This window comes from Amblyomma maculatum, chromosome 5, assembly GCF_055883805.1.
Source record: "Amblyomma maculatum isolate TAMU_Amacu chromosome 5, ASM5588380v1, whole genome shotgun sequence".
NCBI classification, from domain to species: domain Eukaryota; kingdom Metazoa; phylum Arthropoda; class Arachnida; order Ixodida; family Ixodidae; genus Amblyomma; species Amblyomma maculatum.
Genome location: NC_139348.1, coordinates 62274918 through 62419096, shown reverse-complemented (window position 1 = coordinate 62419096; position 144179 = coordinate 62274918). Strand labels below are relative to the sequence as shown.

Here is a 144179-nt window from a genome sequence, read left to right as displayed (position 1 = left end):
AACGACACGGTACTCTCGTTATTAGCCTCTTCCTCAACCGCAATGCCACGCGCTGTAATTCCGGTGATCCGTGACGTGTGCTAATCTTTTTACTGGCGGCTATATAAATACTATATTGCTTTCTATAAAATTATTTTCAACTGTAAATGTAATTTGTTCAATTTCCTAGGGAAAGAACCCTATTGAAACCTTTATAACATGATTTGGTTTGATTTCATTTGGTTGATGGGGCTAAGAGCCAAACCGACTCAGGCTATGGCGACGTCGCGTAGTGGAGGGCTGTGCAAATTTCGATTGCTTGTTTTGTTATGTGCACTCACTTCACACAGCACAAGGCAAGGTGCTTAACTTTTCGCATCCCTAGAAGAACCGCTGCAACAGCCGCGTTTGCTCCGCATTCTTGGGCGCAATCGAGTGCCCTAACCTCTGCACGAACGCGGTGGAGCTTTCGTAACGTAGCAATTGAGTTCGGCGGTTCGTTGATTCCCTTTTTGCCTCATATAATCATTATGTCACAACGATTAGCATTAAAACGCAGTGATGTCGGCGAGATTTACTTTATTATTTAGTTAGGGTCCTATAAAATACACCTAGTTCAGTAATACACTTTTCATTAATTTAGCTCCCCACACTGAATGAACGCATTGAAAATGTGGCGCACTTCATCTACGTCTTAATGGGGGGAAGAGTAGCGAAGCTTCAAAAGCATGAGCCAGTCGTGGCTTCAAGTACGACTTGGAAGAATTTTTCTTCCAGTATTTTGACGTCGACTGTATTGACACGCGTTTTTTTTTTTCGGGGAACGAAATAGTAGTATTAACGGGGTTTGGGAAATGCTTTGGCTCTTTCATGCCGCGTTATTATGACTCGCCTTTCTGCCTTGACAACACGGTCGGAGCGCCAGATGACTTTCACAGTCCTCATGGCTCCTGTAGCCCGTTATCACAGGCCTCTGGGTGTGAGAATATGGTCGTCGAAAGGACGTTGAATGCTAGCTTCGTTAGAAAATTTCTTGAGTGTCACCCCTATTCCGGCTCACGCACTTTTACTTTGCGAGGTCACGAAAGCGTTCTGTGTAGCATCCAAGTGAGTATGCACTTCGTGCATAAGGAGGTTACGAAAGATCTTCCTGTTCTGCGTACTGCGATCCTGCACCATCAGTAAAGCATTGGATTGTAGCTAAATTCGGCTTTGCTTTTTTGGTTCTTGAAGAAAGTACCGCTGAAAGGTGTGAACAGTTGCGCGGTCGTGCTGAAGGGTGTCGGATACAGTTACGTAGGAATGCGCAATAGGTCAGTCTGCCGCTCACCACTTCTTTGAATGTACACCTCGATGGGATGAGTTGTTTTTTTTTTTTTTGCTGTTACAGTGAAATTACTGCGCAGCGTACTGAACTATGAAATTGCAGACCTCTGCGAAGTACATAAATTGCCTTGATTGCTCCAAGCGCAATTTTTAGAGTCCTAAAACTGTTCGACTGTGTTTTGCTAAAAAATTGGTGGCGTTTTACCTTTTGCAACTTGTTAAGCAGGTCCTCCAATGCATCCGCGGTTGGTGCAACAACCGCCGTTTGTGAGCGCATTTCAGAGCGCCCCCACTGCTCTAACTTCGTCATCTTGGAGGATGTAGCGGACGAGCAATTTCTTGAGTGGTTCTAAGCCCATGCATCTGGAACACGCACTGAGCGTGCACTTCTTTTGTTCAACAGAGCATTCAGAGCCATAACCTCTGCACAAGACTCCTGTATGCGAAGAGCATGCAGCATGAGTTTGAAATTTTAGTGGTAATTCATAAATTGATGCACTGGGTACCAGGACGACCTGCCAACACGCACCAGGCGAGCATAAACCCGCAAAATTAAAAAGGATGCGTATAGCTTTACATTTTATTGCCTAGAGTAAACAAAAGCTTCCTAGAGGTATAATAAATTCAGACGCTTTTGGCCACCTATGACGACCCTTCATACCAGGAATGCAGTAGGATATTAGGTCGTCCTGATAGAAATTCACTATGAATGATTTACCTCCTGCCGGCAGTTGGCGATTTATTCGCTAATAATGACTCTGTAAAATTCCCTTTGAATCTCGAAGAGCCAACAAGTTTTTGCCGTAACGTGAAAAGCCATTTGTTTCTTGAATTGTCCAAAACCGAGGACACAAGGCTAAAATTTCGAGTTTTTACTTTCTTGTTCTTATCTCTCTGTACTTCTCTAAAGCGGAAACTAACACCGACTTGTGGTGAATCAACGGTTCCTTTGCCTCACAGGGAACACTCTCTAGAAAGCTAGTAAGAATTGTGCCGGGAAAAAAACCCGGATGGGTTTTGACGCCGCCTTTTCTTCTCTGTTTGATTTATGAACAGTTAGCACTGTCTCCAGCGGCCCGCTTTTTTTCATCGCAACTTGTAGCAGCGAACTGCACCGCATGTCCACATCGGCATGTGCAGAAGATGACAGCCATGTGCAGATAATCCTTCTTGCTCCATAACTTCTGAAACTTAGTTAACGTTTGTACATTCCATATAGCATTTTGGGCAAAGCTTCTCATCTGAAACTGGTCCTAGTGTAGACAAAATGTGCGCTAAACTTCTTGAAACGCCGCAGTTCTACGGAATGGCTATTTGTGCCTCATGAATGTGACCCTGCAAAGCTTTCAGGCTATGTAAACATTGTGCGCAAATATTGTGCAGATTGCTATTTTTGCTCTTGTGGCTCGACTAGAAATTAGAACTTGTTGCTCAGTGGGCAAACCAGTAAAAGTGGGCATGTCCTTCATATGTAATTTTTCCTTTGGCAAATACCGGGCTTGAAATAACAATCTTGCGGGCATATAGAATCTCTGAAATGGACAAAAACCTTTATTAATACTGAACTGGGACTTCAAGTATAATTTCACATACGAGGGCTGAGCTCCTAAGGATATTTAGAGCATTTCGCATAGAATAGTTTCTAATTCTCACAGCGGTACAAGGCTAAAAAAAGACCTAGATGATCACTTAAAAACAATTGAGAGTTTCAACGCTGCTGAGCCGAATGTGGAACGGAAGCTTTGTCGGCAGGCGACTGAGCATTGCATCTAACTTAGCCGACGCTACATTTAACACATCAAAATTCACCGGCGTTTTAAGCAAAGCACCTTGGAGCGCCGGCAGCTCCATTTCGATGGAGGCAAAACAGAGAGGCGTCCATGTACTGTGCGGTGTATGTGCACGTTAAAGTTCTCCAGGTGTTCGAAATTTATTCGCAGCCCTCCGCTAGGGTTAAGCGGCTAGAAGAAGAGGTGTAATGGACCAGGATGAACGCGGCGCGCTTTCTATGGAGCGGGGTGGCCCTTCGATCGTGACAACCTATAAAGCCAAACAGAGCGCTGCAGTCTGGTGTGCTGTCAGCATACCGGATGAGACTTAAACGCGTCCATGGAACGCCACGCAACAGGAGCAGGGGTGCACGGTCCAAACACAGTCCCGGAGAAATTGTCACAGATACTGCGCATTTTCTGTAATATAAACCACATATAACTATATGTAGGACTTCAGCGAACGCCTATAAGAGGCAAACGATGAGAAGCAAATGGTAGGAGTGGAAAGGTAGGCTTTCGTCATTCTCCTCTGAGACTCGCGGAGGAGTCGGCGGTGGACTTCACGCGCCAGCTGTTCACTGTGTGACGTCACTTCTTCCTGGCGCAACGCACCTGGAGCGACAGCGGTGGCGGCACCTCTGAGTCACTCGCGCAGCAGAGAAATTGGTGGTGGCTCCGACGCGGCACTCCAGCGGTGCCGTGTGACGTCACTGCCTCCTCGCACATGCGCAGGTAAGGCTGTCTCGGGCTCCGCCACTTCGATCAGACCTAGCATAGCGTTTCTTTCGCAACAAAACGTTTTTTTTTTTTCTTCTATTTTCACTGCCTCAGAACGCCTACTCACACTACACAGACGGTAATGCTTGCTTCTCGCATTTTCGAACATGACGTTAGCAAATAAAAATGCTGCTTTTGCAAAAATAAAGCTTCTACAAGTCTTGTGACAGGTAAAACATTACATAATTTTCCCGCTGAAAAGATATTAAAATTTACCGCGTCCCCTTTCTCGAGGAATGCCCTTCGTGCAGCGTTAGTTTGATTCGAGCCCTGCGATTTAACTTATTAGCGTGAGGCGGTGTCTATTTCCAGTGCTTCGGAAGGTTTGCCGTCCCTGAGATAAACGACAAAGTGGTGCAGATCCATTGTTAATATAAACAGCGCGAACAGGAAGACCCAAAACAAGATAAAAGGAAGCTACAGGGCAAGCGCTTGTCCTGTAGCTTTCTTTTATCTTGTCTTATGTCTTCCTGTTTGCGCTGTTTATATTAACAATGGATGTTTACCAACTCGCCCAACAAAGTAACCTGGTCGCAAATCATTTTTCCCCATAAAGGGTACCGATGTCATACCTGTTAGAAAGCGCTTTGACAATGTTGTCGGCAGGCTCGCCTGGTCTTCTTCAAAGCCGAAAGCATGTCTTTCGTAGGCAACAATGCTAGAAGCCTCGAAATGCTTGCCAAACTTCTCTTTGACGACTTGGTACCTCTTGGCGTCGTCTTTCGGCAAAACTGGATGTTTTAAATACCCTTTTAAATTTTCTTCCCATGGTGTTAAGCGAATTGTGGGCAAGATATTCCTTGGTGGCCCGTTCAATCTTGACCCAAAGCTATGGTCATCATATTTTTACCCCCATAGCGGCCACTCGGAAGTTGTTTTGAAGTTGAAGTTTGATTGCGGATGGACCGTGAACATTCCAGAGACGAATCAAGTTACCTCGTCACCTGGCATGCTGGTATTGTGTATCATTGCAGACACATGCACTGCGAAGAATCGCGTTGCGACCCTACATTACGTAGGGAACTTTTTACTTCATTTCGCATTACTGCCTTCAAGTCGAGGCAGACGCACTGAAGATGCACAAGGCTATCATCTATGCCTGAAACCCAGGAATCGCCGTTTATGTTCAAAGAGCTGTATAGGCAGCATACATGAAATTACGTCACATCTGAGCTCGAACGCAATTCCCGTGTTGAACCATGATCTTCGAACAACGAAGATATTTGATGCGTTCTTACGCGCATTCAATAATGCGCAGGTTGCGCTCGTTGCAATATCACACTTAAGGGAAAGTATATAAATAAGAAACGCCGTGCGACGATAAACAATGAAAAGAATCCAAACGGTATTTTAAATATCCCTCAAGAGTGGTTTAGCAAAAATTGAACTCAAAGAGTTCCTTGTTGATTTGCTTTGTAAGGAGGCCATTTCGCGCACGTGTTTTAAGTGTTTATGAGCGATGGTTACACCTGCGTATTCATTTTCAGGTACAATAAGTTTATTTTTGCGTCCAGGCATTTGCCGTTCTGATAAAAATTCACATTTATTATATAAACTTAGCGGTGAAATTGGCTCGAATTTGTGTGCAATGATAAAATGCTTTCCTTTAACATCTTGGTAGGAGAGAATTGCAACTCTTTTATTGCAAACAGAAAAGTACTTACAGCAGCTAAGAAGAACAAGAAACATTGCGGAGCTAGTTGGTTAGAACTTGCAAGCAATCTTGTCGTCGTCTCGAGTGTAAACAGAATTGCAGTCCCTACCCAAAATGTTAGACTTCTGTGCGTCAGCAAGGTTGTGAGTAAGCCGCAAACGGCTATCATGGAGTGTGAATATCAAGGAAGCAACGATGCAGCGCCTTGCAATGAAGAATCACGGCATCAGTTTTCTTTTACAGACAGATGAAGGCCATAGGTATACTGCAGCCGCCAAACTAAGACTTTACGCCAAATTCGCATTTCAGCAACTGCAGGAGCCACTCCAAGCTGCTCAGCTCTAACTTAACACCATCGATAAATCACACGTTACTGCCAATTTATGAATGCTTACAACCTCGCGTCCATTTTTGAGTAATGAAAGGCGTAGTATATTTCGAGCGCTGGAGGGTTTAAAAAAGGTTCATTTCTTGTACTTACAAATCTAATATCGCACTCCAGCAGTAACAGACCACAGTTGCAAATACATGGTACCTCTTTTCTGTGTTGCATTGAAAGTTGGTCTTTTGGGTAAATAATATGTTGATTTGTACCTTTTTGCACAAAATCTTTGAAACGTACCGCATTTTAAAATAATATGGCACTGTATGTTAAATTCGATATATTGAAGAATTGCTGACAGTACTTATTGCAGAATAATAATAATTAAACTAATAAAGAAGACATTTAAAGAGTATTTCATTCTGGCATATATATTTTCTTCAGTAAATATAAATATTGCACTTACATTGTACTGCGGAAATCGCGAAATAGCAAACGAATATTGCTGCGCCACTCATTGCTTTTCTACAGACAGAGCAGTTGAATCTGAAACAAGATTCATAATATTATGTTTGGAAGGTACACTAAAAAATAACAACACACTTTTGTTTCTTGTACGCCGAAAATCAGAGCTTTTCAGTAGAAGCTTTCGGGAAAAATAAAATAAAAGGAACAATTTTCCGGCTATATTCACATTTTTGTTCCCTGTGTTATTGTTAACGTCTAGCGCACTGGCGCCAAAAACATGGGCATTATTAAGTTTACATCTTTTTCGCCACAAAGCTTTGGTTGTGAATTTAAATTATTGTCTTGAAATAAGGCTGGAGTTTACAATTTCATCATATGCCGGGCGTGGCGCCGAAATTTCACCATACATGAATAAAAATCCGGCATCCGGAAACCCTGTGGAGCCCTTGTGAGCGGTATATCAGGGAAAACTTCCGCGTTTTAGTTATGGTGTACCTGTGATGACTTTAGTTGACACCGGAGCCACCATTATTCGTAATGAGTGCTGCATTTAAGCGTCGCTCCGGAAGGAAAGTGTGATTTAAGGGGGATAAAAGTTCAGTTTTGTGGCGTGAGAGGCGAACCATTGCTTGCTGTTGGAGTGTGCAGTATTAAAGTTTACTTGGGTGGTGAAGTGTTCGTGCGAAAATGGCAGTGCTCGCCCAATCAACGCACGACGTCACCTCTTGGGCTGGACTTTTTGAAGATATGTGGCGCCAACGTTGACTGCCAAACTGGTGAGCTTAGCGTTGGAAAATGTGTTACCCTTGATCTGATGGAAGGCCTGTGTAGTGATGTTTTTGTGATTTGTGTTTCTCAAGATACCGTTCTCCCTCCATCATCGGCTGTATTTGTACAGATTTCCTGCCGCGATGCCATCCTCGACATTTCTGAAACGGCTTTAGAACCGGTGTACCTCACCTGGGTCAAGAAAAATGTCATGATTCATCATGCCATGGCGTTTGTTGCCAAAGGCCGCACTGCCCTCTGAGCAGTGATTTGCTCTACTGAAACTATAATTATTCACATAGGTTTGAAGCTGGCATCCTGCAGTAACAACCCGCCAAAATCTGTTGACTTGGTTACCAACGCCATACAAAAATCACTGACAGATATCGAAGATGAATCGCGATTTCTTCGTATGATTGACCTCTCGCTCTCAATGAAGGAGTGCCGTGCCCTACCAGCCATTCAGGGCGACACTCCTCCTTGCTTGATTTTTGCCAACGAGGCGGCCCATCTTTAATTCCTGCTTCACGTATTCTACACTGGGTCGACTCTGGCGCCTCGCATCCGATTTGACAAAAGCTCTACCGAGTGTCACCGTCTGAGCGAAAGGTGATAAATGAACAAGTGAAGAAGATGTTAACGAAGGGTATTATCCAAGAGTCGTCGAATTCTTCGGCTGCCCCCGTGATCCTTGTCAGGAATAAGGATGACACGTGGCGATTTTGTGTTGACTACCGTCGTCTAAATGCAGTCTCTAGAAAAGACGTGCACAACCTTCCCCGTAAAGACGACGCCATTAATTGTCTTTTTTCTGCCTCCTACTTTTCCACGGTTGACCTCAGATCGGGCTATTGGCAAATACCTGTTCATGCGGCAGACAAAGAGATAACTGCATCTATTACACCCAATGGCCTTTAAAAATTGAATGTAATACCATTCGGCTTCTGTAATGCACCCGCCACCTTCGAAATATTCATGGACACTATACTCTGTGGTTTAAAATGGGAGGTGTGTATGTGTTTTTTGGGCGATGTCGTGATTTTCAGGAAGACGTTTAGCGAGCACAATGTCCGTTTAGCTCTTGTGGTGGACTGTATGCGCAAAACTGGCCTCGTGCTAAACTCCAAGAAGTGTTATTTTGGACGAGGTCAAGCGCTATTTCTCGGACATCTCGTCGGTAATGACGGCGTTAGATCGGATCTCGCAAAGACAGCAGCGGTCGCCTCTTTTAAGCCGCCCCAGTCCGCCAAACAACTACGGAGTTTCCAGGTTTTCTGTTCGTACTTTAGCCAATTTATTCATCGCTTTGCTGATATCGCACACCCGCTGACAAGCCTACTTCATAAAGATGTAGCTTACGAGTAGACATCTGAGTGCGACTGTGCCTTTCGCCACTTAAAATTTCTGCTCACGTCGCAACCTAGGCTCCATCACTTCGATCCTTCAGCGCCGACAAAAGCGCACACCGACTGAAATTGGCGCTGTTCTTGTCCAGCGCTGCGACAGCAAGGAGCACGTCGTGGCGTACGCGAGTCACTCTCTTAGTAAGCCGGAGCGCAATTATACTGTCACGGAACAGGAATGCCTCGCAGTCGTTTTTGCCACACAACGCTTTCGTTCGTATCGTTATGGACGCCCGTTTACCGTTGTCGCAGATAACGTTGCCCTCTGCTGGATAATTATTGTCAGGGACAGTCACATACAAAACTGGCCGTAAGCACGCCGACGTAGACTGCCTTTCCCGCCTTCCTCTACCTTCAACGAAATCTCACGTTGATGATTTCGAGAACTGCGTCGCGTCGGTATCACATGCTTTTTCTGACATCCCAACGCTTATAGAAGAACAGCGGAGGGGTCCCACCTTGGAACCTCTCTTTGCAGCTGCTCAAGATCGGTCAGGCGGACACCAATTTTGTGTGCGTTATCGCCTCCTCTGGAAGAAAAACTATTCCTCTACGGGCCCCCGCTTCCTCCTGGTCGTTCCGAGGAGCCTATACCATTCTCTATTGCAGGCCATGAACGAAAACCCTAATTCTGGGCATCTTGGAACGGCGAGGACGCTCCACCGCATCCAGGAGCGCTTCTATTGGTCACAAAAAGCGAACTACTACTGAGTGGTACGTCGCCAGGTGCACCCAATGTCAGCGCTACAAACGTCCCACAAGCGCGACAGCGGGGCAACTTCAACCTATTACACTACCCCGTGCATCATTTGAACAAGTGGGCGTTGATCTACTTGACCCCTTTCTGCTATCCCATAGTCGCAACCGCTGGATCATTGTTTGCGTGGACTACCTCACTCGCTACTGTGTGACGTCAACCATACCCGCGGCCAGCGTGCATCAAATCTCTTCCTTTATGTTGCGGGTGATAGCTCTTCGCCACGGACCACCACGAGTGATTATCATTTACTGCCGCCGTCATGGAAGATATGCTCCGTTTGTGTGCCTGGGATCTTCGTCATTCATCGCCTTATGATCCGCAAACCATCCGTCTAACTCAACGCACCAACCGTAGGTTCACCAACATGCTGTCCATGTAGGTCAATGCAAATCATTAGAACTGGGACAGTGTCCTACCATTCATTACCAACGCTTTCAACATGCCCGTCATGAGACCACTGGCTTTAGTTCCTTCTTCCTGCTCTACGCTCGCCCCCCACGATATACCTTAGACACTATCCTCCCGTTTTCAACCATTAGTTAAGATCCCTCGGTAGCCGAGACCGCCTGCTTTGCCGAAGCAGCCAGCTGGCTTGCTCGCCTTCGCATCTTAGCGTTTCAGGATCGCTCAAAAACACAGTACGATGCCCACCACCGCCATGGAATTTACCAGCCTGGAGATTTGCTCTTGCTGTGGCGGCCTATCAGGAAGCGGGGTCTGTCACAAAAGCTGCTTTGCCACTACCACGGACCATTTGGTGTCCTTGCCCAACTCAGCGAGCTCAACTATCGCATCGCTCGCTTCACCAAAAGCGGCAGTCGCTCTGCGAAAAGTGAAGTTGCGCACGTCGTCCTTTTAAAGCCTTACCGATCACGCGACGCTGTCGAAAGTCTGCAAACTAATCCGAGTGTGCACATAGCCCGCTGAGCAATGCGTTTAGTATGACAGGAGAAGCTGAGGGTGCGGTCAAAAAGTACACCAAGGTGATTAATTTCATCAACCCTGCCCAACAGCACATAATTGACAGAATAATGGTAGAGAAAGCTACGTGTTTTACGAATAAATGAGACAACCCTAGTTTTGGAATAATTGAGGGTAAGTCGATTCTTCGCACACCAATCAGAAAAAGCAGATATGTCCGATTGCAACAACAAGCAATCTTGAAAAGAATGTATTACCTTGAATATTTTTATATCGTCAGCGTAGAGAAGAAACTAGGCGTTCTTTAACGCCCAGGAAACATCATTAATAAATAAGTCGCCCTGCGGGCTTCAGCTGCATCGGGGGAAGGGTGACGCCCAGAATTGGAGATAAGAGAAGATGAAGTCGATAAGAAGTGGCTCGTATTGGGACTCGCAAGTGGACATAGCTGCGTCTTGGACGTTTGTTCTGCGTCAATTAGAACCTCGATGGTATCAATATTAGTGCTACTAATGTTCTAAAGATCACTTAGAAGTAGATATGTGACGTGTTTAACCACACAAATATTACTGTTGATGCGACTAGTCTATTCCAAAACAACAGAAGCGTCCAGAAACATATGTTTGGATATTACGTCTTATTTATCAATTCTTTGTAACATTATGACTCGCCCTTAACGTACTTCCTTGGCACGTGAATTCAGAATATTTCTACAAAATCAGTGGCCGCTTCCTATTCACTTTGAAAGTTGACATATTCCTAAACACTCCTTGGTTTCTCAGGTTTTATCAATTGCAATGAAGAGCTAGGCGCTATGAGAAATGAGGCTATCTCACTTTTACCGCAACAAATGAAATCAATTTCTGAATAAATGTTTACATTAATTCCTTTGGACTGGGCCGCTGAAGGTTTGAGCACACGTACGCATGAGCGCCTGCATTGATAGCTCGAAAAATAATCATCATTTTTTAGAACGTTGCGCTTAGAAAACTTCAGCACTCTCACGTTTCTACATGCGCCTACCATCTGATTTAGTTTTGCGAGTCCCACATGACTTGAATGCGCTTACCTTTTACGCAGTTGCGACTCCCTGCTGGTCGCCAGCGCTTCGCCTGTAATGTGTTCCTTAGACCTTCACCGACAGCAGTCAGTGAGATTTTGCACTGCTCTTTATTTGCGACGCAGCAGAGCTCTTTCATACAGGTGTCGTGTTAGTGACGCATATGCTGCCTCCTTTCCTGTGTGTGCTTTATGTCAGTCTTCTTTGGTTTGTTGTACAGCCGATAAATCACGTCATGTGTACAATGTGGATATATATATGTGCGAGCAGGGAAGAGGATAAGCGAGTGTTTCGGTAGCGAAATGTAACCCTATGTAAACGTTTAAAGTACAAGAATTGAATAAGGGTTGAGGGGGAGCCTCCGGTCCCAAACCAATGCAACATTTCAACAGAGGAACTCATCTACCTCTCGGGACATGTCTTCGTTTCGACAAGTTCCCTTGTGAAAATATTGGATAACTTACGAGTTGCGAGTCAACACATATCCAGTTTTCTGTCACAATTTGCAGCCATTTTCTTAATCTGTTTCTACTTTAAATCTGGAGCAAAGTATTTATTGATTTGAATTTAAATTATTGTTGCTATAGCTGACATCTTTTCGTATGAAGCATGGCCGTAATTTTGCTGATGAAAATAATTTTTTTCCTCGCTGGCAAGGGAATCCAGAGTTTTTAACGACAAAGAAATGAGAGGCCCGTAGAGAGAGCGATACCGCATCCATGGCAGGCGCGATGGGGGGATGGTGGTGCCAAAACCGAAGACCTGCAACAGGGGACACCGGTGCCGCAAAACAGAAATATAGGTGAATAAACGATTTTATGGATATAGTTAATAAATCGGAAATTGTGCAGAAATGGGTATTTGTAACCGTAATAAGTACAGTGTGTTGATTGTATTTAGTGGGTAAACGTTAGATTAACGAAATGAAGCGAAGGGTGCTTATTTGCATTGGAGTATGAGGCAGCAATAACCTCAAATTATTGATCACTAAATATCTATGTCTGACCAAGTTGGAAACACTGTATCAATTTCATACCGGCTTCTTTACACCGATTTGATTTGATTTTCTGCACAAAATGCAACGGCATAAAATCGGGCGGTGCTGCTATTCCAGAATTTCAAGTATGTGTCGTGGCCATCGTTTTTGAAAACATAGTTGCCTTGGATTGAAAACGTATGCAGAAATATGCTGTAATACTTGATTTCAAAAAGTGGAAAATTGAACGAAAAATCCTTGCAGACATCAGGAATCAAAGTACGATCCTTCCGAACCACGCCATGGCGACGTCTGATCACCATGATAGCATTTTTTCTCATCTAATTTAAGATTGCTGTTTCGAAATTTGTATCTTTTCTCAGTTGCAAATATGCTGTCATTATTCCCCATCACCCAACAGTCCAACATTTTTGGTCATCGACTTAGAATGTATCCAATGTTTGCCTACATACAGCCGTACCTGGCTCGATATTGCACCTCATGTTCTGTCCTTGCACCCAATTCATTTATGACTACGCGTTTCTTATATGTAAAAACTCAAGAAAGCGTCGTCTTATTTTCAGCTGTTACTGAATATTTTGCTTGCAAGCCATATGTTTAACTTTTGCACGAGAATGCCACATACAAACGATTCTAAGAACCTATTTTGCGCGATCAAAATGCCGAAAGTTAAAGGGGAATGATAAGATTCGAAACTATGAAGCATCCCACCATTCGCTCTTACCGCGTTACCGGCTCGAAATAAGTGCCAGAAAGAATTTTTTTATTTTTCAGCCGAACTTAGCAGAAATCTTCAGGAAACACGATGGTTCTCTTAGTTTCACAGAGGCAGCCCTCCTAAAACTGCTGAAATCTAAGAAAGCACCGAGTGCCCGTGCAATCCGCCAAGCTCCGAGAATAGCCGAATTCTAACGATTCCATGTCCATGAAACAATAAGCCTATAGAGTCATTGGGGTCGCTTTAAGTCTGATTTTGGCGTTCTGTGCAACGAGAGGCAGGAGATCGCGTTTCGAACGCCGCAGCACGTCGGGACACTGTCCGCTCCGGCTAGACGACTGAATGAGCAAGAGCGCTGTTGGGCTTGTGTATGCTTCCTTCCTCGCTAGATTGAGGATGGTTAGAAATGCATTGAGCGCTTTTTTTGTTAATGGTTTTTACAGATTTGAGGGGTTACGCAGAAGTGGTGGAGGGTGAACAGAATCACCTTCATGGTTCATTGCCTTGTCGTGGCGGAAGGGCTTGCGAAACTCGATGAAGCCATGAGCTCTGCTGCGTAGGGCCACCCAAGATAGACAGGTCACGGCAGACAGTTCTGACAAAACGTGATTCACTGGAGAAGGTAATGGCAACCCACTCCAGTATTTCCTGCCAAGAAAACCCTATGGCCAGTCACAATGCAATAGTGATATAGCGCCGGATGATGAGCCCCCAGGTTGGAAGGCGTCCCACAAAGTTACTGGGGATGAACAAAGGGCGATTCCTAGTAGCTCCAGGACGAATGAAGCCGCTGGGCTGAAGCCAAAAGAACGCTGAGTTGTGGATGTGTCGGGAAGCGACCGGAACGTCCGATGTTGCAAAGAGATATATCACATAGCAGCATGGAATGTAAGATCTATGACGCAAGGTAAACTGGGTGTCGTCAAGCGAGAAATGGACAGATTGAACATTGATATCTTGGGTATTAGCGAGCTCAAGTGGAACGGAATGGGAGAATTTAATTCCGGTGACCGTTATGTCTTTTATTGTGGGCACGAATTCAGGAAAGGAATGGGGTCGCTCTCATAGTATACAGACGAATGGGCAAAGCAGTGCTAGGGTACAACCCCAAAAACGACCGAATGATTTCACATCGAATCCAAGGTCGCCCTTTCAACATAACAGATATCCAAGTCTATGCACGAACCACTACTGCTGAAGAAGCTGACGTTGAGAGATTTTATGCTGACCTGCAATGCCTTTTAGACCGCACTACTCCATCATCAGACGTCCTTTTTCTCATAGGAGACTCGAATGCTATGATTGGGAGTGAAGAAATATCCGGAATTGCAGGCAAGTACGGTCTTTTGTGAGCCAAATGACGCTGGGCAGAGGCAAGTAGAGTTTTGCAAGAAAACAACCTAGCCATAACGAATATTCATCTTCAACAGCACAAGAGGCGCCTGTGCACATAGAATTCACCGGATGGTCTGTACAGGAATCAGATTGAATATATTCTTTGCCGGCAGAGATGGAGAAGCACTATACAAGCAGTAAAAATAAGGCCAGGGGCCGATCGGGGCGCCGATCATCAGCTTCTTGTTGCCAAATTTAGGCTTCGATTGAGGAAAACGTAGAAAACTAGAAGGCCTTTCAGGTATGGTTTGGATCAAATTCCATTAGAATATGCTGTGAAAGTGAGGAATCGATTTCAAGAATTAGATCTTGAAGACAGAGAGCCCGAAGAGATGTGGACTGATGTTCGTTATATAATACAAGAAGTTGCTACTAAGGTAGTTCCAAAGCAAAAAAATGCAAGAATGCAAACTGGTTATCTGAAGAGGCTTTGCAAATAGCTGAGGAAAGGAGGATGGCAAACGTTATGAAAAGAGATACAAGGTTCTCAATGCGGATTTTCAGAAAATAGCAAGGAGAGATAAGAATGCCTTCCTGAACATACAGTGCCAAGCAGTTGAGGACAACAGCCAATTAAGGAACACAAGAGCTCTGTATAAGACAATCAAAGATATCAAAGGAAGCTTCTCTGCTAAGCTGGGCGTGATAAAGGACAAACAAGGCAAGGAGCTCACTGAAGCCGCAGAGATAAAGAAGAGGTGGCAGGAATACACAGAAGAACTGTACAAGAAGGACCCCAATGTGCAAACCCAACATAAGACGGTTGTGATCACTGATCTCGAGCCGGGCATCATGAAAAGTGAAGTTGAATGGGCCTTAGCCAGCCTTGCTAAGAACAAAGCTAGCGGAATTGATGGCATTCGAGCTGAGTTGCTTCAAAACCTCACCCATGACGCTGTTAACACTCTACATACATTATGTCAGAAGATTTGGGCAATGCTGCAGTGGCCACAGAATTGGAGGAAGTCAGTTTACATCCCCATTCCAAAGAAACGCAGTGCCAAAGATTGTTCCAACTACCGCACGATCGTGCTTATTTCGCATGCTAGCAAGGTGACGTTGAAATTCCTCCAAGGTAGGCTGCAGCAGTATGTGAATCGGGAGCTTCCGGACGTCCAAGCTGAGTTCCGCAAGGGCAGAGGAACTAGAGACCAGATTGCCAACCTTCACTGGATCATGGAAAAAGCAAGAGTTCAGGAAACCCATAGTCTTCTGTTTTATTGATTATGCGAAAGCGTTTGACTGCGTAGATCACAGCAGATTGTGGCAAGCTATCAAAGATACGGGAGTAAAATTCACCTAATCTGTCTCCTCAGGAACCTGTGTAAAGGGCAGGAGGCCACAGTCACAACTGGGCATGGTCTTACTGATTGGTTTCCAATTGAGAAAGAAGTGAGATAAGGCTGCATACTGTCGCCCTGCCTATTTAACCTATATGCTGAGTGCATGATAAGGAAGGCCGGTTTGGACGTGTCTTCAGCTGGAGTGAAAAGTGCTGGGAAAAGTATCAACAACTTTAGATATGCGGATGATACGACTTTAATGGCAGAAAGTGAAGTGGAACTCAAGAGACTTCTGATGCGCGTACAAGAAGAGAGTAATAAGTTTGGGCTTAAACTGAACATTAACAAGACAAAGATCATGGCGTCTTGCCCTATCAAGTCCTGGAGCATCAAGGGACATGAAGTGGATGCTGTGACTGATTTTCTCTTCTCTGGCTATAAGATTACCACGGAAGGAGACTGCAGCCATGAAATTAGGAGACGACTGCTCCTGGGAAAGAGAGCCATGGCTAGCCTTGACCGCCTAGTAAAGAGCAGAGACATTACACTTCCAACCAAGATCGTTATAAATCGTGCTATGGTCTTTCCAGTTGTGATTTATCGATGCGAGAGTTGGAATGTGAAGGCTGACCGCCGAATAATTGGCGCGTTGGAATTGTGGTGCTGGTGGAGACTCTTGAGAGTTCCTTGGATGGCCATAAGATCAAATCAGTGGATATTGTCGACCATAGACCCTGGCTGCTCATTCGAGGGTCAAATTTTAAAGTTGAAGCTCAGCTACTTTGGTCATCCGATGAGAAGTGAGGAGTCGCTGGAGAAAGATATGATGTTGGGAAAGGGTTGGGTCACCGGAGAAGGGGTAGGCAGCGAACGTGATGGTTAGACGGCATCCTCGGGTGGCACTGCGGATGAAGTTATGTGATGTTAAGAAGATAGTGAGAGACCGGAAAGCATGGCGTGATATGGTCCATAGGGTGACGGAGAGTCGGACACGACCGAATGAATGAAATGAACTGAATAGAGTGGCGAAAATAAGGTGTAGTTGTCGCTAGCGAAATTGTCCGTTCTTCCATGCAGGTTCTCGCTGAAGGCTCTTCTTTAGTAGGAGAGATAAAGTTACATATCAGGATCGGAGAATCTACAGTGATTGTTGCGTGTAAAGAATGGAGTATCAAGGATGTTTATGAAGGACTGACTCCCCATTCAGTCATGCAGCCCAGTGAGAAAGGGCGGTGGCCGAGTCTTCGAAACCGCCGGCATCGCGAAGTACGTCTTTCTAACTGGTTGTGGTTAAAATCATGCAGGAAGTCGATGTTGTTTTGCAATGCTTCATAGGCTTTTCCTGGCATCAATAAAATGAACTGGTGCCAGGGTCCTAAACAGGAGACATGGGCTCTTGTTGAAGCTTCCTCCCCATGAAATACCTTCGAGGTATCAGCGAAAAAGCGTGCCGGGTTGTAAAACCTCAATGATTTTTTGTCTTCGTGCTTATATAGTGCGCTAACATCTTCCGACATAATCATTCTTTTTGAGCCTCATAGACGAGTCCCGTTTGAGCTAATAAGTATTACTCGGTTTACTGTGGGCTAGATAACAACCACTTTCCTCTTTTTGATTGTAAAACTGCACATAACATCCTCAGTACGCGTTCTTAATGAATCGATCGTTTTTGTTCCCGATCTATACCGGACCAGCAACTCCGGTTTGACAAGTATACTGGACACATACCAGAAGTGATGTGTCCACTATTAGATCCATGCCAGAGTGTCCATCCGGTTTCAGATCCATATCTCAGATTGACTAGTCTGTATATGCTGCATATCTGACTGGTCGGTCCGGTTCGAGCGTAATACCGGTCATATATAAACTTGTCTGCAATTCATACTGGACACGTCAGCTCATAACGGACCATAAGGCCCAGTAATAGCAGTTTAGCGCGATACAGGATAGTGGAATATATACTAGTGCATAGAAAGGTAAACATACACTCAAAGCCATTGATTAACAACACACGGACAAAATACATCAGAGGAGTGAACTGAAACGAACTGAAACAGATTACATAAAAATCAAATTACCTGAAAGCAGGGAATTTGTATACACACCTCCTCCATGTTGACCTACAAACAAGGCGATCGAGGTGGCCTTGTAGTCAGCGATCTCACGGTAGGTAAAAAGCACGGGAGTGACACTGCGGCCAAGCTTGTCAAGAGCATGTTATGGCCATGCGCAGGATCCTTTTTGGCAGACGAAAGAACCATTTGCTCAGGGGGTGTACACGAAGCCAACAAAAGTCGAATCGGGTCTCCTTTTAGAGGTAAAGGGCAAAACGCCGTGGAAGAGAGCGAAACACTCGTCACATGTTCCCAATTCTAAACTGGCTTTAGGCTTCTCCCGAGTAATTGAATCGACCTGCATCCTGTGAAGTTACTATACTCAAGCCAATGCGAGCATTACGTGAGTCTCCCCTTAAACTCCCTGCCTTTCTATTCTACTTCTATCACTTTTTCTCTCTCGTCGTGAGACAACGGTGAGGACAAAAGCGATACTTAAAAAGTTGTACTAACGCGGCGTGCAGAGTCCGGTCCCGCACTCTGTACCCCACGGTGAATGGGTTCAAGGCACACAATGAGAAAAGTTATTTATTTGCTGCTCTCACACAACAAATTAACTTCATGGCGAATCGGGAATTACAAAGCTTTGGAGGCCTAGAACTACTTTTAGCCGTGTAAGAAGGCTATGATTTTTGTCGCACATAAACAGCGCACCGTAAACCACGTACAAAGAATGCCTCTCAAAACATCAACGTACCCTCAGATGCATTTTCACAGAGAGCGATAAATGAGCGCTGTGGATAAGCACGAACCTTTCGCTAGCATCGAGCAGCAGTATGGATAAAACATTTTAAGTGAGCATGGCAAAAGTAGCAAGGGCACTGCAACTTGGTACCACACAAATTTTCATCATCATCATCATCATCATCATCAGCAGCAGCAGCAGCAGCAGCAGCAGCAGCAGCATCCTGGCTATACCCACTGCGGGATAAAGGCCTCTCCCATATTCCTCCATTAACCCGGTCTTGTGCTAGCTGCATCCACTTCACTCCTGCAAACGTCTTAACCTCATCCGCCCCACCTAAGTTTCTGCCGCCCTTTGCTACACTTTCTTTCCTTTAGAATGCAAACATTATCTCAATTCATAAGAAATGGAACACAACAACGGGACTTTCTTATTATATCGTTATTAGCTGCAATCCTCGTGCTGCGCGCCAATTTTATCTGGTTTGTTCGTAGCCGGCTGTCTGCGTTAACATTCGCCATAATATTACATGTATTTAATTTTCTAGCCTGCATTACAATTGCAAAGTGGCAGCGGCACCGGCGCTTCCGCAGTTACGTCGACCCAGTTCAGACCCGGGAACCATGGCCGCGCTTCAGTGTACAAAAACTAAGAATGCGACAGTGCGTCATGTATTGTACGTAGTTAACGTCAAAATCATCAGAGACCCAGGTAGCCCAAATGAAATGCGCAGTATTGGAAAAGAGATGCCAAAGTATTGGCAAATCAGGGCCTACATTATACCCATGTTTCCAATAGCTTCCCAATATAGACAATGCCACTTCCAAGCACATCCAACGATGGCCCTGTTCGGCCTTTGTCTTGCACATATGGGAATGGCCACTGTGTGACACTTCCAATGATGGCCCTGTTTGTAGGTTCTACCAATATGGGCATTACCACTGCGTTACACTTCCAATGAAGGCCCTGTTAGTCCTCTATTCTACCAATATGGTCATTGCCACGACGTTAAACTTCCAATGATGGCCCGTTTGTCCTCTGTTCTACGCGTATGGGCCTTGTCACTGTGTTACACTTTCAACGATGGCCCTGATTGCCCCTTATTCTGCCCATATTGTCAGTGCCACGCCAAAACACTGACCAAATGGGTCTTGTCTACTGCTTCCCCTATATTACCTGTGCGATTTTAAATAGGACAGTGTACGACGTATCCCTGATTTTTCGATGTTCTATTCTGTTATAGGGGATAACAACATATATAAAGTGTAGTTCTTTGGCAGTCACATTTTTTTAATTGATGCATAATAACGCAAACGAAGACAACCAGCCGGAGTGAAAAACTGAGCTATGAAATATTTATTCGGAATGCTATAGCGAATCATGTAGTTAACGACTGCGGCGAGTATGGGTTAGACAATCCCCTATTATTTGTCTTAAATGGGATAGGTGCAGCATTTCCGGTATGGCGCTTGCCCAATTTCTATGAAATAAAGCGCGCTTTTCGTATGGATTGAATGGCATTCTTAAGGCGTTTTCTGCGGTTTGCTGGTACTACATATGAAAATCAGCCCGAACGCGGTATAACATAAAACATTGACTTCGATATTCCGGAGCCTGCGTCCGTGCATTAGAACAGCTGCAACAGTTTTTAGAAGTATATTAGCTGAGTAGCGTTTGCGCGCAGCTTTAGCAAGTATTAGAATTAAATCGATCACATAGTGTTTTAAAATCAGAAATTGCATAGAGGACTCCAGGATTGCTCTACTACGGAAATAATAAATTGTCCGCCATATTTGTTTTTTTTTTTTTGGCTTTAGCATTTTAACTTGTATGCCACATGTATCGTAAATAAAACAGTTTATTAGCATGCATTTTGTGCAATTTCAAATTAGTATATTTTTAAATTTATTTTATTAATTTCATGGCGACATTTTTGTGCCACCTTTAACCAACAAAGACTACAGCATAGGGTTGCACACATTGTGGGAGTGTTTGAAGATGCCTAAGCGATATCTATGTCAAAGCCGCTCTTTTCGCTGCAAACATCGCAAGAATATCTTTCGCTACTTGGTGTCTAGTTGTGGGTGACCCAGAAGGAATTTTCCCTACTTTTGTCCTCTTTCACTAGATTCGCCTCCTCCGAGCCTCACCTTGGCGGCTCTTTTCCTGGCTTGCCCCTTTTTCCCAGAAGAGCGCCCCACTCCTCTCCCCGCGCTAGGCGCTTCTTTATTTGTGATATTCTTTCACTCGCCTGCTCGAACCGGTTTTAGCTCTCGCCTGAATGCGCTGCACATAGCTTAATCTCTTGCTCCTCATCCTTCTACAAGTCTCATCTGCATACCTTCTCTTCCCAGTTAGCGTGCGCTCGAGCAGTTGGGTACAATAGGTAATGAGTCTGGTCTGGTAGCCTGCCTGGCAATAAGCGCGACAAGAGTGATTACTCGTTCGAGATGGGTTGTTCGTATTCCCCATGGCGAGGGCGGCGGCGGCGCACGTGTGTGTTGAGGAGTCGAGGCGTGCGTTCCGCCTAGGTTCTGTGCAAGCGAAAAGGCAAGCCACGTCTGACACCTTAGGACAGCTCCGGCGTAGTCAACAAAGTACTATTTGTGAATACCACCCTCTGTTTACCTTCAGAGAATTTCGGAAATGAAATGTTCTGGGTGGTTGGTTGATTGCTCGATGCGGCGTTTCATTTCATTTTTCTTGCGAAGAGGAAAAGCGATGCGCATACTTATTTAGGACAACTGTCATTGAGGAATATCCAAGTTACGTATCGCAGGAAATAATACTTCTGGAATGGTAAAAGCATTATTAGTATTTTCTTTTGTTAAAATGCATCCAGAGGACGCTGACAAATTTGTTAATTATCGGGAATATGTGCAATGTGGTATCGCATCTTATGCGATATTGGAAATATAGGTCATCTTTCATTTGTGCAAGACAAGAATTTTAGACGCTTGTTTTTGCAGTTCAGCGGGACTCAAAGCTTATTCACAAGCAAGCGATTGAGTGAACGCAGCCAGAAGGCGGTGGCGATGCAACGAAAATTTTAATTTGGTAGAAGTTTATTCTCAGTGAAAAAGCTATACATCATTTTTCCAGCGGGCGTTTTGTTAGAGTTCCGAATATCCTAATCGTAGCTACAGTTGCGTGCACCCGGAGCGACATAGGTATGCAATTTAGGTTTTTTTTTTCTCTAAAAGTGGCCTAAGATTCCGTATTCAGCGTATTTCACTTGGTTCTGCTGGCATTTTGAATAGAAATTTTATCCCAGGTAAAAATAAAGCATCGTTAAAAGTTAATATGCAGCTTTTACATCTGTGAGAGGAGGACAGGAATTGAAGGATTTTGCAGAGAATGAGAGGTGGTAGCGAGTATCTCCACCGTCTCTACGGCAGATTATGAAACGAGGTTTTGAAGTTGTGCAGGCCACACCAGGCAAATTTCAATCTGAGTTTATCTAATATTTGATTTCTGCATATTATACAAATATTAACAGTAACCACGTAACATATTTACACTGTTTTGTGGCACATTTGATCAGTATGCTCTTGGTCTAACTGTTTATGTGTTTAGTTTAGTGTCTTCCGGTCGGCTAAGCTCAAGAAAGCGTACGTCCGCGGAAGAAGCCTCGCATCAGTGGTTTCCGCTGCTCGATGATAGTTACTTGTTGCGGATGACAATCACAAGTAATAGTAGGCGACCTTTCACAAAGTATAGTTTACTGCAACATCTTGACAATATGTCAGGAGAGTTTGAGAACGCTATGTCCGTTAAGAGGCAAATATTGCATGCAATCTATGACAACGTGACATCCTCTGTTTAATAACATGTGCGCCTCCATTTTTCTATTTTCATATAATGAACTTCATTTATTATGCCAGCAGAGTGTGCGGCTGTGAAATTTATTTCTTGGCCTTCAGAGAATTGCCTTATGCAGATACTATAGGCGAAACGTCAGCGTTGGAGCCTGCGGTAACGAGTTACGCAAGCGTGGCTACCAGGAGCCTACTATCCAGGGCCCGTTGAAGACGATACGTTCTTGAGCCTGCCTGTCTTCTCGCTTCTCGCCGCTGTCAGCGAATCCTTTTGATGGGTCAGCCCGCTGCGCAGAGCCTCGAATTCATGGCCTGCACCTAGACCTGCGATACCAGACCAAAAGGTGACCGTGTACGACACGATCAACCGGACTTGGTCTCAGGTTGTCTTCCTCATACCAGATAACGAGCCCTGACCAGCGATCGTCAGAACTGAAGACGGCAAGGAAATTCAACGCACACGAGACCGTCTACGAGTAGACTGATAGGATCGCAACTTGAAGACAATCCCAGCCCTCCAGAAGAACCTTGCACAGAGGCCACCAAGGATGTACGTCGAAGCACTAGAGTGCGACGCGCACCCTGTCGGTACCCTCTTCCTAAGCGACGCTGAAGCTTGCATGTCCAAAGGGAAGATGTAGCAGACCTGAAGCAGCCTGTCGTAACTCGCCCCAGACCCTATGTTCGCATGACACAGTGCGTCCGCAAATTGTATACGTATGCCTCCTTAACGGGAATAAACGCCACTTGATCACCCGACGCGGGGCCTTGCACACAGACATGTTGGGAACAGACTGTTCCAAGAGCATTGCGTTGAATATTCTGAATTCAAACTGTTCTTATGCGAAATTAGGCCAGATTACACAGCCGTGTTAGATTTATGACACAGATATGCAGTTTGCGCTTGCGTCTACTTATCCGCAGTTGTACTCCAAGACTCGTCTTTACTATATGTTATCCCCAGAGAAGTGTGACGAATTTTGATCGTTTTCTTTCCTGTAAACCATTTTGAAACTCCACTGAATTCTGCTTTACTGCGTCTGCTTTTGTATGCAGTGGCGCAACGCCGAGGAAGCGCCAAATGAAAGACGCCGCACAGACGCCTGGGTTTGATGCCCGGCAGGCTCAGCTTCGTATATCTTGAATTACCTGGTGAAGTAATCGGTCATGACCGACCGTGGAATCAGGGCCAGATGAGTTGTAATGAGGACGTCATTTTCGACATTGGAACTGCCTGGATGGGACGTCATATCCAGCCATGGCGACACAAAACTGTTATGCTGATGTCATGTATAACCGGATGGGACCTCATGACCAGATAAGGCATCCCGATCATATCATTTCCTGTAACGATGTCAAGTCCTGTCATAATGACGTCATTACTCGCAACACATTCATATAGCTCCCCATTATTAGCAGAAAAATGTCAGATGAGTGACCACGTTGTTGGCGGCTTTTGTAGCAACGTTCGAGGTGAGGTGTTCTCGTGTACTTCGAATTTACAGAGGCCAAAAAAAAAGCATTTCTACTATTATTGTATTCGCTGTTTTAGCTGTCCTGGAAACATTGAAATCGGACTAAGTAGTCGAATCAGCAAGCTAATTGCGTTTTCTGATCACTGAGAAAGAGCCCATATTCGCGCTGTACTGCAGAACTTGAGTGCTGTTGATCAGTGTTTCTTGTACGTCCTCACTGCTGAAATATTAAGAAAACGAAGCAATAGAAACACAACGGCAGATCAAGGCGCATTATACAAGTCAATGTAGAGAGCTTTGCGACTGCTTCTAGTTGTTATTTTCGTTCCACACTAACATATGTGGCTGTCAACAGAGTCAACATGTTGGCTTGTTTGTGCGATAGAATACCCGGGAATTACTCTTCGTTATTAATACATATTGTCATAGTTTAAGAAAATATTTTTTTACATAGAATTGAAATTGAAGTCTTGGTCGTGTTGACCTTTGAGAGCATCGTTTCAAAGCATGTTTTTAAGACGGCAGCGTTGATTGCTTAAGTTTTGTAGGAGATGGAGAATGCTGGCTTGCAAAACGGGGGCGGCGTTTCATCAAAGGACTAGTGATACGGGCTCTTGAGAGGGTACTTCTGAAGACGAATGGTTCTATTGAGCTTTCAGCCGCAACTACAGACTAGCTCAGGGCTAAAATCCTGTTATAGTTGCCATAACAATGCGGAAAGGCGCTTTCTAAGTGTACGTGGTTACGTTTTTTGCAGCAACTGAAACAGCTGCTGGGCTGTTAGCTGTTTACATTCTATATTGAAGAATTCTCTGTAGATGCTCATCGCGAGTCTGCGACGACCCTTGAGGAGCACATCTTTAATGCTCATCGACGGACAAATTCTATGCGCACTTGAAAGGGCATCTTCCCTGGCGGGTGACAGTAGTAACGTTCCAAACGCAGCGAAAGATAGGTCCAGTGCGGTGCATACTCTCATATGTTCGAAAAAAGCGTAAATGTTTTTGGCTGCTGTGCTACATTAGGATGATTTTGTGCCCGCCTAAAAAATTTTCAGGTCGTAGACCTCTACCTGTTTGCAAATTATGGGACGTCAGGGAGCCAGGTGATGACGGGGGCGCACCGAAGAAAAACCGGCTTGTTGGGCAAAAGGGTACTTTTCAGTAGGGTTTCTCTGCTTCAAGGAGCGACGGGAAGCGGCGCGCTGCTGTGCACTTTTTGCTTCATATCATGCGTTAATCATATTCAGATCAAGCACAACATCCAGCAGTATTTAGTACACGTATCCATTAGCACTTTTTATCTTGTAAAATAATGAGAAAGAAATAAGATTGGGATGGGGCGCATTTGGCAAGCACTCGCAGATTATGACTAGCAGCTTACCAACATCGCTCAAGAGGAAAGTATACAACACTTGCATCTTACCTTTACTCACCTATGGGGCTGAAACGTGGAGGCTAACCAAGAGGGTTCTTCTTAAGTTGAGGACAACTCAGAGGGCTATGGAACGAAAAATGGTAATGGTAACATTAAGAGATAGGAAGCATGCAGAGTGGATCAGAGAAATAACTCAAGTTACTGACATTTTAGTGGAAATTAAGAAAAATAAATGGGCATGAGCAGGACATGTAGTGCGAAGAGAGGATAACCGATGGTCGCTTGGGGTAACAAACTGGATTCCAAGGGAAAGAAAGCGTAGCAGAGGGCGGCAGAAAGTAAGTGTGCGGATGAGTTAAGAAGTTCGCAGGGGTCAAGTGGATGCAGTTAGCACAGAAACGGGTTAGTTGGAGAAATATGGGAGAGGCTTTCGCTTTCTAGTGGGTATAGTCAGGCAGATGATGATGATGATAATGGCCTTGAAAAAGATTACAGTCTTGGCAAACATGCATCATGGCTTGTTCCGAACGGCCTGAAGTCCTATCAAACGCTTGAAACGCATAGGCTTTAAGCATGCTGGAAAACGGGTCATTGCAGGCATATTACAGGCATAATTTTTTCCTGCACATATTCACAAAAGCGACTGCTGAGCCCCACGAAACGTGGGCAGTTGTGAGCGAAAACAGCAGTACGCGCGCGAGCTTCGTGCTTTCTTGAATGATTTCCCTCACAAGTACAGACATTTTTAATTTGTGTTTTGTTCGGCCAGACAAAGAAAAAAGTCATTTCAACCTAATCGTGTAATTTAATCGTTTAACTGTGGTACAAGGAAGCTAGCAGTACCACACTAATGAGTCCAGCGGTATTAAAAGTAATACGCCATTTGTACCCCATGATAATATTCATCCAATGCGTGCAAATATTCATAGTGTACTGAAAAGATTCCAGTAAAACTCTATTTCGCTTTGGATACTATTGCCTTTGAACGAGCAATATGACGATTCCGTTTAGAGAGGCAGTTGTAGTTGTGATATCATGACGTTGGGAGCTGTCTTGTGAGAAAGCTAGCTCATTCAACATGGTTTATTAAACTGGAATAAATTCAGTGCCGGCAAAAATTTCTAAAAGCCCTGCCACTAAACGCATGCCGTCCTGGCATTTTAGAGCTCCATTGGTCAGCTTTCAGCATGACTTGTTCGGAAAGACAATGAAGGAAACTAATAGGTGCTTGTTCGTTTCCCAGATTTGCGCAAACGCAAGAGTATCCTAAAAAAAAGTGTGCTTACTGTCAAGAACTATATCGATGCCTGCAAGTGCATGACGTTTATCGCTTCGCTCTTTGCAGTGCTGAAAAGCACATTTGGGCCACTTCTAGAATGAAGACAAGCTGTTGGTCATCTTCGATCCAAGTTCGCATCACACCACGCTCAAGCCTGACGGTGTTGAGAAAAACACAATGAGTTGTCCCCAGACGAGACCAAATCATCCGCACCGCGCCACCAGCAGCGGAATGTTTCGCCCACCAGACCACACCACGTGGCGACCGCTGCCTTCGCCCTTACTCCGATACATCATTCGTGACGTAGGCCAAGAGATGTCTATTGACGGCAGAAATACTCTGTTGAAAATGCCTGTGTTGGCTCACATGACGGCTATGCGGTGAGAAGCAACGTGTGTCGCTTTGAGAAAAGGGTGGTGATACTGCATCGAGAGACGAACTTCATGACAATGAAAAGGAGCCGTTTTTTGGACAAGTAGCTGTAGAATAGCTTTCAGCGCTGGAACTCATTGGTGTTGTATTGTCTAAATTTAAACTATATCGGCAAAGGTGCCTGGTTAGTATGCGTAAGTGTAATGCTTCCGTTCCCAGTGAAAGCAATATCGGGCTGCTGACAATTGCAACTATCGAAGCAAATAACTCTTTGTCGATATGGAAGAAGTTTATTACTTGTGAAAGCAGCGTGACGGTCATTCAAGGCTGAGTTTTATTGGCAGTGGAATGACCTGTCTTCGCTGACGGGCGGCGACGGTAAGGTTAAAAGAGCAAAAAATTTGACAAGTTGATTGACATTCATGGCTGAAAAAAGTCTATTGAGGTTTGATTGCACATAGGCTACTAAGAACATCATGCGCCAAGCGCGGGGTTTTGTCTGTTATCGTGTGATGGGTCTAAAACGTTCGGTAAAAAATCTATGCCTCATTTAAAACCTTAGCATCCTTTAGGAATGAAACAACACAGGATGCATTTTCAAGTGAGTCATCACCTAGAAGTAGGGGAGGGTGAAAATCAATGTGTTCATTTAAGAATTGTGGGAAGTGTTTTTTTCTCATCTTTTCCAATTCTTTGCATGAGCATAAAATGTGTATTGTAATAGGGCGTTTATTGACGCTCAGATGGAGAGCTGTGAGGACAGGACCTTGCAACGGCGAGCCCAGCGTACTTCTTCTTCGTCGCACAACGCACAGGTGCATGTCGATGGCGATGACTATCACAGTACATTTTCCCCCCGGGTAAAAAAAGGAGCCATCCTGGCGACTTATGGCGCGGAAAGCACAGCGGGGTCATAGAATGGCTTCAATCGGTTCACGTGAACTGTTTCACGACCACGGCGACGCAAGTCCGCAGAGGGCGTGACGGGCTCAACTACGTAGTTGACTGCAGATGTTTGCTGGAGGACCCTATATGGCCCGTGGTAGCGAGCAAGAAACTTCTTTGAAAGGCCAGGGGTTGTGGAGGGCACCCAGAGCCACACCAGTGTGTCCGGGAGATATGGCGAAGCTTCGCCGGTATCACGGAGGTATTTTTGTTGCCACTGATTTTCTGTTGTGAGAGAGCGGGCGAGCTGACGGCATTCTTCTGCGTACGTGACGGCATCGGATAGCGGGGAAGATTCGGAAACGTCAGGGCGGTAGGGAAAAAGTGTGTCCATAGTACAGGGTGGCTCGCGCCCGTAAAGGAGAAAGAATGGAGAGAATCCAGTAGTGGCCTGTGTCGCGGTGTTATATGCGTAAGTAACAAACGGTAGAACTTGGTCCCAATTGGAATGGTCGGTGTTCACGTACATAGCCAGCATGTCACCGAGAGTGCGGTTGAAACGTTCTGTCAGTCCATTCGTCTGAGGGTGGTACGAGGTAGCGGTGCGGTGTATGATGCGGCATTCTTTCAGGAGAGCCTCAAGAGCGTCTGATAAGAAAACGCGTCCGCGGTCACTGAGCAGTTCGCGAGGGGCACCATGGCGAAGAACCAGGTTTTTCAGAATAAAGGCAGCCACGTCGCGTGCGGAAGCAGAGGGCAATGATGATGTCTCAGTGTAGCGGGTTAGATGATCCACTGCCACGATAATCCAGCGGTTGCCAGCTGAAGTTGTAGGAAGGGGACCGTATAGATCTATGCCGACACGATCAAACGGACGGGCAGGACAGGGCAACGGCTGCAACGAAGCAGAGGACTTGAGAGGAGTTTTCGGCGTTGGCAAGACTGGCAGGAGCGGACAAAATGGCGGACAAAGCGGTACATTCCACGCCAGAAGAAGCGTAGACGCAAGCGCGTGTAGGTTTTCAACACTCCGCCGTGGGCGCACTGGGGATCAGTATGGAAAGCAGCACAAATTTCGGCGCGAAGATGACGGGGGATGACTAAAAGCCACTTCCTTCCGTCGTGAAGATAATTGCGGCGATAGAGCAGCCCGTCACGAATTGAAAAATGGTGAGCTTGGCGGGCAAGCGCCCGAGACAGACGACCTGGAGAGTGACTTGAAAGAAAGTCCAGAAGTGTAGATATCCACGGGTCGCGCCGCTGTTCCGTGGCCATGTCAATAGTGGCAAGCGAAGACAAATCGTAGGCGCAGATCTCATCAGGCAACGAAGAGGGAGGCAGCGGTGAGCGCGAAAGAGCGTCCGCGTCAGTATGCTTGAGGCCTGAGCGATATATGACACGAATGTCATACTCTTGGAGGCGAAGAGCCCAGCGAGCAAGGCGGCCGGACGGGTCCTTGAGGGACGCCAGCCAGCACAGAGCGTGATGATCAGTGACCACATAAAATGGTCGGCCATAGACATACGGACGGAATTTGCCGATGGCCCAAATAATGGCCAAGCATTCTCTTTCCGTAAAAGAATAATTGGACTCTGCCTTGGTCAAGGTGCGGCTTGCGTACGCCACCACATAGTCTTGGATACCAGGTTTGCGTTGGGTGAGAACGGCGCCTATCCCAATACCGCTAGCGTCAGTGTGAATCTCAGTTGGCGCATTCGGGTCGAAGTGGCGGAGGATGGGAGGCGAAACCAAAAGACGGCGTAAAGTGTTGAAGGCGTCATCACAAGCAGGTGTCCATGCGGAGAGGTCGGAGCTACCGGAGAGGAGCTGGATGAGAGGAGCAATAATAGAGGCGAAATTTAAGATGAAGCGGCGAAAGTAGGAGCATAGGCCAATGAAACTTCGTAGCTGCTTCAGTGATTTTGGGCGTGGGAATTCGGCAACTGCACGAAGTTTGGTGGGATCGGGAAGAATGCCATCCTTAGAAACGACATGACCTAGAATTGTTAGTCGGCGAGCAGCAAAGCGGCACTTCTTCAGATTCAGTTGGAGGCCGGCGGTAGCGAGACAAGTGAGAACGCCCTTCAGTCGGAGCAGGTGGGATTGAAAATCGGTAGAAAAGACTACGATATCATCGAGATAGCAAAGACAGGTTCGCCACTTGAATCCACGAAGCGCAGTGTCCATGAGGCGTTCAAATGTGGCCGGGGCGTTGCAAAGCCCAAAGGGCATGACGTTGAATTCATATAATCCATCTGGTGTGATGAAGGCAGTTTTAGAGCGGTCAGCGTCAGCCATTGGCACCTGCCAGTAGCCAGATCGTAAATCCAACGAGGAGAAAAACTCGGCGCCCTGCAAGCAGTCTAGTGCGTCATCGATGCGTGGCAGAGGATAGACGTCCTTGCGCGTGATCTTGTTGAGCCGGCGGTAGTCGACACAAAACCGGAAGGAGCCATCTTTCTTAGGTACCAACACAACTGGAGACGCCCAGGGACTGTGGGATGGCCGAATGACACCCCGACGGAGCATGTCGTCCACATGATCAGCAATTACTTGGCGCTCCGAAGCCGACACGCGATAGGGGCGCTGGCGCAAAGGTGCAGTTTTACCGGTGTCGATGGTGTGCTCTACGACAGACGTGCGGCCCAAGTCAGTTTGAGGAAAGTCGAATGAAGAAGCGAAGTTCTGCAAGAGGGCGACAAGTTGATCACGTTGCGCAAGTGGAAGATCAGCATCAATAGCATGTTGGAAAACGTCGGAGGGCGTCGAAGCGGTCGCAACATCGCAAGAGCACAGACTAACGTCGAAGGAGGGGGTTGAGTCAGCTAGAGTGGTGATATGACTGGGATCAAGCTCTTCAAGACGTCCAATGCATTCGCCACGGAGCAGGACTGCTGGGCAAGAAAATGGGTTCGAGGCGTAAAGTGCACTCTTGCCGTCTTGAATTTCGAGAACAGCGAACGGAAAAAGGAGGCAGGGATGACGGGAGGTGGCTTCGGAAGGTGTAAAAATCGCAGTCAAAGGAGTTACCCACTCACAAGACAGTGGTACGAGGGCAGCAGAGAACGGAGGAATGTCGGTGTCATGGGCGACGAGAAGTTTTGCAGTGCGGGGAGGGGTATCACAGAAGGGGGCATCACAGAGGGGCGCGAAGGCAATTTGTGCACGAGCACAGTCAATAACGGCTTGATGAGTCGATAGAAAATCGTATCCGAGGATGATATCATGCGAGCAGTTCGGCAGAACAATAAACTCGATGGGGTACAAGACGTCTTGAATGAGCACACGGGCTGTGCAAGATGCGGAGGGGTGAATGTGCTGTGATGAGGCGGTGCGGAGCGAAAAGTCGGAAATCGGAGTGGTCACTTTGCGAATTCGACGGCAGAGCGCTTCACTGATGACGGAGACGGCTGCACCGGTATCGACGAGAGCGAGAACTGTGGCGCCTTCTACAGAAACTTTGATAACATTAGCGGGACGGCATGGAGGACTTGAGGAATTCGAAACAAGCGCAGTTCTTGCCCCCGGAACTGCGACTGTTAGTTTCCCTCAACGGTGCTGGTAGAACGTCGCAGCATTGGAGAAAGCGATCGGCGCCGAGGAGAATGTGATCGACGAGTGGTATAGGTTTGGCGATCTTGTGAGACAAATTGAGAACCGGGCGGAATCATTTGCGAGCGTGAGTCGGTATCGTACGGGTAAAATCGAATGTCAGGCTGTGAAGGTTGGAGGCGCTGGCGACAAAGGCGCGCAACATGGCCCGGCCGACCGCAGGCATAGCAAATCGGAAGGTTGTCCGTAGTACGCCAAGGTTTCATAGGATGTGGGCGGAACCTTGAGGGTGGGGCTTGAAACGAAGGCTCAACATGCGGCGGTGAACGGTAGGCAGGGACCTGCACATAGGAGCCAGACGTGGGCGAAGGTGGTGGCCTAGCCGTTACTTGGGCATACGTGAGAGGTGCCGTCACAGGCGGCACCACGGGGTTGGACGGCAAGGCATCAGCGACATGTTCTTGCACGACACGGCGTATAGCAGGGGCCAAAGATGGAGCCAGTTCAGGAACGAGGCGGCCCGAGTCTTGAAAATGGGGAAGGAGTGAGATTTGACGTGCGACCTCTTCACGAATAAAATCTTTGATCTTTTGATTCAGCGGGCTCCCTTCAGAAGTTGGCGAACCACCCAGGGCTAATGCGGATACGCCTTCGTCGCACACACTGGAGCGGCGCCTAGAAGCGCGCCGCTTGCGGAGCTCGTCGTAGCTCTGGCAAAGCTTCACGAGTTCACTAACGCTGGTGGGATGTTTCGCTACCAGCATCTGGAAGGCGTCCTCAGAAATGCCCTCGAGGATGCAGCGGATTTTGTTTGCTTCCGGCATGGCCGGGTCGACTCGTTTGCAGAGATCAACGACGTCTTCTATGTAGCTGGTAAAGGTCTCATCAGCGCGCTGAACACGATCGTGTAAACGTTGTTCGGCACGAAGCTTACGCACTGCCGGGCGGCCGAACACTTCCGCGAAATTCTTTTTAAATGTCGACCAAGATGACAGGTCAGCCTCATGGTTGCGAAACCAAAGGTTCGCCACGTCCGTCAGATAGAATATGACGTTACTGAGCTTGTATGAGTCATCCCACTTGTTGTAGGTGCTTACTCTTTCATAGGATGAGAGCCAGTCGTCGACATCTTGATCGGCCGTGCCGCTGAACAGGCAAGGGTCACGCTGGCGCACGACGCCAGCACACATGATCGTGGGTGGAACGGCCGGCTGCGTCGAAGTGTCTTGCATGGCGGTCGTAGAGGGTAGTGTACGGCTTCGCAGTTCCAGTTTGGGTGGGATCGTACCCAGCACCTCCACCAATTGTAATAGGGCGTTTATTGACGCTCAGATGGAGAGCTGTGAGGACAGGACCTTGCAACGGCGAGCCCAGCGTACTTCTTCTTCGTCGCACAACGCACAGGTGCCTGTCGATGGCGATGACTATCACAGTACAGTATTATTATCATCTCTTTTCCACAGAGTCCACATGTTGGTCTTTCCTGTGTTGGGAAACTAAAGCTGTGTGTAAGGTGTGTGTGTCCGATGCGCAGGTGACATATAGTGAAATGTTCTTCATGAGAGCATGACTTCCATTCTCCTATGGCAGGTTTTACTAAGTGCAGCTTATTTTTCGATTTTTTATTCCATTCTGGTGGCCAGTTTTCTTTCAACTTGTACATTAACTTTAAGCAGTCCTTGTAAGGAATGCGTACTTTCTTAACTGTTTCGTGTTGTGCTTGTGCAGCACACTCATCTGCTCTCTCATTGTTTTTAATTCCAACTTGACTTGGAACCCAGCACAGTATTTTGCTCTGGCCCTGTGCTGTGGCATTTGCTATGTTTTGTATATTATTTCCAATAAATGCGTAAATGAATTTCTAAGGTGAAGGGCTATGAGTGCACTTAAGGAATCGTGTAAATGATACTTTTCTTCATATTCTCTTTTATTGTTTTTTCTGCTACCAAGGCGATCGCATAACACTCGGCAGTGAAAATGGAAGCGCACTGAGGTAACCTTACTATTTTTTCTTGTTTGTCTTCCACTACGGCACTGCCTACATAAAATGCTGTTTTAGAAACATCAGTGTAAAATGATTTGTAATTTTTGTATTTATCATTCAGGGTCAAAAACTCTTTTAACAGGTGTTCTTCAGGTGTGCGTGCTTTGTGCAATTTTGTGTTAAGTCTCACACATCGGGGAACCTGTACCAGGGCGGCAGTGGGTGGAGGCGATGCGCTACATCAGGTAGTGTATCAATTAAGTTTAATTCTTTGCACTTCCCTTCAAAACGAAGTAGGAGCGGCTTGACTGCTTGAGGCTTTTTAATCAAGAGTGTCCTAGATGGGCATTGTGTAACTGTTTTGTAACAAAGATGTATTGGTAGTGAACGAGTGTTTAGGATGTACAAAAATATAGAATGTTCTGTATGCAAATGAAGGCTCATTTGTTTCCATGTAAAGACTTTTAATTGGTGATGTTCCGTAGGCACCGGTGGTTAGATGTAAACCTAAGTTGTGGACTGGGTCCATTTGTTCCAGGTACGAGAGTCTTGCAGATCTATACACTATGAAATCACAATCTAAATACGAGCGAATAACACAGCAATAAATCTGCAATAGGCATGTTCTATCGGATTTCCAGCGTTTATGCGAAAGTACTTTAGGCATGTTCAAATATCAGGAGGCTTTCTCTTTTAGTGCATTTTTGTGGGTGAGGAAAGTTAGCTTTCTGTCGAAGGTAATGCCTAAACATTTGTGCTCCTGTCGTACAGGTAAAACAGCATTTTTAAGATAGATTTTTGGATTGGTGTGCAGACTTCATGAAAGTGAAAACAAAATGATTACTGGCTTCTGTGTTGAGAACTTGAAACCATTTCTATCGGCCCATGAGGCTAGCTTATTTCCTGGTAATTGAATTTGTCGCTCGCATGATGTGGAAGATGTGCGTGCTATGTGCAAGTCATCGACATACACTGAGTACATGATGGACTTTGCAATCACTTTTGCTACAGTGTTCATTTTTATTATAAAGAGTGTGGTACTTAACATGCACCCCTGTGGAACATCATTCTCCTGGGTGAAATTTCTTGACAGGGTGGCACCCAGACGTACTTAAAGAAAAACGGTGGGACAAAACGTCATTCAAGGATCTTAGCATTCTGCCGCGGATGACAAGGTCTCCTAGATCGCGCAGGATTCCGAATCTCTTGTTATGTCGTAAGTTTTTTTTTCTAATTCAAAAACATTCTGCGAGGCAGTGTTGTCTGTGCATGAATGCTTCTCAGACTTCGTTTTCGAAGCCTACAAGGTGGCCAGTCATCGAACAAATTTTTTAAAACCACATTGGTGGGCATCAAGAAGTTTACGAGGTTCCAGTGTAAACATGAGCCTAATATTTATGACACTTTCAAAGGATTTTGCGAGGCAATTCGTCAGGGTTATGGGCCTATAACTGCTTGGAGAGATTGGTGATTTTCCAGGTTTCAATAAAGGAATAATAAAAGCTTTCTTCCATGCCACTGGTATTTTTCCTGATGTCCATATTTTATCGAAATATTTTAGAAGTGCCTCAAATGCAGACTGAGAAAGATGGGCCAGAATTTGATAATGTATTTCATCTGGGCATGATGCAGTCTGTTTACCTGAAGAGAGGACAATATTTATTCCCTGTAGTGTAAAAAGACTGTTGTATGGCTGTTCAATATTTCCTGTTGTAGGCAGTTTTTGTCTTTCAACTTTTTTTCTATACTCTACAAATGATTCCGTATACTGTGATGAGCTAGATACCATTAACAAATGCTCGCCTAAAATGTTTTCTTGTTCTCCAATAATTCTCTGGGTATTTGGATCTGTAAGAAGAGGAACTGTGATCGGGGAGTACCTGCCACTTAATGTATTTACCTGCGCCTACATATTTTTGGGTGTTAGGAGATGTAGGATGTAGAGACGATGTAGCGTTCCCATGATGCTTTTTCAGCATATCGACGAACATAGAGTGCTTTAGTTCTAGCTTTATTAAAATTTTAAGATTCTCCTGTGTGGGGTACCTACAAAATATTCCCCATGCGTATTTTCTTGTTTCTTTGCCTCCTCAAACTCTTATGTCCACGAAACTTGCATACCGTTAGGTGACCAAAGTGCCCAAGAACTTTAATTGCCCTGTGAACAAACCTGCAATCGCAGTTGAGTTGATGTCGGCTGCGGCAAAAAAGCGTCAGAATCGGCATCCTTGTCAGCGTCGGCTTGCAGATCGGCAGCAAATATTACATAAACAGAATCGATATGGAAGGGGTATTAGTAGGAGGGGCAGCTGCTCTAAAGCGAGGATCGGGAGACTTGGCTCAAACAACTGTCGATTCCAGCAAAAGAAATTCCGTTGGGAATAATGAGGCTCGACGAGTTGAAGAGGAGCACCACGAGAGTGACGTGATTCTGTGAGACATGTATCTAAAATGAGGAAGGATGACGTGATACTGCAAGATATCCGCAATGTAGAATGCAAGGCGGTAGCCATAGGACACGGCTGGAAAACGGCTCAAAAAATCTAAATGGCAGCATAAGGACGGAGGCGAGAAAATATCGGCGATCGCAGGCAACGTGAGCTAGAGAGATCTGAGCTGTAGGGCAGATGCAAGCGAATGCCAGTCGAGCAGTGAAAGAGGCAAAGGTGACCCGTAATAACTCAGGAAGAATTATAATGTCACGAGAGCATTCGTGAAGGATAAGTAGTAGCACTCGTGTGCCACCACGAGGAAGGGTTTTTCATCAGCGCACTTACCGAGTACACCCGGAAGGCAGCCATGGGCGACACGAGCTGTGGAAGTGAAGGCTAGTGTGCCTGTTTTTTGTTTTTTTGGCGACCAAGAAATGAGGATCAGAGTGCAAATAATTAGACAATGGTGTTAATAGGTCCACAAACAATAATACCATCTGCAGAGGCATCGATTGAGTTAGATTGTGAACAATGAGGTAACATAGGTTCGTTTTTTCGGGTCGCAAACATAGCGTCGCTCTGCTAGCTGTAGTGGGTGCTTTTCAGAAAAATGACCGCTGCAGAAAGAGGAGAACGGAAGCGTCAAGTTTACGGGGAAGGCGAACAGCTGAAATAAATACATTTGAAATAGGATCGGCACGAGGGGGGTCGAGGCGAGAAATTCCGCAGGGCATAGTCTTCGCGATGGTCGACGTAGTAAAATGTATTGGAGGGCCAGTAGCAATGGCTGATCCAGTTACAACAATTATGCCCAGCGCGTGAACAAGTGAATTAAATGGGTCGATTATCAGGGGAATGGCCTTTCGCAGGATTGTGCTGCCAGTATCGCGGTAATAAGGTGTAGTTAATGGGGAAGGCATCAGCGATAACAGGTGATGTTGGGCTGGAGTTCACAGTGTCCGCGACGCTTGCAGAAGCAATGCCTACATAAGCTATCTCTTCGCAATTACCAGCCTGGATGACGCGGAGAATATTAGCTCTTTACCACTTCGGTAAGGTATGCGCTGCGTTCGGGTCTGGACCATCTTGACAGCCGTCCTTTCACAGAGGAGAAAATCCTCGGCCCATGGCCACAGAAGGCGTCTAACGGCAGAGCCTTCAAAGCACTTATATGTTTTATGAGAGACACTAACTTGATTGAGAAACTGTGACTGTGCTCCTCGCCGCCTTACCTTTCCTATCATTTTCATCTATCTTTCTCCTTTAAACTCCTCATTCTCTTTCCCCAGTGCAGGGTAGGAAACCGGAAGCTTTCCTGGTTAACCTCTCTGTATTCTCTCTCTTTCTCTCTCTCTCTCTATTTGGGTGCGAGATGCGAGCTCTGTCTTGATAACCATTTTAAACCCATGGGTTCACCAAATAGGTCGTCGAGCTTTTGTTTCAATATGTTCCAAGAAGTTAGCTCCTCTTCGGTATATTCAAACCACACTATCATGGTGGTGCTCAATTAAATTATTACATTGTGTGCATAAATGTTGCACTCCACATGATGTACTTTCTCACTCGCTAGTCCAGACCAACATCGTTAGTGCCGCAGAAGGTTCGTGGGCCCCATTGTGATTGTACCGTCGTGGTGGTCACTGCAGGACTACAGTTTTGACACGTGACCAAAAGTAACCTCAGGTATCCGAAATGAAAATGGCATATTGCGCTGGGCCATCTTTGCTATCCTCGTTCCTCCACTTTTGACCAACGCATTCACGGCCCAATTATTATTACTGAAAATGCAATTCAGATGTTCACTATTGGGCTGAGCACAAGATAATGGGGAGATAAATTACATTTTTTCGCAAGAACTGTTTGGGAAGATTACGCTGGTAAGCTCGAAGATCAAATGTAATGATGTCAAACTGTCAAATCTCGGCGCTTTAAAAAAAAAGCAAACTGAAGGAGAAACAAGTTTTTAGAATGTTCTATAGATCATAAATAAAATGCTCAAATTCTGGTGCTGGTCGATGCGAAGAACGATCAGGTAAAACGAAAGTTTTTTATTGGGGCCCACTGTCAGACGTTTTTGCATATTAGTCTTCATGTCAGTTGTGTATGTTTCAGAGCTGGTTTCGATGTGTACCGCCCAGCTAGGGAATTAAAACGACTTTGGAAATGCACCACTACAGACTCATCTCTGCCCCTTCATTGTTTGAAACGTAGTTATGTCCCTGAAATTTGCAAAAGGTTGTATTAAGAGTGTAACCATATATCATTTAAGCAGTTCCGAGAGGTGATATTTGCTCAGCCAAGCAGTTATGTTGCTAGACCTGCTTTATTTTGATCAACTACGCAGTTTTGAAGAGGCCACGAGATCTAGGTGATTGAAAATGTACTGCCTATCATACTACAACGGCGAGTCAAAGTGAGCAATAATTCAGTTCCGCCACTTGACGGCATCCCGTAAATGATTAGGATTGACGAAATACTTTAGATCGCTCCCCCCCCGACCTTCTTTACTGATAGAGTAAGAGTCGGCTCTAAGCAATGCTGAACCGGCGAAGAAGCATCTTGGGCAATGACAGGCGCCTAATTGTGGAGAGGAGTCGTCAGCTAGCTGCCATGGTGAAGCTGGAGAGGCTGGTGTGTAATACGGAGGACGTCGGTGTACTAGAAAAGTGCAGAAATCTTGAGCGAATAACTTCGGGCTCATTCCAGTGTATGCGAATTACTTTATAAAGCCGAAAAACTTTCAAAACAGTATTTATTTTTAGCAGCCACCGCCGTGCGGCCTTATCACTCTGATGCTGCCCGCATATCAATTCTGTATATTTTGTTGATGCTTGATGACGTGAGGTGCACCTTTATCAGTTTCTTTGTCACGCAAGATGCGCCGCGATCTGTCTGGAACATTCCGGCCGCTCGCATATGTTTCTACAATGTTTCAGGTTTCGCTAGTAACAGTTTTCGACGTTACCTAGGTAGTACTGAGCCACCTTTACATTGAGCGTTGATCTGCGCGATAGCCACTTTTTGTTCGACAACCGCCAAGCACGATTGTTGCTTTCGCCGCTGCAGAATCGCTTAGTTCTTTTGCGAGCGCCAGTCAGCCCAATACAGTTTCTTCAGTGCACTCACAGACTCTTCATTTATGTCATCGACCCTGTCACCGCCATATGACATCTGCTCGAGGTGCTGCCCTTGATCCTTCATGCGAAGACCTCAGCCTTGTTCCTGTCACCCTGGGGGACCAGCCTACAGTTCAGTGAGCCAGCCATCGACTTCAAGGGCTCCATCCAAAACACGACCTGCCGCCTGACCCCGTTCGAAACAGGAAGGCGTCAACTTTAGAAATTGCCGAGTCAACAGCACCGGTTGTCTTGATGCCGCCCAGAAAACCCCGATCTTCCACGGACTGCCCACTGACGATGCGGAAGACTGGAACGACCGCTTCGACCGTGTGGCTAAATTCCACGGCTGCGACGGCGATGCGAAACTCGGACAAGTATACTTTGCTCTTCAAGGACATGCCCAGCTTGGTTCGAAAATCAAGAGTCTCCCTTGGTTATTGGGAGACATCCAAAGCAGAGATTTAGATTGCATATCCAAGTTCTGTCCAAAAATAAAGAGCCCAGACGCTTCTTAAATCAATACTTCAACTCTCTAACAAGCCTGTCCTGCTTATGTTGAGAAGATGGAGCACCACTTTCGCCGTGCCGTCACTAACATGACCGAAGTGAGAAAGTGAAATTTTGAATGCGAGGCGTTAAAGAGTTTCTTTTTGCAAAGCTTGTCAGAAATCTGCCAAAACAGTGACGGAATTTGAAACTGAAGCGTTGACATTTGGGAGGACAATGAACACAAAAATGCGCCACTACGATCGACCGCTACAACCGGTCTACTCAAGCCCCTACAGCAACGCATCGGCGAGCGGAGAGTCTTCGGGGCCTAATCTGAGAGATTTCGCAAGAGGAGATCCGCCAATTGCTTCCATCATCCCAACAAAGCCAGGTGGCGACGCTCGCGAATGTCATCCGTCAAGAAGTCCGGCAGACATTGGGCGTACCTGAAGCGACGGCTCCGACGTCTCCGACGCAGAACCAGTAGCGATTAAGTATGCTACTGCATTACATTGTCTGAACCCCGACGCGACCTACCAAGCTCTTATCGCTACCATCCTGCTCCCAAAACCCGCCCCTTGGCCCCCGCCATCCAAGTATATCAAAGATCTTCAAGTCCCAAGAAATGCGACGCCTGGAGGATATGTAACAACCGACCACTTTGTTGTCATTGTGACCGGTACAGGCGGATTGGCCTCCGTGGTTACGCCATCGACACCCCTCGACCCCGTCCTGGAGGGCGATCACAGACAATCGACAACGTCCTGTGCAGGAGAGAGCACGCGTCGCCAAGACGTGTCGCGCTCGCCAATGCCATACATGCGCGAATTAAGTTCGGGGGCACGGTAATGAGCAAGGACGGTCCCCTAGCCCCGTAGGGTAAACTAAAGGCTGCAACCTATGAAGGTGAGGCAGCTTAACGGCGAATTAATGAAGATTATCCACCGCTGACGACCAGTGACGATGGTTCAACCAATACTCCGCCGCTACGCACGACGAGCATATCGACAACCCCTCGCTCACACGTTACACTATCACGGACGCCCAGTGGAGGGACAACAGTGGGACGTGGCCGCGATCTGAACAAACTACGAAGTAGAGATCGAACACTGAAGGCAACATGCCATACGAGGGCGCGAACAAGTGACCTCACCGTTGCTGTCGACGCGCGCACGGTTACCGCCCAAGTGGACACCGGAGCCGACTACTCTGAAACCAGTGGAACTTTCGCCGCTGGTGGTAATCTTATTACGCCATCGGGGTGATGCACCGCAATGGTTACAGTAAATCGACGTGCCTATCCTAATAGTTCGTCGTCCTGCATCAGTGTTTCCGCGACGTGATTCTGGGCATGGAGTTACTGAACGAATATCGTGCGATCATGGACCTTCGATCCCAGCTCATCAAGCTTTTGCCGGACAAAGACATGCCTGCTACGTGAACTTCGATGCATACCATCGCTCTCAACGTCCTCAAAGGAGAATTGACCGTACCGCCCCGATCAAGAATACTCGTCCCTGTGGGAAAAAAAAGAAGTCGAAATCACGGAAGGGGTTGTCGAAAGAAACACTCAGTTGTTAATGGATGCAGGACTTGGCATCGCGAGAGGCATCGTCCATTTCTGTCATAGAGAAGCTCAGATACTGGTCACGAAATTCTCTAAAGAATACCGGCACCTTAACAATGGCACGAAGATTTCTTTTCTCGGCGAATTAGTGGACTTCAGAGATGTTTTCGCCCTCGCCAGCCAACATGAAGACAATGCACCCAACCGAGCCAAGCAGCCTGATTCCCAAATTTGGTCAGCCTGCGTTTGGCATCAACCCGAAATTACCCCACAGTAGAAAGGAGCAGATTCGCAGTCTTCTTCTAACCTGCAGTGAGTGCATGTCATCACCATCTAAGGTGCAAAAAACACCCCTTGCCAAGCACAGCATTATCACTGACGAACACGTCCGACCTCTGCGCCAAAGCCCCTATCGCGTATCGCCGAGAGAACGCCGAGCCATTCGCGAGCAAGGCAACGAAAGGTTTTGTGACGACGTTATCCAGCCATCAAAGAGCCCCTGGCCGGCGTCAGTGGTTCTGGTGAAGAAAAAAGACGGGACACTTCATTTCGGCATCGATTACCGCAGCCTAAACAGAATAAAGAAGAAGGATGTTTTTCCTCTTCTCCGCATCAGACATACTTGATTGACTCTGCAAATCGAGGTACTTCTTATCGATGGACCTGAAGAGCGGCTATTTGCAGATTGAGGCCGACGAAAGAGTTCACGAGAAACCCGCATTCATTACACGGGACGGCCATTTCAAGTTCAAGGGGATGCCATTTGGCGTCTGCTCGCACCAGCGAGTTTTGAAGAAGTAATGGACACTGTGCTAACGGCCTTAAAGGGAAAATTTGTTTGGTGTACTTGGACGATGTCGTTGTATTCTCCTTGAGCTTTAATGACCACCTGAAAAGGCTTCGAACAGTTCTAGAAGCTATCAATCCTCAGAGCTAACTTTGAAAGCAGAGAAATGCCACTTCACCTACTAGGAACTACGGTTCCTAGGTTACATTGTTAGCAGAGACGGTGTTCACCCAGACCCAGAGAAAACACCTGCGTTTGCACAGTTTGCACCACCCGCCAACAGGAAAGCCCTCCGCAGGTTCCTTGGGTTGTGCGCTTACTGTCGGTGATCAGTGAGGGACTTTTCGCACATCACCGAACCGCGTACGCAGCTTACAAAGACTGGCGTTGCTTTTCGATGGGAAGGGCAGCAAAAAGAAACCTTCCCCGAACATAAGCGCCGCCTGTGGGCCCTTCCTGTCCTGGGCCACTGATGAAAATTCACACTAACAGAAGCAGTTTGAGCCTAGGCGCTGTTGTCGTTCAAAAGAGTGCCAGACAGGAGAAAGTTATCGCCTACGCTTGCCGCGCCTTCTTGAAAGCTGAAGCTAAGTATTTGATGACGGAGAAAGAACGTCTTGCCTTCATTTGGGTCAAATAAAAATTTCGCCCCTATTCCCCACTCAGGGTTGCGAGTGATCACCATGCTCTGTGCTGGCTAGCAGGTTGCCACTCATCACAGTCGCTGGAATTTTTTAAGCGATATTGAAGACACAACGCTCCATTCGTACAGGGCGACGTGCTCTCTGCTCATAACCAGATGTTCTTTCTATGCAGAGCTCTAGGAAAGCCTACAATGGTCGCAGGGAGACATTTTTGCCGGAAGGCGACGTTGGAGAAACAGACATTCGTGCAAAATCATTTTCTTGTGGGGCAGCAGTGCAGTGATGAGCAGAAATGTAATAAGTAAGCTAAAGTGTTTTTTGAATGTGTAGTCAATGTGACTATAATATAGTCAGGAGAAAGATATTTAGCGAAATATAAGTGGAAGTACTTTTCAATAGTATTTACGCTATGAAAATATTTGGCAGTAGGAACAAGGGAAATTACTTGGAGAATAAAATTGAACTTGAACGCATTTTGAAGGTCATCGTCCTCATTATCTTCATCAGCCTGACTATACCCACTGTAGGGTGAAGACCTCTCCCATATTTCTCCAATTAACCTGGTTCTGTGATAGCTGCATCCGCTTGATCCCTGCGAACTTCTTAAATTCACCCGCACACCTAGCTTTCTGCCGCCCCCTGCTACACTTTCCTTTTCTTCGAAATCAGTTTGTTGCCCTAAGTGACTATCGTACATCCTCTCTTCGCATTACATGCCCTGCCCATGCCCATTTCCTCTTTTTATTTCCACTAGAATGTCAGTAACTTGAGTTATTTCTTTGACCCACTCTGCACGCTTGCTATCTCTTAATGTTACCCCTACTATTTTTCGTTCCATAGCCCTCTGCATTGTCCTCAACTTTAGTAGGACCCACTTGGTTAACCTCCACGTTTCAGCCCCATAGATGAGTACAGGTAAGATGCAGCTGTTGTTTGCTTTCAGCTTGAGTGATACTGGTAAGCTGCTTGTCGTAATCTGCGAGTGCTTGCCATATGCGCTTTATCCTAATCTCATTCTTCTTATTTATTTTTCATGGTTCGGATCTGCGGTTACAACCTGTAATAAGTAGACATATTCGCCTACTACTTCCAATGCTTCGCTACCTAACGTAAACTGCTGTTCCTTCATGAGGCTGCTGAACATTACCTTAGTCTTCTGCATATTCATTTTCAAGCCTACTTTGTACTTTTCCTGCAGGTCATCAATCATTTGCAATTCATCCCCTGAGTTATTTAGCAAGGCAATGTCATCAGCAAATCGCAGATTACTGAGGTAATCGCCATCTGTCCTTATCCCTAACAGCTTCCATTCCAAGTCTCTGAATGCTTACTTTAATCAAGCTGTCAATTTTAATGGGGAAATTCTGTCTCTTTGCCCAACAACTTTCTTCATGGGAATTTTGTCACTTTCTTTATGCAGAACTATAGTTGCAGTGCAGTCACTATATATGCCTTCCAGCACTTTCACATATGGCTTGTCCATACCCTGATTTCGCAATGTCTGCATCACCGCTGAGGTTTCTGCTTAGTCAAATGCTTTTTCGTAATCAATGAATGCTATGTATAAGGGCAGGTTATATTCTAAGCATTTTTATATAACCTGGTACTAGCATAATATAATAACTTATTTACAGTGACAGAATGAAGCAATAGTTTTCGATCTATAAAATTCAACGGGAGAAGTCCAATTCTTCTATACATAAAAACTGCTGATACTCAAGCGAATTTGTCAAATACGATATCATGATGTTGGCGCAGAATGGGGCAGAAAACCTTTCTTTCAAATATGGTCGAGTGTTTCTTAAAGAAGTCTTGCTGCACGCGAATTCTTAATTGTGAATATACAATGTGCTTTTTATGAGAGTGAAGCGTAGAGACCACTTGCGCTCGGGATTCTTGCTCTTCTTGCTTGTTATGTTCTTCTTAAATCGCGCTGTGTCGATACTATTTCTTATCGCATTGAAGACTCTAGCTGCTGTTTGATACAGTGCACCACAGGAATAACTTTGGTATCTAAAGACTTCAGATATTCTGAAATTTAAACCTGGGCGACATTATATAAAATATGGGAAAAAATGGAACTCCATAATTATCATATCAGCGGCAACTTTATTTGGACAATTGTGTAAAGCACAATAAGTTAAACAAATATGACAATTTCTCGGCATAAAGCCCTGTATTGAAGGCGCAATGTGACATTTAGAGGATTGAATATTGCGATCATATGAATTTTTGTCCTTCCTCTCTAGGTGCCTACCACCCAAAGGTACTATAACAAGCACAAATGAGTTCCCTAAACCCACATTTTGGCCATATTGTTGTAAATAAAATGAATTCTTATGCGTGAATCGAGGAACGATGTACAATGTTCTTTACTGTTGAAAACTGCGAAAGTATTCAATTAAACTTGTAAGTTTGCTGTGTAAATCTCGGAATAATAATACAGAAAAGAGCTATATACTATATAACGTTGTGTGCAGAGAACATAGCCTGATGAATGAAATGGGGTAAACTGTTTCACATTTTTCAACAACTGAGGTATTTGCGGCCTAGTTGCTGTTTTCATTGAATGTCTCAATAAAGATTATTTCCACAATTCCTACTTGAAAAGGCTCTCATATGGTTTTGCACTTGAATCAATGTTCGAGTTGGAAAACTACGCTTCCCAAGCAACCTTCACTGGACGTCCAAGCTAGAGCCGAACATCCTTCGCCGAAATCGGCCGTCCGTCGGAAATACGTACGACCTCCGGTTTAAGACATCTGTATTTGTACGTCTGTCGGAGATATGGACTACATCAGTTTTTTTTATATCAGCATGAGAGACGAGGTGTACATCCGATGTATGTATGGATGAGTATATTTCCAAGGCATATTTCCTTGCTGACAAAATTGTGGTTTAACATGTACAGACAATTGATTTCGCTTGTCTTCAATGCCTGAACTGCGTCCTGCAGGTACTGGAAACCTTATTACAATCAGTTTGCTGAGGCAAGGTGGTTTTTTGTGATCCTTGTCTATTCAGCTACTGCACACCGGAAGAATATGTGAAAATCAGCACTTCCTTTACAATTTTGCTTTTAAACAAGAACATCGCTCCAATACCTGAGACAAATGTGATCGTGTACATTTGGCATTGACAAAATGTTTCACTGCAGACTTGCAGAATAATTATGTGCTGTTTCCTCTATAATCATCGGGCTGTATTCTTCCACTGGGGTATGCAAACCCTCCTTGCACTTCACTTCCTGGCTTAGCCACACAAAAAATATCCGCAATACCACTTCGCGCAAAATGTTCTTGGCCACTCTGTGTGCATGTTTTACCAAGGAAAATTTAAAAAATATTATTTTTATTTTTTTTTGGTGGGCAAAGGTATTGACATAAGAAACCGCATTGATCATCAGAAGTTTACTATAAAACTCGAGGGTACGTCTGCTCCCAAGAACATGTGTATCCCTGAACCAAAGATTTTTCTGAACTTGGGTAAATCAGCTTTCTGACCAACAGTGCAAAGGTCTGAAATTCCAAATAAATGGCAGCATACAGTATATTTATTGCACTCAGAATATACAATATTTACACAGGAAACCATCAGCCAGATTTGGCTGATGTATTAGTGTAAATTTTTTAAGCATGTCAAAATTTCTATGTGCGGGTGCCAGTCAGGCACTGGACCTACAATAATTGAAAGTTCACAATATCTTGCAACCCCTTCCTTAAAGTATTCTCTAACTGGCCCTGCGTAAAGATCTACACGACACACTGCCATCCTGCTTCTGCATACACTGTGCAGGCCGCACGCCATTATAAGATCATACGGAATACATTCCTTGTTTTAAATCGGGAGATACCGATTTCATGATGGTCAAGCGGAAAATCCTTTTTTAAAAGTCCTTTGAAAGACATCTCAGAAGAGAACTGCGTCCCAGCAGTCAATGAAAACATGCAGTATGGTTTCATCCATTTTACATAACAGTGACTCGCCCATGGGGCGAAAATTCCTTTCCCTTGCAACCCACTTTAACTGGCAAAGCCCTGCTATGTAGTCGAAAAAGTCTTGGCTGCATGAGTAATGCCCATTCTTTAAACTGTTTTAGGATGTCTGTTTGGCTAGTTTACAGGCGTTCTTAACTAATTACACTTAAAAAGCAATAACATAAGTTTGTTGAAATTTTCACTTTCTTTAAAATATGCTATTGAAAAACCACAACTTCATAAACGTCATGTGGTTTCATCACATGCATATTTGGCATGCAAATATGTATAGGCTGTGAACTGATACATGGTCACGCATGTTCCAGAAAGTTCACCATTCTACTGCCGTATTCATAAATGGAGCAGTAAAAGCAGGAATCAATTTATTTTCGCTTTATGTATAATGGCCTCGCACGCATGAAGTGATTCACTGTGGTACTTTGCTGAAGCGCTCCTTTGCTCTGAGCCATACTCCGCTTTGTATATCCACGTCGTCGTGGGTGGCACTTGCATGTGAGCGTCTCTTCTTCACTGCACCTGAGCATAAGAGTATAAAAATATGAGAACTCTTCACTGTAGTTATACATCTGATTTGTACTGTGAAACCTTAAGAAGTAGCAACTTTTAAACATGTCTACTTGCCAAAAAAGACTTTCCGAAGTCTAAGGTCAAGAAAGACCTCCTTTCCCTATGTGAAAATCAGCACTTCCTTTACAATTTTGCTTTTTAACAAGAACATTGTATGCATAGAGAATTAGGCTGCGGCATAACCATCCGTAACGTGAGGAAGCATAGAGCCTATGGTGGCTTTCATGGTGTGCGCACCATACGAACTTAAATCAACAGCCTGGAAAGAGAAATATAGAAATTAAGGTACTTTTAATCCACAGGTGCATAAAATAAGACAGAAAATAGAAAACAAGAAGTTGAATGCATACCACAAAAAGGTTGGATATTATACTGTTCGCAGCTACACTTTCACTCTTGACTGTTTCCCTGCTAAAGTTACGGTCAATAATCTGAAAATAGAACTGCTAAATGTAGGTTGGCACTTACCAAAGCTTCACAGCTCTCAGTAGTCAGTTATGCGTCAAAAGTCTGGACCGCTGCTGCTGAACTAAGGGGGCTTTGCAGAACTGGCTGCAGGTTCTCCAATATGCTTTCAGCCTTTACGCCCCTTTCTAGCAGTGTTCCCTTACAGTATAAAATTTCGGGCTACTTATGCTAAATAATATTGAACGGGTTCATTATTCGGCGCTGAAAATTCGCAACAAAAAATGTCACTTACTGGAACCAAAGTTGACTTCACCAGCACAGCTGAGGCTTCCATTGCAGCACTGCTGGGCACCTGAAAGTAAATATTTTGCCTCATTGTAGTGCTCTGGGAGCTCAGAGCACATTTCTGATAGCAAACATTTCCTGCAACGGCTCTCTTTCATGAAGGCTGAGTGCCCAGATGGGCTGAGAAAAATGATACGTACTATGTATACTCATGGCATTATGCTGTAAAATGATGTTCTAAGGACCCAGCGGTTCTTGCCTTGAGTATGCTGATTATTTTAAGAGCTAAAGGCTCTATTTTGCTGCATACAGGTGGCATCACATGTGCCTTAATATTGGAGCTGATGGCATTATGCTGTAAAATGAGTATCTAAAGACCCAGCGGTGCTTTCCTTGAGTATGCTGAGTATCTGAAGAGCTCAAGGCTCCACTTGCTGCATACAGGTGGCATCACTTGTGCCTTAATATACAACGTAAATAATTAGGTCAGTGACATACAAAAACAATCTCGAAAGCATATAGGAAGAGCTATCACATAAAGACAACAGGAAAAGAGGACATGCTGTCTCCACGAGCTTTACGCTTAAAGCAGTCCTGGGAAAAACCAGCAGTAATGCAGAACTGCAAAGTGTAGCAAGCTTGCTTCCAATTTGACTGCCATGGCCTGACCACTTCAGACTTGAGACACATAGCAGTAGTTTTGCTTTGCAAGGTTAAACAATTACCCGAAAATAATGCAATAATGAAGCAGCTTTTACACTTACTTGGCCTCAGTGCCAGACCCTGCAGCATTTGACAAGTACCTGCAGTGAAGCATTTTAAAATATTAGTACTTATATTGCCTTACAGAAGCAATAACAACTTTAATGCAGTTGAGGAAGATGACCATATACCTTCTGTGGGTGCCACTTGGTAGCAGGTTGCTGAAGGCCTCCTCTGTTGGGCTTTCTGTGTAATCTGACTAAGAGCTGCGGAGGAAGAAGAACATTTGACAGATGTGAGGAGCAGCGCTTTACGAAGCCAGAGAAAAGGAATAAAACTTACCACCCTAAAATCTACGTTTTTTTAAAGGTAGGATGTCATCAAAGAAGGTAGCAATACACACACCACTAAAACGAAATTGATCGTAACACATCGCAGAAAAGCAATCTTTTTATTTTAATAATTACACCGTTTATTTTTATATATTCATTTATGCCCTGAGGCAATAAACAACGTTACTAAAAAATGTTGAGCAGAGTCCGGGTTCTCAAGCTGTGGTTAGTGCCAGAGGCTTCAGCTATTACGATATTCAGTGAATGTGGAAACCGGTCGTCATATAGCATTTCAGCGCACTTCATCTGCAGACATCAAGCTTAGACTGCAAAGAAATGAAGCGGCGGGCATGAATGCTACGATGTTCGCAAAAACGTACGTTCGTGTCAATGCCATGTGTTTTAACGCACTACAATTAAATATAAAATACGTTACGTCCTTTCCGTTTCTTTGTTAGTGCAGCGGGTGCTTTCGGAAAATCGTCAGATTCGGAGTCCGAAGAGCTCCACCTGGCAGGTCGGATCCTTTTTCTCTTGCAGATGACTTCGTCGTCAGATAAAGCCGACGTAAACCCGGCCTGGTCTAACATTTTTCGACCCTCATCGTACGAGTATAAGAAAACAAATACCAGATACATACATATACGCATGTAAACATTTTGCGCTCTTAAAAGTTACATCCTTACAGAATGTGCGGCGCACAGTCTCTTCGTACTCGGCGTAATTTGGTGCGGTGGCCCGCCTTATATCAAAGGCCTAGATGCCTTGTCAGCTGAGACATTTGGTTATGCACACGTGGTGCCATTCATCGAAGCACATGGGACAAGCTCAATCTTCGCGTGTCCCATCAAATTCGACAAATACGTACATTTGAAACAAAGCATGCGAGTAAACGAAAATTCAACACTAATAAACTCAAAAGCAAAAGCCAGAACTCAAGCAATTACCTCCAGCTGCGTCGAATTGCTTGCAGGAAATTGTGGTGTACTGGCCTCGGTTTGCAACCTGTCATGAATTCGTTGCACGTGTTGCATCCGTCAGAATAAGCAGTAGTCTGGTTGGTCATATCGAGCGGTGAAGCTGGTGAGTTCAGCGGGAGAATGTTTTACGTGGATATGGCAATGGCTACAAATATAGTCACGTGTCATCGATAGCGCAGACGCTAGCCTACGTTTCCAGCTGCAGTAATGCTAGGATCGACACCAAAGCCTTTGGGATAAACGTCTTTTAAATAAATATCCTTGTCGTCATTTTTTGCCTACTGTTTATCTTACTAAAACTGCAGCCGTACATTTGTTGGCGTTGTCGGCGCCAAAAAATGCCATCCCAAGCCAAGCTCGTTCCAAATTGTAGTCGAAACGTATGGGCATGGTTAAGGGCAGTGGCCATTGAGCATCTTGAACAGCTTCCGACCAGCCCGAGACTTCACCCAATTCAACGCCCGGCTTCAGTGTGCAGGTAAACGAACCTGCCTTGTTTTCCTCTTCGTTTTTGGGAAAGTGCGCCACACTGGTTGAAAAGCAGCTATGACTAGACATCCGAAAAATGTTGGCGTCGGTCTAGCCATTTCTTTGTGTGTGCTTTCATTTATTCACAACCGGACTGTCGTCGTTTTTTATATTGAGTTTTCAACTAGCCCCATTGGCGTTTTGGAGCCTTTTGGTAATGTCCATTTATGCAACTCGCAGGTCATCATGCCAAAATACAAGGATAAGTTGTATATACGCACAAAAGCGTGCAAGGTGACAAAGGCGACCTCTGACACCATTGGGCACCCGGTCCGCGACAGGGCAGAGGAGCAGGATATGGTGCATCCAGCTCAGCATGATCTGAATCGTCAGCTAGTAGCACCTGATAATTCTTCCGAAGACGCTGACAGTGCCTCTAGTTTTGACAGCTTTGATCCTGATCATACCGATGTTCAGCTTTCATATGCATCTGATAGCAGCCACACAACACCTTAGTGATAGACAGGCCTGCGGAAACATTATATGATCTTTCAGGAAGTTCCGAATATGGTCCTAGAGGGTTGCCTGTATCTCCACTTCCAAGGTGTGAAGTTTTCGTGGATGTATGCGCGAATCCAGATTTATCTACCGAATCCAATGATGGGGTTCCAGCATCAAGGCGTTGGGTTCTTGGTGATAATATACCACACAGTTGTTTGTCTTCATTTTTAAGAGTTCTAAAATCTACCCACTGTACCCAGCTACTTTACAAACGATGCTCGCACTTTGCTGAAAACATCCCGCAACACGCACCGTACTTCTCAAGTAATTGAGATTTCCGCTGGCAGCTACTGCCATTTTGGTCTCGAGCACCAGTTAAGGCTCATTCTTGCTAACGCAGCTCCCAAAATATCCTCAAACGTCCTTCCTTTTAACATTGCTGGACTGCCTATTTTGAAAAGCTTAAGGATGGAGCTTTGGCCTATTCAATGCATGATTGCAGGCTTTGAGATAACGTCTCTATTTGATATTGCGGGCTTTGATGGGCCATAAAAGCCAGCTTCAGCTAACACTTTCTTGGCAGCATTTGTGACTAGACTAAATCACCTAATCTCGCATGTGCTAGACAACAAAGAAAACAATAATCGAGGTGTCTGTAAAAAGCTTCATTTGTAATGCCCTAGCGCGTTCCTTTGTGTTTAGCATTAAGGCCATATGGGCTATTCTGGATGCCCAAAGTGCATCGCTCAGGGATCATACATAAATAGACGGCTTGTATTTCTCCAAAAAGTTCAGTATTGCGGACAGATGACTCTTTTAGGCAGCCAACTGACCCTGACCACCATAAAGAAACATTGGTATTAACAATTAGGGTGGTACTTTTGGCTTGTTTGTAACACATGCCAACAAAAATAGCGCAGAATCAGGACAAGGAACAAGCAAGAACATACACGTAGCGCTCGTGTCGCTATTGCAAAAACCAGCGTCTCCCAGCGTCTTCCAGTACGAAGCCAGTTTGAATTTCGCGCTAGTTTTGCACTGGATCTGCTGGGAACGATGGAGGTTTGCGATATTCACTGGAGCAGTAACGGGAAGACACTGATTGCACTGGTACAATGGGAGAAAAACTCTGATATTAGCTTTTTGATGCTGGGTGTGTCGCTAGCATCCGCGATGCACTGGGAGAAGCGCTGTATGCGCGCTGGGGCCGCACAGGTTCCAGTGCCCCAGTATAGCCGGTGTGGCCTGCGGTGTCAGCCGGAGTAGCATCCCTCAGGGGCCAACATGGCAACAGCGTACTCGCAATCGACCATCGGGGCGCATATGAAAAATATGGTTCAAGCAAGCGCTTTTTGCTCCGAAGTCGTTGCGCACCTGTAAAAAAACAAAGGCAGTATCTTTTTTCTAGAGTTTCCATGTTTCGGTAGGTCGTTTCGAGCATTCCGAGAGAGACCACGACCGCTGCGCCTCTGATATCTCATGACACACTGACGATTAACGCGCAACTAAAACTGGAATTGAATAATGTGGGCTACCATGCATAACAAACTTCACAGCTGATCAGAAGGGCACTCTAACACAATGATTACTGCCAAAATGTTCAATACGGGCCCAATCGCAGGCGAGCGTAACCTGCACCACGGTCCAGTATAAACAGCAGGAAAAACATAACACGAGGAAGAGAGTAGTTTACCGAGCGATGGGGCCCATGAGAGAAACAACAACAACATACAGCGCTTGTAATGCATAATATTTTCCGTGTTTCTCAAGCCTTTGCGCTCCTCCCTACTCTGCGTATAAAGCAGCCGAACCCTCGGTCATCGCAACGCTTCCCGAAACGTGTACATACAAATAAGGTTTAGTTTCAAACAAATTAGTGCCGTCGCTGCTGCGCTTGCCGGTATTGAAGATTGGTCGCACTTTCATCCTTGAAGATTTGTATTAAATCTCACTGTTCAGCGAAAATTACACCCACGGTAGCAGAGCACCATTGAAGAGCCGGTGTTGGTACATTTTCCAGCGATGTCAAACTCCACATGTTAAAATGGTTCCAGTGCATAAAATAGCACGCACCAAGAACATTAGTTGCAAGTCGTGAGAGCAGACAGCAAGCTCCAATGATCAAGAAGTTGTAATTGCTAGAGCGGCAGCAATGGTGTGTAGATTGCTAAACATGCAGTCCCAACCTTATAATTGCGGGTCATGACATAAAATGCAGAAATGTTTCAAAGCATTCCAGTTCTCGGCGTGGCTGTTAGGTCAATTTACAGGAAATTTCAAGAGAGGACATTGCAGAAGAGTTTGTATAACCTCTAGGAATTAGAATGTGAGGCACCTGGAGTATACTTAGACGAAATTACTAGGGTAAAGTGTGACCTACAAAAACAGGACGCTGAATGATACAGGGGTTCTCGTGCTTTGCACTCTGAAACCCCTACGCGACAAGCTCTACTTCATGAGCACCGTAATGCTACTGCCAAATTAATACTGGAAATGATGTCCAATGGCACCCTAGTAACGAAAACGTGTGACATCATCTCTGTGTTTGTGAGGACTTGTTGGTTGTTAACTGATGTTGATTCGGAGGACGGCGCGAAGGGGACGAAGACAAAGAAGGCCTGAGCCGTCCTCGGAATCAACATCAGCATAGAAAAGTTGCAAAAATGAAAATGACAGGCGAACCTCTAAGAGCTAACCTATTATGCAGTAGGGCCATCACTATCATCTTCTGTGACATGGGGATGCGAACTGTATATTTTGACAATTGAAGCCTCAATAGCTCCAGGATGTTGAGCAGTGGTCAGTGCTTTGTTTCAGAAAGCTCTGACACAATTAAAGACACCAATATTACCCTAATGAAATGGTTTTTCATAAAAGAAATATTTACCCTGCATTCACGATCAATGATGCACGGCCTCAACGTTGATGCCAGGCTTGCAAAATTGTCACTGAGAACGACTGCATCATCGAAAATGCAATAGTCTGGCATCCTGAAAGTGAGCACGAAATTAGAAAACTGGGATACTTTGTACTGGGGACACCTGCAGGCAATCGGAAGAGGGCCATCTGCATGCTCTTTTGTTAAAATTACATCCGGTGCAGATGACTAGGTCAAAGTGTGCCTTCCTTCACATTTCTTTAAGCAGTAATACAGCTCGGTAAGCGGGGTGTAACGGTATCACAGAAGGCGGTTGATGAATTGAATATTGTTTTCGTATCGAAAAGTACTGAAGAAATCTAGAGGCCCCTGATTTAGGACATCAGTCGCAAGATGCAGAAGACAGTGTACATTATATGATACTTGGTCTTCTCCATAAACGGATGCAAACATCCTCATAAAGTGGTAGAAAAAGTGCTCTGCATAGTGGACATGTTTCCTAAGAGATATTTGGAGATGCGACAAGACTAGAACCGCAGTGCAGGCTTATGTAAAAGACTGGTCTCATAAGACTGGCGCCAGACTAGTCTCATAACCACCGCCACAGCATAAAGCAGAAAAAAAGTACTCACTAGCCTTGCACCTCTCAAATTCTGCTACGCTCCTCGTTTTCGCAAAATTCACTTGGAACATATGCATCACATTCAACATTATGTTCAGACAACTCCCTCCGTTTCTTAAATCCCCGGCGCAAATGCAAGAGCCCACAAAGCCACAGGTGTAGCTATTATTTGGTGGGACCGTGACACAGAGAAGATGCATGTAATCAAGAGGAGCAGTGTTGACACAGTCAATAGGAAGTGGTAATACCTGTCAGCAAAAACAGAGCAGAAATCGGACAAGAAACAAGCAAGAACACACCCCTATTGCAAAAAACCTGTGCCACTGGGTCCCAACGCCCCAGCGCCATACCTGATTATGGTCTCAGTACGACGTTGGAAACTGGACGGACTGGGACGCGGCATACAGGCACGCTCCGCGCTGGCGGCACTGCTCGCCCGCAGAAAAAAAGGCGTGCGATAAAAATTAAATCATAACGAAACAAATTAGGCACATATGAAAACTTAAAAAAAGTAAAAAAAAAAATAGTGCACCAAACGCGCTTCGAACTCGGTCCCTAGGAACCTATTCAATACTAGCTCAGAACGCTAACCACTCAGAACGCTAACCACCCATGTCGTAGAAGCAGGCTGTTAATGTCTCACCTCCTATAACTGCTTTTGAAGAAAGAATAAAGCTGCTGGTATTCTGGAATGAATGGACTGGGAAAATTTTCCTCAACGATTGTCCACTACTAATCCAAAAGGTAGGTTCCATTACTCTGCAGTGTTGGCCTTTCTCAAACAATTTCCTCTTTCTCCTCTAGTCACACAATGTGCAGCACTTTTAGCCATGATGAGAGTCACTGAATGGGGGCTTAGGGTGAGTTGTGAGGCTGCTACTTAACCATTTGCCCTGATGTCTATTCTGCGCCTGGTTGTTTGTAGTGCATCCCGTATTGTGAATATGACTGTTACGCTCCCGCCACCTGTAGACTGGTCATGAAGACAGGACAAAGGCGCCAATATTATTACGCACTGGGAAACGTTTTCTAAATGGTTGCCCACTACTAATGCAAAAGGTATGCTGCATTACGAAAGTAAGGTATGTTGTTGGGCAACCTTGTTTTTTTGTCATTATAGAATACACAATGCTTGAAGATGAAAAACGATAGACGAGGACACACACAACTGCACTTAACTATCAGCTTTATTAATGAAGCAGTTGAACCACACCTCTTTTATCGTAGCAAAAATGCAATGATGCACACCAAGGAGTAGTTCTGTGAAACCAACTCTTGAAATGAATAATTCTCAATTCTTAATTCCAAATGAAACAAAATAGGAAAAATCAGTAGCAAGAAGATATCAAAACGGCCAAAACAAAGTAAATACACTGCTACAAAAATTGCAGTGCTAAAAGCAAGTCATGAATTACTAAAGATAGCTTAAATTAATGAGAAGACATATGTTAGGCCGCAATTTATGCGCCTAATGCTGATAAGATGAAAACAATGAAAACAACCTAAGTAAGATGTCAGAAATGATGGATACAGAGAGGAATGAAATGTCTTTTTCCAAAAAGGTTACTTATGGCATGCTAACGTAGCCTGTTTTGTGGTTGCGAATGATGGCAGCTTCGAATATTTTATGAGTGCGGTGGTTCTTATTTTGTTGTCATTGCGTCCGCGAAGTTCAAAGAATGGCGGCTAGTCGCAACACGCAAGTGGCTAGATTCTTATATATTGCATTGGAATTGTATAGCATTGCAGTTAACACAAGCATTTCTGCCCGACATACTCTGCTGCAAGCTAAAGGGATTGAATATACGACTTCCTTTGTGCAATAAAGAAAGAAATCTCAGTTTACTGTTGTGCATTTGATCAGATTGTTGATACATGTTGAAAGCTTGGAAAGATGAGTGAAAAACCAGCTAAACGAAAGCAAGAATGCCCAATAGGCCCAGAGATCCTCTTATTTTATTCATTACGGGAGTCGTATATGCTGTTCCTCTATCTTGCGGCTAAGAAACCTTTCATAAATCATCAACTTTAGTACTTATTAATTGTCGTCGCGCTTATGCCTTCATCACTTTAGCTGTTATTAATGCTTCATGGCTTTTGCTTTTGAGCATTGTAATCGCCATAGGCATGCTAATCAGTGCAAAGTGCTCACATGCCTATCGACACTATTTCTTGTTGCTCTTTGTTCAGTTTCTTGGAAATTTAGTTTTCCATCTTCTTTTTCTTGAGTGTCAATTGTCATGCTGATCTATGGCCGTAAGTGGGCTTTGCTCTGCCACTGCTTTTTGACTCAGTAAAAGAGTAATGTTAATAGACCAATGCAGTTGTGTGTGCTCTGGCCCTTCGTCTGCAAACACTGCATGTCTTTATGACTGTATTACTCTTTGCAGTGTTGGCACTCCTCATGCCTTCTCCTGCTTCTCTAGGCACATAAGGTACACCATGGATAGCTTTGTCAGGAAGGATTGAATGTGTGCAACAGGTGAGGTGCACAGGTGCCACTTAGTCCAGTAGTGCTGATGACTGTTCAATATCTGCTTCATGCTGCATGATTCATAGCATAAAAGATAATTATTACCCCACTTCATGCGTGCTGCTTCTGAAGACAAATAAAGAAAGAAATCGTTTAGAAGTATCATTGTTGTGCTACGGCCGTATATTGAAAGCTACGGGTAGGTTGAAATTTATGCTGTCGCTAGCACTTTTTTGCCATTGTGGGCTTCATTAACATATCAGCCTGATTATACCCATTGCAGGGCGAATGCTTCTGCCATATCATTCCAACTAACCTGGTCCTGTGGATAGCTGTATCCACTTGACCACTGCATACTTCCTAACCTCCTCCACCCCTCTAACTTTCTGCTGCCCTATGCTGCGCTTTCCTTCCCTAAAAATTCTGTGTGTTGCCCTAAGCGATCATCAGTTATCCTCTATTCGCAATACATATTCTTCCCATCCACATTTTTTCTTGATTTTCATTGGAATATCATTAACTCGAGTTATTTCTCTGGCCCACTCTGCGTGTTTCCTATCCCTTAACGTTACACCTACCATTTTTGTTCCATAGCCCTCTGTTTTGTCCTCAACTTGAAATAAAACCCTTTTCATTAGCCTACAAATAACAACCACATAGGTGAGTACAGGTGAGGTGCAACTGTTGTAGTTTTTCCTCTTGAGCATACCGGTAAGTTGCTAGTCATAATCTGTGAGTACGTGCTAAATATGCTTCATCTTAATCTTAGTGTTATTTCTCTTTTGCGGTCTGGACTTATTTGCTTAGCACATCCAGCGTTTTGCAACCTATTGTTAACTGTTCTTGCTTTCCTAGGGTGTTGTGCATTACCTATCAATCATTCTTTGCAGTTCATCCAGAGTTAGCAAAGCAATTTCATCATCTACCATTGACAAAGTTGCCAAACATTTGTGACCTTTACATGGTGTACTGCTGTTAGACTTAGGCATAATCTTTTGGTCTGCAATCCTGACCCTTGCTTTTGCTTCAGTGTAGGGAAAAATTGAGAAGACACAGTAAAAGGGGTAGGTAGCAAGCATGAGGGTTAGATGACATCCTTGGTGCATTGCAGATGAATTTATGAGATATTCAAACGATAGCAGGAGACCAGATTGCTTGGTGTGGCGTGGTTTAGAGGTAGACAAGACTGAGTCATTTAACTGATGTGAACTGAGGAAAGAGAGGGCAAAACCTCTGTCTGCATGTAATAAGGGTTGTTGGGCAGGTACAATAAGAAATACTCAGTCTCCTTCCTAGTGGCCTCTTTTAAAGAGAAAACCTCGAGTCAGGGATTATTATGTTGTGCATGAGCTACACGCTGTTTCTCTCACCTCATTGTGTAATTTTTGTCTTAACATGAATATTAAAACAAAGGTGCTCAGAATTTCACAAGTAGTGGTCTACTGAAATTTAGTGTAGGCCTTTTTGTTTGGCAGAAAGCTGTTTGCTTCCACTACATTACGGAAGATGCATGTGCGCTGCAACGTTTACATCATATTGAAAGACATTTTACAATAACTAAGTCCTGTGCAGGAATTAGTTATTGCTTATACAACAAATTTATATGCCTTTGTAATTAGTTGTTACTTATACATGTATTGCACGCTTGACCTAATTAGATGTGCTGGTATCGCTTGTTTCTGTTTTCTTTGCGTTTCCACTCCTGTAATGGCCCTCCCATGGGCTGGCAGTATCAGTAAAGAAGCTAAAACAAAATATGTCTGCTCTACATTAAATTGTTTTTGCATTTTTTTGCGTCGTGGGAGTGAAAAAAAAAACATGCATGCAGCATATATGCAAATATCCGAGAAAGATCAGCGAACGGACGTCCAAAATTGACATCGGTTGTCCAGACAAACATATCTCTTTGCACGCCCATCGGACGGCCGACGAACGTCCATCCGCAGTTCGCGGACGTCCATCGGCCATTCGGAACGTTCGAAACGGATGGCGATAGGTGTCGGTGGTTGCTTGGGTTGCGCCCAGCGTGCTGAGTGGGCCCGAACGATCGCCATTCAGTCTCAAAGCGAACGCAGCGCCATTCCCCCTCCATTTCAGTGGATGGGTGAGGCGGAAATTTTAAATGCTACTATTCCTCTTTCAGCAACGGAACGGAAAATCAAACAGCATTTAGGTTTTCAAACACACCTTTGTACACATATGAAAAAAAATCGCGTCTACCGATGCATCTGAAGCAAGAACACTGCAGACGCGGCTCAAGCGTGTTATCTGCTGCCTGCCTGCTTCAGATACATCAGCAAAGTCCGTGGCTTTGGAATTCGTACAAAATGTGTAAAACCCTAACGCATTCATATTTTTTGTTAGGTTGCTTAAAGAAGAGGTTAAGTAGCACTTAAAATTTCAGCCTTACCCATCCTCTGCAGGAGAGAGGAGGGGTGCTGCGGTCGCTTTTAGATTGGGTGGCGATTGTTTGGGCCTACACCACACCGGGCAGTTTTTCAAGCATCTCATATCTAAGATCGTTGAATTGAACAAAGAACAGCCTCTTGACCAGCTCCTGGCAGATATGAATGCAGTTGCGTTTTATGCAACCAAAATAATTTTATTATTTTAAAAATGTTTTGAATACAAAGTGCCAGTCAAAAAGATTGCTATAGTTGATATCTTAGCAAAGTAGCTGCCCCATCTAAATGACAACGGCTAGCATACAAAAATAATATCAGAATGATCTGAACAGAACAAAATAGTCATCCTAAAATATTCCCCTCATATTATTGAACATAGCGCCGTCCTGTGAATTTGCAACGATACATTATACTCTCACGTCTTGACGCACAGGGACATGACAGCAGCAGAGAACAGGGCAACGGCACAGGGCAGCGGAACGGGCACGCGTATGAGTCACAGCAGCAGCGTCGTCTTCATCGAAGCGGTTGCGCTTCTTCTTATTCTTCAAGCACTACACTGCTCCCACTCCGAAAGAAACATTGTCCTTATGCTAAGCTCAAGAAAAAGAAAAGCACCCGCGCAAACAAACATAGAGTCTGCACGTGTAGTTTTGTGATGAATATGCAGCAGGTAAAACCTGGAAGGAATCCTCTAGGGTCAAACGTAATACGGCTTAAGCCGGAAAACATGAACAGCTTCAGGACGTGAGGAAAAGCGCGACAATGGCCGGCTTCCGCTGGGAAGCTTCTCGCAATTGATGTCAACAATGCTACGAATAACCGTGTACGGGCCAGAGTAGCCCTTCAGAAGTTTTTGGGGCAGGCCTCGATGAGGAGCCAGTGTCCAAACCCAGACCTTATCAGCAGGCCGAAAATCAACCTGACGTCTGTGGATCGTACGTTGTTGCTGTATGTTTACTCGTGCCGCTTGTTCGAGCCTCCAATGTGAAGAACCTCCACCTGAGGATCTAGTACAAATTTCTTCTCTTCAGCGATGGGAGGCCGTTCTGATCAGCTCAAACCCGGGCATTCAAGCCTTGGCCACCAATTGCAAAGCTACGGTTGCCGCCAGACATGGGCTGGAGGCGATCTAGAGCGGACTGTCTGCACTTGCAATTTGACAAAATTATGTTTTCCGATCCAATCGGCGCGCTTGCATACTGGTCGAATATCAACGGCGACGCCGTCAAGTGACTCGTGCCGCAGCATAGCATCGAGCATTTAGTGACCTTTCTGCTATGCACCAGATGGAAACGTGACATACATGCTGTCTCCTGGACTGCAGTATTATAAGCAAGGTACTATAAGACAACACCTCGTCCTAATTTCAATGGTCGGCGTCCACGCACATGGCGAAAATATCGGCCATTGTCTTGTTCAGCCTCTCCGTAAGCCCACTTTTTTGCTGATGGTACGCGGTACTTCTAGGGTGGCTGGTACGGCTTAGACGTAGGATCTCTTGTTGAAGTTGTGCCTGAAACGCGGTTCCACGGTCAGTGATCAAAACTGCAGGTGCGCTAGGCCGCAAAACAATAGACTCAATGAAAAAATTGGCAGTGGTTTAGCTCCTGTTAAACCAAGTTGAGCTGCGAAAGCAACAGGCGCATGGCTATGCTTAGGGTAGCTTAGGTAACGGGCTGAGAAGCGGCCGGGCGCTCCTTCATTGTCGGACGATTCTGGCCGACACACCAGCTGCTGCATCTGGCGTCACTCGGCTCCTCGCGCATGCGCAGCTTCGCCCACGAGGTGGCAAGCGAAATGGCTCGACAACTTGCGTAGTGCTGCTTTCGCAACAAAATTTGGTTGCCTATGCAGCCGTCGCAGAGAGAACAGCGCGGGACTCGGCATAGCACGTCGGTAGTCTCTCGCTGTGACGTTTTATATTGCCCGGACTGGGACGTAGGAAATGGCGTAGAAAATCCATTTTCATTGTGTGGAACGGTGCAGTGGCGTTTCGACTGGAAGAAGAAGGCCTGCCGGACGTGTCGATGGCGTCTTCCGCTGTTGGCAATCGCGACAACTTCTTGTGTACTGACGCACATACTTAGCGAGTTTAGGCCAGTAATACTTTTCCCGAATCCATAGCCTTCTTGAGCCGGTGCCAAGCAGTCAGCGCCACGTTCATTGCGGCTCGATTTATATACAATAGTGATGTTATCTTAAAGTCAAAGGCTCCATCGATCAAGTCGCCCCGCGGGACCATTTCAGGTTGGTCAGCCAACATAATGAGTGCTGCTCAGTGACCATATGAAAATGGCTGCATACGGATACGGTCGCAACTTGATCGTTGCCCAGATAACCGCGAGGCACTCCTTTTCCGTAGTGAAGTACTTACACTCTGTCTTAGAAAGAGCTCGGCTAGCATACGCAATAACTTGCTCAACGCCGTCCTGCGATTGCACAAGCAGTGCCCCCAGTCCTTTGATGCTCGCGTCGGTGTAGAGTTCAGTGTTGGTAGCTTGATCGATGTGGCCTAGTATAAGTAGTGTTTGAAGCGCTTGTTTTAGCTGGCTGAATGCTCACTCTTTCTTGCTCCTCTTCCAATTCAAAGGCGACCCTATTTGTTGTAAGGTGTATCAGGGGCGCGGCGACCTAGGCGAAGGTGTGGACAAAATGTCCGAATAGGCGCACAGACCAAGAAACCTGCTGAGACTCTTTTTGTCTAATGACCGTAGGAACAAAGCTACGTCTATTGTTTTAAGGCAAAAGCCTTTAATAACTCTTTGTTGTCGTTACCAATTGTGTGACAATTTTGCGGCGGCTTTGATACTTAAAAATAAATTTAAAAACCTTTCCCCACACTGGGGAATGAAAACTCCATTCATTGGATCCCCAGCCGAGCGCTTTAACACTGCGCCACGCCCCGGATGTTTTTTCGTTATTGCCGGTCAACAAAGTACATACAGGCATAGAAATCACGAGCCTGCATTTTACCTAAGCGTTGTATTAAAACCTTTTTCATTTTGATCAGTGCATCAAACACATCCCTCCACTGAATTTGCTCAAACTGACTGCGGCTATCATTTCTGAGAAATGTGACGCTTTCAACGTTGTCTCTAACCGATAGTACATTTTCTTCGGCGTGCCCAAATGCCATCCGCGTTTTCCAAATGCTGTGGAAGCCCAGCACAATACTCATGCCGTATGGGGCCTCGTCATTCACCTCATCTGTCTCCTCAGGAACCTGTATGAAGGGCAAGAGACCACAGTCAGAACTGGGCAAGGTCTTACTGATTGGTATCCGATTGAGAAAGGAGTGAGGCAAGGCTGCATACTGTCGCCCTGCCTATTTAACCTATATGCAGAGTGCATCATGAGGAAGGCCGGTCCGGACGAGTCTTCAGCTGGAGTGAAGATTGCTGGAAAACGTATCAACAACTTTAGATATGCGGATGATACCACTTTAATGGCAGAAAGTGAAGCCGAACTCAAGGGACTTCTGATGCGCGTACAAGAAGAGAGTGAGAAGTTTGGGCTTAAACTGAACATTAAAAAGACATAGATCATGGCGTCTTGCCCTGTCAAGTCCTGGAGCCTCAATGGACAAGAAGTCGAAGCTGTGACAGATTTCTGTTCTTGGGCTCCAAGATTACCTCGGAAGGAGACAGCAGCCATTAAATTAGGAGACGCCTGCTTCTGTGAAAGAGAGCAATGGTTAGCCTTGACCGCCTAGTAAAGAGCAGAGACATTAGTCTACCAACCAAGATCCGCATAACTCGTGCTATGGTCTTTCCAGTTGTGATGTGTGGATGCGAGAGCTGGACTGTGAAAAAGGCTGAGCGCCGAAGTATTGACGTGTTTGAATTGTGGTGCTGGCGAAGACTCTTGAGAGTTCCTTGGACTGCCAGATCAGATCAGTCGATATTGTCGACCATAAACCCTGACTGCTCATTGGAGGGTCAAATTCTAAAGTTAAAGCTCAGCTACTTTGGTAATCTGATAACAAGAGAGGAGTCGCTGGAGAAAGATTTGATGTTGGGAAAAGTTGAGGGTCTCCGGAGAAGGGGTAGGCAGCGAACGCGATGGTTAAATGGCATCCTCGAGGCACTGCAGATGAAGTTAAGTTATATTAGGAAGATAGTGAGAGACCGGAAAGCGCGGCGTGACATGGTCCATAGGGTCACAAAGAGTCGGACACGACTGAACGACTGAACTAAGGCTGAATGACGAAGCGGCAGCAGCAGCGCAACGCTCAAAATGCCTGTCTCTGTCGCCGAGTCTTGTCGTTTGGGCGGCGTGCACGAGCAGCAACCACTGGCGTTAGCGTCGTCATCACGAGACGCATCGCCAATAGTTGTCTTTTTGTGTGGTTACCGCTTTACTGTTAACTACTTTAAATAGCTTAATGTTACCTCATTGACATACCCCATTCAGCACGACTTCAATGCAACTAACCAAGATTACTTGCTCCGTCCTTGCAGTGAGGTTGCCGGTAAAGAAGAATGTAGACAAGACTAGGCAGTGAATGCTTACAGGACACACATATGCATACACGCAGACAGATTTGTAAAACCGCCCTTTTTCGCAGCTACCGCTTTTTGAAATTGGTTAGTTATTTGTGAAGCTTCGTTTGCAAATGCATGCTGGCCGTGTTCCTGCTCTAAATATAACGCAGGCTCTACAAATATCATGCCAAACATATTAACATATTTAGTCGCATATAACCCTCACCAATATTTAAAAATTCGTCTATAAAGTGGGGGTGCGGGTTATCAGAATTTTTTTCCGGAGGGGTAGGAAGGGCATTGGGCGGTTACAGAGGAATCTGCAGTCTCCCTACGTAATCCGCCATCCCCATCGTCATCGACGCTTGTCAAGCCGATAAGCAGCCAACAAAAGACTTAGCCCAATTCAGATCCATAGCATAGCCTGTTTATTCTTCACGCGACAGGTCACGCTTTGTTCGGCCAGAAGTTGTCAGGCAGTTTGTCAGGTGCTGTTTCAGCACCCAAACAACCAATTTTGCGCTGTTGGCCTGCTGTGTTGTGGCACCAAGAGTACGACTCAGTGGTATTCTCTCACAACGTAAGAGAAGCTAAAGATTAGAGCCACTGCTGCCGAAATTGGCAACACGGCTGCAGCAAAACAATAAGGTGACGACGAGTTGTGTTTTCGCAACTGCAGGGAAAAAATGAAGGAGTCTTGAAACAACGAACCGGAACAAAGCGAGCGATCGTGTTCCGGAGACTATCTTGTACCCCCACCTCAAAACGCAGCTTGCCAATTCATTTAGGAGCAGAGAAGTCGCGGCCACGTTGTTTCGATAGAGATGGCTCAAACGGAATCACTGCCCCAAAATGAAACTTCCACTCCAGGTTTGTGCAAGCCGTTAATTGCTTCAGCGCTTTATGGCATGACATGCATTTACGATGCAAAGCATTTGAGGCTTTTAATGCTTACGGGGAAAAATTGTTGAGCTTTCAACGATATGTCACAGGACTTCTCAAGGAGCGTAGTAAATGCCAGTCAGACCCCTGTGTACGTCGAGATGCTGATGGACATGAGTATGGGAAAAGGGTCCCAAATCAGTCAGTGTGCTGACTGGCGGTAGTGCCAAGCCGCGCTGTACAGAGATCTTATGTGGTTTGTGACTGGTTCTGTGTAATCTGGGAACTGAGAACATGTGCCTTCATGGCACGCCGATCATTGCTCGTGTTGGTTTCCTTCCGATGCACTGCACTGATTCTGTCAAGGCACAATTCGCTGAGACCGGTAACAACCTAGTTGTGATACTTGGTGGCATAACGTCTATGCTAGAGCCAATAGGCATGTGCCTGAACAAGCCTTTCACGGAACACGCGAAGTGGCTATGTCCCCAATATATGACCGACGGCCTTTACGCCCTCGCACCGACGGGACGCCTGCGAATGGCGGAAAATTTGATTGCTCTGCCAGTGGATTATGGACGCGTGGAGACTTTTACCGGCAGACTTGGTTCGTAAGAGCCTCAAAAAATGTTATATCAGTAACAACTTGGTTGGCTTCAATGAAGACTACATCGTTGAAAGTATTGTTAAGGTTTATTTACAGAATGGTTCTGCACCTTAGCCTGATGTGCTGACCAACAGATCTTTACGCCCTCGCACCGACGGGACGCCTGCGAATGGCGGAAAATTTGATTGCTCTGCCAGTGGATTATGGACGCGTGGAGACTTTTACCGGCAGACTTGGTTCGTAAGAGCTTCAAAAAATGTTATATCAGTAACAACTTGGTTGGCTTCAATGAAGACTACATCGTTGAAAGTATTGTTAAGGTTTATTTACAGAATGGTTCTGCACCTTAGCCTGATGTGCTGACCAACAGATGGTGAGCTTCCTCTTCTTCCACTTCTATCCCGGAGAGCCTCTTTTTGCACTTTTTTCTCTTCTGTTCGCATGCCTGACATTTCCCCCTTCGCAGACGAAGCACCCTGGGCTGTCACTCAGAGTCCCGAGCGAGAGTGGCAGCGCTTCATTCTTGCGACATGAACTACCTGTGTTTTCCGAGAGGGGCGACCTTGGGAACATTGGCGAGACACGACGTAGTTCAACTCATTGATGCGTTTGAGCACAATAAATGGGCCTGTGTAGTGCGACAACAGCTTCTGGGACAAACCACGCTTGCGGAGAGGTGTCCAGAGCCACACTAAATCGCCGGGAAGATAGGAGACATCCTGATGCCGACGATCGTAGCGCTACTTAGAGAGGTCCTGCGAGGCCAGAGTGCGTAATCGGGCGACCCGACGAGCCTCTTCAGCGCGGCAGAGGGTGCTCGAAACAGGCGGCTCGGTGTCGAGCGAGAACGGCAAAATGGTGTCAAGAGAACGTCGAGGCGGACGGGTTTAGAGGAGGAAAATTGGACTATAGGAAGTTGCCTCATGCTTCGAGGTGTTATAGGCGTAAGTAATGAAAGGAAGCACGTCATCTCAGTTCTTGTGCCGCGAGTCAACATACATCGCAAGCATGTTCGTCAGTGTCCGGTTTGTACGTTCGACGAAGCCATTTGTCTGGGGATGGTACGGCGTAGAGTGACGCAACTGGCAAGTACAATAGCGCACAAGCTGTTCCACAACATCTGCCGTAAACTGGCGGCCTCGGTCACTGATAATTACACGAGGAGGCCCATGGCGGAGGACGACAGCGTGAAGAAGAAGGAGACGTCAGCGGCGGTGGCGGAAGGGATGGCAGCAGTTTCACAGCAACGCGTGAGATGATCAACGCACACGATGACCAAGCGATTGAATTGGACGAGCGGGGAAACGGGCCTATGAGGTCAACACCCACTTGCTCATATGATGTGGTCGGTGGTGTCACCGGATGTAAGTTTAAGTGGCCCGGCGGAGAAGTGGTGGGGAGCTTGAACCGCTGGCACTGCACGCAGGAGTTCACGTAACGCTGAGTCGTTCGACGCATATTTGGCCAGTAGAAACGTTCCTTAATGCGCGTAAGAGTCCTGGCAAACCCCAAGTGCCCAGCTGCAACGTCATCGTGCATAGAGCGTAGAATAGAGGGGTAGAGGCTAGCCTGAACGACTAGCAGAAAGCGTGCACCGCCAGACGAGTAATTTTTTCGATACAGCAAACGATCGCGAATGCAGAAAGGGTTCGCAGATGCCGGATCATGAGCTGTTTCAAAAAAAGATACCAAGTCTTGATTTTTTCGTTGTTCTCGCTGGAAAGTGGCAAGATCCAGAAATTGTACGGAAACGGCGGCAAGATAGTCGTCAAAGTTGTCATCGCAGAGGGTAGTTGCGAGAGGCAGCCGCGAGAGGCAGTCATCTTGTTGGCGACCACTTTTGTAAGACACAGTAAAGTTGAACTCCTGAAGACGTAATGCCCAGCGGGCCAGCCGACCGCAGGGGTCGCGTAGATTCACCAGCCAGCAAAGCGAATGATGGTCGGTGATGACTGTAAAAGAACGTCCATAAAGGTATGAGCGAAACCGCTGTACGCCAAAAACGACGGCAAGGCACTCTTGCTCCGTCACGGTATAGTTGCGTTCAGACTTGCTAAGGGTGCGACTTGCGTAAGCGACAACGTGTTGGCTTCCGTCATGCCGTTGTATGAGCACAGCACCCACGCCGATGCCACTTGCGTCAGTGTGGAGTTCAGTTTAAGCTGTCGGGCTGAAATGACGCAGTATGGGCCGCGAGGTAAGAAGAAACTTGAGCTGGCGAAACGCAGAATCACATTCAGGAGTCCATTTGAAAGGCATATCCTTCTGCAAGAGGCATGTGAGGGGGTAGGCTACTTCAGCAAACTTAGGGATGAAGCGTCGAAAGTAAGAGCAAAGTCCCAGGAAGCTCCTGAGTTCTTTCACAGACTTGGGCTCTTTGACGCAACTGACAGCTTCAATCGTCTGTGGGTCAGGCCTAACACCGTCTTTGTCAACCAAATGCCCAAGCACAACGATCTGTCGTTCATCGAAGCGGCACTTCTTAGAGTTCAGCACAAGGCGCGCTTCCTCCATGCAGTTAAGGACCACAGCTAAACGGCTATTATGCTCGGCGAAGGTCCTTCCGAAGATCACTACGTCATCTAGGTAACACATGCAGATTTGCCACTTCAGTCCACGCAAAAGAGTGTCCATAAATATTTCAAAGGTAGCCGGAGCGTTGCATAGGCCGAAAGGCATCACGTTAAATTCATACAACCCATCGGGAGTGACGAATGCCGTCTTCTCCTTGTCTTTCGGATGCATCGGTATCTGCCAATATTCGGACCGTAAATCAACAGATGAAAAGTAGGAAGCTGAATGGAGGCAGTCAATGGCATCATCAACACGCGGGAGCGGATAAACATCCTTCTTGGTGACAGTATTGAGGCGGCGATAGTCGACACAAAATCGCCAGGTACCATCTTTCTTTTTCACGAGAATCACAGGGGCGGCCCATGGGCTAGATGATTCCGAATGATTCCTCTTTGCATCATATCACGGACCTGTTTGTCAATTATCTTACGTTCAGAAGGTGAAACACGGTATGGTGTCTGTCTAATCGGGTGTGCAGATCCATTGTCGATCATGTGATGGGTGCGGGAAGACGGAATCGGTGGTGGCTGAACTCGAGCAAATTCGAACGCGTCCGCATGTTTCATAAGAACCTCCATCATTATTCGGCGATCGTTGGTGGGTAGCGATTGATTTATCATGGACTGAAACTGGGAATCAGCATGATCTGGACGTCTAGTTGAACGAGCAACGCCGTCACTGAATACGGCGATATGCACAGAAAGGCGTTCTTCAAAGTCGGCGAGTTTCAAACCACGCGGCAATACGGCAGGTTCATTGGTATGGTTGATAGTCCAAAGCGTGGCACGGCCCTCGTTCACTCGAACAACGCTGCGGGGCACCAACACACTCTTTTTAGCACCGGAAAGGGAAGCGGGTTCCACCAGAGCGTCGAAGGCATTGGGAACCGCGCCCGAAGACACAACTGGGACGAAGATGGCGGACATCACCGGAACGACGGTATCCTCCAAGACAGAAAACACTTGGACAGCCCGCGGCGAGTCGTCTATGAGGGCCGATCGAAGGCTGGGGTTTATTGATATCTCGCCACTGTTGAAGTCGAGAGTTGCGCCACACTGCTGTAAAAAGTCAACTCCTAGAATAACGTCGTGCGTAGAGCGAGGGAGCACCGTAAATTCAGTTCTAAACTCGTGTCCAGCCATCGCTACATTTACATAACAAATACCGAGTGGAACCAACGATTCTCCCCCTACACCTCGAATAATGACAGTTCTATCCCAACCAAACATAATTTTGCGTCCGAGACGGTTCTTAAAATCTAAGCTCATCACGGAAACTGCAGCACCCGTATCCACTAAGGCCATAACGCAAACACCATCCACTAACACTTCCAAGCGGTTCTTCAGCATAACGACCGGTAGAGGAATTGGCAATATCGATGACCTGGCGACCGCACCTCCATCGGCCGCACACGCTAGTTTTCCGGTGGCGGAGAAGAACGGCGGGGAGAAGGCGATTGTCGGGAGCGGCGGGCAGGAGTCAGGCTGCGATCAGAAACTGGTGAGTCGTTGCGTGGTGGTACGTAACGGTTGGGGCCCGAAGGAGGGGGATAGGTCGGGTCACGGGCTTTGGACTCACGGTAGAACGGCGATTCCACCATTGGCGCTGGTAGCGTGGTGGCGGGTTCCGGCGGCGGCAGATTCTGGATATGTGGCCAACCATACCACAGCGGTAACAGACGGGTGGTTCACGAGCACGGTCCAAATAATAGTCCTCGGTAACAGGATAGAAGCGATCAACAAAGTCCAGCCGCTGGGGTTGTTGCGGAGGAGGTGGCGCCCTGTAGTGGGTATGAGCTGGGGGGGCAGGGCCATATGAGTCTTTTGGGTGGTTACGGACGGGAAGGGGAGCGGTAGAACGCCAAGAAGAGCGCTGGATGGGAGCTGCCTGCAGGGAGCAGCTATCACAGGGGATTGCACTGTGGTTCACAACTTGATGGCGGGAGAGCTCATCACGGACAATTTGGCGAATCATGTCGGTCAAATGCGGGGGCGCATGTGAATGCTCGTGAGAATCCACGCTTGCAACAGTGGTCACTTTAGGCAGACGGCCGAATTTCGGGGTTATGTGACGCAGTTTTAAATTTTCGAACGTACGACAATGCTTGATCACGGCCGTGGGAGAATCCAAGTTTTCTTTTGTAATTAAAACGTTTACCGCCATGCCCTTTAAGAGGTGGCCAACTCTGTCTTCGTCGGACATGCTCGGATCCACCGCTTTGCAGAGTTTTAGGACCTCTTCTATGTACATTGTGCATGTTTCACCAGGCCCTTGGGCTCGCTGGAATAAAGTCTGCTCAGCGCATTTCCGTTTTGCAGTGGTATCCCCGAAACAATTTCGAATCTCCTCTTCAAAACGCTCCCAGCTCGTTAAGGGCGCTTCATGGTTCTCAAACCATGTGAGGGCTGTGGAGTCCAAGAAAAAAACAACATTTGCCAGCATTACAGTGGCATCCCAGCGATTGTACTTGCTCACCCGCTGGTAATTGGTGAGCCAGTCGTCCACGTCTTCGCCAGCCTTGCCAGAAAAGGTCCGCGGCTCACGGTAATGCTGCCATGCGGGTGCCGCTGGACCTGGCTGCCGTGCATCGCCGTCTTGGATCATTGTGGGTGTCAAAGGGGGGAGCCCAGCGAGTCGTCGGCTCGAACGAGGTAGAAAGGTATCCGTGGTGATCTACCCAGCACCTCCACCACACTGTTAAGGTTTATTTACAGAATGGTTCTGCACCTTAGCCTGATGTGCTGACCAACAGATGGTGAGCTTCCTCTTCTTCCACTTCTCTCCCGGAGAGCCTCTTTTTGCACTTTGTTCTCTTCTGTTCGCATGCCTGACAGTATAAATGAAGCCTAGGATGGCACTAGTGAGAGCGGCGACGATTGAGATTTGGATAACCAGTGATGTTTTGTAGGTCGTTTGAAAAATGTTTTGAAAACTAAATGTTCACGGAGTGTGCCGCTGATATATTAGTGCTGCGGGCGGAGTCTGACTTTGGACTCCATCTTACCTTATGTATCTCTCTAGGGTTCAACACATTTTTACATAAACATGCAGGTTTTACGTGATCACTTTTTTATCATGAATTTCGAAGTTATAGGTGCGCGTTATATGCAGTGGCAGGTTATATGTGAGTAAATGCGGTGTTTGCCACTGTAGAGTTCATATTGGATTTTCTACTTCATTCACTATATTCTAAAGCGCCCTTTTTTGTGGAAAGATTGGCTCAAAATGACGTGGGTGCTAGAATAGAGTACGCAATTCAGGGATGCAATGGCTGAAATAAGATTTGTAGCAATTTTAACAGCAGCAAAATCACAGTCTGGGACTAATAGTATCCATATTTAAAGCCGCTCACCGACCACAGAGTCCGGCCTTTGCAGCACAAATCCAAGTTTCGGAGCACTTAGAGGAAAAAAAACCTTCTTGTTGGCACAAAAACTGAAAAGATATGAATAACAGACCGTAATAGTGATCCAACGGAAATATACAATGGGCTATATTTCAGCGGTACTTAGTATATATTCTTTAGGAATCCAGCAAATGAGTGTGTTGTACTGCAAGGCATGTTATGACATAAAGAAAAAAAGCCTGTGAGCCATAAAAAAAAGAAGGCAAATTTTTCAATTTTCAGGGACAGATTAAAAATAGAAAAAGCTAGAGGATAATTATTGTTTTTTTTTCTGCATCTAGTGCGGTTTGAAAATCTTAATCACGAGATCTTATCTTGCTTCCAAGCCTCATAAAACAATGTTTCACTGTCTATGAAATCCACAGCTCGTGTTATCGAAGGGCAGCTCCAGAAGAGCCCACTATAGTAATACGTCGTAATGGGCTGTCATCATCCCAACGTTAGACCAAAACGGCACCAATAATAGCTAGGGTCAATAATAGCAATTCATTTCGGTTCTACCCTCGCAAAGATTTGAGCCAATATACTGGAACCGGCTTTCCCACAATGACCACTATTTGCCTACTAGCTCATATAGTGGTATATAGCCTCTCAAAGGCAACTAAATATCTTACACCCAAACATACCCCCTCGCTCACCCCGACGGGGTGGCGTAGTGGTTACGGCGCTCGACTACTGTTCCCAAGGATCCGGGATCGAATCCCGGCCGCGGCGACCTCATTTCGATGCAGGTGAAAACCAGGGCTTCCGTGGGCTGTGCGATGTCAGCGTACGTTAAAGAACCCCAAGAAGTTGAAAATTTCGGAATCCTCCATTACGGCGTCTCTCATAGCCTGTATGGCTTTGGGAGGTTAAACCCCACAAAAAACAAAACACAAAACGTGCCCACTGGCTCGTATACAACGTTCATCCAGCCACAATCTGATTACTTGCTGTCCAGTATTGCAACCAAGCTTACTCACTGGCTTTTAAGAACTGCTATCCAGCTAGGCTCATCGCTTGCCAAACATAGCCCACCCAAGCTAGTCCATTGGCATTGCATCATTAACATTCAGGCAATCTCATTATTGTGAATGTTTGTTTTTATTCTTGGTTATTTAGTGCTGTGATTGGTTTTAAGGCACATAGGGAACTAAGGCCATCATGCGCCTAAACAGGGGCTTGAGTTCGCTTTTCTGCAAGATTATACATTCAACTTATAATATATGTACAACAGGCTGAAAGTATACATGCACACAAAAAGCCAGAATATAGTTGGTTGTATGAACACTTATTAGGTGCGCATGAGGTATATAGTGATTAAAAATCTAGGCAGGATGCTTTCAGACTTCCGGGAGTTCACCTGCGGTTGGATCCTTTGACAAGGTGTCGGAAGATCCCAAGTTTTATGACGACGCCGCAATAATAGCAGCAACATGTATCTGCCAAGCCAGCATCTCTAGAATGCGCCTTTTACCCTCGGGTAAATTCACAGCAGCTATCTGCAGCCCTTGCAGGTGTATGCTTGAGCAGCTTGCATATCACCATCTTCCCTTGAGCAGGAAACGTGTGCAAGTAAAACAACAATAGACGCCATATTATGCAGTTATCTTTTTTCCCTAATACATGGGCAAACTCTTTGTTAACGTAAACTTTGTCACTGCTACAAACGTTTGTGTGTCCATGCCAGTAAGCTGAAAATAGCATTCATAGAGAGTGTATATTATTGCTTGGTACAACAGAGTTGAAGAATAAATATCTGCCTAAACAACAGATAAACACATTCTATCAATTGTATCAGATAAAAATCATGTGGAGATGAAAAATTTGCAGTAATACGCCACATTATAAAATATTATCTTACCGTTCGGCTAGTAGAGCCTTGCATGCAGCGTCAGCCGTAGCAGCCCAAAAGAAAACTGGCAAGCAAAGGTCTATCTGTGTGAACTTGTGTCTTTACTCCTGCAGGGAAGGGTAGCAACATGGCAGGAAAATGCAGCAACTAATGCTCCCCATTACCTGCTGCTCCGTTACGAACATATATCTTAAAGTAAAGGACCAGTTATATTTACGCTCATGTGCTGTCTGTTCTCTGATGCGCGAGGCAGGAGGAGGCACCTCGTGGTTCGACCGTTTATTCTCCGAGTGAAAGCGGAGCTGTGGCAGACAATGAGCGGCCCCCTAAGGCCTACTTCGTCTCATGTAAAGTTGTGGGATTAGCCCACCTCCCCAATTTTGGCATTAAACGTTTTCCCCACCACCACCCGCGAGGCATGCACCGCCGCTGCTAGAGAAGAGAGGGAAGGGAAGGGGGCAGAGAGCGCACCAGTCGTGCGAGCGCGACAGTGCTGTCTGCATATTTTATGTGGCATCGCAAGTTTCATTTCCACGGGCGTTCACTGCACATGAACGCGAACGTTGCCACGGCGAGGGCTCGGGCCTCTCCTTCACAAATAGCCGCCTTTGTAACACTGATAGAGAGCACGTACGAATTTTCTAAATTGTTAGAGAAAACGAACACATTTTCTTGATTGAAATACCGTTGGTCTGCTCCAATATGTTTTGATAATACTCCGAAAAACGCACGGAGAAAATTCTCCGAACACCGCAAAGAAAGACGTCTATAAACATGTTATGTTAAGCCAACTTTGCAAACATATTCGAAGGCAGCTCATTGAGAGGTATACACCCGCTTATACAACTTTCGTAGAAAAAATACGAGAAGAAATTATGTTCTTTCAAGAGCAGCAAGACAAGTCAATAATAATTTTATGACAATGTTTGTATAGTGAGAAGGTATTCATTAGATCATGACTGTTTTTGACTCTCCGACACGAAATGATTACAGTGCCACGTATTTCAAGTCCCCAATATTGGGGTTGCTATGCTTTAGGCTTCTGGAATGTTTTCTCTTTGAAACCTTCTTTACCTCCAAAACTTAAATCCGAACTAGTTAAACAGCTGCCACAACATCTACGGAACGTAAAGTAAAACGTTAGGCCGTTTACAATGCTATTAAAATAAATTTAAATCATTCCAGATCATCTTAGAAATACAGCTTATTTTTGCGAAGGTAGGGAATGTATCAAAAATGTCGCTATTTTTATGTGGGCGGATATAGCTTATTACTATGCGCTATGCTGCATCACCAGCCTAAAGGGTTTCTTCATCATTCTCCCCTGCGGAAGCCCTCAATGCAGAGCGCGTCTGCATATAGGAATCAAATCCAAATTTATGGTTGGTGAAAATCACAATACAACATATGCCTCAACGCTATCTCGGCAATGGCTGCCGCCGCTGCGTCAAAAATACCCATCTGTCTAACACGGTCCGAGAGAACGTACGTATTTTTCAAGAGTGAAATGCCTTGAATTGTCGCAAAACGTTTTGATAATAATTCCATAAGAGTATGAAGAAACTTCCCCAAGCACTGCAGAGGAAGACGGTCCTAAATACGTCATAATAAACCAACTTGGTTAGGATACTCCAAGGCACCTCCCTGAGAGTTATGCACCCGCTAATACATACTTCGGACAAAGAATAAATTTATTGAATAGCAACAAGATCAGGCAATAATCATTTTATGGCAAACGTTTCGTAGTCATGTGATCACGAATTTATTACGTCGTGTTTTCTTGTGTTTTTGTAAAAAAAGCAAGTAATTGCCACGTATATCCAGTCCCCAGTGGTGAGGTTGCCATGATTTAGTTTCTTCAGTTTTTTCTCGGGAATTCTGTTTTACCGATAAATTCGTTATTTCCGAAATATTTTCATAGCTGCCACACATCTACTCAACTTAGATTAAAACATTTGGCCGCGTACAATCTCACTTCATACTAGAACATCGGAAAGTCAAAGCTAGGTCGCCTTCCCTTCCAGGCAGAAGTATCTAATACCTTACAGAAACTCCTGCTAATATTTCTGTTCGGCGTACGAATAAACCTTATGAGCTTTGCTGCAGCCTAAAGTGTCTGTTCACCATTGCTCTTCACAAAATGAAGGGCATGACGGCATATTACAATCAAATGCAAGTTTATTGTTGGATACTACAATATAAAATATTCTGTGCCTAGCCTGACTCACAAGATCAGCTATTATTCTCACGCAATAGATCCGGTGCTGACGCCCAGTGGCAGCTATCGCGTCCATGGAGAAATTCCTTCGCTCGCGCAATGCCTTAGACATCTGTTTTGCAGTACTGGATCGTATCACTTTCCTTCCATCACGCAAGTGAAATATTGCATAAATAAAGTATTTGCGTATATGTTTGCTATCATGCAAACAGTTTTATGGGATGCAGATTTAAAACGTTCCTGCTATAAATTAAACCACGCTTGCAGGCTTAGTATATATGGTATAGTAGCTGCTACGTTCCCCTTCATGGATCACTGCCTTGAGGCGGAGGGGCTTGCAAACTCGATGAAGTCGTGAGCTCTGCTGTGTAGGGCCACCCAAGATAGACAGGTCACGGCAGAGAGTTCTGACGAAACATGATTCACTGGAGAAGGTAATGGCAATCCACTACAGTATTTCCTGCCAAGAAAAACCTATGACCAGTCAAAATAGCATTAATGATATGCCGCCGAAAGATGAGCAACTTCAGGTTGGAAGGCGTCCCACATGTTCTTGGGGATGAACAAAGGCCGAATCCTAGTAGCTCCAGGACGAATGAAGCGGCTGGGCTTTAGCCAAAAGGACGCTCAGTTGTGGATGTGTCGGGAAGCGACCGGGAAGGCCGATGTTGCAAGGAGATATATCACATAGAAACATGGAATGCAAGATCTATGACGCAAGGTAAACTGGATGTCGTTGAACGAGAAATGGACAGATTGAACATTGATATCTTGGGTATCAGTGAGCTCACGTGGACCGGAATGGGAGAATGTATTTCCGAGGACCGTTATGTCTTTTATTGTGGGCACAAATCCAGGAGAAGGAATGGGGTCGCACTCATAGTAAACAGAAGAATGAGTAAAGCAGTGCTAGGGTACAAACCCAAAAACGGCCTAATGATCAACTGACCACCGTCGCCGCAACCGTGAAATAGTACACAGTAACCGCCTGAAACCATGCGGCGATACTGTTATCGTCACATCGTCACATGGCTATAAGCCGCCAAGTTGACGCCTTTTCACCCGGTGTAAGTTGTAAGACAATTATTCAGCTCTGAACTATTCAGCGCCTGATGCTGAAGAAAGAGGACGACAATCATGTTCAACACCTGACGGTCAGAAAAGACAACGACGACAAAACTCGCTCCGACGCTCGCGTGTGTGGTGACATAAGTTGTACGACTGATCGCCGAACTTTCCCTTGACTGTTCACGGCGTAGCTCCCTGTGCAATGTTTTCTATCACACTATATATATATATATATATATATATATATATATATATATATATATATATATATATATATATATATATATATACATGGACCCTCCTTCCCGACTAGCTACATATCCTTTATTATGAATGCGGAGTTAGTCGCCGTCTACATGCCCAGACTACAGACTGCTATGGTATTGATCGACATCCTTTACACTTTGTATAAGTGATTTGGATACAGTTGTGGCCCAGTGGGCAGGGTAGAGTCTGGAGTGCTGTCTGATGATTAGTTGGCTTCGTGCACGAAAACTTACTGGTCTAAATAGATTCCTGGTTTGATCTGATAGTGCATCTTCTACATTTGAGGACGAAAAATTGTCACTTTTTATTAGTAGCGTAAAAAATTTCGGAGCCACTTCTCGTAGACACGTGTGCGTGTTAACAAACAATTCGCGACGGTGAGGTCCATGACAAGTGATATTACGATGGACGATTACTTCGGTAGATAAAGAGCTGCAAAATCACGGTTATTTCGATGGCTCAATGATGGCACTGTACTCGATGCCAGTTGTTGAAAGTGATGATTGCAGCGTCTGAAGAAAATAGTGAATGGTGTGACTTCAACTTGCTGTCAAAAATGGATAAATTGGCGCCAAACGTACAGAGTTACGGTTGAAACCATGCTGTAATATCAAATGCTGTAATCACAAAATAACCCATCGTAACGCTCTTGTACTTTGACATCGGTCAGATGGTTTGGGCAATTTATTGCTATTGAAATTATTACTGTAGGCACATTGAATAGTCTAGGCTTATTTGATATCGCTAAGAGGCCAACATCGCTAAGCAAAAATGTGCTCAGAGAAAAATAAGGTCAGTTGTGGAAAGTCAGCTCCATGGGTCATTGTATGATTACTGGACACTTCCTCTATTCCTTGTGCTATTATGTCGAGAGGCTCACACTTCTTATAGGAGAGTGCTGACTGAAGTAGGGCTTGTCCCACCTGTCGGGTTCCAATGCGTTCGCATCCCTATTGAAAAATACAGTGCCAGTGGGACACAGTATTTCAGTTTCATAGCTAATAGACCAGTGTCGCAATGGACACTGCGACACTTGGTGACTCTCTGTACTGGCGCACTGGGTGAGATTGGATAAAGGCACACTAGGTGACATCGTGGGCTGGCACACTGGATGACACTGGGAACTGGCACACTGGGGGATTATATGTATAGGCGCATTGGCATGCTGGTACACTGGCAGCGGCAAGACAGCACACTGGTCCACATGAGATACCTGTGTGTAGGAGAAAGTACACTCGGCACGAAACAAGCGGGTGATTCTCTGTTTCCATGGCTTGCAACATAGAGCTTCGCGAACTTTGTGCAATATTGTTTTAACACTATCCCTTCTGACCGCCCAAGTGACAGACTTCCGCAAAAATATTTACAAAGTGCCTTTCAGCTTGCGGCTATATTTTGGCAGTTGACACCTCACTTGATTTTTCTGTGATAACCTTGGGTGTTAAATCAAAATAAAGATATTTATGTATGAGTAATGAAAGAAAAATGGTACTTAGGGTCATAGGTCAAAATTGCACTCTATTGACTGGCGACAACTAATTTTAACGTTCATTTTGAGCACCAAAGCATAACGAAGCTTACTCATTATAGTTATCATTTTCTCAGGAATTGCCAGCATGATTGGAATACTATGAGCAATCATGCAAGGTTGGTCCTTGAGCGTCCTCTCTCTTAACCCCACAGGGGCCCAGAAATACCGTTACCAACTCAACTGCCAAATTTTGCCTGATTTTTCATGCTTTTGTTAAATTCAAGGTTTCTCTCGTCGCTGTACCGGTTCCATCCAAAGTCAAACTACAAACAAAACTTCATATATATATTATGCAACTACAGAGTGTAAAGAAGGTGCAGCCATTCACAATGAAACTTTGCAGCACTATATTGCAGCACCTGCCCATAGCGAATACTCATTTTCAACGGCACAAGAGGCGCCTGTACACATGGACTTCGCCGGACGGTCCGTGCAGGAATCAGATCGATTGTATTATTTGCCGGCAGAGATGGAGAAGCGCTATACAAGCAGTAAAAACAAGGCCTGGGGCCGATTGTGGCACAGATCATCAGCTTCTTGTTGCCAAGATTAAGCTTCGATTGATGAAAACGCAGAAAACTAGACGGTCTTTCAGGTATAATCTGGATCAAGTTCCATTAGAATATGCTGTGGAAGTGAGGAATCGATTTCAAGAATTAGATCTAGAAGATAAAGAGCCCGAAGAGATGTGGACTGATGTTCGTGATATAATACAAGAAGTTGCTACTAAGGTAGTTCCAAGGCAAAAGAAATGCAAGAAAGCAAACTGGTTATCTGAAGGGGCTCTGCAAATAGCTGAGGAAAGGAGGATGGCAAACGTTATGGGGGAAAGAGAGAGATACAAGATTCTCAATGCGGATTTTCAGAAAATAGCAAGGAGAGATAAGAATGCCTTCCTGAACGTACAGTGCCAAGCAGTTGAGGAAAACAGCCAATTAAGGAACACAAGAGTTCTGTATAGGACAATCAAAGATATCAAAGGAAGCTTCTGTGCTAAGCTGGGCGTGATAAAGGACAAACGAGGCAAGGACCTCACTGAAGCCGCAGAGATAAAGAAGAGGTGGCAGGAATACACAGAAGAACTATACAAGAAGGACCCGAATGTGCAAACGCAACACAAGACGGTTGTGATCACTGATCTCGAGCCGGGCATCCTGAAGAGTGAAGGGTAATGGGCCTTAGCCAGCCTTGCTAAGAACAAAGCCAGCGGGATTGATGGCATTCCAGCTGAGTTGCTTCAAAACCTCAACCATGACGCTGTTAACATTCTGCATACATTATGTCAGAAGATTTGGACAACCCTACAGTGGCCACAGGATTGGAGGAGGTCAGTTTACATCGCCATTCCAAAGAAAGGCAGTGCCAAAGATTGTTCCAACTACCGCATGATCGCGCTTATTTCGCATGCTAGCAAAGGGATTTTGAAAATCCTCCAAGGTAGGCTGCAGCAGTATGTGGATCGGGAGCTTCCGGACGTCCAAGCTGGGTTTCGCAAGGGCAGAGGAACTAGAGACCAAGTTGCCAACCTTCGCTGGATCATGGAAAAAGCAAGATAGTTCCAGAAACCCATCTACTTCTGCTTTATTGATTATGCGAAAGCGTTTGACTGCGTAGATCACAGCAGATTGTGGCAAGCTCTACAAGAGATGGGAGTTCCAATTCACCTCATCTGTCTCCTCAGGAACCTGTATGAAGGGCAAGAGGCCACAGTCAGAACTGGGTATGGTCTTACTGATTGGTTTCCGATTGAGAAAGGAGTGAGGCAAGGCTGCATACTGTCGCCCTGCCTATTTAACCTATATGCAGAGTGCATCATGAGGAAGGCCGGTCCAGACGAGTCTTCAGCTGGAGTGAAGATTGCTGGAAAACGTATCAACAACTTTAGATATGCGGATGATACCACTTTAATGGCAGAAAGTGAAGCGGAACTCAAGAGACTTCTGATGCGCGTACAAGAAGAGAGTGAGAAGTTTGGGCTTAAACTGAACATTAAAAAGACAAAGATCATGGCGTCTTGCCCTATCAAGTCCTGGAGCATCAAGGGACAAGAAGTGGAAGCTGTGACAGATTTTCTCTTTTTGGGTTCCAAGATTACTTCGGAAGGAGACTGCAGCCATGAAATTAGGAGACGCCTGCTTCTGGGAAAGAGAGCAATGGTTAGCCTTGACCGCCTAGTAAAGAGCAGAGACATTAGTCTGCCAACCAAGATCCGTATGACTCGTGTTATTGTCTTTCCAGTTGTGATGTATGGATGCGAGAGTTGGACTGTGAAAAAGGTTGACCGCCGAAGAATTGACGCGTTTGAATTGTGGTGCTGGCGAAGACTCTTAAAAGTTCCTTGGACTGCTAGAAGATCAAATAAGTCAATATTGTCGACCATAAACCCTGACTGCTCATTGGAGGGTCAAATTCTAAAGTTAAAGCTCAGCTACTTAGGTCATCTGATGAGAAGAGAGGAGTCGCTGGAGAAAAATTTGATGTTGGGAAAGGTTGAGGGTCGCCGGAGAAGGGGTAGGCAGCGAACGCGATGGTTAGATGGCATCCTCGAGGCACTGCAGATGAAGTTATGTGATGTTAGGAAGATAGTGAGAGACCGGAAAGCGTGGCGTGACATGGTCAATAGGGTCACGAAGAGTCGGACACGACTGAACGACTGAACTGAACTGATGGTTCTTTCACATGCAAGGCATTACACTGTACATTGGCGCCTTGCTTTTTGGCAACTTCGAAAACTAACAACTGCAGGCGGAATGCGATCCTCAATTTTTGGATTCAACAGCCGAGCACCGTAACTACTAAGTCACTACAACGGAGCTACTATTGCATTCAATCACATTATTCCTCAGAAATGCTTGCTTAATCGCTTACTGCGTGTGGCGACAAAACAATGCCGCTCTTTGCCGTTGCTCAGGTTCTGGGTTTTTAGAAAAGTTCTTGTCTCCCGGGAATCAGCTCGCGAGGCAGCAAATCCCAGAAGGTTTCGCATTTTGGTAACCAACTTCTGTTCTTTCGTTTACTACAAGTGAAGTTTGTTTTTCTATAATTCCGGTTTGGGCGAAGGGAGAACCTGCAGAATATGACTTCATCACGTCAATGCATATACGAGTGCATCTAGTCAGTGTAATAAAAGCTTGATAGGGTAATAAAGAAAGAGGAAGGCAAGAGTGTGAATAAATACTGTTATTTCGAAATTAGCGGAAGGATGTCATTGGGTTAAATTCAAGTCTGCATCGCTGTGTAGCAGCACACCAAACACCATTGTAGTGTGCCCATCAAAAACACGATGCCTTACCAAAATTTTATTAGTGTTAAATTGTACTTCATGCTGCTTAGTTTTAGAAACGGAGTGCGAGCGTAACTGTAATATCCTAGGCTGAATGACGAAGCGGCAGTAGCAGCGCAACGCTCAAAATGCCTGTGTCTGTCGCCGAGTCCTATCGTTTGGGCGGCGTGCACTAGCAGCAACTACTGGCGTTAGCGCCGTCATCACGAGACTCATCGCCAATAATTGTCTTTTTGTGTGGTTACCGCTTTATTGTTAGCTACTTTAAATGGCTTAATGATACATCATTAACATACCCCATTCAGCACGACTTCAATGCAGCTAACCTAGCTTACTTGCTCCTTCCTTGCAGTGAGGTTGCCGGTAAAGAAGAATGTAGACTAGACTAGAGAGTGAATGCTTACAGGACACACACTGCATACACGCAGACGGATTTGTAAAACAGCCCTTTTTCGCAACTACCGCTTTTTGGAATTGGCTAGTTATTTGTGAACATTCATTTGCAAATGCATGCTGGCCGTGTTCCTGCTATAAATACAAAGCAGGCTCTACAAACATCATGCGAAACATATTAACATATTTAGTCGCATATAACCCTCACCAATATTTAAAACTGCGTCTATAAAGTGGGGTGCGGGTTATTAGATAATTGTTTTCCGGAGGGGTGGGAAGGGCATTGGGCAGTTACAGAGCAATCTGCAGTCTCCCTATGTAATCCGGCATCGCCATCGTCATCGACGCTTGCCAAGCCGATAAGCAGCCAACAAAAGACTTAGCCAAATTCAGATCCATAGCATAGCCTGTTTATTCTCAACGCGACAGGTCACGCTTTGTTCGGCCAGAGGTAATCAGGCATTTTGTCAGGTGCTGTTTCAACACCCAAACAACAGAGTTCGCACTGTTGCCCTGCTATGTTGTCGCACCATGAGTACGACACAGTGGTATTGTCTCACAACGTAAGAGAAGCTAAACATTAGAGCCACTGCGGACGAAATTGGCAACACGGCTGCAGCAAAACAATAAGGTGACGACGAGTTGTGTTTTCGCAACTGCAGGGAAAAAATGAAGGAGTCTTGAAACAACGAACCGGAACAAGCGAGAGTTTCGTGTTCCGAAGACTAGCTTATACCCCCACCTCGAAACGCAGCTTGCCAATTCAATTAGGAGCAGAGAAGTTGCGGTCACATTGTTTCGATAGAGATGGCTCAAACGGAATCACTGCTCCGAAATGAAACCTCCACGCCAGGTTTCTGCAAGCCGTTAATTGCTTTAGCGCTTTATGGCATGACATGCATTTACGATGCAAAGAATCCGAGGCATTCTGATCCTTACGAGGAAAAATTGTTGACCTTTCAACGATATGTCACAGGACTTCTCAAGGAGCGTAGTAAATGCCGGTCAGACCCCAGTGTACATCGAGATGCTGATGGACATGAGTACTGGAAAAGGGTTCCAATTCAGTCAATGGGCTGACTGGCGGTAATGCCAGGCCGCGCTGTACAGAGATGTTATGTGCTTTGTGACTGGTTCTGAGTAATCTGGGAACTAAGAGCATTTGCCTTTATGTCACGCCGATCAATGCTCGTGCTGGTTTCCCTCCAACGCACTGCGCTGATTCTGTCAAGGCACAACTCGCTGTGACCGGTAACAACCTATATGCTACTTGGTAACAACCTAGTTGTGCATGACGTCTATGCTACAGCCAATAGGCGCGTGCCTGAACAAGCCTTTCAAGGAACACGCGAAGTGGCTATGTCCCCAATGTATGACCGACGGCCTTTACGCCCTAGCACCGACGGGACACCTGCGAATGGCATAAATTTGATTGCTCTGCCAGTGGATTGTGGACGCGTGGACAATGTTACTGGCAGGCTTTGTTCTTAAGAGCTTCAACAATGTTATATCAGTAACAACTTGGTTGGTTTAAATGAAGACTACATCGTTGAAAGTATCAATGAAGCCTAGAATGGTACTTGTGAGAGCGGTGACGATTGAGATTTGGATAACCAGTGATGTTTTGGTGGTCGTTTCAAAAAATTGTTTTGAAAACTGAATGTTCACGGAGGGTGCCGCGGATAAATTAGTGGTGCGGGCGGAGTCTGACTTTGGACTCCATCTTACCTTATGTATCTTTCTAGGGTTGAATAAATTTTTTCATAAACATGCAGGTTTTACGTGAGGACGTTTTTTTAAGAATTTCGAAGTTAAAGATGCGCGTTATATGCAGGGGCAGGTTATATGTGAATAAATGCGGAGTTTGCCACTATAGAGTTCGTGTTGGATTTTCTACTTCATTCCCTATATTCTAAAGCGCCCTTTTTTTGTGGAAAGATTGACTCAAATGACGTGGGGGCTAGAATAGAGTACGCAATTCAAGGCAATGGCTGAAATAAGACTAGTAGCAATTTTCAGAGCGGCAAAATTTCAGTTTGGGACTAATAATATCCATATTTAAAGCCACTCAACGACCACAGAGACTGGGCTCTGCAGCAGAAATCCAAGTTTCGGAACCGTTAAAGAGGAAAAAACATTCTTTTTGGCACAAAAAATGAAAATATATGAATAATAGACCATAATGTGATCCAAAGGAAATCTACAATCGGCTGTATTTCAGCGGTACTGAGTATATATTCTTTAGGCATCCAGCAAATGAGTGTTTTGTATTACAAGGCATGTTATGACATAAAGAAAAAAAGCCTGTGAGTCATAAAACCAAGAAGGAAAATTTTTCACATTTCAGGGACAGAATAAAAATAGAAAAATCTAGAGAATAATTATCGTTTTTTTTTCTGCATCAAGTGCGGTTTGAAAATCTTCATCACGAGATCTTATCTTGCTTCCAAGCCACATAAAACGATGTTTCACTGTCTATGAAATCCACAGCTCGTGTTATCGAAGGGCAGCTCCAGAAAAGCCCACTATAGTAGTACGTCGTAATGGGCTGTCATCATCCAAGCATTACACCAAAACTGAACCAATAATAGGGTCAATAATAGCAATTCATTGGGGTTCTACCCTCGCCAAGATTTGAGCCAATATGCTGGAACCTTCTTTCCCACAATGACCACTATTTGCATACTAGCTCATATTTTGGTATACAGAATCTCAAGGGCTACTAAATATCTTACACCCAAACATACCCACTGGCTCACCCCGCCGGGGTGGCGCAGTGGTTACGGCGCTCGACTACTGTTCCTAAGTATGCGGGATCGAATCCCTGCCTCGGCGGCCTCTTTTCAATGCAGGCGAAAACCAGGGTTCCGTGGGCTGTGCGATGTCAGCGCACGTTAAAGAACCCCAGGAAGTCGAAAATTTCGGAATCCTCCACTACGGCGTCTCTCATAGCCTGTGTGGCTTTGGGAGGTTAAACCACACAAAAAACAAAACACAAAACGTGCCCACTGGCTCGTATACAACGTTCATCCAGCCACAATCACTTGCTGTCCAATACTTGCAACCAACCTTACTCACTGGCTTTTATGAACTGCTACCCAGCTAGGCTCATCGCTTGCCAAACATAGCCCACCGAAGCTTGTCCACCGGCATTGAATAATTACCATCGAGAAAATCTCATTATTGTTGAATGTTTGTTTTTATTCTTGGCTATTTTGTGCTGTGATTGGTTTTACGGCACAGAGGCAACTAAAGCCCTCATGCGCCAAACACCGGGTTGAGTTCGCTTTTCTGCAAGCATTTACATGCAGCTAATAATACATGTACAACATGCTGAAAGTATACATGCACACAAAAAGCCAGAATATAGTTGGTTGTATGAATATTTATTACCTGCGCATGAGGTATAAGTGATTTTAACTCTAGGCAGGATGCTTTCAGACATCCGGGAGTTCACCGGCGGTTGGGTTCATTGAAAAAGTGTCGGAAGATCCCAAGTTTTATGACGACGCCGCATTAATAGCAGCAATAGACATCTGCCAAGCCAGCCTCTCTAGAACGCGTCTTTTACCCTCGAGTAAGCCCCTATCTGCAGCCCTTGCAGGTGTATGCTTGAGCAGCTTGCATATCACCATCTCCTCTTGTGCAGGAAATGTTTGCAAGTAAAACAACAATAAGACGCCATATTATGCTGTTACCTTTTTTCCTACAACATGGGCAAACTCTTTGTTAACGTAAACTTTGTCACTGCTACAAAAGTTTGTGTGTCGAAGCCAGTAGGCTGAAAATAGCATTCATAAAGAATGTATATTTCTGCTTGGTACAATAGAGTTGAAGCATAAACATCTGCATAAACAGCAGATAAATACTTTCTATCAATTGTATCAGATAAAAATGATGAGGAGATGAATAATTTGCAGTAATACGCCACATTATAAAATATTATCTTCCCGTTCGGCGAGCAGAGCCTTGCATGCAGCGTCAGCTGTAGCAGCCCAAAAGAAAACTGGCAAGCAAAGGTCCACTTGTGCGAACCTGTGTCTTTACTCCGGCAGGGAAGGGTAGCAACATGGCTAGCAAATGCAGCAACTAATGCTCCCCATCACCTGCTGCTCCTTTACGAATATATCTTAAAGTAAAGGACCAGTGGTATTTACGCTTATGTGCAGTCTGTTCTATGATCCGCGACGCAGGCGGGGGCAAGTCGTGGTTCGACCGTTTATTCTCCGAGTGAAAGCGGAGCTGCGGCAGACAATGAGCGGCCCCCTAAGGTCTACTTCGTGCCATGTAAAGTAGTGGGATTAGCCCACCTCCCCAATTTTGGCATTAAACGTTTTCCCCACCACCACCCGCGAGGCACGCACCGCCGCTGCTAGAGAACAGAGGGAAGGGAAGGGGGCAGAGAGCGCACCAGTCGTGCAAGCGCAGCAGTGCTGTCTGCATATTTTATGTGGCATCGCAAGTTTCATTTCCACGGGCGTTCACTGCACATGAACGCGAACGTTGCCACGGCGAGGGCTCGGGCCTCTCCTTCACAAATAGCCGCCTTTGTAACACTGATAGAGAGCACGTACGAATCTTCTCAACTGTTAGAGAGAACGAACACATTTTCTTGATTGAAATACCGTTGCTCTGCTCCAACATGTTTTGATAATATTACCAAACACGCACGGAGAATATTCTCCGAACACCGCATAGAAAGACGTCTATAAACATGTTATGTTAAGCCAACTTGGCAAACATATTGGAAGGCAGCTCATTGAGAGTTATACACCCTCTTATAAAACATTCGGTGAAAAAATACGAAAAGAAAATATGTTCCTTCAAGAGCAGCAAAACAAGACAATAATAATTTTATGACATCGTTTCTGTAGTGAGAAGGTATTCATTAGTTCATGACTGTTTTTGACACTCCGACACAAAATGATTACAGTGCCACGTATTTCAAGTCCCCAATAGCGGGGTTGCTATGCTTCTTCAATGTTGTCTCTTTGAAACCTTCCTTACTTCCAAAACATAAATCCGAGCTAGTTAAACAGCTGCCACAACATCTAAAGAACTTATAGTAAAACGTTAGGCCGCATACAATGCTATTAAATTAAATATACTTCATTCCAGATCATCTGAGAAATAGAGCTTAATTTTTGCCTGGACCAGGCGAAGGTAGGGAATGTATCAAAAGTGTCGCTATTTTTATGTGGGCGGATATAGCTTATTACTATGCGCTATGCTGCATCAACAGCCTAAAGGGTTTCTTCATTATTCGTCGCTTGCGGTAACCCTAAATGCAGAGCGCGTCTGCATATAGGAATCAAATTCAAATTTATGGTTGGTGGAAATCACAATACAAAATATGCCTCAAAGCTATCTCGGCAATGGCTGCCGCCGCTGCGTCAAAAATACCCATCTGTCTAACACGGTTCGAGAGAACGTACGTATTTTTCAAGAGTGACATGCCTTGACTTGTAGCAATACGTTTTGATAATAATTCTATAAAAGTATGAAGAAACTTCCCCAAGCACTGCATAGGAAGACGCTCCTAAATGCATCATAATAAACCAACTTCCCTAAGATACTCCAAGGCACCTCCGCGAGATTTATGCACCCGCTAATACATATTTTGGTAAAAGAATAAATTTTTTGAATAGCAACAAGATCAGGCAATAATAATTTTATGGCAAACGTTTGGTGGTCAAGTGATCACGAATTTATTACGTCGTGTTTTCTTGTGCTTTTGTAAAAAAACAAGTCAGCGCCACATATATCCAGTCCCCAGTGGTGAGGTTGCTATGATTTCGTTTCATCAGTTTTTTCTTGGGAATTCTGTTTCACCGGTAAATTCGTTATTTCTGAAATATTTTATTTGCTGCCACACATCTACTCAAATTAGATTAAAACATTTGGCCGCGTACAATCTCACTTCATACTACAACATCGGAAAGCCAAAGCTAGGTCGCCTTCCGTTCCAGGCGGAAGTAGCTTACAGAAACCCCTGCTCATATTTCTGTTCAGCGCACGAATATACCTTATGCTGCAGCCTAAAGGGTTTGTTCACCATTGCTCTGCACAAAATGACGAGCATGACGGCATATTAGAATCAAATGCAAGTTTGTTGTTGGATATTACAATATAAACTATGCTGATCTTTGGCTCACAAGACCAGCTATTATTCTCACGCAATAGATCCGTTGCTGACGCCAGCGGCAGCTATCGCGTCCATGGAAAAATTCCTTCGCTCGTGCAATGCCTTATACCTCTGTTTTGCAGTACTGGATCACTTTCCTTCCATCACGCAAGTGAAATATTGCATAAATAAGGTATTTACGTATATGTCTGTAGTCGTGCAAACAATTTTACGGGATGCTGAGTTATAACGTTACCGCGATGAATTAAACCACGCTCGTAGGCTTAGTACATATGGTCTAGCAGCTGCTACGTTATTAAACTGGCCTATGGCGGATTGAAATATGCATATGGTTGCGCCCTGCGCCCTGTTTAGTTTCTATTCATAGATAATGAGCATTGTTAGAATGTAAGCAAAAAACATATGCACCTGTTCGTTTCTAGTTTAAAGAGGAATTGATGAAGTATTCTCAAAATTAGAATGGATGTGAGGGGCCTCACGCATCACGCTGAAGGCATATGGAAGTAATGTGACTGTAATGGCTTCGCGTTCCAATTTAGTAGTTATCTCTTCCATTGTGGACAGCAGAGCAACATTCAGGCGTTTCTAAGCGCTTCATAGATGGCGTAAGCCACGCATCCGACTCGATTTCAACGACATTGGCACGTCGCACGAGGCATGCCCCGTGTGCATGCTTAGTGTCACTAAATCATGAATTGGATGGATGCTTAAGGTTTTTGCTCAATAATGTTGACCTTCACCTCATAGCATGGGTTTGTCAAGAAACTCAAGCCATACGCCGGCAGGTACTCAGCCAACGGAGCCATGGGAGAGGACCCTACCAACCCCGCTCTTACCGCCTAAGCCATTGTTAAAAATTAATGCTCTCTTCTACTGTGACTATATTTCTGACGATGTAGAAATATGTTCGTTAGCCTCCGCGAAGGGCGCCACAGTATTGATCAAGATAATATATAAATATATAAGGATACCCTATTGCAAAAAGCAGCGTCTCCAGTGCGAAACCAGTAAGAGTTTCGAGCTTGTTTTGCACTGGATCTGCTGGGCACGCTGGAGGTCTGCGATATTCCCTGGAGCAGTAACAGAAAGACACTGGCTGCACTGGCGCGATGGGAGAAAAACGCTGGGATTAGCCTTTTAACGCTGGGTGTGTCGCTGGCATCCGCAATGCACTGGAAGAAGCGCTGTGTGTGCGCTGGGGCCGCACTGGTCCCAGTGCCCCAGTATAGCCAGTGCGGCCCGCAGCATAAGCCGGATTATCATCCCTCAGGGGCCAACAGGGCAACAGCGTACTCGCAATCGACCATCGTGGCACATATGAAAAATATGGTTCAAGCAAGTGCTTTTTGCTGCGAAGTCGTTGCGTATTTGTAAGAAAACAAAGGCAGTATCTTTTTTCTAGAGTTTTTATGTTTCGATAGGTCGTTTCGAGCGTTTCGAGAGAGACCACGACGGCCGCGCCTCTATCTCCTGTCACAGTGACGATTAACGCACAAATAAAGCTGGAATTGAACAATGTGGACTACCATGCATAACCAATTTCACAGCTGATCTTAAGGGCACTCTAACACAATGATTGCTGCCAAAATGTCCAATGCGAGCTCAATCGCAGGTGAGCGTAGCCCGCGCCACGGCCCAGTATAAACAGCAGAATGAGAAGGCAAAACGAGGAAGAGAGTAGTTTACCGAGCTATGGGCCCATGAGAGAAAAAACAAGATACAGCGCTTGTAACGCATAATATTAAGCGTGTTTCTCAAGCTTTTGAGCTCCTTAGTCTGCGTATGAAGCAGCCGATCCCTCGGTCATCGCAACGCTTCCGGAAATGTTTACATACAAATAAGGTTTAGTTACACGTAATATGGGGTCATCGCTGTGGCGCTTGCCGGTATTGAAGCTTGGTCGCACTTTTTTCCTTGAAGGTTTGTACGAAAGTTCCGTGTTCAGCGAAAATTACGCCCACGGTAGCAGAGCACCACCGAAGAGCTGGCGATGGTAAATTTGCCAGCGATGTAAAACTCCACATGTTAAAATGATTCCAGTGCACAAAATAGTGCCCATAGGCACTCAGAGAATGAGTTGCAAGTCGGGAGAGCGGACAGCAAGCTCCAATAATCAAGAAGTTGTAATTTTTAGAGCGGTAACAATGGGGGGGGGGGGGAGGGGGGGGGGGGGCTGTGGACTGAAAAACATGAAGTCCCAACCTTATAAATGCGGGTCATAACATAAAATGCAGAAATGTTTCAAGGAAATTTATTTCTCGGGGTGGCCGAGTGGTTAGCGCGCTGAGCAAATGATTGATATGTGCGTAGGAACTGAGGTCGAGGCGCTCTTGGTGCAGTAAATATTTTTCATTTTTTTAGGTTTTTTATGTACCTATCTTGTTTCGTTACTTTTTACTTTTTAATTTTTATCCGACGCCTTTTTATTTCGGGTGATCAGTGCCGCCAGTGCGCAGCGTCCCAGTATGCCCCGTCCCAATGCGTCCAGTTTCCAGCATCATACTGGGACCATAATCAGGTATGGCGCTGGGGCGCTGGCACCCAGGGGCACTGGTTTTTGCAATAGGGTATACAGGTTCAAAATTCTTTATTATCTGCAAGCTAGTATAGGCCAGTGCATGTTTAGATATGTACAATGTTTTGCAGCTGTCAAAACTTATTTCAAAATACCGATCACTATAATCCGATGTTATATACATTTTTGGAAACACGTCCAAAACTGACAAAACTTGATCAATGTATACCAACATATATTTCATGTTGTTAAGCTATATATACTAACATCACCTCATTTTTCAATACATATCACGATGTGCGCCCAGTTGGCAAGTCATAGCAGCTCCCCGCACAATGTCGATCGCTATAACCCACGATAGGTAGATATTGGGAAACCATCTGAGCTAATAGCAAAATATTTACCATTGTATGACAATAAATATTCTGACTTCACAGGTCATCAATGATGGCAGAAGAATATTGACTACATATATGCCATGATGCGCGCTATTTTGGCTCGCTATTAGGGCTCATCGGGCAGCATCAACCTGTATACTCGAGATTTACGTAATAGGGGAAAACCAGCATGCCTGGCGGGACGATATTTAATGTCGTGTCTGTGCGCGTCTCTGATAAGGCACTGTGGTATGAAGTACACGTGTGCCGAGAGCGCTTAAAAGCAGAGCGTCGCCACTATAGCGGTGGCAGTTTCGTCGGAGCCACCAGCCCACAAGCATGGCAAAATTAAAAAACCGTCTACTCGGAACTTGTCTGCTCCTTGCCACGGCATCCGACACGCAATAACGGGCGGCAGGAATAGGATCATGAAGCATCGCAAATCTTGAATGAAGGTAAGTGCTCCCTGCATTCAGCCTCGGTTCCAATTTCATATTTTGAAGAGTGCTCCGATACGCTGACTGATATCATGAATGAAGCAGACGCAGCTTCCATGCCGTTCGCCGATCAACCGGGCCAAATTGAACCATTCGACGCCTCTGCTGGTGCCTGGGCGTCATACGAAGAAAGGTTGACATCATTCCCGATTGTCAACCGAGTTCCCAAATGCCACAACGCGCATGCATTCCTAAGTATCGCTTTGTCCTAGAACATAGTCTTCTGAAATGGCTGGTTTTCCTGGAGTTGCATTCTGCTAAGAGCTTCGACGTATTGACGAAACCCCTCGAGGATCACCTGTCTCCAAAGCCTTCGGTCATCTGCGAGCGACCAGTTTCAAAAGAGACAACAGAACGAAGGCGAGTCAATTTCCGATTACGTTGCTGGGCTTCGGAAGCGTTCGCGAACATGTGAGTTTAGAAACGCTTTAGACAAGTCTCTACGAAATCGCTTCGTGTGCGGTCAGCTGAGAGAGGATCTGCAGCGCGTGCTGTGCACCTATGATAGCAAGCTCACGTTTCAGAAAGCTGTCGAGCGCGCTATGACTATGGAACCGGCAACAAAAAGCACTGCTGAAGCAGGTACTACAGGGCCAGCGGTTACTTCCATATATAGCGTGCAGGCGCAATCAGTGCCAAGCAGCAGGAATGCTTCCGTTGCGGCTCGCAAAAGCATTCTAGCCAATGTTGCCCCCACATAGACGATAAGTGCTAATAATGTACCCGAAAGGGGCACATTCAAAGGGTCTGCCATAGCGGCGGTTGTACGTCGCTTAAGAAACGGCCAACCAGAGAAAAGGTAGACTCTAAGTGCTGCCTCGCAACCAGAAATGGCGGCTGTAAATGGTATGTCTTCAAGTAAAACTGAACCTTCATAGTAGAAATGACCGTGAACGATGTTTTGGTGAGCATGAAGTTGGACACTGGGGCCTCTGTGTCTGTTATGCCTTTTGAGCAATGTCGCAGACTTTTTCCGTCAAGCAGACTGGAACGTACTGCTGTCAAGCTTCGCAAGTAAATGGGAGCCATAGTCCAGCCGCGAGGATTCTTGATGGTCAACGTGTAACAAGGCGCTAACACAGCGAGCCTTCCTCTTTATGTGGTCTACCAGGACAGACCCCCACCTCTGGGTCGGGAGTAGCTCAAGGCAATTCAACTAGACTAGAACAATGTCTGGAGTGTTCACTGAATGCCAAGGTCAGATAATTCTGTTGCTCAGAAGAAAGGCTGCACGCTGTGTTCGCGAACTATGTATGATCTGCGCCTACTCGGAACTTGTCTGCTCCGTGCGACTGCGTCCAACACGCAACATTTACCATTGCATGCCAAGATATATTCCATGTTGACGAGCCAATTATACTGACAGGACATTACTGACCGATGTGTGCCACGATAGATGCAATGTTGGCCCTCGTCGGAGATCGTTGGCCAACAGTGACCACTGGAACCGAAGATGTATACTACGGTGGGAAGCTACTGGGACTGATGGAGTAATATTGACCAATGCATGACAATATATGTTGATGTCCGCAAGCAAACTGTACTGGCAGGACACTATCAATGTATGTCATCATTAACCCCTCTAGCTGCAGATATACACGATGTTAGGAAGCCATCATGACTGGCGGGAGGATATTGACCAACGTATACCAAGATATATTGGATGCTGACAACCCATATTCTGGCAACCAAATATGGACCAATATATGTCATAACATGTGCGATGTTGGCCAATCGTCACAACGCATTGCGCAATATCGACCACATGACCCTAATATGTCTACAATGTTGGCAGCTACTAAAACTGGCGGGATAATATTGACCAATGCATGCGAATTTATGTTAAATGGCGACGAGCCATCTATACTGGCGGGACAATTTTTGCGGTAACGTCGCATGTTCTACTCTTGTTAGCGGTGTTTCTACAGGGACATTGCTTATTCTGGCGACGGAATATAAGCGAGGATCAATATTATATGGCGTAGGATTGACAGCGGAATAGGGGTGTTCATAAAAACAACTAATTAGAGCCTTGTGAAACTATTTATGTGAGGGCGCGAATGTGGTTTTGTATACACACATGACTGCCAGCTTTCTAGTGGGATGTTTATATACAATATTACCTTCAAATATAATTTTACGAGGTTAACATGTAGTCTCGCAGCACAAGGAAATGCATGACAGATGGTCGAATTCTATAGCTTTAAAGCCGATTTATGCAGCCATTCCTGATTAGTTATAGATGAAACTAACTGGGAATTGTTGAGAAGAGGTATATTTGAATTCAAATACTTTATGAAATGCAATCCATTTCGTTCGATTACCACTTTACCAGCCAAATTCTCAAAGCTGGAGCAATAAATGTCAGAAATATGAAAGTTGTTCCTGGGGCATTTTCTCTTTACGTTATCATGGTGTTTTTAACCTATGTTAGCATAAATACAGCCTTTTTAGGCACGAACGAAAGGCAGCACGAATCTTGGGCCAGTGTCGGTACGGTGTTTGCAATGTCCGGGCCAATGTACGACCAGTCGTTACCGATGTAGTACGAACACTGGGCCCAATGTTCGTTGTGCTTGGGGCTCCTAAAAAGTAGTATAGGCATTGTAGCACAAGTATTAAAGATACCCAACATCTACTTCATGCACAAATGTGAAAATGGTGCGCCTACGATTCGCTGAAAAAATATACATTTGCTTAAAATTCGGTCTCTATTCAACACATATATTTCTTTTCCAGCCCTGCGTCTTCATAAGTCAACTTCAGCATAGTTTGTTCATCTTCCTAGCGCCCCACTACTTTCAGTGCAGCCAGATACGGATGCCGAATGAGCGAAACCCTTTGGAAAAGCAGGCGTATGCCTGACGACATGTGGTGTTGGTTAGGTTTTTCTGTGGAGAGTTCCGTACTGTTTACAGCGTGTGCTGAGTTTTTCCGCTTCTACACAAATATAATTTTGGGGTCAAAGTAACGCATGATACACATCCCAATTTCTGGTTAGTCGAAATAGGATACGAATGGAAAGCTAGCGCAGCAGGAGCCGGCATAACGTTAGATGCATGTATGAAAATCGAAATTAGCAGGGTCAACTACACGGAGCTGGGACAATATAAGGATCCCCAAAGATACGTGCCAGAGGCCATTTGAATATAATGACTCTAGTATAGCTGATGACGATGAGCGCGAACCAAGAATTTTTGCGAGAAAGCGGCTGCTATCAATAGAGCTGTGGGGTTGCCACCGCTTGCTGACAGTGATTATTCCGGACAGCGGTTATCTGCTTATGGCATGCTTACGCACACTCGCAAGTCTGAACAGAACTGAAAACAGCAACCTACTTACTCAAGGCCAGTAAAATCTGCATTGCTGTAAAATTTCCAGAGGACCCGGATATCGGTTGAAAAAAAACCCCGAAAAACGCAACGACCGCACCTTATTTAGCCACCGGTGCTTGTTTCAATACCGATGAACAATTGTGCATTTATGGATACTAAATCCTAGTTCTCAAGTTTAAGTAGCAAGCGGTGCGCTTTTTGAAGATATTACAAGATTATGGTTTGGCACCGAGATTCCATTCATAGCGGACATGTGTTTGCAGTGCGAGCATATTACGATCCCAATACTGGAGTCCGTCTTCAACTATGTGTTTGCAGTGCGAGCGTATTCCGATCCCAACACTGGAGTCCGTCGTCAACTCTTTGATACTTCTAGACTGATTTCGTCTACATGGGAGAATAAATATAGAACCTTAGAACTGAGACCTTAGAAGAAAAAGGATAGAAAAGGGAGAAAGCGGGGAATGAAATAGGAAAAAGAAACAATGGGGAGGGCTGGTGGAAGAAAAAAAAAAGGGGGGGGGGGGACGCTGACTTCGGCCTTTTTTAGCCGCCGGCAGCCAAGGCTGGTTTTGCCTCTTTTTGCCTGTCAATAAAATTGACGTACACATGAGTAAATTTCAAAAGCTTATGCGGAAAGAAAAATATCAAGCAGAGAAATGTACATGTAAGTCAAAGTACAGATTGTGAAATATAAATCAATAAACTGAAATGTTAGACGATGACAAGGTTTTAAACCCGCGGAGCCGCAGCGTGGTACGTGGGTGCTTAGATGATGGAAGGATTACTAGTGTTTTTCTGAGAATGTTTACAGAGAATAGAGAGAGACCACAAATGAAAAAAAAAACACGAAAGAAAAAGAAAAAGGGCAAAGAAAAAAACGGATTTCTTTAAATAGTGTGACGCGGTGGCTGAAGTCGTTTAGAGCAGTTCTCATCCTTTCCTTGGTCTAATTGCCTAAAGCAGGTAAGGTTTTCAAGCTGCTTCCTTTAAGCAAGAAAGTCTCCCGGGAGAAGCGTTGATACCATTTTTATAATGTGTCCAAGGAATGAATGAAATATGATTCCCTTTATATCCTGGAATAGGTGTTAGGGAAGCCAGACTGTAGAAGAGCGACACGAATCTTTTGGAAACTGTGCAGTGGCAGACATAGATGTTTCGAAAGCGCCATAAAAATACATAAAAGCTGTTGTAAGATGGCAGTGGCCGTGATGGCATTCAATCAAGGGTATTCAAAGATAACATAGATATCCTCTGCCCTCACTTTTGCCACTTGTTCAATCATTGCCTTAAAATTAATCGCTACCCTGATACATTGAAGGTTGCTAATATCGTTGCAATATATAAAGCAGGAAATTGTAACCTGATATCCGTGCTAAGTGCGATTAAGACACTTCGAAAAACTAACAGCGAAACAAGTAAAACAATTTCTTGACAACAATAAAACCATTACACCTCAGCAACAGGAATTTGTCGCAAATAGGTAAACTTACACGGCGGTATTAACTTTATCGCAAGCTATTATTCTACCCTGCATCAGAACAAAATAGCAGTTGTTTTTTTAGATATTCAAAAGGCATTTGATACGGTATGTCAGCCTATATTGTGCCGGTTTTGTCGATAACGCGCTCAAAATTTTTCATAGCTAGTTCTCTATCCGTAAGCAAAGAGTACTTATTGATGAATTTATATCAGATGTCAACGATGTAACCAGTGTTGTGCCACAGGGTCCTGTTTTGGGTCCCGTGTTGTTCTCACTTTATGTAAATGATCTCCTGCAAGTGCTTCGCTTTTCTCAAGTACTGTTGTATGCAGACGACACCGCTGCTGTATTTACTGGGGAATCTCGTCAGACAATTGAAACGATCATAATGAATGAGCTGACAATGCTGTCTTCCTGGTTCCTCAACAATCGCTTAACGCTGAACATTGCCAAAACTAAGTATATAATTTTTCACTACAGACACAAGACTGTTAACAATACATATACACTTACTCTAGGTAACTCGTTAATAGAACCAGTTTTTTCTTTTATATATTTAGTGGTTATATTTGATTGCCATTACACTGGAAAGAAAAAATTAACAACGTATGTAAAAAATCTGCCTTCGGGTGCCACATGCTCATTAAGGCGAGATACTATTTTCTTTACGATATACTAGGTTCCCTCTACTTCTCGTTTCTCCATTCACATATCAGTTACTGCTCTCAACCTTGGCGCAAAATGTATAAAACATATTTGTCGCTTTTATATTGTCTTCAAAAGCGGGCATTGAATGCAAAAACAACTAGTATTTTTTATCAATCCAACAGCAACATATTTGATGCCAACAAAATGCTATCGTACCTATACCTTGCGTAACAACAAAGTTGCGCTCGTGATCAAATATAATCAGCAATAACGCCTCCCTTTCATTAAGCTTATTTGTTCAGCCTTCGTGTAATACTAGGCAGCCATCTAACTGTATATATAACCTCCCCAAATGTAGAAATGTATATGGTGAGCGACTGATGAAGTTCAATGGTGGTAACGTATGGAATGAACTGCCGACCGAAGTAAAAGCCGCCAGAAATTTAAAATTGACATGTAAACTGTGTTACGAGTCTAATCAAATTCTGCTTGAATTGCTTTCTTAGTGGAATTCACGTTTGCTGCCTAGTTTTTGAAACATGCTTTACACTGCTATTTATTATTGCGCACATGGTAGTACGTGTGCGCAACTTTTTGTGATTATATGTACTTCGCTAGCACTTTATTGTACGTTGTAACCATATTCTTTCATGTTCTCGTTTTCTTCATGGTAGTACTATTATGGTTATCGACTTTATTTGGTCCTCATATATGCGGATTTTTTATTTGCACTTTGTTTTGTATTCTTGCAGATGTATACAATTATAGCTGTAATGCTGTGTTTATATCATTAATGTTCCTTTCAATCCTTGATCTTCTGTGGCTGAACCTGAAAGTAATATTTGTATTTGGACCGGCCCCTAGCCTACTCAGCTATCAACCCAAACAGTGTTTACACATATTACTTGGTTTTGTCAATAAGATTCTCTGAAAAAATCGGGTAAGGGTGAGACATGGGCTTTGTGGTTGTTAAAGCAGAACGAAATGATGTCGTGGTGTGACCAATGTACTCTTAGCACTGACTTTACAATGCAATCCATAAACCACATTGCTAAGTCGCAATCGAGGTCCTCATTTACTAGAAACAGAAACCGCTCGGACTTGGATTTTGCCAATTTGGTGTCCGATATATGCCGACAGACTTTGCAGCGAGGTTTCCCACATTGGTGACACCCAACACCACCTGAAAACGATTTGGGTTTGTCGTTAACAAGTAACTCTTATATTATTTTCCCGCAGTAGACAACCCGTTGTTGCACATTGAATAATGATGACATCCTAGTGTTCGGTCTTATTACATTAAAATGGCGGCTTAGTATGTTGTTCACTGTGGGAGCCGTTGAAGAGTTCGTTTGGAATAGGTTTGTTTTTGTGCTGCTGTTTGCCTTCTGTGCTTTATCTTGTAAGACAGAGACACAGTCTAGGTTGCAAGTGCGCTCAATCGCGTCCTCTACTATTTCTGCTGGGTATTTTTGATGTGACAAGACGGCTTTGAGGGTATGCGCATGTTGGTCGAATTCCTCAGTTTTGGAGCATACTTTTCGGTATACGTGCTCCTGGGAGTATAGATTATTTGTTTTGCACTGCTTCCGGTGGCTGCTGTAAAAATGAAATAATGCTGTCTATCCGTGAGCTTTCTGTACAGGGTAGTCGAGAAGGTGTTACTGTCTACTAAGATCTGTACATCGAGTAAACTATTCCTGGAGTCAAAATTTTGTACGTAAATTTGATTCATGGATGCAGACAATTAAAGTCCGCAACAAACTTCAACAGTTATGCTTTACCTTGTTGCCACACAAGAAAGTTGTCATCAAGAAAACGCTTGTAAAAATACGGTTTTCCGTTGGTCTTTCCAAGTAGGGTTGTTCTTCTTACTCCATGAGAATGCTTGTGTAGTTGGACGCCATTTTGTTCCTATCGCAGTGCCGCTTATATGTATGTAGTGCTGTTCGTCAAATTAAATTTGTTGCAGCTCAGGATGTGTTCAAGGAGGATGGAGAGAGTGCAACTGTCATTATTTAGGGAGGAGTTTGAATCTTCCAATGAGGCTAGAGTAGACGCTATGTCATCTGTGTGCGTGATATTTGTGTACAATAAGCAAACATCTGTGGTCACCAGCAGGCTTGTAGTGGGTACAGTCAAGTCGGAAATGTGAAGGAAATGGCTTGTACCCTTGATGTAAGAGGAAAACTTCAGTTGTATATCCTTGATGAGGAAAGTAATGAAATTATATATGTTTTCCGTCTGTGCCACGTTGCTCGAAACAAGTGGACGACATGTGTGACCAGCTTTATGTAATTTAGGAAGCAGATAAAACCGGCCTGGGACTGGGTTGCTTTGGAACATAGATTTTAACAATATCTCAGTTATTCGGTTCTCCTTAGCGAGCTTATCGAGAGTTTCCTCATTTTCTGTAGGCAGGTAAGGCGTGAGGTCGGTCGGAAGCTTCTTGTAGAAAGGTGTATCATTAGGCGGCTGGTGTCCCTGCAAGTATTCGGGTATGTCCAGAATTACTATAGCTCCGCCCTTATCAGCTTGTTTTATTACGATGTTCTCATATTTCCTCAACGTATCCAAAGCCTCGCGTTCTTCATGAGAAATAAGGTTGCGGACCGGTCATTGTTTTCCATATGCCTTGAAGATGTCTTTCTGCACAGTAGATATATAGATATCAAGATGTTTGTCGCGCTGTTTATTTGGCGCTCACAACTTATCAGACACCGTGGAAAACCTCTGTTGTCGGTCCTTGGAGTGCACGTGGAAATATTACCTTACGCGAAGATTTAGAGCAAAATTATCGAGATCCTGGGAAAGCTGATATGCGTTGAATTTGCCATATGTCGGAGAGAAAGATATACCTTTTGAAAGAAGACTCAGCTCAGCAGCTGTCAATATCATTTTGAAAAAATTCACATTGGTATAACCGCTGGTTGAGTCACTTTTATCGGCACCGGAAGTCTCACCGGTAAGGCCATGGGAGATTTCAAAACTTCGGCCACTTTCCGGAGAAGGTAGCAGTTTCGTGGCAGGGTGTTTCCGATATAGCTTCAGCGTTCAAACTCGCCGTGTAGAATTTTCATGCATTAATATAAAGCCAGTGGAACATTGTCTCTATCTAGCTTTTTGCTTTTCTGTCTTGACACCTCATCTCTCCTTTTTGTCTCATACTTATAGATGAGAGAAACGCCTCGCCTTCGGAAAAACACCTCGCGAAAAGTAAGATATTAGGTGGGACAAATGGAGTTCAAATCTGACGCGGTTTTCAATTGTTTTCCTCGTTGAGAGAAACGTCTGAGACTGGGACTGCTCTCCGCGGGCGGTACCTTTAACAGTATGTAGTCTATTGTCCGGCCGATGTTCCCCCTTCTGGGCGGTCAAGGCGTATGTGCGGCGTCGGTTATTTGCACCGTCGCTCCGGCAATGGCGGCGATGGTGGAGGGATGTTAGGAGACAAAGTTGACGGTGGGGTTCTTAACGACTTCAGCCACAGCTTCGTTTTTTTTTTCTTTTTTTGTTCACGCTCTTTCTTCATTTTCTTTGAACGTGCACGTTCTTTCTCAGCGAAACACTAGCCATCCTTCCGTCATCTTAAAGCACACGGATCATGCTGCGGCTTCGCGGGCTGGAAACCTTGTCAGCATCTAACATTTGTCTCTTTTGTTTTACATTTCCCATTCTGTACTTTCATTTATTCTTACATTTCCCTGCTTCATATCTTTTCTTTCCGCGTAAGGTTTTCAGCTTCTCTCATATTTTCTTTATTTTTATTTAGTGGCAAAATAACTGTTGGTCCCACCGTAGTCTTGTGATATTGTTATGTGCCAAACCTTTTGAAATACTATGAGCGTTCATTTCGCTTCGCTCCATCTATTCGCCAGTAACACCAGTGCCGTGCTTTGCATCATTCTCTACCCTCATTCCTTTTCATCTGTCCTACTTCCAGCAGGTTTCCTTCTCTCTTCTTTTCCTCCCCTTTTCCCCTGGGGCCGCCGCTTGTATTTGGAAAGAGAGCGGATTTGTTACAGGTTTGAAATGCCGCTATGATATCTATGGGAACAAGGGCGCCGCACGGTCTGGAAGCCACTTCACGTAAAACCAAGGGAAGGAATGTAATGAAAGTACGCAGATGGGGCTGCTTTCAGCGGTTCCTAACAAGTGGCTGTCGGTTGACGTTCCTGCAACGCCCTTCCAAGCCCGCGTCCTGACAGCTGATACCGGCCGCCCCCTCACGGCTGGCTTAAGGGAGTGGCTGCCTGTAGCTGCATAAGGGCCGCGCTTAGCGTTTACTCTGCCCCCTCCCCCCCCCACTCCTTTTTTTTTCTTATACTAACCTTCCCTGCTCTTTATTTTTCCTGCTTTTTTTTATTTTCTCTCTTGTCTCTCAATATGCGCATCCGTTCTCGTCTCGCTCAAATTGCACTATTGCAACGCCCGTGTTAATGTTTTGATTGTTTGTTTTTTGGTGTGCTATATATATATATATATATATATATATATATATATATATATATATATATATATATATATATATATATATAATTGCAAGGTCTTTCGGGGTATATGTCATTTTTTTATTATAATCGGTACATAAAACAAATATTTACAGAAACACTCTCTGCCACTGACGACATAGTATACAGTAAAACTGCTCTAATTCTTCGTGTAAATAACAAAAGCCAAATAATTAGCTTTTTATTTGCTGTAGTTGGTTTGAAAACCGATTGTAAAGTTGGATCTCATTAACAATACGATGCCGTATCAAGTTTTGGAACGAAGAAAAACATATCTTCTGGAGCCCTGCAATCTGAATATAAAATCCACAAACCGAAACTAACACAAGCCCAACCGTAGTGGTCACCTAATCCAGTAAAATTTCCTTTAAAATACAGATCAGAACAAAATGGCTCAAATCAGACCAACTAAGCTAGCCCGCAGATCGCAGTTTAAATCGAAAACTAGCTAAATACTTCCATTGCGTGGATTGAAATGAGCCAAATCCGTTCAACCCATAGGAGACTGAACCAGAGACCACGTGATTCAGCCAACATGGCAGCCCCCTTGTAGGCTTGTGCCGGCGGTAGTCGTGCCTGATAGCGCGGACTGCGTGGTCTGTTTCGCGAGCTCCTTTGATTTTTTTTTCAAGAGTTTTGTTTGATAGACTTAGTTCCGCATGGATAGCGACGGGTATGAAGAGATCGGTGAATTTCCCGTGCCAAGACGAGGAAAGAAATTTGCCCGCCAAGACGCCGAGAGAGCAAGAATTTGCCGCTTCCGAAATGTAACCACAGAAAGAAGACTCTGAAGTATGCGCTTCTGACAAAAACATCGGTGGAAAGCATCAAGATGGCGTTTATTGAACTGTGCAGTGTGAAACAAAAGGCATTTATATTAGTGCAGTGCACATCTTCTGCAGCCAAAAGCAGGAGAGGAAAAAAAGAGGAACATCGTCGAAGCCTCGCGTTTCTTACAAGGTACGGCTTGAAAATATAAGAGACATTCTTGTTTGTTGTGATATGTTTTGTGCAGTGCTTGCTGGTAACCACAGTATAGTTACCCGCTAGGTTAAGCACAGGCACGAAAAAGGCGGATTGAAAGCAGATGTTCGTGGAGGCGATCAGAAGCTCCAACGCTATGGTCAAAAGCGATCAGCTGTTATAATCTTCATAAACCGCCTTTGTGCAAGAGAGTAGCACTACAACCCACACACGACTGGAAAACAGTATCTCCCGGTAGATCTCAAGAGTATCCGAAATATACGGTGGATTTATAATCAACAGGCTACCAAGATGTGCGGGTGAAATACGGTTTGTCTCACCGAAGTTTTCGCCCAAAGTTCGACCTCTCGTTGGAACACCGAGAAGAGATGTTTCCGCTCTGTGCTTAAAAAACGCCTATGACGTCAAGACTATGAGATTTTCTGCACAGAAGCAACAGGTTCTAACAGCTCAACGGGTGCACAGGTTTAAGTATAGGGCTTTCTATTCCCTGTTACGTGAGAAGCGAGAAGACTTAATGACGTTCTCTTTCGTTGCCAACAAAATCATGTGATGCCCAAGGTTCCAGACCAGCAAGCCTATTAGAGCCGGCAGTTGTATCATTACCACATGTGCGTGGTAAAAATCAGAGAGCTGGATCGATGTCCAAAGATGCTGTCCATTTCTGCACATAGAGGGAATATGAGAGCAGCAAGGGAAGCACCCAAGTTTCCAGTGCTATACACAGTACACGTCGAGGTGCAAATTTGGAAGTAATTAAAGAAGTGAGGCTGATAGCGAATGGTAGTGCTGGTCTAAACAAAAACTCAACTATGCTTTGCATGATGTTTTGGTGGATTCAGAATGAGGCTCCAGCATGTGTTTCGTCGGTTTCTGTTGTGTTCCCTGTCACGGGCCGGCCACAGCTTTTTACCTCCAAATAGATATTCGGTGGGATTGAGAATCATATCAGAAGACATGAAGAAATTTTAAAGTTAGAAGGCTACAAGCAAATTTTTGCCAACCACGGCACTGCATTAGAAATGGGAAAGGATTGTAACATCTATGACTGGAAGGCCTACTGTACGGAAGTAAAGAGATCAACGTCCAACCTGCCTTTCAAAATTACTGAAACGAAGGTTTTTTTACATTCAAAGAAATTTGACAGTCCGAAGCCCTCAAATTAGAGCCGAACCCCACTACAGTGTTTCGGTGTCTAATTTTGTATCGGTCATAACGAGGGGAAAGACACTTGCAGAAATGCCGAAACAGTGCGAGCTGTATGCGCACCAACTAAACGAACTGAAGGGGAGAGGTGCCAACAACCTTCTGGTAATTCGCTTCGGTTTGTAATGGTAAAAAAAAGGAAGAACGTGCGTATTTTGTGGCTGCCTTTAGTCGCTGTCGATAAAAGGAGCCCATGGAAGATTGCGAAGAAGGCTGTTTATGCTGCCAGGAAGACAGACCAGCTATCCATGCATGAGTCTAAAGCGGGTGGCGCATACTTGTAATTTATTTTACTGCTGAAATCACAGCACGATCATTTTCGAATATTGTTTTGAATGTAACTTGACATATACTTCAGTAATATTAAAGTTTCAAAAAGAAAGCCAGGTCGGAACGAATGCTTCGCTTTAATATGAGCCAAATCCGATGTTTCCATTGTTGTAGAGGGCAAACTATGCACGCATATTTTCGGCGAATAATGCGGTCTGAGTGCTATATCTGCCCCATAAAATATGTGAGGTGCTAGGTTGAACACCAGCGCATTCCTTCCAGACAAGAAAGTAATGCCTTGTTCTCAGTTTCTGTTTTGATAGGTCTGGCGTACTTGGCGTATCCCGACGTATCTTTTGCTGGCTGCCAAATAAGAAGTTGGCGCGGTTAGGTACTTCGTAGACAAAAATTCATTTCAATGTTTGTTTCATCACCCCCCCCCCTCCCTCCCTTTGCAACGATGTTGTTTCGATGCTGTCGTGTGTAGTACCTGACTTGCGCAAGGCGCTTTGAAGGTGGCTTGAAATTTTGTGCCTTTCGTGCTCTCCGTATATATGTGTGCATTGTGTGTGGACAGTCGTTACGCAAGTATGTATAGTCATCAGCAGCAGGATCTTGACGGCACCCACTGCGGGGAATGCCTATCCCATTTAACAAAGCACCCGGTTATGTGCCAACTGCATTCATTTGAATGGCAGCGGAACTGTAATATTGCTTTTTGCATTCAAGATGTGAGCCAGTATGACGTTTAAAAATCATGACGCTCGGCTGACGCACTCGGGGACATTCCATCTAAGAATCCTTCAGATGTCATAACTTCACATAAAGTAGAAATAACCATTGACAGTTCAACACGACACACCAATTATAAACTGTATCGTAACTATGGCTGTGTAATTCAAATAAATGAAACAGCTTTTTTGTCACGAACATTAGGAGCTTCTGAAACCTCAGTATGACCGAAAGTTGTACGCCTTTTCATACAGCTATCTGGTATAACTTTTATAGTCAAGGTAATGTACTGAGATTTTAATCGGCGTCATTTTTAGAGGAGATTAATTCAGATATTACACTAACATCACATTATAAACAAAAAGAACCGAACAAGGGTAAATACGGTACGCCTCAGGTCGCAGACGAGCCAACGTTTCGACAAGTGGACTTGTCTTCGTCTGGGCATCACTACCATTACTAACATCATATCGCATAGTTAACGCACGTCGTTCAGGAACAAGTTTACTAGCCGCTTTTCGTCACACAGGCATAATGCTGGCCATAAATGAGCAGTAGATAAATTATGACGCAGTGTTATGGAGCCTAAACTTTCCCATGCCTTAGTTCCTTACGAAATATTGTTTCCCTCTATACGCCCGCCTTTGTTAGGAAAAGGCACAAGCTAGGCCGATGTTTAATAGAACACCATGATCACTTCTCTGAATAATTTCAAATAATTTCAGCAATCGTGGGACTGTGCGAAATCCTCAGGGCGGAGTGCTTAGGTAAAGAGAAAAAAATTCAAGAAGGCATTTACTCTTCCATTTTCTAGCCGTACATAATGTGAACACTTGCTTTTTTATGTTAAGATACATATCCGCGATTATACAACATCTTTGTTTCTGAATTAGGTAGCATTCTAATGATAAACTGAACAAAACACAAAGAAATGAATAAATGGCTATACATGATGTGAGAGTGATTTGTCATTTCACACTGTGACTCTTTATGGTATTAGCTCCGAGTAATAAATTTTGCATTTTCTTCTTCCCGCACCAACGGCATGCCAGACACTATCGCCGATTGCATTAATCAAGCCGCAACTAAACTATGCGAGAAATAGTTATATTCCTGCAATAGGTTTTATGAAATTAACGAAATCAGTGCCTGCATCATGCATTTGACTCCTGGTCACTTTGATTTAAACTGTTTGGGTCTGTTATACAGTTAGGAGGGTGCAAATGCTCCCTCCTAACATTTAGCGTTTTATGCTATTCTTTGGCGCGCCTAAGAATTACCATTTTGTTAATTACCGAACGCTGAATACTCAGGGTGTGTTCCATATCATATATCAAGCTGTTATATGGGAAGTATATCTAAATGATTTCTTGATACACGACTGCTTACACTTAAACGCCACCACACAGCGAACTAGATATCGGCCCCATGCTTCATCCCATTTTCTGCGTGCAGCGTAACTAGTGTAAAAAGCAACATTACTGTGAAATGACTCCATCGTTTGGTGTTTCGTAGCTTCGTTGGACAATTTGTTTATGCGTGACGTGTATCTATACTCAGGACCAATTTTTAGTTCAATCTAGCTCGCTGCATCGTTTAATCAATTATTGGCAATTTTCTCCTTTGAGTCAAGAATTTGATCCTATCCTGCTAAACAAGAAGAAATATGAAAATAATGGCTGCTGCTATTCTGCTATCCCAATATTTCTAGTCTTCAGTCTGCAAAGCTATGAAGCTGGCTCTTCTGTTCACCATCTTCTGCCTCTCGTCCGGTGAGGAATATGCGAGCCTACAACATGACCTGACCTTTGACTCTGATGGAAAGTTCAACTGAGAGCACTAAATACTTGTTCTATACTGCATCTAAAATATTTTCTGCGAAGCTTTGGCCTCGAACTCAAGTACAATTGTTCGTGATCTACAATATACTTAAGCTTCTTTTTATTAATAATGCAGACTATTTTTCTTCGTCATTAGGATGAATTATCTATGTATAGTGTTTAGGAATTCTTGTATCAGGAGTAAAATATGTAGCACTTTAATATAGGTACATCACAATTCCTTTAGTTACGACTATGAGATAAGAACTTGTTTATTCGTTCGACCTCGCCAAAAAAGCTTAAAATATAAATCACTTGCTAGTTTAAAATTTTTACAGCTCAAATAAATCAGACTGACCAACCATATGCCCGAACGGAGAAGAACGCGCGAAATGTGCGACAATTTTGTGCCAATGATTTCGTTGGGTCGGTTATAAACAGTACGCGAATAAATTAGCATTTCAATGAGGAGGCAAAAAAGATAACTGCAACGCATTTTCGTTCTTAGGCCAGCAATACTGCCTTTTCTAATGACCATCCACGTGGTGAAGGCAACAAGAATAATTACTCAACGCATGAAAAAAAACTGTTTCGAAATTTACCCTTTTGTGAACAACGAAGCTATAGATAAAACAATTTTGTGGAAAACAGTTTTCTGATACTGAACTCCTCAGCTGCCGTAACATTCTACCATCTAAACCATTTACAATGGAACTGGTAGTTTGTAACAGATGATACAATTTAGACGGCCTTAAACCTCAAATTTTTGAGGACTAATGTATCAGAATATTACCTTGGCAACACCTTCTCCAAGACACACCAGTAAAGCAAGACGCACCTACAGCAATGATAAAAAGCTTATTGCCTCCCCATTTATACATATATTTTTTTTCTGAGAAGGTGCACTTCAGCCCAGGCATATCTACTTCAATAGTGCTATAGGTTGGAAGGGAAAACCTCTGCAGGGGTTTAATGAGCACTGCAGCCCCGAAGACGTTTGCTATATTGAAGTGATTCTTTGCTATATTGAAGTGAGCAAATAAATTACATAAAACAGTGGACTGCAGGAAACTCTTTTGAGGTTCAGTCAACAACTTCTTTCCCACAAATAATGTACTCTTCATTAAACACCGCTACAAACAAGCCAACTCTATTCAGTGTACCGTACGATATTCTTTGACATGTCGTTCCATTACTTCTAGTCGAGAAATACCGTTTACCCTCCCAGAGAAACAGTTAGGATGAAGAGTTGCGACTTTGAAAACAAAAATTCTGAGAAAAGGTAGTGCACAAAACGAAACATAGAGTCAGTCAAGATGTCAAGGTCACCTGTGGAGACATATTTGAAGGGAGATGCGCGGGAAGGATGCCGCATCATTTTAGTGACATAGTATATTAAGCTTCGTGATTTATGCAGTTTACACATGTAGATTATTTCCTATTGAGCTTCCGCCTTCAAAGAATGTAAAAAACAAAGATGGCAATGTATTTTAATATTAAAGTATACCACAAAGTATATTAGAATAGGAATTATGCGTATAATTTATAATTTACATCTGCCTTAGCAACGACACACCTGTTTCAATTTCTTTGATAAAGGAAAAGTCTATATTATCAGGAATCAAGCGATATGATATTAAAATAACATCGACAATTTTATTCATTTTCAACGAATAAGTGCCTTTTTTACATCAGTAGCAGAAATAAATCAATAGCCTAGCACATACCTGCTGAATTTCTTTCGATACATGCTGGCTCCCTCGTCATTTGGGAAGCGCATTGCGATCTGGTTGCTATTAAAAACAGACTCGAATTTACCAGCTTAATTGAAAGATAAATTCATGAAGAAATTTAAAATACATATTCTGCAATGGAGGTGCACACCAAAACAGGATTTAGAATATATAAGCCAATCCACAGTATATGATGCTGATGAAGGTTTAGAAAGTATGAAAAGGCCTAGTGAAATAATTTATCTCTCTAAATACCTCTGCCAAAAACCTCCTACCCACGAGAGGCAAAGGTTTAGAGTGCCCACACGAGCTTCACAGCCGTTCGTTTAAAGATGCTAAAACTCATTCTTCAATTGGCGCATTCCTATAATATCATTGAATTTCACTAATTTTCAGATGGTGAAGAATTCCAACATTTAGTCGAGGATGGTTTCAGGTTTAAATACTGTTTTGCAAGATTGTCAAATATCTTAGAAACGTCCACTGAAAGCGCTAAAATTCTCGATTTGTTCTGTGCGGTAGTTCTATAAGAGTTGTAAATTCACATTTTTAGTTTGGTGATCTGTAAATTTAACACGACTGTCTATTTCTTTGCATGGCACGGAAACACTCATTTGAGAGTAGCCCTCATTCTGCAAATATGCTAATATGCATCGAAGCTTTTGTACTTCCTTCTTCATCACCATCACCATCACACTCATTTCAGAGTGGCCCTCATCCTGCAAATATGCTAATATGCATCGAAGCTTTTGTACTTCCTTCTTCATCACCATCACCATCACCATCACCATCACCAGCAGCAGCAGCAGCAGCAGCAGCAGCAGCAGCAGCAGCAGCAGCAGCAGCAGCAGCAGCAGCAGCAGCAGCAGCAGCAGCAGCAGCAGCAGCAGCAGCAGCAGCAGCAGCAGCAGCAGCAGCAGCAGCAGCAGCAGCAGCAGCAGCAGCAGCAGCAGCAGCAGCAGCAGCAGCAGCAGCAGCAGCAGCAGCAGCAGCAGCAGCAGCAGCAGCAGCAGCAGCAGCAGCAGCAGCAGCAGCAGCAGCAGCAGCAGCAGCAGCAGCAGCAGCAGCAGCAGCAGCAGCAGCAGCAGCAGCAGCAGCAGCAGCAGCAGCAGCAGCAGCAGCAGCAGCAGCAGCAGCAGCAGCAGCAGCAGCAGCAGCAGCAGCAGCAGCAGCAGCAGCAGCAGCAGCAGCAGCAGCAGCAGCAGCAGCAGCAGCAGCAGCAGCAGCAGCAGCAGCAGCAGCAGCAGCAGCAGCAGCAGCAGCAGCAGCAGCAGCAGCAGCAGCAGCAGCAGCAGCAGCAGCAGCAGCAGCAGCAGCAGCAGCAGCAGCAGCAGCAGCAGCAGCAGCAGCAGCAGCAGCAGCAGCAGCAGCAGCAGCAGCAGCAGCAGCAGCAGCAGCAGCAGCAGCAGCAGCAGCAGCAGCAGCAGCAGCAGCAGCAGCAGCAGCAGCAGCAGCAGCAGCAGCAGCAGCAGCAGCAGCAGCAGCAGCAGCAGCAGCAGCAGCAGCAGCAGCAGCAGCAGCAGCAGCAGCAGCAGCAGCAGCAGCAGCAGCAGCAGCAGCAGCAGCAGCAGCAGCAGCAGCAGCAGCAGCAGCAGCAGCAGCAGCAGCAGCAGCAGCAGCAGCAGCAGCAGCAGCAGCAGCAGCAGCAGCAGCAGCAGCAGCAGCAGCAGCAGCAGCAGCAGCAGCAGCAGCAGCAGCAGCAGCAGCAGCAGCAGCAGCAGCAGCAGCAGCAGCAGCAGCAGCAGCAGCAGCAGCAGCAGCAGCAGCAGCAGCAGCAGCAGCAGCAGCAGCAGCAGCAGCAGCAGCAGCAGCAGCAGCAGCAGCAGCAGCAGCAGCAGCAGCAGCAGCAGCAGCAGCAGCAGCAGCAGCAGCAGCAGCAGCAGCAGCAGCAGCAGCAGCAGCAGCAGCAGCAGCAGCAGCAGCAGCAGCAGCAGCAGCAGCAGCAGCAGCAGCAGCAGCAGCAGCAGCAGCAGCAGCAGCAGCAGCAGCAGCAGCAGCAGCAGCAGCAGCAGCAGCAGCAGCAGCAGCAGCAGCAGCAGCAGCAGCAGCAGCAGCAGCAGCAGCAGCAGCAGCAGCAGCAGCAGCAGCAGCAGCAGCAGCAGCAGCAGCAGCAGCAGCAGCAGCAGCAGCAGCAGCAGCAGCAGCAGCAGCAGCAGCAGCAGCAGCAGCAGCAGCAGCAGCAGCAGCAGCAGCAGCAGCAGCAGCAGCAGCAGCAGCAGCAGCAGCAGCAGCAGCAGCAGCAGCAGCAGCAGCAGCAGCAGCAGCAGCAGCAGCAGCAGCAGCAGCAGCAGCAGCAGCAGCAGCAGCAGCAGCAGCAGCAGCAGCAGCAGCAGCAGCAGCAGCAGCAGCAGCGGCGGCGGCGGCGGCGGCGGCGGCGGCGGCGGCGGCGGCGGCGGCGGCGGCGGCGGCGGCGGCGGCGGCGGCGGCGGCGGCGGCGGCGGCGGCGGCAGCAGCAGCAGCAGCAGCAGCAGCACCAGCAGCGGCAGCAGCAGCGGCAGCGGCAGCGGCAGCAGCAGCCAGACTATGACCCCTGCGGGGCGAAAGCCTCTCCCAAATTTATCCAAATAATTCGTTCCTGTGCTAGCTGTAACCACTTGACCCTTGCGTACGTCTTAAAGTCTTCCGCTACCTAACTTTATGCTGCCCCTGCTATGCTTTTCTTCCCTGGAATCAAATTTTTTACCGTAAGCAAACATTGGTTAACCTCTCTGCACACTACATGCCATGCCATGCCAATTTCGTTTTCCTCATTTCCACTAGAATGCCATTCACTCGAGTTCTTGCTCTCACCCCCTGTGCGGGCTTCCTGTCTGTTAACGTTAATACCTACCACTTTTTCGTTGCATAGCCCTCTGCGTTGTCATCAGTTTAATTACAACGCTTTTCGCTAGCTACCACGTTTCAGCCCCTTCGTCAGTGCAAATAAATGCAACTGTTGTATACATTTTCTTTTGAGCGATTCCGCTAGGCTGCTAGCCATCATCGGCGAGTACGTTCCAAATGCGCTCAATCCAAATCTTATTCTCCTTTCCTTTCTCTTTCACGGTGCAAATCTTAATTTGTGTTGTGTTGTGTTGTGTTTTGTGGCACATAGGCAGCTAAGGCCATCATGCGCCAAGCTCGCGGTTTGCGTATCTGTTTGGTGAAAGGAAGCGAGCGATTATTTTAATACACTAGAGTAGGTTTAGGATGTTGGCATCTTTTAAGAAATCAATGAGAGAAGACGTTTTAATCAGTGAATTTTCTCCTAAGAGTAAGCTAGGATGTAAGGGAATGTAGTTGTCATAGAACTGTCGGAAATGCTTTTTTCTAAGTTGATCGAGTTTTATACAGGATATTAGGATGTGGTTTATGGTGACCACCTCTCCGCAGTGTTCGCAAATGGGTTTGTCTTTCTTTGCTAGGATGAAGTTATGAGTCAGGTGGGTGTGTCCGATACGAAGGCGGCATAAGATTACTTCAATAAAACGTTCTTGATGGCTGCATGTTTTCCATTCTTCTATAACTGGCTTTACTAGGTGTAGCTTGTTATTAACTTCGTTATCCCAGGCAGCCTGCCATTTTTGTCTCAGTGTTCTTTGTATGAATTTTATGGCGTCATTATGTGGAATTTTCACCTTCTGTACTTGAGCATTGGAGGCGGCCGCGGCACATGCATCAGCCCTCTCATTACCGCTGATTCCAACGTGGCTTGGCACCCAGCAAAATTTGATATTAAGTCCTTGTGTTTTTGCTATCACTACATAATGGACTATGTCCCCTACTAAAGGTTCTATAGCATTTTTTTGATGTAGTGATGCGAGTACGCTCAGAGAGTCTGTACAGATGATACTGTTTTTAATGTTTTTGTTGACTATTTTATCTATTGCTAGGGATAAGGCGTAGCATTCGGCAGTAAATATTGAGGCACACTGTGGTAACCTTACTGTTGTTTCCTGTTTGTCTTCTATTACTGCACTGCCTACATGAAATATTGTCTTTGAACCATCTGTATAAAATGCCTTGTGATCACTGTATTTCTGATTTAATGCCAAGAACTCTTGTATTATGTGTTCGTGCGGTGTTTGTGATTTGCGAAATTGAGTTAATGTGAAGTCACACACAGCAGTGAAGTTGTACCAAGGTGGCAGTGGGTCAGGTCTCCGTGCAATATCAGGAAGTGCATCCAGCAAGTTGAGTTCCCGGCACTGCTCTTCAAAACGGAGTATGAGAGGTCTGATGGATCGAGGTTTATTAATGTACAGTGTTCTTGAGGGGCAGTTTGTAATTATGGGGTAACAAATATGTTTCGGTAACGAGCGAATTTTCAGAACATATGAAAGTGTAAGCATGGTCCTCCTGTATTTTAGTGGCGGTTCGTTTGCTTCTACATACAGACTTGTCACCGGCGATGTCCTGTATGCACCAGTTGAAAGACGCAGACCCAGGTTATGTACTGGGTCCAGCCGTTTAAGGTATGACGGTCTCGCTGACCCATAGACCACGCACCCGTAATCTAAACAGGAGCGTACCACTGAGCGATAGATATGGAGAAGACATGTCCTATCAGAGCCCCAGTGTCTCCTCGCGAGTACTTTAAGGATGTTGAGAGCTCGAGAGGCTTTGACTTTCAGGCTGCTTATGTGTGGGAGGAATGTGAGCTTCTTGTCAAACGTTAGTCCTAAAAATTTGTGTTCTTGCTTTATCGGGAGTATGGTTTCATTTACGTGCAGGGTGGGATTGAGCTGCAGGCCTCTCCTCAGAGAGAAAAGAACGGAAACTGTTTTCTGAGGCGAGAACCTAAATCCATTTTTATCTGCCCAATTACTCAGTTTCTTTAATGCTAGTTGTATCTGTCGTTCACACGTCGATAGGCTGAATGATGTGCATGCGATTTGGAGGTCATCAACATAAAATGAGTACATAACAGACTGTGGGATTACTTTGGCTATGTAATTCGTTTTTACAATGAAAAGTGTAGTACTTAATATGCATCCTTGCGGTACTCCGTTCTCTTGTGTAAAGTTCCTCGAGAGTGTAGAACCGAGGCGTACTTGGAACGAGCGGTCTGACAAAAAATCTTTTAAGCAGTTCAACATTCTGCCGCGGATTCCAAGATCTGCCAGATCGCGAAGTATCCCAAATCGCCAGGTGGTGTCGTACGCTTTTTCCATATCAAAGAAAACTGCGAGACAGTGCTGTTTATGTATGAAGGCTTCTCGGACTGTGTTTTCAAGCCGAACTAGATGATCCAGTGTTGAACAAGCTCTTCTGAAGCCGCACTGGTGGGTGTCAAGGAGTTCACGAGCTTCAAGAATGAACATTAACCTGGTATTGACTATGCTTTCGAATGATTTGGCAAGGCAGTTAGTTAGGGCTATTGGCCTGTAACTAGTAGGAGAGTTTGGCAGTTTTCCAGGCTTCAGGAATGGTACAATGACAGCCTTCTTCCAAGCATCAGGCATTTTGCCTGACACCCAGATTTTGTTAAAGAATTTCAGGAGTGCTTCTACTGCAGGTTTGGACAGATGGGCTAGCATTTCATAGTGTATCTCATCTGGGCCTGGTGCAGTTTTCTTGCCATTAGTTAATACTCTATGGAGTTCCTGAACTGTAATTAAGTTATTGTAGGGCTCGTTGGTATAACCATTTGTAGGAAGTCTCTGTTTTTCTGCTGTGTTTTTATACTTTAAGAAGGAGTCTGTGTAATGTAGGGAACTAGAAACATGAGAGAAGTGTTCTCCCAATAGGTCAGCCTGCTCGAGTATACTTGTTTGTGCATCAGGGGGTGTAAGGAAAGGAACTGCAAAAGGAGAGAATTTGCCATCGAGTTTGCGGACTTGCTCCCACATTTTCTTTGGTGTGACGGAACTGTTTATTGAAGACACATAACCTTGCCAAGATCTTTTTTCAGCATCACGTCGAATATTTCGAGCCTTAGCCCTTGCCTTTTTATATTTAATTAGATTTTCCTGTGTAGGGTATCGACGAAAAATTCCCCAGGCTTTGTTCTGCTTCTTTTTGGCCTCTCTACATTCCTTTGTATACCATATCTTTCCATTCCTTCGTACTATTCCCGAAGTCTGAGGGATGGCTAAATGAGCAGCGGCAATGATACATTCCGTGAACTTTTCATTTTGCTCGTTGACATCGAGGCTGTCCGAAAAGAGTTTTTCTAAAGCGGCATGTTTTTGGAAGAGTGCCCAGTCGGCTAGATACAGTTTCCAACGCCGTGGTTTAGTAAAGGTGATTAATGGTGACGATGTTAGACTGATAATGATGGGAAGATGATCGCTTCCATAAGGGTTGTCAATAACATTCCATCTAAAATCAGTGAAAAGACTTGGTGAACAAAAGGACAAATCAATGCAACTCATTTTTCCAGTGCTTGAAGAACAGTAAGTGTGTTTGCCCGTGTTCAGGAGGCAAACATTGTTGTTGAGAATAAAATCTTCTAAAATCCGACCTCTTGCGTCCGTTTTTTCGCTTCCCCAAAAGGATGAGTGAGCATTAAAATCCCCTACTAAAATATATGGCTCCGGTAGTTGCATTAAAATTGCTTGTAAATCATTATGTGTGATAGTGAAGTGAGGTTCGATGTATAAAGAACATATTGTTATTGTTTTAAAATGCACCACGGTGACTGCAACAGCTTCAATTGAGGTTTTAAGGTTGATTCCTCGTGTGGCAACGCCACCTTGGACCACAATAGCAGTGCCTCCGGAGAGCCTGCTTGAATTCTGTCGGTCACAACGGAAGACTTGATATTTTTTAATAAAGTTTTTGTTCTGTGGTCCGAGATTGGTCTCCTGGAAATACAACGCAACTGGAGAAAATGAATTTAAAATGTCAATTATATCAGTGTAGTTGTGTAAGAGCCCGCGACAGTTCCAGTGAACTAGAAATGCCATGGTGGCGGGTTAGTTGGGGATAGGGTTGAAAATCTTTGTTGTTGGGCTTTTTGGACCCGTTATTGGGACTTTGTCCCTTCTTTTACGCTCGAGAGAGCTTTGCCGCCGCTGCTGCGGAGGCGAGGGGGGCGATGTGTCCATCACATCTTCAGATATGCTGGACCTTCGTGCAGAAGGCACGGATACACTTGTTTTTGACCTCACCCCTTGGGACAAGGCCTTTAGGCCTGCTGACCTGGGGGTCGGCGTGACCTGTTTTGGGGATAGTGGAGTAGCACTAGCTACCTCCACAGGGGGCGCGGATGGCCCTGCACCACGGTCACTAGACGTGACCTGGGCAGATGCCGAGGTCTGCGATGACGCTGCGCCCTGTTGCGTCATCACAGAGTAAGTTGGATTCTGCACCAACGAAAGCCGCTTTCTTGCCTCTCCGAAAGTAATATTCTCCGTGACTTTCAAGGTTACAATCTCTTTTTCCTTTTTCCATGTAGGGCAAGATCGTGAGTAGGCTGGATGATTGCCTTCACAGTTTACGCAAACGTTTGCTTCGGTGTGACAGTTGTCAGTGCTATGTTCGTTGGAGGCACATTTTGCGCAGGTGAGGCGGCCTCGGCAGCTCTGGGAGCTGTGGCCATATCTTTGGCAATTGTAGCAGCGGCGTGGGTTGGGAATGTACGGTCTGAGCTTGAGTTTTTGGTAGCCTACTTCAACTGAGTCAGGAAGGGTGCTCAGTGCAAATGTTAGCACAATGTGTTTAGTTTGAATCTCGTTATTGTCTCTCCTAATTTTGATTCGATAGACATTGGTTACATTTTGGTCTCTTAGTCCTTCTAGTAGTTCCTCCTCAGTCACGTATTTGAGATCATTATCTGAAATGACTCCACGAACTGTATTGAGTGACCTGTGGGGGCTGATTGAGACAGGGATGTCCCCGAACGACATAACGGTTGTTAGCTTTTCACTCTGATGGTTATACAGCACTTCTAGGAGGAGGTCACCATTTGGTAGTTTCTTAATTTTGTAGCCCTGACCTATGGTACCTGTGAGCGTCTTTGTCACTAGGAATGGCGAGATCTGACGGGCAGTTTTTTCTGGGTGTTCCGAGTGCACGACATGGAAGTGGGGAAAGCTGTTGACATGTTTCGTAAAGAACTTGTTTGTCACATCGGTGCGCCCTCTTTTACTGGGAGGGCGATCAGTTTTAGAAATAAAAGAGGCCATGTAATTCAATTTTTGTTCGGTTATGATGCCAGCCACCCACCATGGAGTCCAACAAGGGGTCGAGACAGGAGCTTGAGCAAGCACCCTGCCCACGCCAGCTGTACATCTTAACTATAACCCAATATGGCGTAACTCAGGGTAGCTAGCCACACAAGGTTAACCCTCGCCGCCTGGAAGTAGGAAGAAATGAAGAAGGTAAGCGAGGACAGGACAGTTCTAAGAAAGAAAATAGGAAAGTGAAAGATGGAGGGGAGAACAGGAAAAGGCGACTGCCGATTTCCCCCGGGTGGGTCAGCCCGGAGGTGCCGTCTATGGGAAGCGTGGGCCAAAGTGGTGTGTTGCCTCCGCCGAGGGGCCTTAAAGGTCCAAACACTCGGCATCGGCTCAACCACCAGGATCCCCTTTTCTCCAGACACGACGATGCCACGCACGGCTAAGCGTGGGTGCTCGGGGTCCGTGGTGTCGCACAAAACACACAAACACCTGCTTTAACAGGTGCCCCCTGCGGGGGCAAATCTTCATTTACTACCTTTCCTAAATAAACATATTAGGATACCACTTTCAGTGCTTCGCTACGTATTATAACTGTTATTCCCTCCTGAGGCTGTTCGCATTACCATGTCTTTGGCATATCATTATCCAGGCCTATTTTTCTGCTTTTCCTGTCTGGGACGTCAATCATCCTTTGCAATTCTTCTCCGGAGTTTCTGAGCAAGGCAGTATCACCGGCGAATCTCAGGTTACTGAGGCATTCTAGATTCAAATGCATCCCTAACGGCTCCGATCATAGTCCTTCAGTACGTAATCATAAATAGCGCGCTTTGACAGAGACAACTTAGAAAACAAGTTACATCAATATCTTTTACGCATGCAATAGAAGTCTAACACTTAAGCGTATTGCTTCATCGCTCATCACCGTTACATATCCGCGATGGCGCCTAATCCCAAACCATAAAAATTCTCGCCCACAGCTTTCGAAGCTAAAGCTTCTGTCTATGTTATGCAATAGGCTGTAGTTGATTATCACTAAATTAACTGCTGAAACGTGGAGGCTAACCAAGAGGGTTCAACCTAGGTTGAGGACAACTCAAAGGGCTATGGAACGAAAAATGGTAGGGGTAACAATAAGAGATAGGAAGCGTGCAGAGTCGGTCAGAGAAATAACTCACTTTACTGACATTCTAGTGGAAATTAAGAAGAAATGGGCATGGACAGGACATGTACTGCGAAGAGAGGATAACCGATGGTCGTTTAGGGCAACGAATTGGGTTCCAAGGGAAGGGAAGCATAGCAGGGGGCGGCAGAGAGTTAAGTGGCCGGACGAGGTTAAGAAGTTCGCAAGGGTCAATTGGATGCAGCTAGCACAGAACCGGGTAAATTGGAGAAATTTAAGAGATGCCTTCGCCCTGCAGTGGGTATAGTCAGGTTGATGATGATGATATTCCCCACAAATGGAAATGCGCCTGATCCAAATGACATGACCCACTAGACCCCTATACTCCATTATAATCATCGGCATCCGTGGAGGATGTACTGTTCTCATTGCTGAATGCATTTATTGAGCCTGCTGTACGAAAAGCCGGTGACATTTCACATACTCAAATGGCATTGTATTCAACTCTCCTAAGTAGGTTACCACAAACACCCCGTACAGCAACTCGCAGATCTGAATGAAGCCAGAAATACCATGAACGGTTTTTGAGCTCTCAAATAGAAGTTGTCCTGAAGCTTATTCCATAGCAAAGCTGCAATGTTATGCAAGTCAGCTGGTGATGCATGCAAGCTTTGAAGGAACGGGCATAGTTTTACTTCTTAAGAGTGAAGTAGCAGAGCCAAATCCCGGACTCTGCACAAAAAAGCGTGCACTAGGTATACTGTGGGGCTAGGTTATAAATTGTATATTCCCACGTTTCGATTACATATGACGGTCCTCTAAATGCTTGAAATGACTGAATATTAATGCGCCCTATTTTTAGGGAACTGCCACTTTCAAGGCCTTGTCGTCCCACTTAACGGAGAAGGGTTTAAAGGTGGATGTACTTACCTTACATGTGATTTTGGCAAAAATCTTGTCACCATGTATGGGTGAGGTTCTGTTATGCCTTTTTATATAGTTCACTTCTTGACAACTTCATGTACTTGTCTCTGCTCACAGCAAGATTGAAAAATCAGGACAAATGACACATTCTGTGCCGCGTGATGTTGGGAAAGGTTGAGGGTCGCCGGAGAAGGGGTAGGCAACGAACGCGATGGTTAGATGGTATCCTCGAGGCACTGCAGATGAAGTTATGTGATGTTAGGAAGATAGTGAGAGACCGGAGAGCGTGGTGTGACATGGTCCATAGGGTCACGAAGTGTCGGACACGACTGAACGACTGAACTGAACTGTGCCGCGTGAACAGTTTGCTATTGAAGATGGCACACATCGGATACGTACACATTGCTACAATCAACCTTTTATTGCTGACGTTAGAGTGCACATTTATATTGAGAACTTGGAGGCAAATGCTTTCTAAGTCTATTCCATTTTGCAGAATTTTATTAACGCGCCTGTGTCCTGAGATGTGCACGTCTAAATTTCGTCCCACTTTACGCATGCGAGACGGCGGCTGTCGGCATGAAGCCCCTCCCACGCATGACGCAGCTGTTGCGTATGGCACTCTGTTTTGTGTCTGTGAAGCTGACGTAACTCGCGCTCTGCCGGCGTCTAGCCAAAATGTCAAGCTCACGACGCATGTGATGAAGGCGTACGCGCAGTCCCTACATTTCGCCGCTGAATTACTTTGATAAATAGTGTGGCAGTAAAGGTTACGCTCAAAAACATATTTCTTGTTTCTTGCGTAATACATGAATTACTTCTATTCTAAGAGAAGGTTTAATCTACACGTCGAGGACGACGTCGAAGTCGGCGAGGAAGTGGGGTGATTCAGACCAGTGCGATGCTCTGCGCGATAACAATTCAACAGACAGCTGCGTCTTCTCCGTCAGCGTCCTGCGAAAGGGTCTATCTTGTTCTTCACATTATACATATGTCCTCAATCTCAACACACATATTTTAAAAGGCGATTTTTTTTTCGACTAGCGCCTTTCGACTAGTTACTTTTTTAGGACGACGTTCTGACATAGGAGTGTTTTAGCACTGCCAAAATACAGATGTGTCTAATAATTCGCAGGCTTTCTTTAGTATTCCCTCTTTCTTTCATTTGATCTCACGTGATGTCCTCACAATGCTATTGATGTCATGTTGCTCTCCAAATGTAATCATATTTATCTTTAAATAACATTCTAGTAGAAATCAAGAAGAAATGGGCATGGGCAGGACATGTAGTGCGAAGATGGGATAACCGATGGTCGCTTAAGGTAACAAACTGGATTCCAAGAGAAGGAAAGCTTAGCAGGGAGCGGCAGCAAGTTAGGCGGGCGGATGAGGTTAAGAAGTTCGCAGGGGTCAAGTGGATGCAGCTAGCTCAGAACCGGGGTAATTGGAGAAATATGGTAGAGGCCTTCGCCCTGCAGTGGGTATAGTCAGGCTGATGATGATGATTTCGACAAGAAATTTGATGAGGTTCGCTGTGTTGTGACGCCTTCCAGAGCGCAACTGGGCTTTATAGATAACTTTATTGAAAACGTTTTGCGCATTGCCGCTCCGTTGACACGTCTTACCCGGGATGATGTCACCTTCATCTGGACGGACGAACAACAAAAGACATTCCACGAGTTACGGCTACGCTTGCAGGCAACACCTGTGCTTGCCGATTTCAATGCGAGTGCGAGACTCTTGTCTACACAGATGCCAGCAACGTGGGTCTAAGCGCTGTATTCGTCCTGTGGCAAGACGGTGCCAAGCGAGTTATCGCATACGCCAGCCGGACTTTATCCCGTGCCGAATCGAACTATTCCACCACTGAAAAAGAATGTCTGGCTGTTGTATGGGCGGTGATGTAATTTCAACACTATCTTTATGGCCGGCTGTTTCGGGTGCTGGTTAACGAACTTGCGAGATCCCTCCGGACGCCTTGCACGATGGAGTCTACAGCTACAGGAGTTCGACATGACCATCGTGTATAATTCTGGACTTAAGCAAAACGATGCCGACTGCTTGTCCCGTTCACCCGTCGAGGCTACGCGGGAAGATGAAGAACCAGACTTCTCTCTTATCGCAGCCGTCGACGCACTCACTGTTTCGAAGCAGCAATGTGTCGACCCGGCTTTCGCAGCACCTATCAACTATCTTGAAGCGCGCACTAGAGAAGTTCCCCGTCTCTTCGCCAGAATTCATTCGTTGTTTTACATGCGAAACAATGTTTTATACAACATCAATTTCGCTCCGACGGGAAGAGATTATCTCCTCGTTGTACCAAAGTCTCTTCGCGAAGAGATCTTGCAGGCATGTCATGACGAGCCCACCCCAGGTCACCTTGGGTATGCTCGAACTTTGGTCCGATATAAGAAGAGTTATACTGGCCAAACCTTGCAGCCACAGTACGACATTACGTGCGAACATGCCATGATTGCCAGCTACGGAAAACACCGCCTGTGAAACCGGCCCGTTTACTGCATCCTGCTCAAGCGCCAAGATACCCATTTCAACAAGTTGGCATGGATATGTTGAGTCCACGAAAAGGCATTGAATTGCTTATTACTGCACCACGCTAAGCAGTAATGAGCAATTCAATGCCTCTTTTACTTAATCCTTTTTTCCTTCTTCTAATGAACATTGCTCTAAGCAATCTTCAGTTATCGATCTACTGATTGTGACCCGCAAAGCATGCCACAAATCATATATCCTCACTGACATCCTCATAACATGACATCCTCGCTTTGATGACGTTTTTATATTAAAAAGAAGCATGACATTTCCGCGTAGATGATAAACGGAATTGTGATTTCGCTATAAGATATTTAACGTTGGATGCGAGATTCATTCAAAATTTTCGTGTGCCCATAAGTGCGTAACCTAACTGTCTTGCTTATGAAAAAGTAATGCATGTTTGTCAACTGCGAGTGTCAACTCCCTCAATCGTGGTTTCATGCGGCTGGACAAAGCGCATTGTTCCCCACACCACCAATGACTGCCCTCATTTCTCACGTACTAGATCGGACGTAGTGCTCCACGCTACGCCTTCATGGATCACTGCCGTGTCGTGGCGCAGGGGCTTGCGAAACTCGATTCGTGAGCTCTGCTGCGTAGGGCCACCCACAATCGATAGGTCACGGCCGAGAGTTCTAACAAAATTTGATTCGTTGAAGAAGGTAATGGCAACCCACTGCAGTATTTCCTGCCAAGAAAACCCTATGGCCAGTCACAATAGCATTAATGACATGGCGCCGGAAAATGAGCCCCCCAGTTTGGAAGGCGTCCGACATGTTACTGGAGATGAACAAAAAGCGATTCCTAGTAGCCCTAGGACGAATGAAGCGGCTGGGCTAAAGCCAAAAGGACGCTCAGTTGTGAATGTGTCAGGAAACGACCGGAAAGTCCGATTGTTGCAAGGAGATATATCACATAGCCACATGGAATGTAAGATCTATGACGCAAGGTAAACTGGATATCGTCAAGCGAGAAATGGACAGATTGAACATTTCTATCTTGGGTATCAGTAAACTCAAGTGAACCGGAATAGGAGAATTTAATTCCGGTGACCATTACGTCTTTTATTGTGGGCACGAATCCAGGAGAAGGGATGGGGTCGCTCTCATAGTAAACAGAAGAATGGGCATAGCAGTGCTAGGGTACAACCCCAAACAACCGAATGGTTTCACTTCAGATCCAAGGTCACCCTTTTAAAATAACAGTTATTCAAGTCTATGCACCAACCACTACTGCTGAAGAAGCTGACGTTGAGAGATTTTATGCTGACCTGCAATGTCTTTTAGACCGCACTCAATCATTAGACGTCCTTTTTTTCATAGGTGACTGGAATGCTAAGGTGGAGTGTGAAGAAATATCCGGAATTACAGGCAAGTACGGTCTTGGTGAGAGAAATGATGCTGGGCAGAGGCTAGTAGACTTTTGTCAAGAAACAACCTGACCATAGCGAATACTCATTTTCAAAAGAACAGTAGGTGCCTGTACACATGGTCTTCACCGGGCAGTCTATACAGGAATCAGATTGATTATATTCTTTGCCAGTAGAGATGGATAAGCGCTATACAAGCAGTAAAAACAAGGCCTGGGGCCGATTGTGGCCCCGATCATCAGCTTCTTTTTGCCAGATTTAAGCTTGGATTGAGGAAAACGCAGAAAACTAGAAGACCATTCAGGTATGATATGGATCAAATTCTATCAGAATATGCTGTGGAAGTGAGGAATCGATTACAAGAATTAGATCTAGAAGACAGAGAGCCTGGAGAGATGTGGCTGATGTTCGCGATATAATACAAGTTGCTACAAAGGTAGTTGCAAAGTAAAAGAATTGCAAGAAAGCAAACTTGTTATCTGAACAGGATTTGCAAAAAGCTGAGGAAAGGAGGATGGCAAACCTTATGGGGGAAAGAGAAAGATACAAGGTTCTCAAAGCGGAGTTTCAGAAAATAGCAAGGAGAGATAAGAATGCCGTCCTGGACATACAGTGCCAAGCATGTCAGGACAAGAACCAATTGAGGAACACAAGAGCTCTGTATAAGACAATCAAATCTATCAAAGGAAGCTTCTGTGCTAGGGCAGGATAAAGGACAAACGAGGCAGGGACCTCACTGAAGCCAAGAGATAAAGAAGAGGTGGCAGGAATACGCAGAACTGTACAAGGAGGACCCGGATATGCAAACCAAACATAAGATGGTTGTGATTACTGATCTCGAGCCGGGCATCCTGAAAAATGAAGTTGATTGGGCCTTAGCCAGCCTTGCTAAGAACGAAGCTAGCGGAATTGCTGGCATTCCACCTAAGTTGCTTCAAAACCTCAACCATGACGCTGTTAACGTTCGGTATACATTACGTCAGCTAATTTGGACAACCCTGCTGTGGCAAGAGGATTGGAGGAGGTCAATTTACATCCCCATTCCAAAGGAAGCCAGCGTCAAAGATTGTTCCAGCTGCCGCACGATCACGCTTATTTCGCATGCTAGCAAGGCGATGTTGAAAATCTCCAAGATAGGCTACAGCAGTATGCGGATCCGGATCTTCTGGACGTGTAAGCTGGGTTTCGCAAGAGAAAAGGAACAAGAGACCAGATTGCCAACCTTCGCTGGATCATGGAAAAAGCAAGAAAGTTCCAGAAACCCATATACTTCTGCTTTATTGATTATGCGAAAGTATTTGACTGCGTAGATCACAGCAGATTGTGGGAAGCTCTCCAAGAGATGAGAGCTCCGATTCACCTCATCTGTCTCCTCAAGAACCTGTATGAAGGGCAAGAGGCCACCGTCAGAACTGGTCATGGTCTTACTGATTGGTATTCGATTGAGAAAACCAAGGCTGCATACTGTCGCCCTGCCTATTTAACCTATATGCTGAGTGCGTCATGAGGAAGGCCGGTCTGGACGAGTCTTCAGCTGGAGTGAAGATTGCTGAAAAACATATCAACAACCTTAGATATGCGGATAATACCACTTTAATAGCAGACTGTGAAATGGAACCCAAGAGACTTCTGATGCGCGTACAAGAAGAGAGTCAGAAGTTTGGGCTTAAACGGAACATTAAAAAGACAAAGATCATGACGTCTTCCCCTATCAAGTCCTGGAGCATCAAGGGACAAGAATTGGAGGCTGTGACAGGTTTTCTCTTCTTGGGCTTCAAGATTACCCCGGAAGGAAGAAGTGGTCATCACGGACAGGGGAACGGCGTTTACGGCAGAGTTGCCGCAAGCCATCCTGGAATACAGTCATACAAGCCATCGCCGAACGACTGCGTACCATCCCCAGACCATGGCCTTACGGTGCGCCTGAACAAAACGATCGCGGACATGATCGCCATCTACGTCGACGCTGAACACAAGACGTGAGACGCCATCTTGCTGTACGTGGTCTTCGCGTATAACACGGATGTCCAGGAGACGACTAGACCGACACCGTTCAAGCTTGTGTACGGCAGGGAGCCCACGACGACGCTCGACACAAATCTGCCGCACGTAACCAACGAGGACAACCTTGACGTCGCCGTACCTGCGGCGTGCAGAAAAAAACCCGATGACTCGCACGGTTGCGCATTAGAGACCAACAGGGCACCGACACCCGACGATACAACTTGCCACGACGCCACTCAGAGTACAATCCAGGAGATCAAGTTTGGGTTTGGACACCAATTCGCCGTCGTGGACTAAGTGAAAAGTTGTTGCGCCGATACTTTGGTCCCTACAGTCATCCCCCGCGTCGGACCGCTGGGCTATGAAGTCATTCCCAACGGAACGTCAGCATCACAACGGCGACGTGAACGAACAGAAATTGTACAAATAAGACTGAAGGGAGGAAATGTACAAGAAAGCGGTAAGTGAATGGTCTCTAAGGCGGCGTCAAAGGCTGCGTGAAATAAAAAATTTAAAGGTTTGGCTTTTCTTTCTTTATTGTAGTCCAGTAAGCAGTAAGAAGGGCAAGAGGACACAGTCAGAACTAGGCATGGTCATACTGATTGGTTTCCGATTGAGAAAGGAGTGAGACAAGCTTGCATACTGACGCCCTTCCTATTTAACCTATATGCTGAGTGCATCATGAGGAAGGCCGGCCTGGACGAGTCTTCAGCTGGAGTGAAGATTGCTGGAAAACTTTCAACAACCTTAGATATACGGATGGTACCACTTTAGTGGCAGAAAGTGAAGTGGAACTCAAGAGACTTCTGATGCGCGTACAAGAAGAGAGTGAGAAGTTTTGTCTTAAACTGAACATTAAAAAGAGAGATCAAGGCGTCTTTCCCTATCAAGTCCTGGAGCATCAATGGACAAGAAGTGGAAGCTGTGACAGATTTTTTGTTCTTGGGCTCTAAGATTACCTCGGAAGGAGACTGCAGCCATGAAATTATGAGACGCCTGCTTCTGAGAAAGAGAGCCATGGCTAGCCTTGACTGCCTAGTAGAGCAGAGACATTAGTCTGCCAACCAAGATCCGCATAACTCGTCTATGGTATTTCCAGTTGTGATGTATGAATGCGAGAGTTGGACTGTGAAGAAGGCTGACCGCCGAAAAATTGACGCGTTTGAATTGTGGTGCTGGCGGAGACTCTTGAGAGTTCCTTGGACTGCCAGAAGATCAAATCAATCGATAATGCTTATTGGAGGGTCAAATTCTAGCTAAAGCTCAGCTACTTTGGTTATCTGATGAGAAGAGAAGAGTCGCTGGAGAAAGTTTTGATGTTGGGAAAGGCTGGGGGTCACCGGAAAAGGGTTAGACAGCGAATGCTATGGTTATATGGCATCGTTGAGGCGCTGCAGATGAACTTATGTGATGTTAGGAAGATAGTGAGAGACAGGAAAGCGTGGCATGATATGGTGCATAAGGTCACGAAAAATCGGACACGACTAAACGACTGAACTGCTCCCCGCTAACCGATTAACTATCAGATCTATACTTAGATTCCAATAAATTTACCATTCGTTTAAGCGTGGTTTTTGCGAATGTTTTTCCTGCGCAAAACCGCTGCTTGTTTGCTTCATCAGATGCATTTGTTGCCTTGCAAACTTTCGTCATTTTCCATAATTTTGCTAAGGCATTTGTCAAACTGCTTCCTCAGCGCTTGATTCTAAAACGTTTCCAGTTGGATCTACATCAAAGCAGTATTGCATGTATTACTTAATTCATCATGAATTTCTTTTAATTAATCGTCATTAACAACCAACTCTTACACCGGCTTCCACACCCATTCATTGTCCCGCAGGGCTAACTACGAGGAACTTTATTATTCCCCACATGTATTAACAATTTACATCCGCATATATATTGTGATATCCGCTTATTCGCCGATGGTTTTGTTATCTACGGTTGAGTGCGTAACACTCAATGACAAATAATACTTTCAGGCGTAACAACTTATTGCGAAAAACTGATGTTTGCAGTGGGTAATGACACTCAACTGTAAAATATGCAAATACTTGTTTTTTTCACCGCCGTCGCAACCCACTTGTTTTCCTGTAGAGTGTGTAAACCTCTACAGTTCACTTCATCTGGCGTTACAAATATCTAAATGACCCCTTTTCTTATTATTTATCTTTATATTTGCCTACCACCTGATATTGTGAGATAATAAAACACGAAGTTTGTTTAAACTGTCACCTGTAGCAAGCTTCACCACACTTCAGACGACACGCATACATTTCCCTCATCAGAACTCAACATGACTATGCATCGTCCGTGAGGAATAATCTTCAAGCATATTGTCACGTAGCCGTTTAGGCCCGTAACCAGAAGGTTGGTTTTAATAGGGGGGGTTGACCTAGAAGGCACAGAAGAGTAGGTCCAGAGAGAGCACTGAGAGACAGCAGCCGACTTCAGCTTCTTCTCGAACGCCACGAGACCACTTCTTCCAGTCCGCGCACGAGACTCGATGAGCTGCCGCCTAGCGGCTGCTGTTGCACACGCTACATTACCCCCCTCTCTAAAAAAAATAAATGCGAGTTTGATGAATTCAAAAGCAGAAAGAAAAAAAAAATTAAGCAAGAAACATGCGGTAGGCGGTGCACTAATTTTCTCGCGAAAAGTACGGTTTCATGCGCACGACATGAGCAACCTCGGATTTCTGCTGACGACGAGTAGAAGAAAAGCCGTCCGGAAGCACTTCGTAAGTCACGTCGCTCAGCTGACGGAGCACTTTGAATGGGCCAAAGTACTGTTTCAGAAGTTTTTCGGATAGTCCCCGACGTCGAATCGGAGTCCAGAGCCACACTCTGTCGCCCGGTTCGAAAGTCACTACACGATGGCGGTGATCGTACCGCTGGGCGTCTCGACCTTGCTGGTTCCGGATGCGTGCCCTCGCCAGCTGTCGCGCTTGTTCTGCGCGTTGAGTGAACTCCTCGGCGCCAACTTCGAGGTCACGGCCGTCGTGGGGCAACATGGCTTCGAGCATTGTCGAAACTTCACGGCCATACAATAAGGAGAAAGGCGTCATTTGCGTTGTTTCCTGCTGCGCCGTGTTGTACGCGAACGTGACGTACGGGAGGACGTCATCCCAAGACCGATGTTCAACATCCACGTACATGGACATCATGTCGGCGAGAGTTTTGTTCAGACGTTCTGTCAAGCCATTAGTTTGTGGATGGTAGGCTGTTGACCTGCGATGGGTAGTGCCGCTTAGCTGCATGACAGATTCCAGTAGCTTGGCAGTGAAAGCAGTGCCTCGGTCCGTTATTATAACTCTCGGGGCGCCGTGCCTGAGGACTATGCGTTCGATGAAAAATTTCGCTGCTTCGATTGCCGTACCACGCTGGAGGGCCTTCGTTTCAGCGTAACGCGTAAGGTAATCTGTAGCGACAATTATCCACCTGTTGCCGGAATCAGAAATTGGAAAAGGACCCAACAAATCCATGCCAACTTGTTCGAATGGGTATCTTGGCACTTGAACAGGATGTAGTAAACCGGCCGGTTTCACAGGCGGTGTTTTTCGTCGCTGGCAATCATGGCATGTTCTCACGTAATGGCGTACTGCGGCCGCAAGGTTTGGCCAATAATAACTCTTCTTAATTCGGGCCAAAGTTCGAGCATACCCCAGGTGACCCGCGGTGGGCTCGTCATGACATGCCTGTAAGATTTCTTCGCGAAGAGACTCTGGTACGACGAGGAGATAATCTCTTCCCGTCGGAGCGAAGTTGATTTTGTATAAAACATTGTTTTGCATGCAAAACGACGAATGCGTTCTGGCGAAGAGACGGGGAATTTCTGTAGTGCGCTCTTCTAGAAAATCAATAAGTGGTGCGAGACCCGGATCATTACGTTGCTGCTGCGAAACAGTGAGCGCGTCGACGGCTGCGATAAGGGGAAAGTCTGGTTCTTCGTCTTCCCGCGCAGCCTCGACAGGTGAACGGGACAAGCAGTCAGCGTCGTTGTGCTGACGTCCAGACTTATACACGATGGTCATGTCGAACTCCTGTAGCCGTAAGCTCCATCGTGCAAGGCGTCCGGAGGGGTCTCGCAAGTTTGTTAACCAGCACAGAGAGTGGTGGTCACTCACAACCCGAAAGTGCCGGCCATAAAGATAGGGTCGAAATTTCATCACCGCCCATACAACGGCCAGACATTCTTTTTCGGTGGTTGAATAGTTTGATTCGGCACGGGACAAAGTCCGGCTTGCGTATGCGATAACTCGCTCGGCACCGTCTTGCCACTGGACGAGTACAGCGCCTAGACCCACGTTGCTGGCATCTGTGTGGACCAGAGTCTCGGCATTCGCATCGAAATGGGCAAGTACAGGTGTTGTCTGCAAGCGGTGCCGTAACTCGTCGAATGCCTTTTGCTGTTCGTCCGTCCAGGTGAAGGTGACATCATCCCGGGTGAGACGTGTCAACGGAGCGGCAATGCGTGAAAAGTTTTCAATAAATCTGCGGTAATAGGCGCAGAGGCCCAAGAAACGGCGAACTGTCTTCTTGTTACATGGAGTAGGGAATTTGGTGACGGCAGCTGTTTTAGCGGGATCGGGACGAACTCCTCGATGGCTGACGACGTGGCCCAAGAACATGAGCTCTTCATAGCCAAAGTGACACTTTTGTGGTTTTAACGTGAGGCCGGCAGATCTGATAGCCCGTAGCACAGCGGAGAGACGTTGGAGGTGTTCCTCGAACGTTGGTGAAAACACAACAACGTCGTCCAGGTAGACTAGACACATCTGCCATTTAAGACCAGATAGAACTGCGTCCATCATTCGCTGAAATGTCGCTGGAGCGGAGCACAATCCGAAAGGTAGGACTTTGAATTCATAAAGTCCATCGGGCGTGACAAACGCTGTCTTCTCGCGATCACGTTCATCGACTTCGATCTGCCAGTAACCGCTCTTGAGATCAAGCGATGAAAAGTAGCGCGCGTGGCGCAACCGGTCTAATGAGTCATCAATGCGTGGCAGCGGGTAGACGTCTTTTTTTGTGACCTGATTGAGCTTACGGTAGTCCACACAGAACCTTAAACTTCCGTCTTTCTTCTTAACGAGGACAACAGGCGAAGCCCAGGGACTCCTCGATGGCTGGATGACACCGTCATTTAACATCTCGTCGACCTGTTGAGCAATGACTTCGCGTTCCCGCGGTGACACTCGGTAGGGGTTCTGCCTGACTGGTCGGGTGCGGTCGTCGGTTATTATGCGGTGCTTGGTCAAGGGCGTCTGTTTAACCGCGGAGGCGGATGAGAAGCAGTCTTGAAACTGAAAGAGTAGCCCAACGAGTCTGTCCTTCTCTGCCGGTGATAGAGCGGGATTCACATCAGGGTCGAAGTTGGGCGTTTGGCTGGCAGACGTGTTGGTCTCAAGAACAAAGCAGCCGTGGGCTGCTTCTGCGACACCTTCAAAGTAAGCTACCGTGGTGCCTTTAGCGATGCGTTGCCGTTCGTTCCCGAAGTTCGTAATCAGTACGTGAGCTAGACCATTAGTCAGATGAACTATACCGCGTGCAACACAGACTCCATGACGTAACAGAAGCTCTATGTTCTGTTCGGCAACACCGGCAGCACAGGACTGATCGTCGCACCTGACTGCGACGAGAGCAGACGAACGCGGCGGCATGAATACATCCGCGTCAACGATGCGTAAAGGTGCGTGGCGTCTTTCTGAGTCAGCGGTCATCGTTTCAGGCGTCGAAAACGTTACAGTACGGCGAGGAACATTAATAATCGCCCCATGCTCACGTAAAAAGTCCATGCCGAGTATGAGATCCTTGCAGCAGTGTGGCAGGATAACAAAAACGGCTACAAAGGCTGAATCGGCGATGGTTACTCGGGCAGTGCATCGTCCGATCGGCGTCATAAGGTGACCGCCAGCAGTACGAATTTGCGGCCCCAGCCATTCAGTTTTCACCTTAGAGAGCCGATCTGCGAAATTTTTGCTTATTATTGAGAAGTCTGCTCCGGTGTCTACCAAAGCTGTTACTGGGTGTCCGTCGACGAGAACGGAAAGGTCGGCGCTAACAACTTGATCGGCTTGAGGTTGATTGGGAGTTTCGGATTCATGTGGCGGCGGCGGCATCCTAGTCACAGCATCGGACTGAGTCGTCACGGGGGGGTCTTCGGGATATCGGTTCCGTTCGTCAGCAACCTGCCCCCCTGAGGTCGCCGCCTTCAGTTTCCCCGGTGTGGGCTTGGCGACCGGCGCCTCGGCGCATCATTAAAATCACGGCGGCTAGGTGACGAGTAGCGCGCGGGAGAAGACTGTGTACGGTTGCCTGAAGGGGTTGCACGGGTTGCGAGGTACTCCTCGATTTCTGGAGGGCGTTCGCCGACCCGGGGACGCGGGGAATCCCGAGAAAAACCCCGAAGACCGAGCTCACGGTATGGACAACGACGGTACAAGTGGCCGGGTTCTCCACAGTGGTAGCACAGCGGCCGTTGGCGAGGAGTGCGCCAGACGTCTGCCTTCCGAACCGGTGGCTGCATGACGGGGCTCTGCTGGGGCGGTGGCTGGTAGGAAGGCTGGTAGTATAGTGGCTGAGGAGCGGACGGCTGTATGACGAGGCTCTGCTGGTATGGCGGCTGGAAGGACGGTTGGTAGAACGGTGGCTGCAAAGTGGGTGGCGGCTGTGCTTCGAATCGAAGCTGTTGCGCAGGAGGCACTGCAGGCCGACGAAGAGCCGCTGCGTAGTTCATAGAACGTGGCTCCGACGGTGACTCAGGCGGGGACAATGTCTGACGTATTTCTTCCCGCACGGCTTCGGTGACAGCCACGGCAGTCGGGTTAGGCGATCCAAGGTTGAACTTGAGGAGCTCCTCGCGAACTACCTCGCGGATCAGCTCACGCAGAGAGTGATCGTCAGTGGATCCGTTCAATGTGGCCACACTGCTGAAGGGCTGACCACAGGCAGACTCCGTGCGCCGGTATCTTTGCTGCAGGGCTCGCTCAATGAGGGTAGCTTCATTGATGAAGTCCGCGACGGTTTGAGGTGGACTCCGAACCAGACCAGCGAAGAGGGGTTCTTTTACGCCCTGCATCAGGTGGCGCAACTTCGCTGATTCCGTCATGTCGGGATCAGCCCGTCGGCAAAGACGCGTCACGTCCTCAGCGAACATGGCCACGCTCTCGTTTGGTAGTTGGACACGAGCTTCTAGGAGGCGGCGTGCGCGATCACGGCGGTCATGGCTGGAAAAAGTGTCCCGCAGCTGCTGGCGAAAGGAATCCCAGCTTTGAAGACTGGCTTCCCTATTCTCATACCATGTTTTGGCGCAGTCCTCAAGGGCGAAGTACACATTGTGCAGCTTCTGAGCAGGGCTCCACTGATTGAATTGCGCCACTCGCTCGAACTGGTCGATCCAGTCGTCGACATCTTCCCCAGTAGCGCCATGGAAACTGGGGGGCGTACGAGGCTGCTGAAGCAGCAACTGGTGCTGACTTGCCTGTGCCATTACAGAAGTCTCGAACTGCTGATCAGCTGGCGTCGGTTCAGGTAGAGGGGCAAATTCCGGCGCCAGACCTCGGAGGCGACGGCTGCAGCGATGAACGGGTGTCGACACGAGCGGAAGCCGGTTGGGACTCGATGAGCGGCTGCGAGAGGCCCGAGACATGTAATTCAAGGCCTCACCTCCACCAGTGTCACGTAGCCGTTTAGGCCCGTAACCAGAAGGTTGGTTTTAATAGGGGGGGTTGACCTAGAAGGCACAGAAGAGTAGGTCCAGAGAGAGCACTGAGAGACAGCAGCCGACTTCAGCTTCTTCTCGAACGCCACGAGACCACTTCTTCCAGTCCGCGCACGAGACTCGATGAGCTGCCGCCTAGCGGCTGCTGTTGCACACGCTACAATATTTAAAACAAGCTATCGAAGCTCTACAAAACAGGACCTTAGATTCTCTCCTCATATTTGTATGACGGGAGCATATCATCTCAAAAGTTACAATCAGGTTTGCTTATTTTCCACTCGTCGCCACATTTGCAGTCTTGGCTCGTTTCTTGAGGTTTTTATTCGGCACAAAAACACGAACTATACACCTACGCACTCCTACTACGCACATCACACCAAATAGTAACCTTCTTCAAATTTGGCGCTCATGGGCCTGTACTAGTTGCTTTTCCAGCTCATTTCTTCCCGGAGCAACAGCTTACTGTAGCGGCCTTCACCACCACATCGCTACCATAGCGTATCCATCAACATGTACGAGTGGTCTAAAAACATGCATTTTTTAAATTCACCCCTTAGGTAACATACATATTAGGGTCATTATGAAAATAAACTAATGTGATGGCGATGCTGAGCTCGCAAAAGACAATGCTTTTAGAGACAGAAACATTCAATTAAGCAAATACTAACATTTAAACACCTAAAACCTTGTATTGTATGTTTATCAAATTTGAAATATTATTTGGCGCTTAGTTGCTGTATTTTGTTGCTTTTTTGGTCGCAATAGATGCAGCTGCAGCATTAACGATTTTTATATGCCACCAAACTATTTGCGAAAATATAGGCAGCTTTTGTTTGTCACTTAGGAGACGTTCGCTGATAGAACAGCTTTCCTGATGTATTTTTAAGATAAAAATTTCTCATTGCAACAGGAATAAAAAGGAAATATTGCTGTGGATGAATTTCTCACACACGCAATTAAACTTGATTTCACTTTTTTCTGTTTGTCAAATCCAGGTGTCATAGGAGTCTATGACAGTCATATGCGCTCTTGCTTTTTCATTTGCCTAACAATGTTATCAGTAGGAGATTTAAACTGGAACTAATGAAATTGTGAACAAGAACGTTTTACATTGTCATCTACGCAAGAATGACGTAGTGGATTGGGCGACACATCTAAAAGGCGGTACCTGCATCAACGACTGAAGGAACGGCAAGAAAAATAAAACGAACTAGAATTTGCAGCACGCGCAATACTATTGGTGCAAAATATTTTGTATGTAATGGCACTGAAAGCACACTAATGCGTTACTTAGGAGATAGAAGGAAGATACAATATTAGGTGCTCGAAAAATTAATTCCTAAGGGAGGTTTTTGCTTTGAGGTAGTTATGAGTATACGAACGTTCATCGTTATATTACATGTGCAAAACGTCACGTTTGTATGCTCATGATGAGATTGACCAAAGATGGCGAGGAAGTTTTAAGTGCAGTGCAGATGACAATGGAATACGTAAGTGGGTCGACTTTTGAAGTGTACAGCAGGCTTCATAGTGCCTATTTGTGGCTGCAGAGGTCAAGCGAAGTGTCTGACGCTTAGGAGCATCGAACCACCCTAATAAGAACAAAATATCTGGCTGGTGTCTATAAGAGAACAATTTAAAAGCATTCCTTGCTATATCGTAAAAAGTAGAAATGGTTGAGGAAATATTATTGTCAACACAGCCCTTACTTTGAGTGGGGATTTGGCAGTATCAATCAGTAACCTACGGCTTGTTAGGGCAAGTAATGAATTACGAGTGGGAAATAAATAGGCGATTTAAAAATTGGCAGGAAACATTTAGTCCTTTATTTCCACTTTTGCAATCATGTTTGTCATAACTTCAAAATCATAAATGTTGATGACAAGTTTATTTTCCCGGTGCTCTTCACAGGCGAAATATTTTGGGGTTCGAATTTTCAGCCTTAATTTGGAAGGGCGCTGGCATTTTTTGAAACAAAGTGCATGTCGTGCTTTTGAGAGTCAAGAACAGTAAAACAGTACAACAAAACAGTACAGAGAGTCAAGAACAGTAAAAAGCAAGTACACCAGGTAAAACAAGAAATGAAGATAAATGCTGGCAGTAACGCCAAGAAAAGCCAAAAGCAGCGATGGCAGTGAAATTTTCGGGAGCTTAAGAAGATTGCTCAACAAAATAAATGGTGTGAAAAAAGGGGGATCCATTGGGATATTCAAACGAAGCCAACGGCCACTGACATAAAAACATAAGATATACATGTTCATCAAATTGAACTAATAATTAAACGTGGGGATAACTGGCTAGAATGTAGAGAAACCACCACATGCCGTATGTAGGATCTGAACTCACGACCTCAGAATTTCTCGTCCTATGTGCTCCCATACTGAACTACGACGACTGCTGTTCAACCTTCAGTGCGCTGGGATAAATATGTTGAGCTTAACTTCTTCTTGAGAGCGTTTGCTAGCGCCATCATCCTCCAGAACGGCATATATGGAAAGCACTCTTTTACCACGATTCTCTCCTAGGTCGTAAATTAGACGACAGATAGGAGCTGTGCAGATAAGACTTAGAGGCCTATGATGTTAAGCACGTTCGAATCGCAGCTACCTTCAATCTAATCAGCAAATACAGTTATAATTAGGTGGCCTGCATGGCAGGAAATACTTTTCATTTCATTTCTCGTCAGTTATGTCTATGTTGAAAAACACTTCACATTGCAAAACGAAACATCCCGCAAGCTTTCAGTTCTACAAGTGCTTATTGACTGCATTATTACGTTCAGTAAATTAGATATTTTTATGTGTAGAGTAGACACACTAGGCATAAAAAGACGTTAAAGTAGCTGTTACAAACCCCGATGTACGATATTTCTGGACTGAGGTTGAGAATGTTGAATTACTCAAGAGACATTGCTGTTAAGCTGTGGTTTGGTATTTCACATTTGATAAAATATAGAGCTCAGAAAAAACAAGACGGATTATGTTCAATGCACTAAGCTGGCATTTTCTCAGTTCTGCACTCGTAACAGAAGTTACCCTAAATGATTTCAGAACCTTTCCAAAAAGCGTCACTGTCCTAAAGCACAAACTGAGCAGTTGGAATAAGTGGATAGGAAACCAGAGTGTCTGGCTCTGCCCGAATACAGCCAGTGTATTACGCAGCCAAAAACTCTAGATAGAATTGAACCATAATAGGATGATAATGCAAAATTAACGTTTTATTTCTTTTTTGGAACTAGCACAATTCAAACAAGTTAGCTTTAGCTAATGAGCTCTAGAACTCAGCTGTCAGCTTTGCCTTTTTTCTCTCCTGGTTAGCATTATGGGCATGGGTCAGTAGGGTTACTAGCTGTGAGGGATCTCGCCTAGAAACGCCAAAGACAACAATTCGTACTAGGTATATTGAGGTAGGCTTCGTGCCCGGTTACGTTGGAAATATTGTTCGTTCCAGCCTGACGCTTGAGATAGAATGCAGACATTGACGGCCCAGTCACCGTGCTACCCAGTCACCGTGCCATCTGGGGCTAGAATGAGGTTATGAATGTGCAGCTTATATACCTTCCCTAAGCAGCGGGTATGTTGCGGTGAGAGCACAAATATCAACCGCAGTATATTCGGAGGAGGAGCGTACGACGCAACTGCAAGCTTGTGCATGTGCAGGTGACGTTACTCGCGGCTCCGCGGGCGGCTAGCCAAAGTACTAAGCTCGCGGCGCATGTGAAGATGGCATGGACGCAGTTCCTACCTTGCGCCGTTGAATTAATTGGGAAATTGTGTGCCAGTAAAGCTTATGCTCGAAACATGTTTTTCCTTCTTGCGCAATACATGCATTACTTCTACACATATATCCTCCATCTAAACAAGCAGATTTTAAAAATCTTCGTGTTTATGACGTCTTATTGACATAGGCGTGGGGTTTCGCTGCCAGAAGACAGAAGTGTCTATTAATTCGCAGGCTTTTATTAGCACTTCACATTCGTTACATTTGATTCGCATAATGTCCTCATAATGCTGTTGATGTCATGTTGTCCTCCCATATTAATAATACTTATATTTAAATGATGCAAGTGCGGGTTTTCTCTGTAGAATCTTCGTTCAAGCTATACACAAAACCAGTGCAATTATTTCAAAAAAAATTCAGAAACATATAACTATGTATTTATTGAAATGTGAAGGGGATATTTGGAGGAGAATCTCTGTGTAGTGCAAGGAAAAACTTGTTGGCTTCTTAGAGAAGAGTTGTCATCAACGGTTTATAGCTGTTAGTTTAATTCGCTTTGCTTCACACAGGTGCCCACAACCACCACACGTTCTTCCCAAGACTGGCTATGGAACAAATGATAACTCAATCTGGCCGAACTGTTGTCCTGGTAAGGAGGTATAGAGAATAAAATGAATCTCAATATATTATGCCACTTTACCTGAAGCCGCAAGAAGAGCTACAATATTTTCCAGGAAAAGATGTATTATTACATTTTTTATGTGGTGGCTAAAGTAAAGATAAACATTACAATAACCAATAAAATTTCTGCGTCTGGACATTCCATATGTGTCCCTCAATCTTGGTATCAGTAGTGATCATTCATTTTTAGAGATCTATTCTTGCCACGTCAGTGGCGCGTACGCGAGTTATTACCTCAGGATTTTCTCAACAAATATCAATCTCACATAATTAGGTGCAACTAAGTGTGGGAAGATTAGAATCATTTTGAAATCACTGCAGAATCTAGCTTGGAGAACACCGAAAGCATGATTGTTGCTGTAGATGTTCCGACACTAGAACCATGGTCATATTTTTTATTTCTGTGCTCCATCATAACGCGTGGTGGATTTACTCGAAAATAAGTTCGCAGATTCAACAAGGTTGACGACTGGGCACGTTGGTAAGGGTTCACACTTAACCAGCCTCTTCCTCTTCCTCATCCTCTTCTTTCCTGTGTCTCGTTCTTCGGCTGGTTAAGTATAAGTTCGCAGACCTCGCTTGTAATGGCCGAGAGGTCGTATGTGCATGTCGTATTTACTAGGCTAAATAAAGCAGTACGGTTGAAAGTTGGGCGAGTTGAATCTGGTTCATTTTGAAGGACACAACACATTTCTTCAACAACGGACTCCTTACTATTATGCATTTCTTCTACAACGGGCTCTGTTACGTGTTTTAACTCCCAACTCTCCAGTCCAGCGTCGCTGGCCACCCTAATAGCCATTTATGTGGTGAAAAAGCGCTCGTGTTGTGTCCTTTTATTCTCGGTCCTCGTTTTTCGCGCTACCTTCAAAATGAAAATAAATAAAGGAGCCTAGATTGAACTTAAAAACGAAAAAACGACGATATTGACTGCGCACTGCGAGAGTGGGTTGTAGAGCGAACTTCATGAACACGACGTTTACGGCGCCACATGATAGTGTGTTAAAAATAAGTCGTGGTAAGCTTCGACGATAGTATACTACTATAGTGCGTGAGTGACCGAATTTGCTCTGTTCTCTCTGGAAAGGGCTCAGAACCCCGTTGCAACACTTTTTTAGAGTTCAGGTTTATGCAGGTACGTTCTGCTGAAAAATATTGAGACCGGCTGCGTCCTCAAACTCTCTTAGAAAAACTCAGGAGATAAGAAAGGATTCCGCCTTAAAATAAGTGTATCGTGTCCACGCGAGAATCTCCGACCACTATTTTCCCATTTAAGACGAGCACCAAACCGCAACGTGTGCTATGTTCTTGAACACGAGTACATAATAGTCCTTGACCAGCCTAAGGTCTCTGCAGAGCGCAGAAGAAAAGGTCGACAGCGGCAGTTCGAAAATATGAGACCAAAACTAAAATATAGCTAAACCAAAACCATAACAAATAAAATACAAAATAAATACAACATAAAAATAATTCATACCTAGAAAATGAGAGTTGGCTATGTAAAGAAGGTATATTATTGTTTTACAAGTCGGAAAAGCAATGAAACGCAGACCAGCTCATAACTAAACTAGGCAGTGAACGCGCAGTCATTTCGCATGTCCGCACAAAAGCAATAGGTGCAACCTAGTAAACTTTTAAATATAATCCTAAAAGTATTGCATAGTCCGGATTGTGTAGTGAGCAGTTTATCTTGCTAAAAACATTTATGAAGATGTGGAATTTTCTTCATTGCTTTCATCCGACCTTTATCTATTGCTCATATATATATTCAAACGAAAATCCCCATTATGGCTTTCTGTTAGAAGGACCCAAGGAAAAAGAGCCTTAAAGAGCGCTGAATCTGAAAATATTTTACTAAATGTGAAAGGCAACGAAAAAACGCCTCTTTAAAATTGAATAAAAGAATTGCAGATCGCAAATGCGCTGTTTCTTCTTATTCTACTGCTAAGCTTTTTCGCATATCTGCAACTTCGTCGAGCACGAAATTTGAATCGTACCGCTACATATCTCCAGAGTCCGCTGCCTACAGTTTTCTTCCACTGTCACCGTTGCCTGTCTGCCTCGCCTCCTGAGACCTCTCTCTTCAAAATGATCTCGACGCCTTCGTGTAATATAGAGCAGGTTTCATCTTTGAGGTTCACAGACAGTCTAGAATGATTTATGCTACAGAAAAGCTTGTCCCACCGTGCTCAAACCCGATTTAGATGGATTGAACCCCAGCGGCCAATGTCCACAATCACGTCGTGAAGAAAAATGCGACCGCCCACTCCACAGACTTTACGATCAGTCAGCACCGAAACGCATTCTACGTCTGCACACGCCTGTGATTCCAGCACGATATAAGCCCAGCGAGTGGTCCTATGATCCCCACGCTTCTATGGTCTAAGCGAAAGCTCGAAGTTTGGCTCAGCAGCGTTGAATGGACGAGATAATTTAAGAGTATTCAATGAGAACTTTGCAGTTTTGCTTCCGAATCGTATTAAAATGGTCGAAGTCTTGTCTCATGTGATTCATTATCATCATCATCATCATCATCAGCCTGATTATACCCACTGCTGGGCGAAGGCCTCTCCCATATTTCTCCACTTAACCCGGTTCTGTGCTAGCTGCATCCACTTGACCCCAGCGAACTTCTTAATCTCATCCGCCCACCTAACTTTCTGCCGCCCCCTGCTACGCTTTCCTTCAATTGGAATCCAGTTTGTTACCCTCAGCGACCGTCGGTTATCCTCTCTTCGCACTACATGTCCTGCCCATGTCTATTTCTTCTTAATTTCTACTAGAATGTCGGTAACTTGAGTTATTTCTCTGACCCACTCTGCACGCTTTCTATCTCTTAAAGTCAACCCCACCATTTTTCGTTCCATAGCCCTCTGGGTTGTCCTCAACTTAAGTAGAACTCTCTTGGTTAGCCTCCAAGTTTCAGCCCCATAGGTGAGTACAGGCAAGATGCAACTGTTGTATACTTTCCTCTTGAGCGATACCGGTAAGCTGCTAGTCATAATCTGCGAGTGCTTGCCAAATGCGCTCCATCCCAATCGTATTCTTCTTGTTATTTCCTTTTCGTGCTCCGGATCTGCGGTTACTACATGTCCTAAGTAGACATATTCGCCTACTACTTCCAGTATTTCACTACCTAATGTAAACTGCTGTTCCTTCCCGAGGCTGTTGAACATTACCTCAGTCTTCTGCATATTGATTTTTAAGCCTACCTTTCTACTTTTCCTGTCTAGGTCATGAATCATTATTTGCAGTTCATCCGCCGAGTTGCTTAGCAAGGCAATGTCATCAGCAAATCGCAGATTACTGAGGTATTCTCCATCTACCCTTATCCCTAACTGCTCCCATTCCAAGTCTCTGAATACTTCCTCTAAACAAGCTGTGAATAGTACTGGGGAGATTGTGTCTCCTTGCCTAACACCTTTCGTTATAGGAATTTTGTTACTTTCTTTATGCAGAACTGTGGTTGCGGTGCAGCCCGCTATATATATCTTCCAGCACTTTCACGTATGGCTCGTCTACCCCCTGATTTCGCAATGCCTGCATCACCGCCGAGGTTTCAACTGAGTCAAATGCTTTTTCGTAATCAATGAATGCTATGTATAAGGGCTGGTTATATTCCGAGCATTTTTCTATCACCTGATTGATGGTATGGATATGATCGATAGTAGAGTACCGTTTCCGAAAACCTGCTTGATCCTTTGCTTGATTGCAGTCTAAGGTTGTCCTGGTTCTATTAGCCATTACCTTAGTAAATACCTTATACGTAACAGACAGTAAGCTGATTGGTCTGTAATTTTTAAGGTCCTTAGAGTCCGCTTTCTTGTGAATGAGGATAATGTTTGCATTCTTCCATGGTTCCCGTACCGTCAATGACCCCAGGCACTGCTTATACAGGGTGGCCAGGTTTTCTAGCACGATATCCCCCCTGTCCTTCAGCAAATCTGTAGTTATCTGATCCTCTCCAGCTGATTTCCCCCTTTTCATAGTTTCTAGTGCTTTCTTGACCTCGTCCTTCGTCACTGGTGGAACGTCTGACTGTTTTTCCCTACCGCTAATCTCATTACGGTCCTGACTATTTTGGCTACTGTAGAGATCTGTATAGAACTCCTCAGCTACTTTGACTATCTCTTGTGATTACGTTGCCAAAAAAGTGGGGGTCCTCTTCAACGCTTTTCAGATCTTTGTACGCACACACTTACCTGTGGTTTTGCTCGCCCGTCAAGACATTCTGGACGAGCTTACGCATATCTTTCGCAATGCCACATTTTTATTGAATGTGCTGTGGGTTGTCTTGTTAACAATACCAATTTTATCGGTGGCCATTCGCACACTCAAATATGCTTCTGAATTATGCGATTCATGTAAACTTTGCACGTTGTCATTTCTTCTTGGCATCGACGGCCACCCAACCGGCTCATCCTCCAAGGTCTCCCGGAAACCGGATACCGGAAATTCCTGTATGGTCCGAGTAAACGTCAGGTTCTTTTTAGTTTCGCTTCTTCAATTATCCTGTCGACTGCGCCAGTATACGTCACGGTTCTTCTTGTCTCTTCAAATCTTCCGCACCTCTCCAAAGTGCTCCTCAATTAGGCAGGCGACGTGTAGTTCACACACAAATGCACAATGAGACGCAGGACGACGAACTTGCAGTAACGAAACGAAAATTAACTTTATTTAACAATACCACAAGATACAGAAAACGTATTTACACGAGACAGAGAGGCGACACACTTCACAAAAGCGACTGGGCGAAATATTAACTGCAAACTGAGCGCATCGATCTTTTTACAACTTCTCAGTCGGGGCCTGCGTGCTACGCTGTCTTCTCCGAGCGAGAATCAAACCAAACTCAGAACCAGAACCGTCGATGGCTGCGCGGCGCGCTCTTAAATAGCCAGCGCAGAACCTTCTAGGCGCGGAGGAGGAACGGCAAACAGCTTAGCGCTGCCAAAGCTGTGCCTTCCCCCCTTGGCCTTCTTGAGAAGCCTCGAATTTACTCGAACATGGTCAGCAAGCGCGGCCCTCCCGCGCGAAGCGAAGAAGAAGGCCGGGACCGTGTGGGGGAATGCCCGCGTGACTCCGCAATGATGACGAGGGCGAGGAGGCGCAGCGCAGTGGCTGAGATTACGTAATCGGTCGCGTCGCTTTCTCGTAGGGTGTAGAAAATTCCATCGCCGTTTTCTGCGGCGCGTGCGCCGAAACATAAAGAAAGGACCACCGCTGCCTTACAATCCGTGGCCCTTGTTTCAGTAAAAACTGGACGCCAGGCTGGATAAAGCATGCAGAGCTATAAAATAACACGACTACATTTGAAAAAAAGGAAAGAAAAAAAATGCAGGGGTTGTGACTCGATATTCGGTCTTCTCGGCCATCAAGCGCACACTTGAACGACTACCACGGCGGAATAAGGCGGCTGTAGTTATATTTCTGCTTATGTAGTCAACATTGCTATTTTGCATTTTTGTGCATTTCCGTTGGGTGTAGAATTTGCGATCGCAATTGAACGATCGCCCTTTAAACACGCTGAATTTTTTCCTGGCTATCACGACAAGTTATCCGTGTCCCGCATGTTTACATGTATCGCTTTCTTACAGACAAACCTCAGAATGTCACCATTTACTAATTCTGATGTGTTTTGTCATCATCTTCTAACGCATGCAATTTTTGCTACAATAGATATATGCGGTGCACCAACACTTGTAATACTGCTTGTTTTAGCTTTACCTTCTGCCAGCGGAGCAGCGCAGCCAATGAATTTACTTCCGACCAAGTGTTTTGGATACGCAAAGAGTCAAGGAAGCAACTCCCGATGTCCGGCTGACCTGTGCATATTTCGATGGTCAGCGATCTGTTTCATTTATTCTCGAGCGTATTTATCCTCACTAACGAAACGTTACATTCTTCCTTTTACTTTCGCGTTGAAGGTGGCAGATTTTCAGTCAGTTATGAAGGTGCACCGGAAGATCGTACAAGCTGCAGCGACTGTTGAACACACAAAAGCAAAACGCGATGCGTGTATGTACTTGCTAGCGCACACATCCATGGCTTCATATCTTCTAGGTATTTACGAAACAACGCATACTCCACATATACAGAAAGTTGTAACATATAATATTTATGGTTTCATTCCTATTTAGCGCGAAGGCATGTCACCATGTGGTCATCTTGGTTGAGCTTCACGATCCGCCCGAATTGCGTTGAGAAGCGAAAATTCTCTGTCCCGTTTCAATTTTGTTCATGACGGGTTTGTCTGCTTTCAGTTAAACCGGACGTGACCTGTCCTGTATATGAGCTCAATACAGGACTGGTCCGCCCTGTTTCATATCCATACCGGACTGAGATGTCCTGTATGTGATGCATAGTGGAAATGGCTTGCCTTGTATTAACTCTATACCGGACCGGACCGCCCAGATTGAGATCCATATCGGACATGACCTGACCGGTATAAACCCGTTTAATATTCATTTAGAACTGGTCACACCAGTATGAAATTTATACGGGATAATACAGGACCGGTTCAAACACGTTTGGTGCGATACGAGATTTTTCACTAGGGATGCAAACATTCCGCCAGTCTTTCAGTCTTTCGTTATGATAAATCTGTTTCATTGCTCTTTTGTGACTTCAGATTGCGTCATAAGGTAAAATCCTCAAAGTAGTTGCTGAGAGCATTCAGGCAAGTCACTTGGTGAACACGAGCCAAAAAGAGCAACAAAGGTTACAGTTGGATGTTTTGTTGCTTGATTTGTGCGCGCAATAATTCTTTTTTTTCCTCTGTCAGCATTCATTTTCTAGCAGTGTATTTCTTTTGATTGACTAATATCTGACCGCTGCATCTGCGGACATCACTGGGTCTGCGCTTCGGCCCCCGCTGGAACCGTACGAAGCATTTGGCCCCCTTTCATGGTACAGGAAGGCAACAAAGAACATCGTGAGTCAGTGACAATTCAGTGCAAAAATATAATGTGCCATAAAATTGTTCTTGTGACCTAAGTGCGTCTCCGGTGTGCAACGAACTTAACAGGTAGCTAGGAAACTGGAACACATGGAACCTTCTCCGCCACCTTCTTGATCCCGCCCAGTTCATGACAGTCAACAGAAACGTTATAGACCAGATCATCCATGCATATCCCGGAAGTGGGGAAGAATTGTTATCGTTGCTACAAGATAAATATATAAACTCCAGCAAAGATGGAGATTTGTACCCTGACTACACGGGACGCGACAACCCAAATCTTGACAAGCCTTTTTCGGACGTAGAGATCTGGGCCACATTGTCTTAACTCAAGACAAAATCTGCGCCTGGGCCAGATAAACTCAACAATAAGATGCTGCGGAAACTAGATCTAAAGCCGGCCACATCCTCACGGAATACTTGATTGAGTACTAGGAGAGTGGTGGCAAACCCCAATCCTTGGAGCACGCCATGAGGTTTTTTATTCCAAAACCTAACAAGATGATTACCCTCGATAACCTAAGGCCAATCTCGCTTTCCTCGTGTTTAGGTAAGTTAATGGAGCATGTTGTGCTTAATAGACTGCATGACTATGCCGAAGAATATTCTACCACACACCATGGTGGACTTGAGAAGGGGACTTTCTACACAGGATGTCATGCTTCAACTGTCACATGACATCATTAACAAATCTAAAAAGGTAAATACGCCGCTTATTCTCGCTATCGACCTAAAGAAAGCATTTGGCAATGTCTCCCATTATACTATACAAAGCTCCTAAACGAAATTAATCCTGGGCGAAAGGCTTACAACTACATCAAATCCTTTCTCAGTGAGAGCTCGGTGGAACTGCATTTGGACAATTTGAAATCCGACTCGATAAAGCTGGGAAACAGAGGCACCCCACAGCGGGCTGTTCTCTCTCTGTTCCTCTTTAATCTGCATTAATCAAGATACCAATATGCTCGTCAAATTACCAGGAGTACAGCACAGCCTCTACGCGGACGTTAATATGGTGTGGGCAACTAAGGGCTCTCATGGTGAAATCGAGGCCGCTCTTCAAGCAGCTGCAGGCGTCATCGATGAAGAGGCCAGGAGAGCGGGCCTAGAATGCTCCCCTGAAAAATCGGAGCTTATAGTGTTTCATGAAGGCAAATTAACGGCGGCCTTGATGACAGTCATTAAAAAGGGCATTAAGTAACAGAGCTTCAAGAGATCAAGATACTGGGACTCAGGCTATTACCAAACTCTGGAAATGCGCCGGCAATCAACAAACTGAAATGGGCGGTTCACCAAACTTCCAGACTAATACAAAGAATCACTAATAGAAAACGAGGCATGAGAGAACACGACCTCTTCAAACTTGTAGATGCCTTCATCATAAGCAGGATTACATACTCCCTCCCGTACTTAAAA

At 45.3% G+C, this 144179-nt stretch overlaps 1 protein-coding gene across 1 annotated transcript; it reads right to left on the bottom strand.

Annotated features, from left to right (window-relative positions):
* Positions 1-46586: 46586 nt before the first annotated feature.
* On the bottom strand, positions 46587-115718 carry LOC146188410 (uncharacterized). The gene is made up of 5 exons (XM_084605047.1): positions 114702-115718; positions 48334-48408; positions 48205-48223; positions 47448-47507; positions 46587-46696 (listed from the first exon to the last, which is right to left on the bottom strand). Exons 1-5 carry the CDS (start codon positions 115716-115718, stop codon positions 46587-46589), a joined length of 1281 nt encoding a protein of 426 aa, XP_084461173.1.
* Positions 115719-144179: the final 28461 nt, after the last annotated feature.

Excerpts from the sequence above, each read along its gene's own strand:
- LOC146188410 (XM_084605047.1), bottom strand. The coding sequence starts at position 115,718 with ATGGCCTCTTTTATTTCTAAAACTGATCGCCCTCCCAGTAAAAGAGGG. Across the intron at positions 48,409-114,701 it reads TAAAGGCCTTGTCCCAAGGG|CTCTTAGTCAGATTACACAG; the intron begins GTGAGGTCAAAA and ends CTTCCTCCGCAG. Across the intron at positions 46,697-47,447 it reads TGAAGTCAACTTTGGTTCCA|GTGCAGTGAAGAAGAGACGC; the intron begins GTAAGTGACATT and ends TCTTATGCTCAG.